The 110,797-nt window shown below is 41.8% G+C and overlaps 8 protein-coding genes and 1 long non-coding RNA gene across 14 annotated transcripts; 2 read left to right on the top strand and 7 right to left on the bottom strand.

Moving 5' to 3' along the window:
* Positions 1-5,470: 5,470 nt before the first annotated feature.
* On the bottom strand, positions 5,471-6,981 carry LOC145447707 (protein unc-93 homolog A-like). Its single transcript, XM_080325958.1, has one exon. The coding sequence runs from the start codon at positions 6,895-6,897 to the stop codon at positions 5,533-5,535; it is 1,365 nt and encodes a 454-aa protein (XP_080182084.1). The 5' UTR covers positions 6,898-6,981; the 3' UTR covers positions 5,471-5,532.
* A 14,011-nt stretch (positions 6,982-20,992) lies between these two features.
* On the bottom strand, positions 20,993-29,871 carry LOC145448104 (microtubule-associated protein RP/EB family member 1-like). 6 transcript variants are annotated; one of them, XM_080326421.1, is made up of 8 exons: positions 29,626-29,871; positions 27,972-28,078; positions 27,821-27,913; positions 27,320-27,446; positions 25,038-25,166; positions 24,284-24,417; positions 24,051-24,221; positions 20,993-21,509 (listed from the first exon to the last, which is right to left on the bottom strand). In XM_080326421.1, exons 1-8 carry the CDS (start codon positions 29,783-29,785, stop codon positions 21,459-21,461), a joined length of 972 nt encoding a protein of 323 aa, XP_080182547.1. In that variant the 5' UTR covers positions 29,786-29,871; the 3' UTR covers positions 20,993-21,458. The 6 variants fall into 6 exon arrangements, with proteins under 6 accessions (XP_080182547.1, XP_080182550.1, XP_080182548.1 ...); XM_080326422.1 differs by lacking the exon at positions 20,993-21,509 and adding an exon at positions 22,818-22,961; XM_080326420.1 differs by lacking the exon at positions 20,993-21,509 and adding an exon at positions 22,818-22,948.
* A 6,544-nt stretch (positions 29,872-36,415) lies between these two features.
* Positions 36,416-39,982, top strand: LOC145448890 (acyl-coenzyme A diphosphatase NUDT19-like). The gene is made up of 4 exons (XM_080327336.1): positions 36,416-37,146; positions 37,556-37,669; positions 37,742-37,923; positions 39,517-39,982. The coding sequence occupies exons 1-4, from the start codon at positions 36,482-36,484 to the stop codon at positions 39,744-39,746; spliced, it is 1,191 nt and encodes a 396-aa protein (XP_080183462.1). The 5' UTR covers positions 36,416-36,481; the 3' UTR covers positions 39,747-39,982.
* Positions 39,983-43,525: 3,543 nt separating this feature from the next.
* On the bottom strand, positions 43,526-53,332 carry LOC145448441 (uncharacterized). The gene is made up of 8 exons (XM_080326825.1): positions 53,008-53,332; positions 52,520-52,605; positions 51,496-51,595; positions 50,535-51,421; positions 49,468-49,583; positions 46,849-49,402; positions 45,617-45,754; positions 43,526-45,544 (listed from the first exon to the last, which is right to left on the bottom strand). The coding sequence occupies exons 1-8, from the start codon at positions 53,141-53,143 to the stop codon at positions 45,203-45,205; spliced, it is 4,359 nt and encodes a 1,452-aa protein (XP_080182951.1). The 5' UTR covers positions 53,144-53,332; the 3' UTR covers positions 43,526-45,202.
* A 4,844-nt stretch (positions 53,333-58,176) lies between these two features.
* Positions 58,177-61,440, bottom strand: LOC145447610 (uncharacterized). Its single transcript, XM_080325850.1, has one exon. It carries the CDS (start codon positions 61,343-61,345, stop codon positions 58,634-58,636), a length of 2,712 nt encoding a protein of 903 aa, XP_080181976.1. The 5' UTR covers positions 61,346-61,440; the 3' UTR covers positions 58,177-58,633.
* Positions 61,441-63,898: 2,458 nt separating this feature from the next.
* Positions 63,899-78,014, bottom strand: LOC145447611 (TAF5-like RNA polymerase II p300/CBP-associated factor-associated factor 65 kDa subunit 5L). Its single transcript, XM_080325851.1, has 13 exons — positions 77,673-78,014; positions 75,371-75,521; positions 69,427-69,611; positions 69,227-69,368; positions 69,075-69,172; positions 67,682-67,872; positions 67,545-67,615; positions 67,231-67,479; positions 66,106-66,187; positions 65,821-66,040; positions 65,654-65,761; positions 64,841-64,982; positions 63,899-64,082 (listed from the first exon to the last, which is right to left on the bottom strand). The coding sequence occupies exons 1-13, from the start codon at positions 77,790-77,792 to the stop codon at positions 63,964-63,966; spliced, it is 1,878 nt and encodes a 625-aa protein (XP_080181977.1). The 5' UTR covers positions 77,793-78,014; the 3' UTR covers positions 63,899-63,963.
* Positions 76,046-77,666, bottom strand: LOC145447612 (uncharacterized). The gene is made up of 2 exons (XR_013917663.1): positions 77,337-77,666; positions 76,046-76,803 (listed from the first exon to the last, which is right to left on the bottom strand). It is a non-coding gene; the product is annotated as an uncharacterized LOC145447612 (long non-coding RNA).
* Positions 78,015-83,220: 5,206 nt separating the features above from the next.
* LOC145449174 (uncharacterized) lies at positions 83,221-83,875 on the bottom strand. The gene is made up of 2 exons (XM_080327644.1): positions 83,633-83,875; positions 83,221-83,574 (listed from the first exon to the last, which is right to left on the bottom strand). The coding sequence occupies exons 1-2, from the start codon at positions 83,785-83,787 to the stop codon at positions 83,376-83,378; spliced, it is 354 nt and encodes a 117-aa protein (XP_080183770.1). The 5' UTR covers positions 83,788-83,875; the 3' UTR covers positions 83,221-83,375.
* A 3,156-nt stretch (positions 83,876-87,031) lies between these two features.
* Positions 87,032-110,493, top strand: LOC145449173 (uncharacterized). The gene is made up of 16 exons (XM_080327643.1): positions 87,032-87,048; positions 99,660-99,797; positions 100,269-100,334; positions 101,422-101,602; positions 102,039-102,198; positions 102,274-102,431; positions 103,009-103,134; positions 103,214-103,295; positions 103,961-104,064; positions 104,124-104,315; positions 104,383-104,517; positions 106,411-106,502; positions 106,597-106,792; positions 106,859-107,040; positions 107,716-107,936; positions 109,398-110,493. Exons 2-16 carry the CDS (start codon positions 99,711-99,713, stop codon positions 109,537-109,539), a joined length of 2,124 nt encoding a protein of 707 aa, XP_080183769.1. The 5' UTR covers positions 87,032-87,048; positions 99,660-99,710; the 3' UTR covers positions 109,540-110,493.
* Positions 110,494-110,797: the final 304 nt, after the last annotated feature.

The raw sequence follows: 110,797 nt of genomic DNA, 5'->3' as shown, positions 1-110,797 counted from the left end.
AATACTAATAAACAGAAACAATGGGTGCTCACTGCTCATTGCCCAGAGAAGGTCCCAACACTGCATCAATTAAACCTCATTCTTTCCCACCAAAATTCACGGAGTAGACATGTAAGTGTGCATAAATAGCGACAGGGGTAAGTCCTTTCTATCGAAAGATCTCCATGATTTTGGTACCAGAGGTTGTGGCGACCGATGGCACCACTCGCATCACCCTATGGGTAATAGTCTAATACAGTGGTTCTTAACCTTTTTTCTTCCAGCGCCCCCTTTCAAAAATTATCGTGCTCCAGCGCCCCCCAACTTCATATTGCAAGGAATGTAATAAAGACAATGAGTAAGAGGGAGGGCCGTAATAGCACTACGTCAACCCTCCTAAAAACGATTGCCTTGCGCACCCATAGCGTGATAAACTGTACCTCTGAGGGCTTCGCCCCCACGAGCCCCATATCGTGATTTTGATGGTCAGCAAAGTTTGTGTGGCCTGGTCGCCCCAGGTACCAAATTTTCTATAATGCATGAATGGAAAGGTGGTAATTACATATATAACTCGCTATAAACTTTTCATCCTCTCAGCCCACGTAATCAGATTTACCAGTAGCACTGAGTGAGCTGTTGTATAGGAAAATAAAGGGCACGTAATTGATGATTAAACATATTCGGGCGTGCCCGCAGGTACAATGATTCGTTACCAGGGCCGTAACAGCACTTCGTCAGCCCCCCTCCAAACAAAAAACGTTGGTCCAGGGCCCCCATCGGGTGATAAACCAAACTTCCGGGAGACTTCACTCCCAGACCTCTATTAGGCTGTCCACTATTGGCTGATAGCCTATTAGGTATCTACATTGGGTGTCCATTTACTGAGGCAGCTATGCTCGCCTAGTCGCGCGAAGCGCGAAAAATTTCACTACTTAATGATTAAATTGGTCAATATCATCGGGAATTGCATGTAAATTGAGATCAATTTTTATCCTCTCTCTGCTCATGTAAACACATTTACCGGTAGAGCTGAGTGAGGTGCAATGTTCCCTCCAAGCTGCGCATGTGCGCAGTGCTGACACGGTCTCTGCGCACAGGAAATCTACGTTGCGCACAACAAATCCGAAGTTATTACCTTTTTTTAGTCGTTACGCACTGTTATCCAAGGGTCAGCGCAGTGAGTTGTTGACTGTGCGCAGACTCATCAAAAGTTGACGCGAACATTGTGAGGTTTCTTGAAAACTGTAGGGCCCGTTACTAATAATTAAACATGTTCATGCGGGCGAGCCCGTTGGTATGACTTCGTTGCATGATGTTATTTCGTGACCCCCTGTCTGCAATATCAAAAAATATAGAATCGCTCAACGGGGATATCGCCCAACAGGAATATCCCTGTCGCCCAATCGTACTAATCTAAAAGACGCACCAATTTCAGATTGGTATTTCCTCACTGACATATAATTTTTCCCTGCCAGATGGAATTCGTCTTCTGAGGTTCAGATTGCCAAGACAGGAACATTCGGTGTCAGTCATTTAGGCGCCCATGGACAATCAAACCTGTATGTATTTTGAAGGCTATAAGTAGCGAAGTTTTCGGTGTTAATTTGCCCTGAATACTCATTAAGGATAAGTCCTATCACCAAATCATCTACTGCAAAGCCGTTTTTCTCCAGCGCCCCCCATACCGCCCCCCTGAGCCCAGCGCCCCCCATATCGCCCCCTGAGCGCTTCCGCCCCCCTTCAAAGTCGCCAGCGCCCCCTGGGGGGCGCTGTGGGCAAGGTTAAGAACCACTGGTCTAATAGAACAGCCAGTGTGAGCGAGCGAATCAAACCATATTGAAGTCAATCAAACTATTGCTCGCATCTCTCAAATTGCTGGAGAGTGCCGGGAATTAATTGTATTATCGGAAGGCTTGTCTTCTATACGGTCATAATTATATAGTGGAAAGTGGGGCACAATGGATACAGGGACGCAATGGTGGAAATATTTTAAAATCCTATTGCAAGAATATACATCGCTTCGATGATTAAGTAGTGTCAAATCAGCCGCAATCCCGATGCGGTTTAATTTCGCCTGGGTCGCTGTTTTTGTTAGAAAATGAAGAGTTTATCAATTGCTGAAATTTTGAGGTTTTGTTCTGAAGAAATGGGTGGGTATGGTACATTTAGACAATTGGGCTGGGGCACAATGGTCCGTTCATTTGATTTCCAAGGCAAATGTTACAAAGTACATAAAAATTAACAGAAGAGTGCGCAGAAGCAAGGGTGTCACGAACACTCCCTTAAAACATCCCTTGAAATGTCTAGCAATAAATGGAGAACATCAAGGTTATTTACCACCCCTTATAATCAATGTGGGTCAATAAGGAGCCGGCAGCGATCTTCACGCAAGTTTCATAACTATTCCGAACTTCCGAATAAACGAAAACCGGTTTTCGACGCCTTTTATCCACCCTTTTCTTCAAAAGTTCTCAGTTTCCTGCTAACTGATGCCGTGTTAAATTTTTTAATACTTTAATCCAATGCTTTTCAACCTGTGGGACGGTACGCACTTGTGCGGATGAAAAAAATTGCAGTGCGGATGACAAACGTGGTGCGGATGGCAATCCGAATGAATGCGGACGAAATTCGTAAATATTTGTTATTTCTTCTGACGTGGAATAATTCAAATAAATCTAATAGCAAATTCAAGTGCAGTGGGTCCCTGACTTTTGTCGTTGCGTTAAAACTTGTGTGATTTACGACGCACCACTCATCGCAGATTTTACAATACTTTAGTCTCGCATCAGCCGCAGTGAATTAATATTTACGCATTATAATTATTACGTGATCAAAAGTCTGGTTCGAAAACGGCTGTAGTGGCAGCCGCAGTGCATCCGCACGTCTGACCCTGCGACACTCAGGGAAAAATGAGGTTAAATTGACTTTCTGATTTCTTTCTCTGACAAATCGTCATATTTTCGTAATAACGGTCGATTAGCACGAGACTTGACGATGGTTGTAAGTACCACCATTACTACTGGGATAGCAGAGAGGGGCGGCGTAAGACTTAGAATGCGACTGCAATAGTCAATAGGTAGAATTGTGGCGAGATAACGTTTGTAGTATAATCCACAGCTGCAACACTATGGGTTGCGGGTTCGAGTCCGACCTATAGGCCGACTCCAGAATTCCTACCTAAGTGTGGAAGGTTTATCTAGGCTCCTCCTCGCCATCTGATCCGTGTAAGCGGTGTCTTAAAAAGCCCAGAAGTGGGCCGTACTACAAGTCGGCAGATGCGGAATCAAAATGAAGACAGTCGGCCTGGTGTAAATCACCATAGTATAGTGGACAAATGTGGTGTAGAAATGCCATCATCGCGATTGCAACTTGTGTGTAAACGCTACGGAACAGCGAAAAACGGAGTATAGAATATTGATATCGCACTGCAATGGTGGGCACATAATTCGTTGATAGTGAAGTCATTACCTGAGACAATCGTCACGGTCATTATCGCAAATATTTGCGCATAGGAATGGTACGCAGTTTTTATAGATAACTAAGGTATCTATTATTTGTTCCGGTTTGTTAAACCATGAGAATAAAACTAACTTTATGCGTTGCGATCAACCGGTTTCCTTAATCCTATGAGTTGTTCAATCCTGATGAACGCGCATCCGCACGGACTCCGTCCACGTGGCCTGGATTTTAGTTCCACCGTCGTGGGGAATAAGCATATAGCTATTATAACGAAACAGGCTAACTACGAACAATTTTAAAGGAGATTTCGGTGAATGGAATGCGGAAGGGAAGTGGGAAAGGGAGTTTTATGGGTTTATAATTTGTAAATCTGACTCTAACGGGGTCAGTGCCTTACCAGCCATAAACCTCACCGCACATCACTGGTAGACTAATGCGTTTCAGATTCCGGGGTTAAGGGTCGTTCAATTTCGCGGGGCATGGTGACCCAAAATGATGGGTAAGCTTTGAAATTTTTCCTACATTCTTAGGCATATTTTTCCTAGATTCCGTCCATTAAACAATGCATATTTGTTGGTTAGCATACAATTGCAGTGCCTTATGCAAGCATATGTCATAATTCATCATTTACGATTGTATTTCTTCGTTTTCAATGTTTGCACAAATTTGAGTTCTCTTATGATGGCAGGGGCGGGCAACTTCTCCAGTCGGCGGGCAGGATATTGGAAAATTAAGTCAAATCAATCCGAGCCGGATTGCTGAATCAATACATTATTCGCCCATTTATCCACATGTACAAGGAATAAATCGTGTTTTAACGACAGCAATGTCACTTCAAAGCCATTTCTCGCTGATAATGACAAGTCGATGAGGATTTGAGAGCAGCATTGTCACACAGGCGCCGCCATGTCTGCTTCTGTCTGATCAATTAACACACGGTGCAACTCTTAATTAAGATTTCAAGACGTTCGATAAGCCCGGTACCTCAAATTTACCAAGATATCAATTCATTAGCTTTGGGTACATCGTAAATGCCTATAATGCAAGTCTTCTCGCTTCGTCGAACTTGCGCGTAAGCTCCACTCTAGCACGCTGCATACATACGTATATAATAACTAGGGATGGTGTGAACCTCTGAAAGGTTCAGGTTCGTGTGAACGCAAACCTTTTTGAAAGGTTCTGTGTGAACGCGAACGTGAACCTCATGACGTCACGTGACGTCATATTGCTAATTCCAACCCTACATTTCAGTGAAGTGATACCTAGCGACGACTCGGGCCACATAATGCCACAATGCTGAAGTACATATTGACGTTTTAATCGTCGACAATTGTATCAACTGGGGCGATAAAATGATATAATAATCCCGTAAAATCAATATCTTCCGTCGCTTTGTCGACAATTTCGACCAGGACTTGCAAAAGCTTACGCCTAAACGGTCTAGGCCTGACCGGACAATGTATTCGGCGTCTGAGTATTGCGAGGTTGATATTGAGCAGAGTGTAAAACGGGTTTCTATACTTGCTACCGATATTGTCCCGTTAACAAGTTATACAGCAGTAGCCACCACCCCAATCGCACGGATTTTGTGTTTTATGATACAATAAACATATGAAGTCAAGATTGACCCCGTACACCTGCTAGATATTTTACATCAGACAACGAAACCAAAGATGTAATAATGAAGTGAAAATTGTAATACATGAAAAAGGTTCACAGTGCAGACTGCAGAACCTACCAAGATTCGTTTGGGAATGTGAACCTCTAAATTTCTGAGGTTCACACACAGAACGCGGACGTGATCCTCACGTTCACACCATCCCTAATAATAACATACAGTCACTAAAATTTGACGTTTAAGAAAGTAGTGGGGAGTCCCGGCGAGGCCGCGGGCCACATTATCATGTTAGACGGGAAACTGTCCGCGGGCCGTATGTTGCCCGTCCCTGTCTTATGGGATAGTTGTTTTGACACATTTCTTAGCTCTGAACCCATATCGCTGTGCAGACGGACGAGGATCGAGATAAATCAATTCGGTATATATGACCTTTATTACATCATTTACGAACAAATATAATATTATTATTACTAAAACTATGACGTACCACCACGTATGGTCATGTGACACATACCGATAGTTCCTAGAATGGATGAGATTAGAGAGAGTGCGGATAAAAAGTAAATTTCAGCATACACGCAGAAGAAATTCGACAGTATGTAAACAATCGCTATCCCGAGAGCTGAGGATCCTGTTTGTATGATAAACGACGAGTCTAGGTCGTCATATTCGCTAGCCACCCAATAAGACGTCATTTTGCGTACGCCATAAGTCACGCCTCCGATACCAGCTAGCAAGTAAATGACGAAAATAAATTCTAGCGACGGACTCCAGAAAAGCGCTGTAAAATATAACACTAGTTCGATAACACACGAAAACCAAATCATTCCTGACAATTTAATTAAACCGCGAATTCGATTACAAATCATGCTCATGATAAAAGCTGTCCCGTACGAAATTGAGATGAAAAGCCCCAGTTTTTGAACACCAACCGTGCAAGACACAAAAGCTCTACTAAATTCAGACCACACAAAACCTATAACCAATCCCTCTTGGATATGGATTGGGATCATTAATATTCTATAATTCGAAGCTACATGACGGATCGTTTGATAAAATGATTTTCTGAATTTCGATACGGCTTCTCTGCCAACGTCAAGCAATCGTTCATTTTCCAAACTAAGGCCTCCCGGCATCAGTTTTGTTTCATTCGGAATAACAGCCCAGTGTATCAGAACCCCAAGGATTTGAGCAGCACAAAACACTCCCAAATATATTATAAGAGATAATTGAGTTGGAATCAACTTCCCATAGAGATTCGGATTATAAGTAAAGGCGTCCTTTCTCGAACAGTCTGTTGACCCGCATGATGATATGTTGGCAGAAAAGTGATGGTTTGATATATTTCCAATCTTGGATTTGAATTCGCTGTCTTTTAGAATCAGCGTCGGTATTGTGCTGATTATTGTCTGCGCAAGAGCACAGATGGACAAAAACGTCGCCACTGCAGATGACTTGCTCATTCTCCTAGTGTTCACGTCCACATTTTCATGAAGAGAACTCACTATAGATCCGATTGCTCCCCCTACAATACTCTCTCCAATTCCAATCAGCATCCCGGCCGATGTAACTAACCAGAAGCGAGGATAAAACAGAGTCATTGTGAATATAACTGATGGAATTTCGCCAACTATTATACACAGCTTACGGCCCAGTATATGAACCAGGGGAACATAGACCAATACTGTTGCAACGCATAATATTTCGTACGATAAGACGCTGGTCGGCCCCAGTCCATGCTTCACGCCAATACTCGTTTGCGTATTCAATAAGATATTTTGCGTGCCAATTACTAATGCATATCCAACAGACAAAACATACAATCTTAATTTCGTATCCATCTCGACGTTGCCTCATTATAAACGCAGCGTTTGGCGTGAGATGTTAGGCTTGCATCCACTCCACAACAAAAAAACAAAAACTGGATCAATGAAATACTCGATCATTCGCGGAAGACATCTGACAACCGGTTTCCTATTGAACAATTATTCTGTATCAATCGTGCCACCACACGAATTGGTGGTGGAAACAACGGAGATTTTAGAAATTTTTGATTACGGAGGACAGAAATGTCCATGAGAATGTTAACTACAAGCAGCGTAATTTGATATGTCCTTCAAGGACGACACGATATCACATTATACAAGCATAAGTAGGCATACTCACATGCTGAGGAAATGCATTGATGTCAAAAAGATCTACTTCCAGCGAACCTAATTCAATTCATTTGCACTTTCATACGGAAACTACAATGAACACTGTGCAGTTTGCACTCCATCGTATTCACATTATTATGCTGGCAAGTGAGATACTTGAGTAGGCCAACACCAAGTAGAAACATCATCGTCACGGTGATTATGATTCTCATTGTAATTCGCCGTTGGAGCATTTTCTACTCATCGTTATTTATCATATTGACCATGAGTGATCGCGGAAATGATCACGAGAATAAAATCGGTCGCGATCTCGAGGGTTTGGGAAACTGATGCAAAGGGACGAGATCGCAACAACATTAGGGTTACCATATTTTGGAAATCTGAAAAGAGGCCACTTTTTCAGAATTTTCAGACTTGCAAACCCGGAGGAAAATCTTGAGAAAATGGTAAATTTTCCCCACTTCGTGGTCGGTTGACTAAAAAATAAAAAAAGGTCAACTTTCTCGCTCAGTGCCCAAAATACAGTTTTTCCTTCACATTATCAACTTTCCGGCTCAGCTTTCGAAATACCCGCCGGAGCGTTACTTCGGTGCTGATTTACGGCATCTCAGTCGAATTTGGCCGTGAATTTGACCAAAATTCTTAAAAAAGAGGACAAAATCCCAAAAAGATAACAAAAGGGCGTCCTCCAAGGACACTTTAAAAAAAGTCAAAAAAGAGGACAAATCCTCTTAAAAGAGGACGTATGGTAACCCTAAAAATAGCGACATGCGAGTGAAACTTGTAAGGCCTTTAGGCAAATATATTAATGATATTTCTGTTTCTTCCGAAGTTGAAATTTCTACAGATGGACAGTGCTGATAAAGCGACTCAATGATTTCCTACTACACAGTGTACAATGTAAAATTGCACATGCCCTTCGGTGCTGATTCATGGCATATCAGTCGCATTTTGCTATAAATATGACCTACATTGTCCAAAAAGAGGACAACATCTCAAAAAAGATGACAAAAGGGCGCCCTCCGAGGACACTTTCAAAAAAGAGGACAATTAATCCTCTTAAAAGAGGACGTATGGTAACCCTACCCTATAATAATATCAGTGTTGGGATCAAGTCACTACCTTCGAGTCACGAGTCATCTCGAGTCATTGCAGATTTTGACTCGAGTCAAGTCAAGTCAATCGATTTTCGAAGGTGACTTGAGTCAAGTCAAATCACTCGATTTTCGGAGGTGACTCGAGTCAAGTCGAGTCGAGTCAAGTCAAGTCAAGTCACGAGTCAAGTCACAATTCAAATCAAATTGAATTTTCGAAGTATGAGTGATGATTCAAAGTCATGACATTTTGCCAGCTGTGTGAAAAACAGATTAATTAACCTTTATCTTGAAACAAATAACGAATATAAGGTTAAATATACAAGCAAAAAGGCGTTGTATGGGTTGTATCCAGACATGGGGTAATCGCGATTAGAAATCGTAATAGATTACGACGATTACAGCATTTTCAAGTAATCGTAATCGCAATCGATTACATTCGAAAAAATCCCGAAGTAATCGTAATCGACTACTTCCAATATTTAATCGATTTCTTTGTGAAAGAACGATTACTTTTTATTTGTACAAGGACTGTGACATAAACTGAACACTCGTGAACAAGGAAGAGATATTATACCAGTTATTGAGAGCGTAAACATCTGATTTTCAAATGCCACTGGTCATTATTACGCCAGAGGTAGCCTATTAGCTTTGCTCGTCTTTGCGTAAGAAGTGTCCACTGTCCAGTGTCCACTCATTGTAAATAGATATTCGATGTCCATTAGTGTGATTGTAAGAAAACCCACCGTGCTGTATATCGGGTTATCAATACATTTCAGACACCACTACCTCGCAACAGGATAATTAATCACCTCTAAGCCTAAGTTAAAATAGCAACTTTTGTATTGATGTTTGGTTCTGCTTTGTAATAGTTCTAATTCTATAGTTAAATGCAGTTTCACCGCGCTGCTTGGCGAGCAGTAGGCATATATGGTACGAACGTACACCAGACAAAGGTTTGAAATGTTGTACTCGTCAAACAAAACATTACGGTTTCCACAACGAAGCCTTAAAATCAACAGCTGCTGATATATATCATAACCGAGCCGTTGTTTTGCCGTTTTCGTAACGGAAGCTTGCATTATATTATCTGAATCAAGTTGAAGGCAGAATTTTATGTTCATTTTCTCGTATTCTCATATTATTCTACTTAAAACGGGCGCCAATCGCTATCTCACAATTGTTTATTGAACATTTGGACCTGCCGCCATAGCCATCGGCTTATATACCATGTTAGCGTGGGTTGTAGCTACAATAAGGATTAAAACAGCAAAAGTTTCCCCCACCCAAACATTGGTCTTGGGCCCCATAGAGTAGTCAATTTTGAAGTTGAAGATTGAATTTAATCAATAATATTGGTAATTGCATTATATTTCGTTTTTAATCCTATCTCAGCGCCCGATGGATGGCCAGATTTACCTGAAGAGCAGGGGGCGCGTAATTCATAATTTTAACATCTGGTATCTTGGAATAATTACTTTATTGTATGTTGTTAATTCGTGACCTCCGGTCTGTTATATAGCCAAAAGATATCGATGGTAGTGGCCCAAACATAGCAGAATAAAAGAAAAACTTGCGTGAGACGCACACACAAATTGTCATGTCTAATGCTCTGTGGGTGCCCGGGTGGCATTTGGATCGTGGGCTCAGATTGAAAGGAATAGACTGTTAGTCACGCCCACCCAGCGCGGCTATTGACAATGGACACATTATCTAAGTTTCGGCCAATGTCTTTCTTTAGTAGCACACTTCTTTTGATGTGTCGAGGAGCGGTATTGACTGGCACCTAAATGCCTATTACTATGAATTATACAAGCCTTATTTCTTGAGAGGGAGACGTATGCATTTTGAAATCAAAATCGCAAAGCTCAAAGAGAATTTCCAAGTTAATGAAATCTATCGAAAATACTCTTATAATTTATGTTGGTTTACGAAATACTTTTGAGTAGCCTCCAACCACGCTCTCCACCCTATCGGGGAATTTGGGGTGCGGCAGTTATGTACCTGGCAAAAATGCAAAACATTGTGTGCGATAAACCGTCCTCTATAAAATGGGCAATGGGTACATTATGACATAACAAGGAAATGTCCCATCTTTTGTAAGGACAGTTGTTATATCATTAGGCCTTTTTCAGCGCAATCCATGTATTGTCTTCCAATATAACTACTACGATGCAAAATAAATGTAATCGTGAGTAGACGTGATTACTTTTCCAATGTAATCGTAATCGTAATCGACTACTTCCTGATTTTGCTGGAATCGTAATCGCGTGATTCAGAAGTAATCGTAATCGCAATCGATTACATTCATGAAGTAATCACCCCATGTCTGGTTGTATCGCACTAATAAAATATGTGAGTATCTGTATATAGTTACATGCTACAGTCTGTTATTATCAGCCAAAATAGAGGGCCGGATACGAAGCCTCGAGAAGTTTAAACAAATCGACATGGTACGATGCACTACCCATCCGTGAGAATGTAAACGCATAAACTATATTCATTTGATTTAAGTCATACAAGAGGGTTGGTAAAGGTTAGCACTGCGCCATCTAAGAAACATAGCTAGTAGATTAATGTACTACTACCAGGGCAACGTAAGCTCTGATCATTTCGTTTGCGGCCAATTAATTTGTGATGTAACAAGGGAGGACCAGTGGAAGTGGAACGTACAATAAGTGAAAGACTGGTTGCTCTCGTTTCACTGGCGTATCGCGAATTATCCGAACATACACATGATACAGTGATTTAGTCGACACCATTTACTTATTGATGACTTGAAATTGACTCGTAAATTTTGCTCCGTCGTCAATCGACATTTCTGAAGCACCGAGTCAAGTCAAGTCAAGTCAAGTCATTTTTGCAAAGTGACTCGAGTCTGACTCGTGTCCAGTCATGACTCGAGTCATCCCAACAATGAATAATATACAATATGTAGTAGCGTTACTGGCGGTATACGGGACGTGTATGTTCTCGAGCAGCCATACATGCAGTGGCGACCGAGCACCGAAGTACTTTAGATCAGTGCTCTTCAACCTTTTTCGTCGTGGTACACCCTTTTAACATTTTCTCAAAACTCGTACACCCCTGACCGTATAATACACCGATAACGCAGAAAGCCTCGATTTGATTACATAATACGTCCGGATTCCAGCGGGGAGTCGCCATGGCGCATATAAAATTTGATACTGGGACTTAACACCGCGGAGACCCCTTTGGTGTTTTGTGCCTTCACTTAGTTCTTGAGATATGCAATGCGCAAATTTTCTTATTGTAGAAGCAAAACATCCCAGCAGGCTTACAATATATAATTTATGTCCAAAATCGCGAGTATAAATGTCAAGAAAAGACACTAGAACTATGTGTGCAGTCGCGCGGAGCGCGAAAATTTTGAACCTTGGATGGATTTCATCGAAAATGTTGGTAGTTTCACATATTATTGTCACAAATTTATTCATTCCCAGCTCACGTGATCAGATTAACCCGTAGAGCTGATGGAGGGTGTCTTCGAAAATATTGGGTACAATATTATTGACGATGCGTCGTCCGGTTCGTATTAATCACTTAGTTGCATGTTGTTATTTCTTGGCCTCCCACCAGGATTGTTTGTATTATTATTAAATAATATTTTTATTACATATCAATGACAGTGAAGATAATCGCCTCTTTGGAATTTATGCGCCACGACAGTGCATTTCTTAAAGTTTAGTTTGCTGTGGGTAATGAGGACGACTTTCGCTTGCACGCGCACTCCCACTCTTCATTCTCTCTCGCTAACGTGCGTCCACTTTCAGGACTCTGCTGCTGACTTTGGAGCTCAGCTCACTCTTCTTTTAGGCTTTTCAATACGCTACGTTAACAGGGGGTCGGCGACGGGGAGCCTAGATAAACCTCCGACACATAGAAACATGGCAGAGCCGGGACTCGAACCAGCAACAATTGGTTGCATAATGGCGGCCGCCAACACACGCTAATTTAAATATGTGCAGAAGGTCGCAAAATTATGGTTTTGCGGCTGAATGAGGCCGTACGTCCGCGGTTGAGCACCCCTGGCCTAGCCGAAATCAGTGGCGGCTCGTGACAAAATCGGGTGGTGGGGCAAGGGCTGCAAGCGACTTTTTATCAAGATGACGTCACAATGGCGTTTTCCAACGTAAACAAGTAACTTGGTGGTACGGACTACGGCAGGGCCGGCCAACCCGTGGCCCGCGAGAAGGTTTTGAGTGGTCCGCGAGGTAATTTCCGAAATTCGCAATGTAATACAAAATGGATTGCACAGATTGTGAGCTTGCAAGGCCAATCAAAAATTTGATTAGTCTTGCCGCAACACTTGAGATGTGATGATTAAAATATCCGTTCCGACGCATTGGCAGATCCATGAGCCTGTCACATTTTGGTAGCTCTTCGTACACTACAATAAAGCAGAATAATTTGAGATAGATTTATCAAAAGTAAAAGTTTTCTTCCCGTTTCGCGCAACATGTTGTCACTCGATTTTTTGCTTTAAATATTGTTACCCCTTCGTGAAAATGAAAGAACGCCTAATGTATCAGATTGAGTCTAATTATATTCGCGATTACGAGACAAAGTGTCGTTCGACATATGCTACCATGCGTTTGCGCTAGCAGAAAGACCGACGACGATGAAACCTATATAGGCACAAAATGATTGAGGCATGTTGGTCGAAGCTTTCGATATCGATATGTCCAGGCGACGAATAGTCCAGTCCTTGCAAACCGCGCCCAGCGATATACAGCAGGCTCGCAACATAGTTCAGTGACAATATTATTGACCTATGAACTTCGAAAAATTTTCGCGCTTCGCGCGGCTAGTGGCCTGGACTACGGTAACACGAACTTCCCGACAACAGTGATTATAACGTATGTGCCGCGAGAGGTCTGCCGGTGAGCTGTGACTTGAAGTGTGGTAACTGCGTAAACGGCGTACGGAACAAAGATTCGACACAGTTCATGTTCGTACTACACCTGACTAATTATCCGCAGAAATGGAAATGACTATAACTCGAGAGATTGCGTAAGCCTAACTGGAAAGGTCAACGAGTTCGGACACAATCCAAAACATAATTCTGAAGAACTACGGATAGCAGCCTTGGAAATTCGGTCCCGGTACAGAACAGGAGATTTTGGCCTTGAGGCTGGAGACTGTCACACGACACATACGGCTTACGGTCTATAGCAGTGGTTCTTAACCTTGCCCCCAGCGCCCCCCAGGGGGCGCTGGCGATTTTGAAGGGGGCGGAAACGCTCAGGGGGCGATATGGGGGGCGCTGGAGAAAAATGGCTTCGCAGTAGATGATGTGGTGATAGGACATATCCTTAATGAGTATTCAGAGCAAATTAACACCGAAAACTTCGTTACATATAGCCTTCAAAATACATAGGTTTAATTGTCCATGGGCGCCTAAATAACTGACACCGAATGTTCCTGTCTTGGCAATCTGAACCCCAGAAGACGAATTCCATCTGGCAGGGAAAATTACATGTCAGTGAAAAAATACCAATCTGAAATCGTGTGCGTCTTTTAGTTTAGTACGATTGGGCGACAGGAATATTCCTATTGGGCGATATCCCCGTTGAGCGATTCTGTATTTTTTGATATTGCAGACAGGGGGTCACGAAATAACATCATGCAACGAAGTCATACCAACGGGTTCGCCCGCCCGAATATGTTTAATTATTAGTAACGGGCCCTACAGTTTCCAAGAAATCTCACAATGTTCGCTGTAAGTTTTGATGAGTCTGCGCACACTCAACAACTCACTGCGCTGACCTTTGGACAACAGTGCGTAACGACTAAAAAAAGGTAATAACTCCGGATTTGTTGTGCGCAACGTAGATTTTCTGTGCGCAGAGACCGTGTCAGCACTGCGCACGTGCGCAGCTTAGAGGGAACATTGCACCTCACACAGCTCTACCGGTAAATGTGTTTACGTGAGCAGAGAGAGGATAAAAATTGATCTCAATTTACATGCAATTCCCGATGATATTGACCAATTCAATCATTAATTACTGAAACTTTTCGCACTTCACGCGACTAGGCGAGAATAGCTGCCTCAGTAAATGGACACCCAATGTAGACACCTAATAGGCTATCAGCAAATAGCGGACAGCCTAATGGGGGTCTGGGAGTGAAGTCCCCCGGAAGTTTGGTTTATAACCCGATGGGGGCCCAGGACCAACGATCTTTGTTTGGGAGGGGGGCTGACGAAGTGCTGTTACGGTCCTGGTAACGAATAATTGTACCTGCGGGCACGCCCGAATATGTTTAATTTTTAATTACGTGCCCTTTATTTTCCTATACAACAGCTCACTCAGAGCTACTGGTAAATCTGATTACGTGGGCTGAGAGGATAAAAAGTTCATAGCGACTTCTATATGTAATTACCACCTATTCATTCATGCATTATAGAAAATATTGGTACCTAGGGCGACCAGGCCACACAATCTTTGCTGAACATCAAAATCACGATATGGATTCGTGGGGGCGAAGCCCTCAGAAGTTCGGTTTATCACGCTATGGGGGTGCAAGGCAATCATTTTTAGGGGGGTTGACGAAGTGCTGTTACGGCCCTCCCTCTTACTCATTGTCTTTATTACATTCCTTACAATATGAAGTTGGGGGGGCGCTGGAGCACGATAATATTTGAAAGGGGGCGCTGGAAGAAAAAAGGTTAAGAACCACTGGTCTATAGTGTCTATATGTCTGCTGCAAAATCCCCTTGGAAAATATATTACCGAATAAATACGTGGATGAAAGCCGAAAACTTGGTACACTGTTATATGAAATCATCGAGAAGTAGCCTCATGACCGTTTTCGGTATGGTACACTGTCAGAATTAATACGAACAGACCAACACCGAATTTTGCGTAAAATTGACTGAGGAATAGGCTGATCAAGCGATCAGCTGTTAGCCGCCATCGAAAACGAAACAGCTATCGCGCTTGACAGGGGTTGTAATTGTAAGCAAATGGGCTGAAGGCCACAATTTCACGGTGAAATTGACATTGGAGAATATAAAATAAAAGTAAATATTTGAATGCAAACCGAGGATGTTAGTAAACTGTTTCATGATATCATCATCTTATCACCTATCTCAGCATGGAACACAGTTAGCGTTAACACAGATACACCAGCTTTTGCGTGAAATCCGCAATGCGTTAGGTAGGCTAAGAGTCAGATCAGCGCACATCTCTACCATACTCGACCTTGATAACGAAATTGCTGCCCTAATCATTGAGTGCCAACCTTGAGACTTGGCACAGCGTTCGATACTAAAATCAAGACATACCATGCAAAAGTTCATGAAGGATCTAGGTACGGAGCATCGTTAAAATCAATGGAGACCAATACCGGCTTTGCGTAAAATATGTTTGCGATAAATGACGAGTCAGCTCTCACTCGACTTAGGAAACGAAATTACCACTAACACAGTACAGTGACAAACTTGAAACTTAGTACAGCGTTCGATGCTAACATTAAGACTTACCGTACCAAATGTCATGACCGATCTCGGTATGGAACATCGTCAAAATCAATGGATACTAATACCAGCTTTTGAGTAAAATCTGTTTGCGATACATGACGGATCAGCACACACTCAACTTCGGAAACGGAATTACTACCCTAAACTTTAAGTAGAAACCCTGGAACTTGGGACAGTGTTAAATATACCACCATCACGACATGACATACCAAGTTTCAAGAATTATCACGGTGTGAAACACCGTCAAAATCGACCTATACCAGCAAAGGTCGACTAAACGCATATGACGGTAACCGAGTTCAGATATAGATACGATTGTTGCATCACACCTTAAGGGCAACCAGGCTATGTTGCCCCGGTTGCTCGGTAATTTTATGAATAGGAGAGAGTAAATCACTGTTTCTTTATTGTGCGCGGCTTTGAGAGAATAGACAGTGAAAGCTTGTTATGAGCGCTACCGGGGCATGCCCCGGCTAGGCATTCGCAAAGCGAAAACCCGGAAGAGAATTCGATTTTCGCAGAGACTTCGTTATATATGGGCATTTACAAGCGAAAGGACAAGAAGAATAAGATTTTCGCTGTGATTTCGGTATATATAGATTGCTGTGCGACTATAAATGGTAAAGAACTGTTATTGAACAGACTTTTAGGTGGGGCAATGCCCCAGTTGCCCTATAGGACGAGCCGCCACTGGCCGAAATAAGGATCAACATTTGAGCAAGGCTGCAACGTATAGTAAATGCTAAATACGAATCAGGGACTGGACCACCATCTAACGCAGAGGTTCGCAAACTCGACCCCCTGGCTGCGTAAGCATGCATTCTGCGCTATTCATAAGCTTGCCGCAGGAAGCACCAATTCAAAATGTCCGAGCTGTAGCGGGGGTTTCCTCGAGAATCATCAGATAGATATCGCAAGCTGAAAACATGCAAACTCCACCCTGCTCTACTCGAAAAGGAAGTAATAAGTCCATTACCAAAGGTTAAATGATGAGAAACATTTGCTTATGATATCATATTATACGATATTACGCATCCAGTCAATCTGTTTTGAAGCATAAACTGACGTATTTATTGTGATAGCTATAGTCATCGTATCATCGGTTCGTCATAATGTGGATCTGGCACACCCCTGTACAACCAATCCGAGTGGTACACCCGTTAAAAATTATGGTACACCCTACGAAACACCCGGTTGAAGAGCACTGCCATATTGCTAATTAACCTGTGCGCCAACCTGTACTGACGCATAAACCTCCCTTTGTGATAGCTAGCCATCGGCTCATTGTAATGCGGATCTGGTACACCACTGTACACCAGTGTTGGGATGACACGAGTCATGACTTGACTCGAGTCAGACTCGAGTCAACATTTTCGTATGACTTGACTTGACTCGAGTCACTTTGCAAAAATGACTTGACTTGACTTGACTCGGCGCTTCAAAAATGTCAATTGACTCGTGACTCGGAGCAAAATTTACGAGTCAATTTCAAGTCATCAACTAAACCGTGTCGATTAAATCGTCCTTTTTATGTATGTTCGGATTGTTCGCGATACGCCGATGTCACTGGTGAGGGCAACCAGTCATTTACTGATTGCAAATTGACCGCAAACGAAACGATCACAACTTCCGTTGTCGTAGCAGTAGTATAGAATAATCCAATAGCAACGTATCTTTGTTTCTCAGTGCTCCGTACGCAGTGCTCCCCTTTACCAACACTCTGGTATAATTTAAATCGAACGAACATCGTTTATGTGTTTATATTCTCGCAGGTGTGTAGATGGGTAGTGTAGGCTACTGTAACATATCAATTTGTTACGACTTCTCGTGGCTTCGTACTCGATCCTCTATTTTGGTTGATAATAACAGACTGTAACATGTATCTATACGCAGCAGTTACTCAAGTATTTTATTAGCAGCTCTAGTGTGCGTGAGCGATACAACGCCTTTTTGCATGTATATTTAACTTTATATTTGTAATTTGATGCAACATAAATGTCCAATTAATCTGTCTTTCACTCAGCTAGCAAAATTTAATGACTTTGCATTATCACTCATACTTCGAAAATCCAATTTGACTTGAATCGTGACTTGACTCGACTTGACTCGAGTCACCTCCAAAAAACGAGTGACTTGACTTGACTCGAGTCACCTTCGAAAATCGATTGACTTGACTTGACTCGAGTCAAAATGTGCAATGACTCGAGATGACTCGTGACTCGAAGGTAGTGACTTGATCCCAACACTGCTGTACACCCCATCCGAGCGGTACACCCTTTGAAAATTCTGGTACACCCTAGGGTGTACGAAAACCCCGATTGAAGAGCACTGCTCTAGATAACTAACCTAGGCTAGTTATCTATTGAAGCACATGCATGTCGTCTCACGTTAGTGGCGCCATAAAGCTACTACTACATCGGGGAAGGCAGCAAAAACTACTCGCCATGAGTGAATAATTTATTGATAGTCATCCGGTCTTCCAGTCAGTCATTTATTGAAATTTTTATCGATTCAAAACACCACTAGATTACGATGTAATGAAAACATAGCAAGGTGTGGAAACGACTTGGAGAAGTCTTCTCACCAGACAACACAATTTAGCCTGGAGCAGCGATCGGCAACCATTTTCGTAAAGGGAGCCATATTGTCCCTATATTTTGAATTGCAATTCTAATAGAGCTTTATAACGATTTTAATGGGGGTCATCTATGCCAGGGAGCCCAATTCGGATAGATTCAATTTGGTCTCCATCAAGACGCCGCAACGCATATAGTTGTACTGACTAGCGCCGTCGTCGACGACGCCACAAGACGACTGGAATCCAGCTTCTGCAGACACCAAATATACAAGCAGATGCTCTGCGTTGAAAGCTTCACCTCGTTATTCTTATATTATTGGTCGTCGACGACGGCTTCTTGAAGATACATCACGCATAACCACACCACAACTATATCACGTCACGTTCGAGATTACGGGACCCCGATCTGATATATAGTACTCACCTCCGGCACAGGTAGGGTTGCATTTAAAACAAATGGTGTTCCATAATACTTTGTTTAAACAGTGCGATTAAAGAAATGCCATTTAAAACAATTCTTCAAGAAAAAAGCATGTTGCATGGGCCTATACACTCGATATAGTCAGGGAATGGTTGGAATTCTCGAAATCGTCGTCGGTTCAACAGTTATAGCACGTATATATTTAGATCAGGGGTATCAAACTAAAATTTGCTCGCTGGGCAACTTCAAAGTTTGTGATGACAAAACGGGCCGTATCCAGATGTGGTCAGTAACGAAGTACTTCTACTTTTTCGAAGTACTCAAGTAGTTTTCCTCTACTTCTTGTACTTACTCAAGTAGATCCTTTTTTCGCTACTTCTACTTCGTAATATCTTGTGTGCTACTTACTTACTTTTCGCAATTTTCAGTTTATCAAGTAGAAGTAGTTCAATACCCCAATAAGAAAGATAGCCTAGGGAATTTCGGGGCTGTTTTCACGTAGTACCAACATTTAATTTTCATAAAAGTCATGTAATATCCAGAATTTTCGTTGCGCTTCGCGCACAGTAGATTTGGGGTGACAAATATGTTTTAACGAAAGTTTAGCTTGATATAATTTAGATACTGGGTTGCGTGGTTACGTTCACCTTCACACCTCATTGTCACTTATAACAAATATTATAACACAGTAAGTATGCCCCCCCTCCATAACGTTTGAAACTACCGCTTCGCAATCTAACAATTACCTATTATACCTAGCAGACCATGACGTTTCTTTCAATTACGAGTATTATACGTTAAGTTCTAATTATAGTTTCAGTTCCTTTGTTTGGAGAGCATACATATATGTTGAAGTATAAAATCAGTGTAGTAATGCCTTATATTTTCCGAAAATAAAGCTATAGGCCTACACTATATGGCATTTTTACGATCTGTCATATTTTTAATTAACGTATACTAATCGCGGAAAGTGATAAAGCCGTATCCGACACAATTTCTCCGTATTGCTCTTCGACTGAACTAGGGTCCTTATAATATGGGGAGGGCGCCATGCCGTGATTTTCTGTAAAACCGGGTGTTCGAGTAAACAAAGAATGAGTAGGGCATTCCTATATCAATATACTATCATATACCTCCCATGATGCGGAGGAATGCTCATGCTGTAAAGAATTGATACCTCCTGGGATGCATCAATGAATCAAGTTCTCTGCACCTTCACCATAGCGCAATTTGCAGCTTTTGACAGCCCATGCGAACGAATTACGATCGTTTTCACAACTACTTACTTACTTGAGTAGATTTAAAGTCAGTCAATTCTACTTCTACTTCAAGTAGTTTTAGGTTGCTTAAGAAAGAAGTACTTCTACTCGTACTTAAGTAGATTTTTTTCGTCGCTACTTCACTTGAGTAGCTTTCTTGACTACTTGGACCAGACCATCATCACTCGTATCATCAACATTAATTAGGGGTATTCATGTCTTTCCAGGGCATGTATGCCTTATGTGACGGGGATTTTCAGGATGACATTCAACACAAATCGTGGAAATGTGTAGCAATTCACGCCTGTAACGAAAAAAGCACATTTTTATATATGTTAGAATAAAATTGTTTTGCACTTGAGCCCCTTATATAGATCATTGGTAGGCTACGGAAGGGATGTTGTGATGATGATGACCGCCGACCGTAAAAATGCTGCATATCGATGTAGTCTGGTCAAAATTATTTTCTGACCAGTTTAATACAGCGGTCGGAACTTCGGAAGCCTTTTTCGTCAAGGAGTCATATTTACACCGTATTTTCAACTGTGACGTCGCCATAAACGTCGTGACCATACAAATCAACAATTAAAAACATGTTTAAAGTGGAACCACAGGCATATAGGCTACCATCTTTGTCAACTGTGCCATATGTTATCTTCTATTACTTTCATTCATTGTGCACTACATGCCTCCTCTTCACATCGGCTAGGCCCAGGTGGGCGTCTGATTACAAAGAATACTCCAAGTCGTCCTACCTTTTCATTGTATCGTCATCTTATGGTGTATTGATCCAATAAAATTGTTATTAATGAACTGAATAGGCCTACATGTCTTGAACAGATGACAACATCATCGAAACTGTTTTATCTAGTCACTTGCAGTTTGTCAGTGAGTTTACTATTCCGTAGATCGTCAGCTCATGTATGTTGTTTCATTGCCGATATTTATTCAGATCAACATGCACATTGTCAAGAAGAACTCAATATGGTTAGTCGGTTACATACAGATAAAGCGTAAAGAAATGTAACAAATAATGGTGACAGCCCAAATGTGGATGGGATGATTAGTCGCGCAGTACAAAACACGGTAACTCAACCAATACAAGACAGCGCATCACTACCAACGGTTGATGCACAGTGTCATGGGCCTACGATCAAAACCTACTGGACGAGGCCCAAGATATAACAACCAAGAAAGTGTGACCAATTGAGTATATCTGCTATTCTGTACTAAAACGTTGAGAGAAACAACAATAACAGAGCAGCACAAGGAAAATGTTGCCACCATGCTACGGCCGCTGCGCACGGCAAATATTCTGCGGACCGTTCGCGGCCTTCGTTACTCATGATGGTGGTTTTTCAATGACCTACGCGTTTTGATACCACCAAAATTAATATTGATCTTCCTCTCCATTTTCATCTGCAGGTGGTTGGAAGCCGTCCTGTAAGATGAAGTAAATATTAAACCGCAGATTCTATACGGCAAGTAGCGTCGATGGCCCAGTGCGCCACGTCATGTCGGTATATAATCATTTGCAAGTTATTTCTGAACCACCCCACTCGCCGTATTGCATGGACTAGCACCCCAATTTGCCATGTGCTGCAAACCTACAAGGCGATACACAATTAATATATAGCCCTCATTAATTTCCGAGACCACGGTGTCACCAAGGACCGTGCACTTTGGCAACATCATCTACAAAGTTGTTCCCGATAAATTAGACCAGTGTTTCTTAACCTGGTCGCCAATTTCCCGTTAAAATACTCCCGTCACGCCAGCTCGGGTAATCTTCCACAAAATGTTTCGAACTAGAGGTATTTTATCCCGCAGCGCGTCGAAATCGAACAAGAGGCCCTGTTCCACTTTTGAGAGCGAGGACCCTTTTTACGAGATGTTTTTTTTGGTCAAAATGATTTAACTAAATATATCTGCATTTGAGAGCTACAAAATTACATCTTCAGAATATTTCGTATTATAATGGATGCTACTGTTTAGTGCTGTGACCCGCAGCTCACATGAACGTTATATAATACGGGTTGCTTTGTTTGGAATGCATTCATGTTGAAGTCAATAACTGGTTGCAGTAGTAAACTCAATGTGAGCAAAGATCTCTATCACTAACCCAGTTGATTTGCTAGTCACAGAAAGCAATAAAACAAAACCCAATACAATTAACGTCCCCATATCGCTAGTCGCATAGGTGAATTCGGGATGTGTAGCCTACACCGGGCTAGAACCAGATGACACGACGCCGTATCCGATGGTTGTTAAAACAACCTTGATTAGAGCACGCACAATTATCATAGCGTTAACTAATCGAGTGGTCCTTGGGCGCGACTCAAGCTATTTCCAATAGTGAGGTCCAAACCTGAAATGACCGACCGGACTTTGAACTCTTACCCATGTTTTTACGACCGTCTTAAAATATAGGGGGGGGGGGGGGAGGCGCCAAACCTAGGCAATTTTCGAGGAGCGCTGCAGGAAAAAGGGTAAGAAACACTGAATTTAACATGTACCTGAAACGGCCGAAACCATACCTTTCATCAAAAGCTTGGATCTGATTGATGACTTAATGGACACTAGCTGCAGATATCTATTTTTGTCATCTGCGACAGTGCATCGTCTGCATAGTGCACAACTGCACATAGTAACTACAGCACACCTGATCCTATTTTCGTCACTGCGCTGAAACGTCACCCTGAGCCTAGCACGGCCTTTCGCCTGACCTTTCCCATCTCAAAATCGAAAATTCATAAGCAACGACAAACTGTGTATATCAACTACAAATCAACTAAACAATTTTTTCAATCAAGCATCTCGTCGAATACTGTCACCCTGTGCCTCTACGTCGCGTTCCGCCTCAGGGTCGTACGGTGTGACCTGAAATGCACAACTACAAACATGCAACTCTATAAATGAATGGAATGCTCTTGATTCTGGGGATGGCTCAAACTTCAAAATGCAACCATAACCACCCACTCATTTATAATGCATAATGTGCCCACATCGGGTATTAGTGTCTACAATCAGGTTGGGAAGATGAAAGTAAGCAACATGTTTCCTGACCAGCTACTACTGACCTAGGAGTAGACCACAGATGAGCAACGGGAACCTGCTTGAAGCAACCAAAGTTGGGACTAGCACAATTTAAACTCACTAGGCGACCAATGTGTGTTGATTTCATGTAGACATCTCACATCTCATACACTAGCACTGTGCAGCTCAAGTTCATGATAGATTCCTGACCACGAATTCATCATCTCCATTCAAAGGAAGATTCAGTATCAAGTGACCAATAAATGATACAAGGCTCACAATGACGCTTTGGGAAATATTAGCATTGGTGGCATGTCACAATAATGGCCAATGTTATTCCACCAGTTACTTTAGCAATATACGAGCTTTTAGGTTGAATATATAACATGACCACCGCTTGATAATCCCCATAATTTAATAGACTCATATATTGTGACATGATCAGCACTCCTTATATTACAATGAAACTAAAGTGATGCCATTAAAAAAAATTCACCTCACAATTTTCATTCTGGCTAGGGTTGCCCTACGTCCTCTTTCAAGAGGATTTGTCCTCATTTTTCATTAAATTGTTTTCCATATATTAGGAAGCCTAAATGTCTCATTTTTGGGGAATTTGTCCTCATTTTTTTTAGTATAAGTATATAAATGCGATCAAAAACTCGACTCCAACGCAACAAACAGCAAAGTCGGAAAGACAATCTATGAAAAATACAGCACAATGAGTATTTTGGGAGATGGGAATAATGACCTTTTTTGGGTCTACAGTACCATTGATCGAATATTTTTTCAAAAACACCAGTCATTTTTTAGTGCTAGAAATTTCAGAGTTTCTGAAGTGTCCTCTTTTTTCGATCTAAAAATATGGCGACCCCAGGCTATTATGACGGACCATAACTATCGCTATTTCATAATAATCCATGTTAGCTTCTTCTGGTCAACTTACCTCGGTAGCATATAAAATTTCAGTGACTTTTTCCGACAATTCCTTCACGGAAAACGCGGTACCGTCCTCTCTGTCCAAATCTTGGCAGATCAACTCAATGTCGCGCAACTTTGAGAAATAGAAATCCCTCTCCTTCTCCAGAGCCTCCACGGTACTCTGCAGCTCGGTATTCTGTTGGAAAAACAGGGAATTGACGTCCAATAAAATAGCGTGGTCTTGACGACCGTTCCTACTTCCGAACGAGTGTCTTCCAATTCCGCCTTCACAGCGTTCAATTCTTGATGGCTGGCAGCACTAGCGGCCGGCACTTGACCTCTTCTCGGCATTCCCGATGCGGCGTGAGAGGGCTTGCTAGTCGAACGCAATGCTGAAAATGAAATTCAACATTTTATCGACGGAGTTCATATCAAGACAATTTCCTGGTTCATTGCTATACCGGATCATCACAAAAGACTGGGGAAAGAAAACTTATTTTCGTCAGCTGAGATCACGCAATACCTTACAGTGCCATTCCGCTATCACAACAGTGCAGTTACTCTTTACTAGGACCGGGCAAATTCGAGTATCACTCAACATGACGTCACGACTGTATGGATGATGTGGAAAGGTCACATTAATGTAGCAACTACGAATTCACAAATTGCCAGTTGATCATCATATAAAGATAACTTGATATTTTTCGACCATCTCCATTTCGACACATTTTGGATCCTGATAAACCTCGGCTTCCAGGCTTCCTCGTTCAGGAAGAAGTATCGAAACTATCATTCTCGGTTGATAATAAATATACCACCGAGTGGAGAAGGGTGTGTAACTTAATTACTGAGAAAATAATAATTAGTCTCTCAACTCCTCGACTCAAATCACTGTGCCCCGGCCCTACTCATTATTTCAGAAGTGACAACTACGCACGCGTGATAGCACAGTTAATAGAAACACCAAAGATTCACGCATCGCCACCAGAGCACACACCGTCCCGTGATTTACCCTCGGAAACTTCGCCGTCCCCACTTTTCCCATTCACGTCGCTTCGACCTGTAAGTGACTGGGACCGTGCGAGACAAATAACGGGTTTGTTATTGACACTCCCATTATTCTTCACAGCATCCCGCTTGGCTAACAAATATCATCATTGTAAATCTTCAATCCATGTGGTGAGTGCAGAACATGAAGTAGGTTAGGCCTAGTTCTTGAATAATTTTTTGCTACATCATAACCGCATTGGTGAAGGTAGCCAAGCAAGAGATTGCAACTTCATTATTTCTCTACAGCAGGGGTTTCTAACACGAGGCCCGTGCCGAATGCTTGTACAACAACTTTATTCAACTATTTCAAAATGGGATTATTTTCATGCCAGGCGTTAATTGCTAGTTGCTACATAGTAGATCACATATTACAATGGGTTTGAACGTCATTTTGCAAGGTCCCATCCAACAAGGCCTACTGGCCTACTAGTAAAGGCGTTGAATGCCCCAATTATTCATGCTGCGACCCATGACGTCATTGAAAACTTGGAAACTGGCCTGCAATAAAATTTGACTTTTAGACCCTTGCTATACAGACACCAATGACCAATTTTAAAAAATTCAGGGATGTCATAAAAATAAACATCTTTTCTCTAGTACAGCCCGTGCTAAATTGTGTGATGACAGGTGTTTTTTCATCAATTAAACCCAGTGCATTCCTATTTCCTATAAGACACAGTAGTATTTTATTTCAATCCGGTGCATTGAATGGGCAATGAAAATAACTTAGATGTCGTAACATGAACACTGGTAATGCAATGCTGTGTATGATTTAATAAATATCACTCTCAGATTCCTACATCCCACAAAATCAGAAGTTTAGCAAATGGATAAGGAATCCTGTCATTTGTTGATATGTATTGGCTGTGACTGTGATAAGCCAATCAGATAAACTTCATACATTCCAATCTATACTTCAGACAGGTAACCCAGGGCAACATAACCGAACACCTCACAAGACAAGGATCCATTACTAAATCGAAGTTCCAGCATTCAAGTAGCACTCTACAGCAGTAATCTAGCAAGCATCACGATAAGTGTTCAACATAACAAGCTCGGTAGTGGTATAGTCTTTCACAAACTATGGGCACTGGGACGGCTGTTACAGTTTCTATAAATAATGATCAAGGAAAACATCTTATGCTTCAGTGAGGATTTGAAACCATGTGGTAGCTAAAGAAACAGCTGAGATAGGCAATTGAACAAACACAGCATAACTTTTTATGTAGGCCTACTCTTCATTCGAAAGTCCATTGAATGATGATCCATGTTTGAACTATGTGCTAAGATACACAAATCGTACACATTTATAGAAACATACATAGCAATGTCCTGTTATATAGGAATAATTTATGCTTGCGATTCAATGGGTTAATACATTCAAGTAAAGAACTTATACGCTTTGGGTATTTTTGACGTTCATACAGTTATGAAATCATCATTAGTGTTACCTGAATACTCGACCGGACCCTTGATACTTCCCCCGAATTGAATCATGCCATGCCAGGTAGCCTACTGGATTCTACCCAGTCCTGGAAGGCTATACATCAAGGGATTATAATCAACACCTCCACTCTTATCAAAACTAAACAGACTTGCATGCTATCCAATGACAATATCATCAGCTATAGCCAATGAGTTAATCTGAAAATTCAAAGGTAAGCTACGATTCAAGCTGTAAATATGCAGTGCAGAAACCAATGGCTAGTCTTGTAGCTGTCAAGTTACTACATTATAATTTGAATTTATACTGGTCAGTTCCCGGAAACAGCTCGTTAGAATCATAACAGAGAACTTCTCGTGCATCTGCATCCCTGTAGTTAGTGCCCGTTAACCATTGTAAATGAATTATTCATCTTTGCGTGAGATTACGATGGATGCCGGAACGTTATTGCGACACCCCAGATTCTTAACAGTACCAAGACAATTCATACATTCCTCGTTTCTGGCATCCAGTTCGCAACTAGGTTAGAGTTACATGAACTTGAGTTAAGGGTTAGTGTTGCTTATGAATGAGATTAGGTTATTTGTTACAATAAATTAGGTAGCGGCTTGGTAAAATCTGGCTACAATACAATATTACAAAGTAGATATCCTAAATCAAACAAGTCCACTAATTGTGTCATATTTATTCTATACAACGACAGCTGGCATTCACACAGCACAATTAAAATGAACTACATATGTCAGGGACTAGATACAGTCAATTATAACATATGCAACTTAGTATAGCAACAAACTTACAAGACGGTGCTGATTTCTTGGTAGACATCGCAGGAGCTGAGCTTCTCATGCCAGGCTTTTTGAAATCCGACGCCCCAAGACCAACTCCTCCGCGTACAGCCACAGGATCATAATCGGCGCATTCCTCCTACAATTTCAATGCAGTCAGTAAGCAAAACCAAATCATCGCAAAAGCCATGCTGGAGATTAATAGGAAGGATCTGTCATCATAAACGCTTGTTCACGGTTTGTTACGGTGCACCATATTCAACTATTAAGTAGGCTAATCACAATTTATACAGACTAACTTAATGTCATGTTCCTGGCATACATACTGCCACCCACTTGAGCTTAGTATAAACATTGGTACATATGTGAGAATGTGTAATTTACACACCCTAACAAGATGGGAGAAAGGCGAAGAAAATGGGTAGATACAAGTATGGCATTTAATGCGATGAATACATTCATACATAGTACTGGCAAATAGCGATTCAGTCCACATTTAAAGCCAAAATTTACCTTGTAGTTGGCATCAAAGAACTTCTTGAACCACTGCACAAATTCAAAATTATCTTGAAATCTGCCCTTCACCAAACGTTCAACGGGTACATTCTAAAAGACACAAAAAACGACATAAAAAGCGTTCATGCATAAATATACACGTATGAACCTTATCCACACTGACTCTCTTGAAGCACTCCTGTAGTATTTTGAAGTTGGAGATGTATTCATGTTCTAGCTTTGACTCCCATTTTACTTTTCTGATGTTGATCTTGGCTATAATAACACATACCGATAATTAATATGATGTAGAAATGGGAAACGGTAAACCACAACCTTCCGGAAAACTATCGAGCACTCTACAACAAATGAGGTGTTGCCCTAAATTGGTTTTATAAATCAAGCCACTGAATTCAAAGTGTCATTTTTAGACAAGAAAACTGTTCAAGTAACAGAAAACAAGCATTTGAGTCCATTTTCAATTAGTAAATGGGATTGTTAGGGCCCTGTGGATATAAAGCTGTATCAGCTGTACCAGCTGTATCAGCTGTATCACTCTGTGGATATAAAGCTGTATCACCCTGTGGATATAAAGCTGTATCAGCTGTATCACCCTGTGGATATAAAGCTGTATCAGCTGTATCACCCTGTGGATATAAAGCTGTATCAGCTGTATCACCCTGTAACACGGCTCTATCAGCTGTATCACTCTTGCTGTATGAAATCGGTGTCTTGTGTTCAAACAATTCTTGATTTTTTATTATTATTTTTTTTAATTACTTTAACTTTGAGAATCATCGCTGCTCCCATATTATAGACAAACCGTACCGAGATTTACCCAGGTATCACTCTGCAATTAGTATCAGGTCTATACAATGTCTGGGATGCGCGAAATAGTCTAGTAGGCTGTCACACATTTAGTGAGTCAGCTCTTCTCGCCTACACGCGCGAAGAAAGAGAAATTTCTATATTTCATGATTGAGTCGGTCAATATATGATCGGGAATTGCATATAGATTGCTATCAATTTTTATAACGTCTCTCTGCTCACGTAATCTAATTTAGGCTACCGGCCGGTAGAGCTGATTGAGGTGTGTTTGAAAAGGTAGGACCCCTCGAATAATAATTAATTAAACATCTCCGGGTGTGCATACCCGTTAGCAGGAACGAAACAGCACTTCGTCAGGCTCCCCAAAAAACCTGGAATCATGGGCTCTTATAGGGTGATAAACCGTCCCCCACCACGTTGTTCGCTTTTGCCACGAAATTATTGTTGTAATGTTTAGTGAGCCAGCGTTAAGCGCAAAAATTTTCAATAATTCATGATAAAATCGGCCTATAAGATCGGGATACAGCTGATACAGCTTTATATCCACAGGGTGATACAGCTTTATATCCACTGAGTGATACAGCTTAATATCCACAGGGTGATACAGCTGATACAGCTTTATATCCACAGAGTGATACAGCTGATACAGCTGGTACAGCTGATACAGCTTTATATCCACAGGGCCGATTGTTAGGGTCTAGTAAGAAATGTACTATTTTATGGGTTGGCTATACTAGGCTACTATATTCATGAGGATGTCACCACACATCAACAAATCATGTTTTTAAAACGGTGACTGCCTGAGATTCAACAAGGCATGCAGGCTTAAGCGTTACAGCGGAAGGGTAAGGATATATAACCGGAAAACACCCAGCACATTTCAATATGCAACATTGCGTGATAAAATATCATTCATTGATCACTCATACTCAAAGTAACACGAAACGATTGTAGTAGTAGTATTCACTCTAGGTTCAAATGTACAGGATACTCACTATCAAAAAGCATATGCATGAATTGGCAATAGACGGCCCCAGAGCATAGTTGCTCGATTTTGGTCAGATTGAGATCCAAGCTTCTATTCACCCATCCTAGCAGATCGTGTCTGCTCAAATTTTCCGTTGTAACCGACGTCGAATAAACATTCACAGCCATCTCGATTTGAATTACCAAAAATTGAATTAAGAAGGAAGTGTACGGTAACTTAACTGAAAAGAGTCACGAAATCACATGAAAATATTCAAATTGTCTTGCCGGCCTTCATCCTGACACGATTAAAGCAAAATAGCTGTTCACGCGACAGACGATACAGCGGAATGGCAAACAACAAAATATACCACAAACATGCGACCAGCGAATCCAATGGATCAGATATCAACCACACGAAAGAAACGGCAGCCATCGAAGCAATGGCGCCGGAAAAATCCGGATTCGAACTCGCTGTAGCTATTTCTAAATTAAATCTTCATCATCATCATTGGTTTATTAGCAATTTTATCAGTTCAATACACCACAAAAAATGCGATACAATGAAAAGACAGGAAGATGTCGAAGCGACAAGGAGTAGTATATGGAATCTGACACCCACCTTGGCCTAAGCGATGTAAAGAGGAGGCATGCACACTGAATGAAAGTAAAGAAGACAGTATAGATCCAAACTTGATACAAACTACTGGATTTTCAAAAAGTGCACTACTCATTTGTTAAAACTAGCAACTAGAACTCAGTGTTGGGATCAAGTCACTACCTTCAAGTCACGAGTCATTTCGAGTCATTGCACATTTTGACTCGAGTCAAGTCAAGTCAATCGATTTTCGAAGGTGACTCGAGTCAAGTCAAGTCACTCGATTTTTGGAGGCGACTCGAGTCAAGTCGAGTCAAGTCAAATCAAGTCACAAGTCAAGTCACAAATCAAGTCAACTTGCCTATTTGAAGTATTAGGAAGGATTACGTCATTGCCTTTTTGCGAGATGTCTGATATACAGATTGAGTGGTCATTGATTATGAATCAATGAACGAATATAGAGTTAAATATATACAGGCAAAAAGGCGCTGTATCGCTCACATATATACGTACAGTACAGCCTCAGTTGATAGTTTCCAGCGAAAATGGAGAATAGAGAAAATAATTGGTAACATGCAATACATTGCCCATTTATAAATTGATATGATACAATTCGGGCCTGCGCCAGTGATTGAGGACTACATAAATTCAATTTCAATCAAGCAATATGTTTGGTTAAGGTAACAACAGAGAACAGAAATAGACATTTTGCTATTAAATTACTTTACTATACTAGTTTACGTATACGACAACGTAAGCTGTAAGTTTCGATCACTTCGTTTGCGGTCAATTCATTTGTGAGAGAACTATGGAGGCTCAGTAAAACGCACGATCAATTGAATGATTGGTCGCTCTCACGGGTTACACCATCATTTCGCTAACAATCCGACCATGCGCAAGATACAGTGATTTTTATCGACGCCGATTGCTTGATGACTTGAAATTGACTCGTGAATTTTGCTCCGAGTCACGAGTCAATCCACATTTTTGATACGCCGAGTCAAGTCAAGTCAAGTCATTTTAGAAAAGTGACTCGAGTCAAGTCAAGTCATACGAAAAAGGTGACTCGAGTCTGACTCGAGTCAAGTCATGACTCGAGTCATCCCAACACTGCTAGAACTAGAACTACCCGATGTTTAAAATCCGCAACTAGAACTATCATCATCATCATCATCATTGGTTTACTAGCAATTTTATCAGTTCAATATACCACAAGAATGCGATACAATGAAAAGATAGGAAGGCGTCGAAGCGACTATCAATCAGGTTTATTAATATTTTCATCGTTTCAAAACATCACAAGGCCGCGATACAATGAAAAGATAGGACGGTGTCGAAACAACTTGGAGTAGCCTTTAATATCAGACACCCGCCCTAGCCTAGGCGAAGTAAAGAAGAGGCATGTACACTGAATGAAAAGTAATGCAGAGAATATATGACGCAAGCGACAAAATGAGGTGGCATGTGGCGGAGGGCGAGATCGATGTTAGGTCGTGGTCCGGTAATCCCGAAGACTGGCTAGTATTCATTTAGAAGAAATTGCTTGTATTTCGACTTGAATGTGGACATGCTCGACGACTGTCGGATAGCCGGCGAGATGCTGTTCCACAATCGGGGTCCGGCATACTTGATAGAGCAATGCGTTTTCTTGTATTCAGTCCTGATCATATGGTAGTTAATCTTCGTTGACGCGCGTGTGCTGTACTTGTGGGCTTTTGTCTCCGAGATGAAGTAGTCGTTGAAATTTGGGGGACATTGACCGCAATGGAACTGATACATTATCTTTGCAATTTCTAGCTTCCTCATATCTTCTAAGTTTAGAACACCAAATCTTTTGAGACCATCCGATACAACTTCTGTGTATTTCTCTTCGACTAAACTACACGGGCCATATGATATGGATAGGTAGTACTTCTACACGTAATTGCGAGTAGATTTTTTCGTCGCTACGTTTACTTCTACTCGAGTAGCTTTCTTGACTACTTTGACCACCTCTTACGCGCTACACTTTGCAACATTGGCTTTATTTTGAATCTGGCTAGGTTACTATAGTATAGCCTATAGCCTACGACGTACGTACGCTACGTACTCGCGGCAAATAAATCTACAGGTTTCATGGTAAACGCGAATGCCCGTTTCAATTTATACAGCCTATTTCAGTTCACGGATTAACATTCAGAAGAAGTTCTCATATATTTCTGATTTCCAGTTCACTTTTGGCGGGCCGCTCAAAATCGCATCGCGGGCCGCATTATTTTATTATAAGCAAGAGCGTCCTTTCGAAGATGCAGTTGACATCAGTTGAAAGTAAGTAGTCTGATCAAGACAGCAATTTACAGCGTAGGTTGGCGAATGGCGACTGACTCTAAAGGCCTCGCGGCTCCTCGTCGTATCCTAGTCCTGACTGCCAGTTTGATTGTGTATTTTCGCCAGGATAGTGCGTTAGCGTAGCAATTTAAAACGTAGCTATAAGCTGTAAATTGCTATGGTGCTTGCGTTCAAAATCAGAAATAATAGAGCTGGTATCGCGGGCAGCTCGTTCGGTTTCCGACGGAAAACAAATTTCTCACTAGGAATACTGTGTGGATAGCGCACAGCACAAGCCATTTTTACGGTAGGCTATATCAGTATAGCGATCGAAGGTTTCAGCCGAAATATATCTGTCCCCGCGCCATGGATTTATATGGGTGATTTAAAAAGCGTTAGGTCTTTTGGCACTGCTGTTTGCGGATTTGCATTAAGATATAGCCTAGCCTACATCATCACAAGCCCATTTTAAAATTAGGCCTACATGCATTATTAAGCCAAACAGTGGGCAGCCAAAAAAGACTGCTGGCGGTCCCGAATTGGATACCTCTGCACTATGATAAGAATGATTGTTCGACCAAATCAACCTTTTCGAAACTACTTACTTCCAATTCATATTTACCTTACATTAAAAAGAGGACTTCGATATTAGATGACTATGAATTAAGTATAAGAACTTGACTTCATAAATTGTTGAAGTGGGAGGCGAGTAGGCTACTCCAAGATAACAATCACTTCAAGAAGTAGGAGTTATATAGAGATGTAGGCTACTGTGTTTATATAGCTCAGTGGTAGCCTACTGATCAAGGTTCTTCTGGATCCGGATCCAAAGCTGTATGAGAAAACGAAATCCTGATAACATCCCCATTCTGTTTCCGTCTTTAGTGTTAATATCAGTGTTGGGAAGACTCGAGTCACCTTTTTCGTATGACTTGACTGGACTCGAGTCACTTTGCTAAAATGACTTGACTTGACTCAGAAATTTGGATTGACTCGTGACTCGGAGCAAAATTCTCGAGTCATGCAATTTCAAGCCATCAAATAATCGGTGTCGATAAAAATCAGTGTATCTTGCATATGTTCGGATTGTTCGCGAAGCGCTGGTGGAACCCTTGAGAGCGAGCAATAATTCAATGATCGTGCATTTTACTGGGCCTCCATTGTTCTCTCACAAATAAATTGACCACAAATGAAGTGATCAAAGCATACAGCTTCTGTTGTCGTAAACTAGTAGTAAAGTAATTTAATAGCAAAATATCTATTTCCGTTCTCTGTTCTTACCTTAATCAAACCTCTTGTTTTATTAAAATTGAAATAAAATATAGTTTATATAGGCCTACTCCTCAACCATTGGGGCAGGACTCGAATTGTATATGTATAAATAGGTAATGTATTGCATCTTATCAATTCGTTTATCTATTCTCTATTTTGGCTGGCAGTTCCACGTATAGACCTATGTGTGCGATACAGCACCTTTTTTCGTGAATATTTAACTCCATATATTCGTTTATCGGTTCAGAATCAATGACCCCTCAATCTGTTATTCAGACAGCTAGAAAAATGCAATGACGTAATCATGCTTCATACTTCGAAAAGGCAACTTGACTTGAATTTTGACTTGACTCGTGACTTGACTTGACTTGACTCGAGTCACCTCCAAAAATCGGGTGACTTGACTTGACTCAAATCACCTTCGAAAATCGATTGACTTGACCTATCAAAATTGATATGGCCTGATGGATAAAAGCTATTGAAGGTGAAATGTGTGTGTGTGTGTGTGTGTGTCCGTGTGTGTGTGTGTCCGTGTGTGTGTGTGTGTGTGTGTCTGTGTGTGTATGTGTCTGTGTGTTTGTGTGTGTGTGTGAGAGAGAGAGAGAGAGAGAGAGAGAGAGAGAGAAAGGGAGAATGAGAGAGAGAGAATGAGGGAGATGGAGAGATAGAGAGATAGTCATTATTTTTATCCAACCTAGATACAATAGCAAACAAACAACAACAATGATTATACAGAAGTAAACACAGTGTTCGGTACCAGACAGGAGTGATGATTGATATTCGAATCTAGATACCACCTCGTCTGATCACAGCCGCATCAACCAAGTATACTGCATAATCTGACTGTAAAAATTGTTACTCACAAATGACCAGGCCGTGTTATTTTTGGCATTTCAGGATCCAGATGCCAAAACTGCCAAAAATAAAAATTTGAAAGTGCCAAAAATAAGCAATTTTTGGCATATGCCAAAAATAACACGGCCTGGCAAATAGTGCATTTCATTCTGGTGTTGTGTTAACAGGACCGCTTTGCAAGCGAGAAGAGCGTTTGTGAAAGGCAGGTTTCTTAATAATCTGGGTCCAGCCCACCCATTAGGGGTGAAAGCATGGTGTCCTAAATGGTGTGGGTACAGCGAGATTGAACGGCTGACTGCATTTGGTTTACGTCATACTTTCCATTCGTCCAAAGGCAATTTTACAACCATTTTTTGAGCGGCTTGTCGAGCGCTAAATTTGATAAAACGGGTATCAATGAGAAGCTGCCGCAGTACTGATTATTAAAATATAAATTATATTCTGCTCATGGAACTGGAATACCCAAAATCAACTACGATTTTTGCATCGCGATCGAGTTGAACATGGTGACGCAACAAACTGTCTGGCTATTTCTGAGCTCCATAGACTCGTTTTGCTAGACAGTCTTGTTGCGTCAATGTTCTTAAAAAATCCTTCCCAGGACTCTTCCATGCGAGTTGGTAATATTAAAGCTATCTGAAATGACAAAAGTCCTCCGAGAATATACCGGTCGACTGAAGGAGAAATGATGGTCGGGCTACTAAATAGAATGTGTTGAGAGAGAACACAGGAAACTTCTGGAAAAGGATCGGGAGAAAAATTCATTCCGCGATGAGATCGATGGCACTGGCGTAGTGATCTCTTTTCATGATGCATGGAAGCCGATTCGGCCCTCCAAAGATTTCGAAGCTCTGAAAACCTTTTGTGGATGACTGGCAACATTCTGTCCCTCAACGGCTACTGTTGAAGCCGATATTTCCCAGATTCGCTGGGCGAGAGAGGAATTTAGGAGAAACTTAGCTGACATGAGTTTGGAAGCACTGTTACAGTGCAAACGATTTAAGTCTATTCAACAGCTGTAACAATCAGCTGTTGAGCGTGTTTGTTAGGCTTTTCTCTTTTGTTTGCTCATTGGCACCGATTCCGATGGATACTGCACATTTTGTGGTTTTGTTTGATATTATTAACCTATGAAATCGTTAGGTTTTTTCTTCTTCTTATTGTTCGTTGGCACTGATTATACGTGGAGGCTGCACATTTTGTGGTGTCTTTTGACAAACTAGCCCAAATAAAGAGTTTTTGTGACTAATTCGAGGCTGAAACTATCTATTTAGAGGACGATGCCAAAACTGCCAAAAATAAAAATCGAAAAATGCCAAAAATAAGTTATTTTTGGCAGTTTTGGCATATGCCAAAAATAACACGGCCTGCAAATGACTCAATAGAAGCAAACATATAAAAATGGAAATAATATGAACATCACCGCTTGATTAAGTCGTAGAGTAAACAAAACTTACTTTATAGCACTCCAAGTAAAAGTACCTCTTTGCTGACCCCACCATCCAGCCCAACGGCGTGCACAAAATCGATCGGTCAAAGGTTCGCAGATACCAGTTCTTGATATCCCTGGCAGATACTAAAGCTATAAATAGGGAGATTTTCACTAATGAAAGTGACATTGTCAAAGTACGATCAGAAAGGTGACGATATCGAATTTTTACATTCGATAGCGACATTATAGAGACTACAGACCTACAGTCTCTATAGTGACATCGTCAGAGTATTCGGTGATATTGCTGATATTGCTGACATCACCAATTTAAATCCACCCAATGCAGATAAAGAATGCAGATTGCAGAGACGCTCTGCTTTGCTGCTGGTGGCTTGCAAGTGCAACTCCCTGACAGCTTGACATGACATCTGTTCACGCAGGACGTATTGGGAAAGCTTTTTGTTCAGGAAAAGCACGCCCATGGCGCGAAGCATCATCTTTAATAATTGCAGCTCCTAGTAATGCGTCAAGTTCAGGCATCATCTCGGACTATTCTTTGCTGTACTTGAAGAGAACTTCAGGATCATCATTTCCTAACGCATACGTTTATCCTGGCGGAGCTTTGGATAATGCTGACCGAAATCCCAAGTGGATTTTGCAGTTCTCAAAATATTGTAAAAACTTCATTTCATGTGTCATAAACGATTTTTTCTTGAAAAGTATTGGGAAATACCAATCGGATTTATTTCTGTCTGACACAACATCCCTAAAAAAAGGCGCTGTACCAAATGAAATAGCCTTTCGGATATGTGCGATCCGGGAAGCATTCGAAGAGAGCGGATTGCTTCTACTTACAAGTGATCCCGTATGGAAGAAACAAGGATTTACAGATATACGATGCAAATGTGTTGCATCCTTGCTTTCAAATCAACAAGTTGAGGTGTGGCGAAAGAAGGTCCGGGAAAATGCTGAGGAATTTTTCAATTTATGTGTCTTCCTGAACATGGTTCCTGATATATGGAGTTTGAAAGAGTGGAGCCAGTGGTTGACTCCTGCATTCTCTGGCTTTATGAAAAGTAATAAGAGGTTAGTGCTATATATCTTTGTCTATTCATGAAGATAAATCAGCAAGTCTATAGCGGATTTCTTGATCTCTGGTCATGGTCAAGGTCAATCATGTCTTGCCTAGAGTTCACAATAGGCTGCTATGTTGCATATAGCATAGCAAGTTACTGCCAGGGTATAGGAATTGCAACTCGGCGTTGTCAAAATATGTCTAGAAAATAATTACCTTACTTAATCTATCGTAGCATGGGGTTGCAACCGACTATTTCAGAACCGTGCTCTATTCCATAGTAGCTATGATACCGTACCCTTAGAAATGTACCCTCTATTCTATTTCATGATTCATATTTTGTATACAACAGTACGTTGAATGCTTCATTTTCAATAATATAAGCGTTATATTCAATAACATTTTGTATGCATGTTCCAGGTTTGATACAGTGTTTTATTGCTGCTGTTTGAGAGAAATGCCATCGTCCGTTTCATATGATGCTATTGAAACAACCGAATATTTGTGGAAGTCTCCTGCTCAGATGATTGAAATGTAAGAAAGTTCAACAGTAAATATTACTACGCTACGTGCAGTGTATATGTATCATAACTATCACGCATTCAGGTTTCTAGCAAAAAAGGCCCACTTTTTTCCACCGCAAATTATTGAAAATATGAGGCTGTTGAATTTCACTGCCATCGAAAAGTTGAACGAGTACATTTGTGAGAGGTCGTCGCTTGGAATTGAAAGATGGACACCATACATTGTTGTGACAAAAGACTCAATGCATGTAGAATTGCTTCCAGGTATTCATTTAATATGATAGTTTTTGCCTGCTACGAAATAAAACCTGGTGAACTAGATTTCTCCAAATGATTATGCTCCCATATACAATTTTCAATTGTATGGTTTTCGTTCAAGATTTCCAAAATAGCCAACGATGGATAGCGGATAGCTCTTCCGAAGTTTTTCGAAATTCCTTCTCCACCGTTTTCAATTAGGGTCTGTTTACGATGGAAGCTCAGTCACTCTGTGGCATCAATCAACTGTGCGGCAAAGACAATAATTATGATGTTGTAGGCTTGTAGCACCCAAACCAGTTCATATTTGTTTCGAAAAATTATCCTTTATTCAGTTATATAATATTTATATATATTATTATATATATCTCCTGCTTGCATTCCGTTAAATCAGCATGCATATTGCATATACATTATTATACTATACATGTACACTGTACAGTACACTGTAGCCTATGTAGCAGTGTAGCCTATGTACAGTACACTGTAGCCTATGTATTTATATTTGCTGATATGAGTCTGTGATCCATGTTATGAATAGGGCGATTTTTGTTTTACCTAAAAAACTTGGAATTTTGACCTTAAAAAATTAAAATTTTGACATTTTTTGACGTTAAAAAAACTTAATTTTGCCCTCGTGTATGTAAATTAGGCGTTCTCGCACATAATGTTAGAATTGTACCATTTATTTTCGTTTCTGGTTGGAACTGACTGTCCTTACGAAGTAGTTTGGCGTTGAAAAAACTTTTTGAGTTGAAAACTGACAAATTTTTACTTGAAAATACTTTATTTCAACTAAATCTGGACCTATGAAGACTTCCAGTAGTTACATCACGCATTATGGTAATGTATGTAATAATTAGGGCTGGGCACAATGATTCGAGTACTCGAATCTGAATCGAGTAATAATTTTAATGATTCGAGTCGAGTAGTAAAAGACGATTTTTTCGAGTACTGAAATTATACGCTCCTCACCACTGAAAGTTGATTTATCAACAAGGAGTTTATCAATGATCAACGAGTTTAGGCTAATTTCACTGTTGAAGCCTTGAAACCTTGAATGGCCGTATCGTAGCATGCGAAACATGAAGTACACAGCTACGAACGTTACTGGAAATAGCACATTTCCGAAGTCATGATCATCCCACAATATTGCCACCAAGTGCAATGAAATCGGTATGGTTGAAAAAATAACGAAGTATCCTTAATACGATGGATAACAGGCATTATATATTTTGTGGTCGCTTAAAAGGTACATATTTGAACTTTGACAAATAATATTCTGCTATGACGTCATAATGAGTGATACTCGATTACTCGACTCGACTCGAAGCATTTTACGTGATTCAGAATCGAATCACTCAGGTACTCGATGTTGCCCAGCCCTAGTAATAATGCAATGTATGGTAATAACCATGTTGGAGGTGGTTTTGTTGATGACCTGGACTATGTAGTTTTCTTCATCTATTGTTTTTATGTGATTCCGAAATAAACTAAATTTTCTCTGCAGTCAAGGATTCATGTTGTATTCATTTTTCTCCTAAATTTCATGATGCGCATGGCGATTATTTTCTCACGAGTGATCATTTGTTTCTGTAGGCGATGCGGCATATCCAGAAGATTTCAATGAAAGTACTGAGCTTACAGGAATTCCGAGCATCGATCTTACATACGAACAGCTGAAATCCCTCCAGCCAACATTTCGTATGAGATTCACTCTAACCCCGAAAGACACTTTAATGTCACTGTCTTGCACTGCGAAACTTAAACTTGGACAAATTTCGACAGCTCCAATACAATCAGTGTTAAATATGCAATCAAGTTTGTGATTTTGCATGGATCATTCCTCTAATGCTGATTCCTGTGGATCACTGTTTTTGATTATATATTTAGAACCTTCTACATTATTATATGCGTGTGAGAAGCGACAACATACTGCACAGTTGATTTTGCAGTGTGCTTTCTTTGAATCCTCTAGTAATCTTGTGTGCAATTGAATTTTCGTGAAATTATATTATTTTTAATCATTTCGGATGCTTTAATAAATTTATACTCATCATTCTAAGTTTGGAAATATCTCTGAAAAGGAAATTGTTACTTCGCAAAATGAGTATCTGACAGCTGGTAATTGTGCCCATCCAATTTTACAGTGCGGGTTGAATGTTAGGAGGGAGAGCAATACGACTTAACTAGCAATCGTGATGCACAAGGCATAGAACTGCCAGTGTTAGAACAGAGCCCGAATTTTACCGGACACTATGCTACATTATCATGATTTTATATATTTTGGCTGAACCATAGTCACAAGGAGAAATAGCATGGCCAATGTGCCGTTTGTAGGACGATCCCATTTCTACATCGACAACGGAGAAAAGTAATTCGAAGTGCCTTGTGTAGAAGCAGAAGGGTATTCGTAGCCTAATAGGCAGTGTTTTGAAATCGTTGCAGGAGGACGATCGGGGCCCCGGGACGATTTTATCATATCATAAAAAGTTAGTTTACGGAAATAATAATTACTGCAAATCTTGATGTCTTGAATAAAAAAACGGTCATCACTTTGTCTCGACCCCCTTCTTACGATACTTTTATGAAGGTGTTGACTAAAAAAAGGTCATACTCCCGAAGGACCCGCTTCAATGTCCGCATTACCTATTTCGCGTCATTTATGCCGATATGCGCGTCAACGTAGAACAACTACCATGTGATCAGGACGGAATACAAGAAAACGCATTCCTCTATCAAGTATGTCGGTCGGACCCCAATTGTATAACAGCATCTCGCCGGCTATCCGACAGTCCCCGAGCATGTCCGCATTCAAGTCGAAATACAAGCAATTTCTTCTAAATGGATACTAGCCAGCCTTCAGGATTACCGGACCACGACCTAACATCGACCTTTCCTCCCGCCACATGCCACCTCATTTTGTCGCTTGCGTCTTATATTCTCAGCATTAGGCTACTTTTCATTCAGCGTGCATGCCTCGATCTTCTATACTTCGCCTAGGCTAAGGTGGGTGTCTGATCTTAAAGCAGGGCATGGTATGGTATGGTATGGTATGGATCGATATTTTGGTATGGAATATGGAACAATGCAAGTATGGTATGGAATGGAAGATTTTAATCTATGGTATGGAACGACATTTCCATACTTCCATACTTTGGTGTTTTATACATTTTATCGTGATCTGTGCAAGCTTCATGAAGCGTACCGTACGTTGTTCGCTGTTCACGGAATACGATCGCTTTTATTATGTGTGTACGTGAACTATTGAACGCTGTGTAGGATCAAATACACTCTTGTGCAACGGTTTTAGGAGCACATGGAATGGCGTGATTTTGTGATGTAATAATGACAACAGTAATGTTGATCTTCTATTGAGTCCAGACACGACATCTCCGAGCATAGTCTATCATGTGACGCAATAATTGGTAATGTTGGCTACTTCAACTACCTCATTCCTTGAGTGACGAGAGCTTACAAGTAGGGCTGGGCAAAATCGAGTACCTAAGTGATTCGATTCTGAATCACGTAATATGCTTCGAGTCGAGTCGAGTAATCGAGTATCACCCATAATGACGTCATAACGGAATGTAATACATTAAAGTTCAAATATGCACCGTTTATGCCACCGCGAAGAATATATTGCCTGTTATCCATCTCATAAATGATACTTTGGTATTTTTCAGACCATACCGATTTCATTCCACTTGGTGACAATGTTGTGGGATAATCATGTCTTCCGAAATGTGCTATGTCCAGTAACCTTCGTAGCTTTGTACTATATTTTTCGTTTGCTACGATACCGCCAATCAGGGTTTCAAGGCCTCAACAGTGAAAATTGGTATCGATACTATAAATCTCGTTGATGAGGTAACTTTCAGTTGCGAGAAGCGTATTATCTTAGTACTCGAAAAATCGTCGTTTACTACTCGACTCGAATCATTAAAATTAATACTCGATTCAGATTCGAGTACTCGAATCATTATGCCCAGCCCTACTTACAAGCAATCATGATGCAACGTACTTAATGCTCAATAAGATTGATAATTACATTTCTTCTGAAACATCCGCACATTTATACTATTTACTTACCGAGATATCTTATTGGTCATATTTCAAACGCTCTCGCATTAGGATTATAGATCAGGGAGTGGGGTAGATTTAGTTTGAAATTCTCGCCACACCAAACACAACCAAATACTGTACTAATAATCACGCAGATCGCTGCAGTATTGATCGCCTGCAGCTGGGATATTTTATGGGTGCGCCTATATTAGTAATTATTTTGCGAGTATTTACTTCAAACTTGAACGTGCCTCATGCCAATGTACCGGAAATGCGATAATATTCTTATGGAGCAGGGGCGTGCAACTTCTCTAGTCGGCGGGCCGGATATAGGAAAATTAAGTAGCCTACTTGGCGGCCCGATTAGGCTACTGAATGGATAAATTATTCGCCCATACATACAAGGAATATAAATCGTATTTATTGAATGTATTTTATCGACAGCAATGTCACTTCAAAGTCATTTCTCGCCGATAATGAAAATACAATGTGGATTTGAGAACAGCATTGTCACACAGGCACCGCCATGTCTGCTTCTCTCTGATCAACTAACTCACAGTGCAATTCTTAATTAAGATATCAAAGCGATTGATAAGCCCCTTTACCCAAAATTTACCAAGATATCAATTCAAGGGTTGAGTACATCGTAAATGCCGATAATGCAAGTCTTTTCGCTTCTAAGAACTTACCCGTAAGCTCCACTCTCGCACGCTGCGCAGTGGCGCAGACCTATGTAATAACATGCGGTCACTAAAATTTGACGTTTAGGCAAGTAGTGGGGAATCTCGGCAGACTGGGGCGGCTGGCCACATTATCATGTAAGACGGGAAACTGTCCGCGGGCCGGACAAAATCTCGTTGCGGGGCGAATGTTGCCAGTTCCTTTTATGGACGGTCCTATAGATAACAATCTGCTGACTATCTCAATTTGCTCGCGGAAGCTGTAGAGTAGAGGTACACTGCACCTCACCAATGTGAACTAAACCTCACCAAAACAGACTCTGTGAAACTATTACCAGGAGTTAGATTCACATCATGGCTAGTTTAAGCAATAATGACATCCGAAATATCAATAATACCGGTGCTAGAAAAGGTAGTAGTTTACTTATGATATTGAAGTATTTGAAAGTATGGAATATGTATCAAGTATGGTATGGAACGATGTTGGTATGGTATGGAAAATTGCAAGTATGGTATGGAGAGAGTAAGACAAGTATGGAGTTTGGAAAATTCTCGTTCCATACCATACCATACCATGCCCTGTCTTAAAGGCTACTCCAAGTTGTTTAAACACCTTCCTATCTTTTCATTGTATCGCAGTCTTGTGATGTTTTGAAATAATGAAAATATTAATAAAACTGATTGATCGATTTCAGTTGACCCTGTTCATTAGCCAAACTGTCAAAGCTGTAAACGACGACGAAATGCCAAATAGGGGGCATTTAGGCGTCATCGGAGGACATTTTCGATTTCCTGAAAAAGGAGGACATATGGTAAGCCTGCAGCGGTAGGGAATCTTCATTTGAAACTTGATCAAGTCATCGCATATTATGCTAGCGCAATGCGCTAAGCCAGTGGTTCCCAAACGGTGGGTAATTCCCCACTGGTGGGGAATTCAGTGGTTTCTAGTGGGGAATAGACGCGTTTGTTCAGAATTATCTACAGGACAGTCTTCATATTCACGGAAACACATGCGCAACTACGGTTACAAGTTAACTGTTCTGGAATGTATGCATCGAAAATTATAATGCGTGTTGTTCACAAAACCTCACTTTCAACTCTGGATGGCCAATGATGGCGTCACAAACGTATCCAGCACGACTAGTTAGACGTGAAATAACGCTTTCGCGAAATTTTGAGTGTTACTGAAATTAGTTCACAATACGTTTTACGCTGCAGTTATAGGCGATTGTCTTGCGTACTGGTGTGGTTGTGTGTCTTCTGTAGTCAAACAAGCAAACAGCCGCTCTGTGATGACAAAAGTGTTGGGTAGTGGGGAACAGGACCATAACTGCCGCATCCCAAATCGAGCTCGAAGGAGCCCAAAGTGATTTCGTAAATTAACATAAATTATGGAGAATTTTTTGGAAATTTATGTCACTTTTTCAATTTTTTTTTGCGCTGGGCGCGCGATTTAAGATTGCCAAATATCTTGATTATTGGGTACCCTTCCCCCACGAAAATACGTAGATTTTTTAGAAATGGAGACTTCGGCGTCGGTCATTGCTGCGCCACGACGCACCAAGACATATGAAGATATAGGCCATGTAACATGCGACTCCAAGAAGTGTGCCAGAACGATCAGCAGCGAGAAGACCTTGGCCGAGAAGGAATGCCCTTGTGGTCACAGAAAACTTCGATACATATATGTTTAATTGTCCATAGGCAGCTAAATGACTGGCGCTTAATGTTCATGCCCTGGTGATCTGAACCCCACAGGACAAATGCCATTGCCATCCCGCACGGAAAAAATATTTGTCAGTAAAGCAATACCAATTTGAAATCGTGTGTGCCTTTTAGTTTTGGTGATTTCCATATCTTTTGACATATAAGCAGATATAGGAGGCCATGAAATAGCATCATGTAACGAAGTCAATATATCAATGGGTCTGCCCGAAGATGTTCAATTCATATTTAGGGGTCCTACCTTTTCCAACACACCTCACTCAGCTCTACCGGTAAATCTGTTTGCGTGAGCAGAGAGGGGTAAAAAATTGATAGCAAAATATATGCATTTCCCGATCATATTGACCGATTCAAACATGGATTATATAAATTTTTCGCGCTTTGCGCGTTTACGGTCCTGGTGGGGAATGAAGGGTCGGAATAAATCTGAAGTGGGGAATGAAGACAAAAAGGTTGGGAACCACTGCGCTAAGCGCATACATATGATAAGGATTTCGATACCGCGACGTGTACCCTACTGTAGGCCTACAACATCATTATACAAAATTAGGAGGCAATGTACCATTGTCTCCCCGGATAGTTTCCCAGCGGACTCATCTAAGCAAAAGTTTAAATCGACTACCAGTAAATCTGTGCAACCCGCCATCATTTCATTTTCACGATTCGGCATATCTTACAACAATTTAGTCCCCTTGCTGTATTGTAATATCGGAAAAGCCATAGCGATATAAAAACATGAGAAAATGAGCAGATTTGCGAACAATACAGTTAAATATCACCGATTCCAATCTGAAAGCATCAAGTGTTCTTCAAGTTTATAAATTCCTTTCCATGCTTGTTCTCGGCTGCACCCTAATCGGTTCCTTCTTGTGCTTGAATTTTTCATTGCCGCCACCGCGCGGCAATGATTTCCTGTGCTTTTTTGAAGACTTCGGCGTTCGTTGATTCCCGGCACGCGGTCTTTGTATATATCTCGGTGCAGCCGCTAGACGATTCTGATTTTTTCGACGTGCTTTTGGTTTGTTCGATTTTCGCTTTGGAACCGACACCCCGCAACATGTCACCAGGAACACGGTAACCAATAGGAACACGAAAATCAAGGGGCCGAAAATTATGTAAATAGGTATAAAAATGAAAAGCCACGCACATCCTTTACCCTGTGAATGAATATGAAAGGTGCTGTGAGTAAGAATATGACGACGACAAAGGATATATATTTAAAAACTTACCTTGCAACTAAACCAGTATTCTTTTGCATCCCAGCGCCAACATTCGCCGCAGCATGCTGGTATACGTTTATTTAAATTGAACAGGTAGAAGAACCATATGAAAGGACCAAGCACCAGAAGCACAAGTCCGAGCAATATCTATAAATTTTCCAGATTAAATGAATATGGTAATCATGCACATTGCACAGTATCAGGGATTAATACACACGGGAAGCTTTGTGACTGAAGTGTGATGATTAGGGTTGCATTTAAAACAACAACACCCTGATGTGGTGCGTTGTACCCCGAAAGGGTCTACGGACCCTGATTAGGAACTCCTGGAATATAAATGTCCCATCGCCGATAAATTCATAAGTGTTGCAGCTGTGGAGCGTACTGCCACCTTACTCGCCACCGATAATAACATGGGTAAAGAGAACAAACAACTCCCAGCATATAACCAACTAGCCTATACGTCACGGGTATAGGGCTGCATTCTAAACAAACGGTGTTTAAAAACACTTTGTTTGAAACATGTTTTAAAGGTTAACAGTGTTTTAAACAAAGGCCTTTAAAAAAATTGCGTTTTTTTCAAGTTGTAAAATTAAGCCATAATTGTGTAAATTCTTTCCAAAAAATATGTTGTATGAGACTATACGGACAATTACCACCCAATATAGCCGACGTATACCGATACGGGATGGTTGGAACCCTCAAAATAGTCGGTTAATCAGCAATAGTACAGATATTTCGTCAAAGGAGCTATGTTTATTGTTTACCCTATATTCTCAATAGTCAATGTCAATCCACTATGACGTCACAATTGAATATTCGTGACGTCAGTACTTAAAAAAAGAGTAAAAAACATGTTTTAAACAAGGGCCTTGTTTTAAACATGTTTGTTTTAAATTGATTTTTGTTGTAAATGCAACCCTATAGTGATGATTGACCCTATAATGTTAAAGGGAACACCGCATTTCATAGCAGACGTAACTGGCATTCACTTAATCTTGTCCCGTCTGTCCCTATTATTCCTATACTGTCAAAATCATGTTATCAATATTATCGATACTTTGTTAATAATGATAATTTTGCGACATGGAACCGCCAATCGAAGTCGAAAATTCTCCCGGGTCAATTTGCGTGTACGGAATTATTCTTCAGATTTGAAAATCTTAGTGCATTGGCCCAACTATGGGCATCTTATAGGCTCTATGTTTGTTTTGTTAAGATCGCTGATATTGCAAGCTTACCCTCCAACCTGCTCCCTTGCCGGCACACATGTACCACGGCTTTTCGTGATCAAAATGCCAACATCGTCCGCAACAGCTTTTTTTCTCCTTGCCATCGTCAGTCAGACAAGCTTTGCTCGATGTGAGTGGAGGGCATTCTCGCGACTCCGATGTGTCCATTTGGCATACTGGAATCTCAATAACACACGCATCTCCGTTCCCCTTGCTTCGCAGGTTCGATCTTTTTTCGGCTGTCCGTTCAGGCTCAGATAATTCTATATTTTCTTCTATAGTTGTGAGCGTGCTTGGCTTGCAATACGTGGTTGTGTGTTGAGGGTGTTGTACAATGTCTTCTTGCAACTTTAGAGCGCCTATGAAATTTATATCTTCCTGACTATTTCCATGATCAGTGGTTCCTTGATCTGAAAGTGTCCCCAGACCGGACGAATGGGTCACGGGTGTGAAGGAATTGAGAGTAGAACGACCTTCCGTACCACCTTGCTGTTCAGATTCATAATCAATAAACGAGTGACTCGGCGCCTTATCCTCCATTCCGTTTTGGTTTACGTCTACAGCCCAGATAGGATCGCTAGCCGCCTTTGAGCTTCCATCGTTAGTAATTGCTGTACTCTGTGAAGCACGTCCGCTTTCCGAGTCTTCGCGAGTGCGCGATCTCGAGTCTGTGTTGCGGAAATACTTGGAATGAAGGATGGTGTCTGTGAGTGACCTTGAATTAAATACTTTACTGCTTGGTCTTGGTAGCGAAAAGGCAGTGGCTGACCGCAGTTTCGAGAACGCTCGAGATATTGTGTTCGACATAGAGCTTTCGGTCCGCCCGTCTGACGTCAGCCGTACTGTCCCGCCACGACGTACAGTCCCGCCACGACGTACAGTGGATAAAGTTTCTTCCGATAACGACGATCTTGGTATGACAGTGGAACAGTTGCTTTGCGAAACTACAGACGATTCCGATATGGAAGCCCTTGTCCCATCAACAGTAGACGACTCGACTACCGATGTTATCATACTGCATGACAGTTCTTGTGGCGTCTGTTTGTGAGGCAGGTTTGATTGCGAGGGTGGGAACAATTCAGAATATCTGGAAATTGAGCTTGGCGTTCTCTTATCACTTTCCGACAAGTTATCCGTTACGGTCGCATTCAAGTTCGTTCCGACCGGTGTTCGCATGTTACTCAACTCATTAATTATAAGAGGGGTGCCCGCTTTCGCCATATTTCTCCTTCCGTAATTCGTCTTGAAAAGATCTGCATGATTTGTTTCTGAAGTTGCTTTGGATTTCACGTGACTCGACCCAATCTGCTCACCTCCTTCAACTTCATTGGCCGTAAGATTTGTCGATTGTCTGCACTCGTGATTATCACGGTCGGTCGGCTGTAAATTTACGTTTTCTCTCGGCGCTGATAGGACGGAGATATTTCCACTTTTTGGTAGTCCAGGGCTTACCGTTTCATTGTCTTTAATTGAATCTACCGCGTTCGTTTGCGATTGCTCGCTGTCGTTTATCTTTAATGGTTGCAATGACCGTGATCGTAGCGATTTTCGAAATCTTTCGAAGATGTTACTGAATTTATACGTATCATCGACTCCGTCATTACCTACTTGCGGAATTTGGTCTCCGCGTTTAACGCAAATATTCGGGTCACTTTTCGATTGGTCGATATTATGTTTAACTCCATCGAGTGTGCTGGACACCCAATTGGATATCGACTTTTTCCGCCTACCTCCCGGGCTGAATATCACCTCTTTGTATTGAGTTTCCGATAATCTGTCGGTTGACGCGTCGGACGGCTTTTCGTCCCGGCTCCCATTTTCTGACATATCGGAAAATCCGGGCATTGTCGCGGCGATTTCAACAGATGTCGGCCTGTCAAGCCGGCGAGCCGGCGACTTCATATCGAACATTTTACAGCCATTGCCTTTCAGGCTTTCAATGGCAGCTTTGGACGGCGTAAGTTCCGCGCTCGTGTGTCTATCTCGTTTCGCTCCGCTTAGTTTTGCTTTGAGCGGTTGAATAGGAGATGTCCCCGCGTTGTAGCTTGGTTTAGTATTTTCGACGCCAGATTGAGACTGGGTCTTGTCATCAAGCTCTTTCTCGCTTTCATTTTTAATTTCATGTTCATTTCCATGCCGTTTTCCTTCTAGTTGGCCGTATTCTTCAAAAATATCTTTGTTCGATTTCAATGAATTCCTACGCGATTTCCTCGCGGTAGCTGTTTCGGATCTCTCCCCGTCGAATATATGCTTTGATGGTGACTTTGTAGCGATCTCCTCTTTCTCGCTGTGTCGCCTTGTCGGTGGGCCCGGTGAAGAATCGCTTGTATGTCTTTGCCATCTAGTTTTGTTCCTTGAAGACGCCAGTTCTGTGACGTCGTCGCATGTGTATCTGCTGGATTCCGAGATATCGGGTTCATCGTCGTCCGGCCTTCTTCTGCGACCTTTTTTACGGCGCGATTTTCGTGTCTTCACTGGATCCAATAGTTCCACGCCTCTGGGCACCGTTCTTTCGCCGCCAAATGTCTTCATGCGCACTTCAGGTTTGTGAGCGTCCAGTTCTCTGCATACAATTCATAAATATTCAGAATCAATTCCAGTCAGAAAGTCATTGTAAATATACCTTACCTTTCTGCCGACCTCTTGTCCCGAATGGGCGACAATACGCGTCGCTTTCTCCTAGGATTTCGGTACTCATTTTCATCCTCTGAATGTGCGAAGTTATTGGGACCTGAGTCGGATGCCTGCCAAGGCAAATGTTACTTAATGTTACTTACCGCTACTTCAATTTGTATATCTGACTCTACATTTTCGGTTATTATTTATCTTGTACTCGAGTTTCAACAATCCCTAACTATACTTTGACTACCTCTCATGGTATAGCAGGGGTCACCAACACGCGGCCCGCGAGGTCATATTTTGCGGCCCGCGCACTGATTTGAGATTTCGGAAGAACGATAAGTAAAGGATTTGAAAATGCTGAAATTTATTCCAGTTTCAAAATGTTGTTGCTGTTGCTTCAAAATAAGTTATTCGCCTGTGCCCAACATCCCTACTCTTCACTATAGCTGAAATGGCTTTGACGCTGTCAACAGCATGTCATCGAGAGAGAATCAGCCGATATGAATGGACATATTGCCTTGACGTTCACTGACCCAGACACTGCCAAGACCAAGACCACTAGAGAACGGTTTATAGAGCTTTCTCTCAAGATAAAAGCTTTATGAGGACACAGTATTTCAGCTATAGTAACGTCTCTCGCCAGCCCCTAAATTGATTCCTTAGTGCATAGTCGATGAAAAGTGTTGCCAGGTATCGTGCGTAACTCATTGTTCAAAATAAAATGAAATTGATTATCATTATATTTCTTGTTGTATTAGTAGTACTTATATAAAGTATTGATTCTTCTGTGGTAAATATTATGACAGTCGCCAACGTTAGGCAGCACAGCGTCGCACTGGCGTAAAGTTTTAAAACGTGGTTGCTCAACTGTGTGGTATCTTTGTCTCAATATTGAATTCTTGCGGCCCGCGGCCCCTTCAAAATTTGAAAATTGGCCCGCGACCTGTTTTGAGTTGGCGACCCCTGTGGTATAGGCTAAACATGGTGGTTAGATCAGTTAATTGGCATATTTTGTACTCAGGCGACAATGCAGACATGTCAACAAATAGGCATACGCTATAGAGCCAACCTACCGCATGTTGCATTTCTACGTGCCTTTTGCTGCGCCTCTTCTCCTTATGGGGTATTGAGGGATTGTACTTTTTATGTTTTCCTTCATTATCTTGAAAGCGAACTTCCTGAAATGAATCTGTTGTCGGGTCCTTTCTTCGCCTTCGATTCGTTTTTGTCTTATTCGCATTATCGCTTTGAGGACCACCATTCCACGATTTTGTTTCAGGAAAAACTCCCTCCAAGTCGACATCCTCCATTGCACGATTTCGTCCGCTGTTCTTCGGTAGAAACTTGGTCGGTAAATCATTGGCCAGTGTTCCCACAAATGCATACAATTGTTTCTTAGTTTTAGGTTTTCTTATAAAAACCTCTTTCTTCCTTTGATGCCGCGTAGTTACCACGTTGATAACTGTTCCTTCATTTGTCTCAGAGTCTGTTTGAGTTCGACTGTGGAATTTGTGATTCACAAATTCAACTACCGCCTCTTTCGTTTGGCAGCTGCTGTCTTTTAATTTCGGTTCCGTTGATTTCGCATAAGGGATTTTTTGGCACACGAACAACTTCCCTCGTCGGGCGGATTTTTCAATGCTCTCGATCGATCTTTCGCTTAGAGATCCCGTGCGTATTTCCCTCTCCTGCTCCTCGTCTTCGATGATTTTATGAGGCTTAAATTTCGCACTCTGTATGACTTTAAAAAACTCGTCAGCTCGCCGCTTCAAATTGTCGGTTGCGCGCAGGCACTCGTAATCTGACTTGGCTCTTCTGCCCAATTGTCCGATATGTGTTTCACGCCTCAAGTGCGCTAAGCTTCTGATGCGTTTTAGTGTCTTGGTATCCTCGCGGTTTTTGTCTAATTGAGAACGTTCTGCACGGTGCTTGTGGTAGCTCTTGTGAGGACTATCATTTCCTATAAATAAAAACGGCCAAAAACTAACATCTAGTATATTTATGGTAGTGTGTGAGGTAATAAGAGACAAGTACCGAACCGCACTGGTCGTTTGCGAGATATGCCATCCAGTCCGCTTCGTACAGTCGTGTCTCTCTTGCCGTCGGTTGCTGGTTCCTCTTTCGACTGTGGATTCTGAATTTTTTATGGAAGAAGAAATGCTTATAAGGCATATAAAGAATATTTTCCATTATTAGGCTACTGTAGCGAAGCGGGAGGGTATAGTTAGCACTCAGCAGGATATATTCTGCGATAGTTAAATATAGGTCCATAATAAATTGATAATAATTCATTTCACCCTTCAATAGTCGTAAAACGCGATTGGGGGGGGGAGTCCCTCTAATTTTTCACGAGTCTGCGCGCACCCACCAACTCACCGCGCGGTCCCTTGGACAACAGTGCGTAACGACTAATAAAGGACCTCGGCTTTGTTGCGCGCGGCACACGTTTTGCAGTGCGCGGCTTCGCTCGCGCGCAGCTTAGAGTGAACAGTAGCCTTAAGTATGTAATCGCCAGCTCCGCTCCACCCCCAGCCCCCTTTCACATCTATTGCTCACCAAATTTAGTTCAATTCCAACCAGTGGAAGCGGAGTTATTGCTGTCGAAAAATTTGGATTTAAATAAAATAGTATTTACGGTGACCGATTCTTTGTTTATTTATTATAGTTGTGCTCACCGTAAATACTATTTTATTTAAATCAAAATTTTTCGACGGCGATAACTCCGCTTCCACTGGTTGGAATTGAATCAAATTTGGTGAGCATCGTTTCTATAGACAGCCTAACACTTTCATGGGTTGAACAGAAAATTTTCAAATTTTTTATTATTTATTTTTATATAATAAATAGAAACTTTCTTCTCCTGTAGCAAAGCGGTTACTGGCTGGAATTGAACCAAATTTTGCGTGTAGGCTTAAATTAGGTAACGTAAAAATTTTATCACGTAGTCAGTACGATTTGAGAAAAAAGTCATTTTGAAGAGCCCTAATGTGCAATATGCATGCATTTGTACGGTCGAGTCGGTTTCGAAATGCGCTAACACTATGCGAAATGCTCTCACCTTGGTGCTTCGGTCGTTTTCACTGATCAGTGTCCAACAATTTCGTGGTATGCCAGGCTTCGACCGCCTACTGCTATCTGCATTAGCTGTAATTGAGTGATATATACGTTCCGTGCATTTTAGCTATACGAAGGCTTTAAACGAAATGATTGCCTTTTCCCAGCACGGTACTGAAAGTAACTCTCAAGATGGTTGAGTGTATGAATTGGCCAGGCGTCTTAGGCGACGGTGATTGCTACTTAAGAACGGAATGTCATTTCAGTTTAGTTAGAATATAGAATTCATCATTGATCATCAACAGGACGAACCCGACGAGTGCTGACAAGGTTGCCACTTTCCCGACACTCAAGTTTCCATGGATATCACTCAAGAGGAAGCAAGGATTTTTTGCCACTTTTGATACTGCAACACCATAGTATGCACACATTGCACAGGCGCACGGCTTCATAATCAGTATCAGATACACACACAAGCGTAAGTTGTCTTACTGTGAGGTAAAAATGCCTTATCCTGATTCCAAACATCGGTGTCCGCTGGCCCTGCAACCATCTTCGCAGGCAGTCTGGCGTGGGTATTATATATGTTCCTCTGTTTGTAATCATCAAAGTCTTGTTCCGATAACATCACCTTCGAACAACGCAGCTGCTTCAATCATCCTACTACAATAACGCGATTGCGTTGTCAGAATGAAGAGTGACTGTTTATCTCGAAATTGAAATTGGAGTACCCTTTAGTATTTAACATGTGTAGGCTAAACCACTTGTCAATTGAAATTTACGATGAAGAGTTACTCTATGTAAGGCTACATAACACTGATGAATTGTTGTTGGCACTTCAGCATGTTATGTGCGGTATATTGGCATCTTCAACTTTTTGAATTAGAGATGTGTTCGTGCGGTACTTAGTTTCCATAATCCACATTGAATGTAGGCTACTCTTGATAAATAAATTGACAATAGCCTACATGTTCCAAGCAATATCTGGGGTCAATATATAATCGTATATAATGCATAATCGTTGGCTTATATTTTTCATCGGAACAAGTCACACGCAATGTACAATGCGATAAGACACAATGTCATGTAATGAACAGATAGAATGATGTCGAACGACACGCATGCAGTTGCGATCCTTTTAATCTAACTTCCACCTCGGCCTATAGTGCCCAATGTCGCAGTTTTTTTCGATGTTGATCTTGTTGAAGCCGCGGCCCTTTCTACTAGTTCTTTCCATTCTATGTGAGTGCTTTCTTTCATCGGGTATTTTTCTGGGCTTTTTTGCCGCCGTTAGAGCGGCAACCCGCCGTTAGAGCGGCAACGGCGGGGGAAGATGCACCCAGATAAACCTCCGACGGGAATGGAACCCGATCCGCCAGATTGGTGAGCGCTTATCTTTATAACTACGATATCTCCCCCGCCAACGGATTTAAAGTTACCGATGTTTCAGAAACTTCTGGTGGGATTACGCCAGAACAAATTTAAAAAAAGCCTTTGAAAGCCACGGACAAAAGCACTGAACGTGGAAATGTGAATGCAAGAATTAATGATCGACAAAATACAGGGTCGGTGCAATGAGTCTACGGATACACCGAAGCAATACGTATCGCAAACAGGGCATTTCGCAGCAACATAATTTTCAGTTGTATAGTCTTTTGGAAGTTGCTTATGTTCTTACGAATGAGTAGATTTTCGCTAACTTTTATCGCGGTGCAAGGAAATTTAAAGCGCCCTCTTTTGTAATGAAGTTTCCTCACTATCAACACTATATGCGAAATTTATACATGTATTTCCGTGCAAGGCGTTTTATGCACTATACACATCATCAGACTCTTATTGTTCAACATTTAGAGCAGTTTATTCCACGCGAGATTACACAGCGGTCGGTACGATGTTCAGGATATTTTAAACAACATCAACGCGAGGGTAGGTTTCTTCATAGCTTGCTCTGCTCAGTAAATCGACCACCCAAAATTGCTAAGACAGTGGACTCGAGGAAAGACAGGGTTGTCTTCAAAACAAACATGTTTAGAACAAGGCCATTGTTTAAAACAAGTTTTTTATTGTCTATTTTCTCTAACCATGACGTCACGAATCTTTATTTGTGACGTCACAATGGATTAGCATACTCAATTGAAAATATAGGGTAAATATATGCAGGCTCCTTCGACGAAAAGGGCTTCCGACCACTGTTATAAACAGACCAAAAATATCTTCAACCATCAGGACAACATCGTTATGCAGCATTTTTACGGTCGGCGGTCATCATCATTAGAACACGAATCTATATCTACTTGCCATAACTGTTGAACCGAGGACGATACGTATACGTCGACTTTATTGGGTTCAAATCGTAGACAGTATTCACACAATTATGTCTCAATTACAACGATTAGAAAACAGTTTTTTTATCAAAGGCATTTGTTGCCCAGTCCTAGTCACTATAGGTGCCTATCGGACCAGTACCCTTGTTATTATATATCATTCCCGTTCCAATTAAACTAGACTTTAAATGTTGGAAAAATGATTGTATGATAATAATTACTTAGCCTACTCGTTCTGGTTGAAGTATTTGTTGCCATTGGGGAGAGCGAGCGTTAGAGCGACAATGCTATTCATCCGCAACCGTATCTGTACAATTGTGGGTGCATGTGCAATTGTGCATTGTGCAATCTGCTGTGCCTATAGAATATATTATATCGTTAGGTGATGTCTTAGCATGCGTGATTCATCACAAGTAGGCCTAGTGAGTAACACGAAATGTATTGTAGGCCTATACAATATAATAATTGACCAGCTTGCTGTGAAGATTATACACGTCACTAAGCCTGCCTATACCCAAATGACCTCATGAATAGTGAACATTGTACAATGCATATTGAGAACATCAGGCACTGTGGCGCGTGTCGTGACGTCTTCTTAAATGACTAATTGACTATATGACTATACTATACTCGGAGTCAGAACCATGCAGGCTTCCGGCGCCGCTAAACCGCTGGTATATCCCACGCCACGCATCATCCAAACCCAAACCAAATATTGACTACAGTTTCATATAAGTCAGTGTTTCTTAACCTATTTTGCTCACACACCTGACTGAGTCGTTTTTGCAGAGGCTACGGTCCCTCTCCCAAAATTTTGAGTTTTACGGCCCGGAGCCATGTGTTCTTGCGTATTTGAAATTATAACGTCACATTATTATAGGCCTGGCTATTACACGTGCCGTGCAGGTGCAAACATTTCAATAAATTTGGATCCGGCACGCCATCCGGCATCTGTACGTACACTGTACACTGTACAGTACAGTCTACATCAGGGGTCACCAACACGCGGCCCGCCAGGTCATATTTTGCGGCCCGCGACATGATTTGAGATTTCGGAAGAAAGTTAAGAAAACATTTTTAAATTCTGAAATTAACGTGCAATTGCCCAAACACTTCCAATACCGAGACGCCTAGAAAACTGCTTAGGGAAGTGGTTCTGAAACTGAGGGTACGTCCCCCATATGGGGGCGTGAAAGCATCTGAAGGGGCCGTGGAGCTGCGTTCAACTAAAAAAAATTTCGCGCTCGGCGCGATTTTCGTCGATTTCATAGTTATAGCTAGTGCTCTGTGTATGTCAACATTCATAACCTTCCATACCATCAAACTATCCGTTCGGATAGCCAGCATTATGGATGCATTTTGTGATATGACGATAAGGGAGCGCGAAATTTTTCAGTATCATATAGGGGGGCATATCAAAAAAGGTTTGAGAACCACTGGCTTAGGGCTTACCCACAAGATTAAGCTTCAAGTGGGGATGGGATTTCAGCTAGTTACGTACCTCGCTAGTCCCAAAAAGCCTTTCTAGGTATCGTGCATAGCTCGCAGTTTAAAATAAAATGAAATTGATGACAGTGATACTTTGTTGTATTTTTATTCCTTTAATAAAATATTACTTTTTTGTGGTCACTATAGGCTACCCATCGCCTATGTTAGGTAGCACAGCGTTGTACTGATGTAGAGTTTTAAAACGTGGTTGCCCACTTTATATCGATATTGAATTTATGCGGCCCGCGGCGCTACGAAATTTGAAAAGTGGCCCGCGACCCGTTTTGACGAGTTGGCGACCCCTGGTCTACATACATCAACGCGTATAATGCTTCGAGAACCCACTTCGGCGTGGTCGCGCTTGGAGCAAAAAGAAATGGCCACGACCTAAGAAAAAGCCAGAGTTGTTATAGTGGCGGTGAAGTTATCGGTATCGCAATTCATCAGGTTAAGAAAACCAGGCCATGGGCCAAGATGCGTAGTGCGATAAGAAAATGACTTCGCGCTCACTTAATCCTAAAAACGGCTGAAGAAGACTTCTGTTGTGTATCAACATTTAACATACCAGTTTTGTGTCCGGATACAACATGATTTCTAATTAGAGCCATGATCAAATGGAAATCGTGTTGCTATGTGCGCACAGGCAAATACTCAACATCCCGACCGAATCGAATTTGTAGTTCACGGTGTCATATCGTTACCCGTTTAAAAATCAAGGATCGGAAACTTATCCGAATTCCTCATCGACGACTTCACAGCAGAGTCAAAAGTCAGCAAGCATAGAAAGGATGATATGTCGCTGCATTCTACAAAAGGGTAGCCAGAATTAAAATTATTCGAGATGTGAAACAATTCTCAACAATGTCACGGATTCCTCTTGTCATAGAGAACGTAGATGACGTCAGGGGCCGACAATATCGTATCGTATATGCCCGGTAACATCACAATTTCATTCAAACATTGGTGGCAGAGAGATGGCTTTCGTCCCCAAATCTGACTACGCCAGCGAATCTGATTCGGTATTACAAATAGGGAAGAACTCGCGTTGAAAAAATAAGTATGACGGTATCCTTAACAACTCAAGTCAGGTTCCAACAAAATTAACTCAGATCTCAGATTATGAGCGTTGGTCCTGTGCATCTGTTTGCAAGTTATAGGGATAGATAGATATATATCCACGTCGATGCTGGCGATTTGCACAAACCAACGCAATAGAACAACGCAACAAAATATTCACAGCGTCGTGAATATGCGTACGTCGGTAGTTACACTGACAGGCCTTATGTACATAAATGAATAGGTAGGTATATTGACCTTCATTGAGTTTCTGGTTTGCTTCATGAAAGAGTCCTGATTGTGTTGTTGGTTGTCACAAGATATTCTGATTTCATGCGACGGTGGCCCGTCACAGCCAATATAAGAATGGTGCCGCTGTAGATTTAGCATCTGCTGCGTCATATTGGTCAAGTCTACCGTGCCACTACTCTTGCATTGGTTGTGACGAGTCACCAATCACCATGGCATGATATCATACTTCGTTCTCACGACTCGCTTCATCATGAGCTCGAGTCACTCAAACCAGAAACTCGATGAATGTGAATAGACCAATCCAGTATTTACATTAGTCCTGTGACCACCGACAAGCGCGTAGTCACGACGCTGTGAATGTTTTTGTTCTGTCACGCAATGTACACCGCGAAGAATGCGAAAGCTCATTTAACAACGCCTATTCAATCGCAATTATGAGGAACTGTTTCGGTTGCTAATAATATCGCAGGGCAGTGGGTGGATTGAGTCTCACTGTCTACTTCTTAGAACTGAGCTTCTCCGCAAGGTCACTGACGCGGTATGTGGAAAGAGGATTTTCCCAAATATATATTCTGCACTCTTAATCACGAAAAAACACCGACAAGAATACAAAAATACGATATCAGAAGACAGACAGCAATATGTAATATTCACGATAGAACGTCGGGATGATAAAATACGCAACCGATTAAATCTGTATTACGTGCAAGATAAACAAAGCATCACCTATGCTTGAAGTAGGACACCAGCTAAAGATGGGAAGAATATGAGTTCGGACACCTACTCTTTTTAATTACACATAGCATGATACATCCCGGAATTAACTAGTCAGACAAGATTACGTTATCTATCAATCAGGCAGTATGAGAACGGTAGGCTGGATCAAACACGCGATTCACAATTTTTAATCACACGGCAATAGTAAAGCCTATAAGTGCATCGCTTTTTTACACAACGTCCGCGAAAAATCTGTATAATCGACGTGGATCGCGCGCTTCTCAAGCGAGCTTGTGGTTCTTGCCCTTGCCCCTGGACCTCCGGTTACGGCCGGATTTTTTCGACCCCGGTTTGGAACCGGCCGCTTTGGGAGACGCCGACATCTCGTCGCTGCCACTGGATATTATTTCGATCATCGGTGGCGAGCGTGTTGGCTGACGGTTAATCACCCCGCCTGTCGGGGTGAGCGCCTCGCCATTCGGCCGGGGTATCGCGATTGCATCCGCCTCATCCGATGCTTCCTTGTTGGGACAAAGTAGCCCGGGCGCGAATCCGGAGTTGGCCATGTGGAATTCTCCGCTGACATCACTGTCCGAGCTTGAGTCTTTGACTTGCAGGCTCGCGTGCGGATACTCCGACTTCTCCTCTTCGTGAGGGTAGCTTGATCTCGGAATCGAAGTCACCCCAGTCGCAGTCGGAATTACAATCTCCCGAGTCTTCACGACGTTCTCGTCTCTCGAATTCTTGACAAACTCCATCAGCTGCTCTTTGAGAGCCTCATTTTCGTGCTGGAGCGTTTCCTTCTCCGCTTCGATTGTCTTAAGCCTGAGAATCTCCGACTCTGATTTTGCTTGTTCCGCGACGCGAGACTTTCTCTCCTCCTGGTACAGCTGCTTGTATTTCTTGTAGCGGCCGTGTTGGAATTTCACGTTGCTTTCCAACTCTTCCAAGCGCAGCTTGAGATTGTTCGCGCGTTCGTTAGCTTCCACGTCAGGGTCGGCAATGGCCATAAAGAATTGCTCGAGTTTCGACATCAAGTTACCGCCGGCAGCGGTGTCTTCCGGTTCCTGTTTGGCGGCTTTCTTAGACCTGGCGCCCTGCCCCGAGTCTTCTTGGGAGTCAGCTGTCGCCGACTCGTCATCGACAGGCCTTGCGTCCGTTTTTGGAGCGGACTTGCAATGCTGTATCTTCTTCATCTTCCGCTCTAGCTTGTGGCATTCTTTGTATTTTTCAGTATACGCGGCAGCCCCCATAGACAGTCGGGTTCGTAAATCTTCGATCTGCATCTTCAACTCATTCACATCTGGCTCTTCTTCTCCAGCAGTTTTCTTTCCCCCCGATTTGGTTTGAGTTCCGTTCTCATTAGTCTCATATAACGAATGAGCAGACGCAGCTGTAGCGACGGCCTTGTCTGCGCTTTCCAGCTGACTTTTGATTAATTTAATTTGATCTCTCAAAGACTTCTCTCTCTCCTTGGCTTGTGCTCTTTCCGATTCGAGTTTGCGTTGTTTTTCAACGACTTTCTGCTCCCCGCGAATGGCCTGCTCTTTGACCTCGTGGAAGTTTTTGTCCAACTCAGAAAGCTGCCTCCTGGAAGCGTCCAAGTCTCGGGTCATTTGCTCTTTCGATTTCTTAGCTTGATTCAACTCGGACATCAACTGATCTCGACGGTCGCGAGCCTCAGTCAGCTCGCTCGAAATCAGACGCTTTGAAGCTTCGCTCGCATTTAACTTGTCTTCCAGGTTAGTGATTTGCTTCTCAAGCGCGACTTTCTCCACAACCAGTTTCTTCTCGGCTTCACGTAGCTCGTTCTTCAGCATCCTCGATTTCTCTTCGTACGCGAGAAGCTTGGAAGCTTTGTCCTGAATGTCGTTGTCCATAAAAGCCAGCTTTTCCGTTGCCACGGTCAACTTTTGCAAAGCGCCTTGGTGGTTTTCTTTGGACTTTGCGAGTTGGGTTCTATACCGCGATATTTCCTCTTTGTATTGCGTCGTTTGCACTTTTGCAGCGTCCCTGTCGCGTGCCAGTTCGGATTTTTGAGCCGTTTCTTCCACTTTGCGTTCTTCCAAAGTTCTGGTCATGTCAATGATGACGGCTTCCATCTCCGACAGCTGTGTGGACTTGGAATCCAATTGCTCAACCAAGCGAGACAATTCACCTTTGCTTTCTTCCTGCTGAACTTGCAGTTTCATGCTCAATTCAGCTTTCTCTTTTTCGAGTTGATGCAGATTTACTGTGTTTTCCTTCATAACAACTTTCTGCTTGCCGAGCTTTTCTTCTGCGTTTTGCAAACATAACTTTACTTTTTCGAGTCTATCGTTCAGCGCAACGATCCGTTTATTCAACTCGTCACATTCATTTTCTTTCTTCTTGATGTCCTTCTGCAGGGCGGCGATTTGAGAATTAGACGCCTGACAAGATCCTTCAAGTTGAGCATTCGCATTTTTCAATTCGGCCATTTTACTTTCCAAATCCAGTTTCTCTTTACTCAAGGCGGTAAACTTTTCTTCGAGAACTGAGGATCTCGTTTTAAGCATGATTAGGCCGGTTTCATCCTCAATTTCTACCAAATCGGTCTCATTCGGGTTACGGAATTGAAATGGCGTACTGGCACCGCGGACCTGTCCTTGCTTTGTCACATAGCAGAACTGGTAAAACTCGGTGCTGTTCTTCGGCAGGTAATACGTCTGAAACGTGGCGCTAATGGACCTATTACCTGAAGCGCGATCGACCGCTTTCGGAGCCCATATGAATGTCACGTATTCCCGGGGGCTCGTCCATCCAACTTTGAAAAGACCCAACCAATCCCGGGACGACTGCTCTACCGTTTCGGCCAAAATGTACGACACTTGTACATCTTGTCCCGGCGGAAAATAATCGGATATGCTGGGAAACACGACCTGGGAGAAGCTGCTGGTGTCTTTGCATGAAGACATTCCCGAGGATGGAATTTCAGGAACCTCCATTTCTACACTATCTCCAACCGATAGCATTATTTTCTCCTTCTGGGGTTCGAATACAATGTCTTTGTTAAGTTCAATCGTATTAAGTTTGTTCCCTGTTTAAAATATAATTATGATTACATGCGTAACATGTACTGCATATGACGCGAAGCATATGTATATATGTAAAATGCACATGACGCGCTGCAATTTAAATATGTATTGCATACAATTGACGAAAGAAACGCCCTTGCAAGAACTCGTCTACATCGCCCTTTAAAAACAAAACGGTAGTTCCCCTACAGAGCGACTGCAAGCGAGAACAACTTCCCTTTTTTTCGCCGTAATGGCGTCTCTCTTCAGCTGAAGATATCTCTGGATTTTAGACGAACATGCAAGAAGATAATCGTGCTTGCTGACCTTTTAGCATTCGCGAAAGACATGCATACAGTGCAATGTCAGGAACAATACAATCTACCGGTATTTAACGTCAAACGATTGCTACTAACAAAGGTAATAATGCGACCTTCAGCTGCGAAGTCATATGATCAATACAGTCACAACAACAAAGAGAATCAAAACATACGCTCCCATGCTCCACCCATTGGTCGAAATGTTGCTTCCGCATGCTGTCTCAAAAGAAGATCTCAAAATAGAAAGATGCGTCTTCACGACGAACGTAGAATGAGCAACGGCGATGAAAATATGAGTAATTTTCGAAGTTATCAATTTTACCATATACAGCATCGTCTAGTTACTGTCATGTATGGTTACCATATGTCCGGTTAATGACGACCCTTTTTTTAGTCAACACAGGAGGATTTCCCGAGAAAAATCAGTATGTTTGGTTAGGAAGGAAAGGACTGGTCCGGTAATAACCTGTATGATTTGTAGAAAGTGTATTCCTTTCAGGATCCCTAAATATGATGACCCTACTGTCATAGCAATTTCCCTTATGACAGTGATGCGAAGCTGTCCAAATACTACTGGACCAAGTCTAAACGTAGAAAGTAAGTAGGCCTAGTTGGACTCCAATAACTGTCAAAGTAGAAGCTGTAAATAACGTAACTACTGAAGTAGACGAATCCCCTTCGAAATAGTATATGTGCTTGTTTACTAACCACCTCCGTATCGGAATGACCTTATTCGACTAGCCTGATTCAAATCAATACAGCCCTCCAGTTTGCCGGTCCGCAGCCTGACATATCGATATCGCCTTCCGACACATGCCACCTCTTTTTGTCGCCTGTCTTTTTATACTACCTTCTACTTTTCATTCCGTGTGTATTGTGCAAGTGCATGCTTCCTTTTTACATCGCCTAGACCAGGAAGGTGGCCTGATTTTGAAGACTCTACTACAAGTCGTTTCGATATCTCCATATCTTTCATTCTATCACAGTCTTGTGGTGCAAGGAAATGTAATTGTTAACAATAAATTGAATCGAAATAGTGTGACATCAGCAATGGTTTAAATCGATTAAGAGTCAGTGTTTAAAATTGCCCACCCCTACATAGGGCTGTTCAAAAATAACTAATTTTTCTGGATTCTAGTCGTTCAGTTATCAAATTGTCAGATTACTCTAAAAAAAACGCTGCACACCAAATTTGGTTCAATTCTAACAAGTATAGGGCTCCTTGGTTGGTGGATGATCCGAGGATTATCAACGAAAAACTCCAATAACTCCGCTTCTACTGGTTGGAATAGAGTCAAATTTGTTTAACATCGTCTTTGAAGACAGCTCAGCAATTTCATGGGGTTGACAGAAAAATTTGAATTTTTATTTTTCTGTTTAAATTAAAAAATTTAATTGGATCTGTGGAACCCTATATTTGTTAGAATTGAACCAAATTTGGTGTGCAGCGTTTTTTAGGGTAACCTGACAATTTAATGACTGAATGGCTGGAATCCAGAAAAAAAAGTTATTTTTGAACAGCCCTACCTACATTCTCCCCTACCACCGGGACGCACTGTCGTATAAGGTCGAACAGAATGAACGCTCGCAGTGATCTCTCTATCCATTTACAGAATCTTCTCGATTCGACGGCATCACCACTTCAGAAGTGCTTGCATGAGAAAGAAGCTCATTCGGTGCCGTTTTCCACTCACATAGGCTAACCTATATGCAAAAGCGGATAGAGTCAAGCCATGCAAACATTGATGATGATGGGCTCAACTGGTGGAGTCGCTGGTTGGGCCAGCGCTGTACGATCTGAATACAAAACCTGCTGTAACTCCACTCGTGACACACGCCTGTCAGATAACTCGGCAGCGAACCGCTGTTCAATACCTCGGTGAAATGATCCAGTCGGTCAAATTCGGATCAATACACTCACTCGATTCGAACGAGAAGAATAATTACCATATGGCGAGACATCTCGTCTAGAGTTCATGGGTTGGGTACTCTTCAAACCACGCATGGATCGCATTCGGCATAACATACATCGTGCCTTCGCGCGATCGGACTCGATAACCCTAGCCATTTGGTCGCAGTCTTTATACAATCCCGTCAGGGCCACAATAATTTCTTTAGAGTAGCTTACTACGTCCAGTTCCAACTTCAAGCGGTCGAACGATCAATTCCTTTCGCAATTCAGGACACGATGTCACAACATGATTTGATATATTTTAAAAAATGAGAACGAAAATTAATAAGAGCAGCCCCACGGACCTAATCGCCAACAACACAATGCAGTAAATTCGTCGCTTCAAATTTCGCGCTGTGCACGATCCCGCCGCCGCAATGCCACCGGCCCACATAGTCCGGATTCACTTTTGGGTCGTTTACATCTGCAACAGAACGACTTCGTGAACAATTAAACATCACACTCGCGCCGAGGGCGAGGCTCTACTGCAAGCAGGCTCTATTGAAAAAATACTAGTCAGAGTTTGGGATTACCGGGACACGATCTGATATTTCGACCTCGCCTTGCGCAGACCCTTGGACAACAGTACCGACTAAAAAAAAGGTCATCACTTCGAATTTTTTGTGCGCAGAGACCGTGTCAGCACTGCGCATTAGCGCACGTGCGCAGCTCAGAGGGAGCATAGGTCTTCACGTGCATTTTTTGGCGGTGGTAATTAGATATATCTCACAGGACGTTTCAACATTTTCGCCCCATTATTTCTCAAAATCGCGCACTGGAGGGCGATATCGTCACGTTGGGTACCACTGTTCTATTACGAACGAGCTTCTTGGAAGTACAGAACTTCAATATACAATTCAATGGTATATTCAATACCTATTGAAACGAACCCGAATATTTTCGACTGACAGTTCGTCAGGGGTAATCATCAGCAACTAGTAGAGAATTGGAAAGAACAATGTATATCAACAATCGTGTAAATGAATAAATAAAAATATGCGGGTTCATTTCAGTATAAATATATTACTATTCAATTGTTCTATTACTTTTCATTCAGTGCGCACTGTGCATGCCTCGGCTTTAGTCGGCCTAGACAAAGGTGGGTGTCTGATTTAAAGACTACTCCAAGTCGTGGTGTGTCAATTGGATGAAATTAAATAATAAACTGAACTGGAAGCTCACCTGTGTTACCACGGGTGGCAGGGGCCTGTGACGTCCTCGTGTTCCACACTCGCAGACAGGAATCGGCTCCGCCCGACGCGAGCATAGACCCGTCCGGGCTAAAATCTAGAGTGTACACAGACCCCTCGTGCCCTCGGATTTCCTAGAGAAATTTATACACCAGAGGTGTTCAAAAGTAGTCGGTATTGCTACCTAAGTAGAAGCAGAAGAGACACCGTAAAGTTACAAATTACAAGTAGGAGTAGCAATTTCTGAGACATATTAAAACTGTGGAGTACAAGGAAACGGCAGTATTGTTTGTTATTGTTGACATCGTTTTGTGGTGCGACAAGGAATACAGTATCTGTATCCTGGCGAGAAGTAGTTTGGTTGAGGTGTCGCATATCTTCAGTAGGGATATCTAGTTCTGAATATCTACGACTTTTTATATTAAATTTTGGAGGCGAGCTTTAATGGAAATTGAGAGATGTGACTCAAAATATTCAAATGACGCTCCAAATAGAGCAAATATTTTGAAAATTTAATATCTCAACTCTGTACAAGGGCTATTTTTGGCCAGTTGCTACGATGATTCCACTCGCATAGGAGACACAAACCGATGCAAAAACTACTTTATACTTCCCAAAAAGATGAAGCAGAAAGAGTCAGTAAAAATAAAGTGTATTGTCGTCAAAGACATTGTTATATAAGAACGGAAGTAGACTGGAATTGAAAACATGCCTGCTCCAGTAATGTGATAAATAAAGTGCTACCATAAAGTAGAAATTTTACGCCATTGACCCCCGGTGAATTACAGTCCTAACCATACCTTACCTTAATCAGGTTACCAGACGCGATGTCCCAAATGCGAATGCGTCCGTCTTCGCCAGCCGAAGCCAAAAACTTCCCGTCCGGGCTAAAAGCGATAGCTAACACCGGCGCCTACAACAAATCGTGCAAACAGCGCCCACAAATACTTCCGTATTCCAGCTCGTACATACCCAATGTCCTAACAATAACCGGACCGTTTTACCCGAGTTGATATCCCACAACCGCACAGACTTATCCGCCGTCGCGACATAAGTGGAGTTACCGTGAAACGCGACGCTCTCCACGTCACACTGATGACCGGCGAAAGTGCGTATCGGATGCGTCCTTTCGAAGCTCCACAGCTTTGCGGTCCTGTCTAGCGAGCCGGTCGCAAAGTAGAAGCTGTAATTGCTGCACGAGCGCATTGTGGCGCGTTAGGGGACCTCATAGCAAAGTAGTACACAGAGAGCTGTCACCTTGTGGCTACACACCAAACAGGATACATGTGACCGTGGTAAACGACTTTGTTCTTTCGTGCCGCTACGTCCCAGAGACGCACTAAATGGTAAGGCCGGAATTATTGGTGATATGATCCAACAGAAATGCTGAGCAATGCAATCCGTAGTGGACCTGGCCTGGATTTAGAGCGGAGATCATAAAGTTAGCTTTTACCGGGAAAACGCTAATCATATGATTAAAAACTGTTCATCATGGCAACCTACTTCGCTGGATTACAAGTTTCGCCAGACGACTCGGGATAATCCTCACGCGAAATCTTATGCACCAAGTTTACCAGTCTTCACTAGACGATTAGCATACTACCGGGTAAGCTAACTTTGTGATCTCCGCCCTAAGAGTATGTTGCGTGGACTGTATGTGATATTTCTCACAATACACTGCACTACTGATGACTTTTATTACTTAAAACTCTGCAAGCAAGGGTTGACGGATTCCGAGTTATCATTTCAAGTTTTTGCCTCGCATGAAGCGGGTTACAGATTGGTGTGTGTTTATTCGTTGGATCTTCATATGGGGGTCAGCCCAGCAGCGGTAATAGCAGTCAGCATCGATACTGAAGTAGAAGAAACGTCGCAGATTTATACTTGGTTACAAGACAATCAGAAGCTGATTTGATGAAATCTACCGTACATTAGCATGACAAAAGATTCTTCCAGATATTAATGATCACATGGGAAATATATTTTCATGTATTTTACCCGCTTGTTGGTTCATGCCGATTCTAGTATGGGAAGTATTTCATTTGCGAATTACAGCAATATTATTTTAATGAGGCTATTTCCATAGTTAACAAACTTCAAGCGAATCGACATCATACTTTTTACATTAATGATCAGTGTCTTTATCTACCTCTGTCACGGGCCCTTTTCAAGATGAAAAAGCATCAGTCTCCCTTCAGGCCTGCCCAGAACAAGACGTTTGGATATAGCGAGGTGGCAAACTTTGCCACAATAGATATTACTATTTTGTGAAATCGCTGAAAATGAAGCAAATCCTGTGGGCAGTGGTGTTAAGGCAGCCTATCGATTTATTCACAGCGCCAAAACTTATTTTTGCACAGCTCTAGCCCATTTACAACTCACCTGTTGCATCCTCCGAGCCGGTGACCAAGTATTTATCGTCGTGCGTGAAACAGGAACAGCTCACAGTGTCGGAATGCGCGCGTAAAACACCTTTGGGATTGGGCGAATTTCGGTGTAACGTCGAAGAGTCGCAACCCAGATACACTTTAGACACGTCTCGCGAAGTATCCTCTCGACTTCCATCCATTTTACCGACTTGAGTTTCGTCATGGGACATGTTCCATAATCTCACAGTCGAATCCTCCATTCCTACATGATAGAACACTCAAATTACCGAGGTCAATTACAGTTCTCTGCTAACAACATTAACATACCTGTGCTCAACCATTGGAAGGTATTGGAAAAAGTGGCGTGAGTCAGGCCAGTGGAACATGACTTCTGAATACTGAAACAATCAGATCTCGTTTTACTTATGGTGTCGCATTCGCGGTAGACGGAATAACGCAGTTACCGATGAAGGCATATATTATCTACTGAAGGCTTCAGATCAGAAACTTTCTGAATTGACTGCCTTAGCGTTTTCAAATCGATGTCTGTAGTTACGAACTGCGCGGTTTCAGTTGATGCCGAGGTAGCGGAAGGGGACAAAAGCGAAGGTGCCGTCAAGGTGATGGGCTCGTTCTTGATCCCGTTTGATTTGGCCTGCGGTAAAATAGGTTGCTGGATTCGAAGTTTGTCAAATCTGTAGCGCCATATAGTAGAGATTTTACAACATTGAAAGCCGATCGAATTATCGCAGTACCGTGTCTTGAATTCCATTTTCGAAGTAGCAATTTTCATTTGGGTTGACTCGTTACAAGGAAATCACGCTGTGTTGTGATTCTTAACTAGCGTTCCCCGAGTCGGTCTCAGGGGTTCACTGGAGGCCAAGACTCACACATATGATTTTTGATAATAAGCCAATCTCGGTCATCCTTGATTGTCGGCAATAATTGAAACAATAATTAATTGGCAGTTCCACGAGGGCTAAGAGGTGGGTCTAGTATTCGGAAATTTCCAAGACATGTTAAAGCTACTTCAAGTAGAAGTAAAAGATGGAAGGCTGAAAAGTACTTGAGTAAGCAGAAATGGAAATAGTCTAAAAACATAACCCCTTGAGTAAGTAGTGAAAATGGCAAAAATTACTTGAGTTCAGAAAAAGTAGAAGTAGTTTATTACTGAAGTGAAATTTTTTATCCGCACGCAGCAGATTGCACACCCCTCACTAAGCAAGAACCATAGACCAAGTGCAATTTCCTTAGCCCGTAAATATATATTGTATCCCAGTAAACACTCCATAAATGCAGGGATTTCATATGACCTGTCGCTTTCTGCAACTAGGGACCTAGGGTTACCATATTTCGGAAATCTGAAGAGGACACTTTTTCGAATTTTTCAGACTTACAATACTGGAGTAAAATCCGGAAAAAATGGTAATTTCTCCCAAATTTGTGGTTGGTTGACTAAAAAGAGGCAATTTTTCCGACTAGACTCCGGAAATATATACTTTTGTTGAATTCTCCGTTGGTTGACTAAAAAAATGGTCAGCTTTGCGGCTCAACTCCCGAAATAGGCCTACACGCCGAACGTTACTCGAGGTACTGATTTCCTATATCACAGTCGAATTTTAACCTATATTTAACCTAATTTTTCAAAAAAAGAGGACAACTTCTCACTATGTTACGTATGGTAACCCTACGCAACGTAGTATAAAAATTTTGAAGTCGAAAAAGCTAAAAGGTCTAAGCAATTTGATTGGTAGGCTAGAAATCGAAGTGTGAGCCTGATCACAGAAGTGGACTTGATTACTCGGTTTATCATCAGACAACTTCAATCTCAGTTGCATTGCAAATGCTAAACATCACCTCCACAATCTTTCTCTTAGCAGGATGAATAAGATCGGGAGCGCTCTTGGCAGCAGTCTTTTTAGTACCGTTCGTAAACAATTCAAGCACATTTTCATCTGTAAAGCAATGACATGTAGCCGCAATCACCATTCTCGTCTGCCCTCAAGTACCTTCGATCACGCCAAGACAGAATCGTAGGTTGATCACCTTCAATAACGCGAGGCAGGGGCTCGCATGCAAGTACCGCATTAATATTGAACTCGTCGCTTGTGGAACATTGACAGAGAATTTCTTTTGCCGGAACTCTTTTATCTAAAAGCGAAAGTGCATTACGCCTCGTCGGTAACGGTGCGAATCTTTCTTTCATTACCTGATGACAAGAGTCGATGTCTGACGACTGGATGATTTGGGCCAGGTCCTGGATCGGTGGATATTGGGCGCAGTGAGGTTTCACGACTCTGTCTTCGAAGTGGTTGAAAAAATTTGTTGCGTCGCCTTTTCGACCGGCCATCACAAGATCCAAATATATGTGACAGAACATCGGATACACGATATCTGAAAATTGGCGGATAGCAGTCCGCGAAATAACAGTACGACAGAAATCGTATCTTCTAATAGTGATGTAGATTGTAGATTCATACTCATATTTTCGGACTAAACAAAAAAATATATCTTACGAAAGAGACAGAACAGAACTTTTGGCAGAAACAAACAAAAATTGCAGCTTGTTAGGATATAGTGTTGTCTCTCTCTCTCTCTCCGTGATAAAATTCCTATAGGCCAGGGGTGGGCAACCTGCGGGCGTAGAATGAAATTTCTGCGGCTGTGGACAAGTAATTCTATCAGTATGTGTCGTCGGAAATTTTCTGTGCGCGCTCAATTTCAATACAGTAGCGCTCTTTGCAATCTGAGCCCCATAGTACAGACGTGAAAAGCAGAGGAAAATGATGCGCCTCATATAGAAATACCAACTTGGAATCGTGTGTTCCTCACGAAAGAAATTTGTTTCTGGTACGTTTAGGCGATTCCACTATACCGACAATCTTGATGAGAGGTCAAGAAATAACAGCATACAACAAAGTGACTAGTAACAATTGGTCCACCCGAAGATGCATCATTCATGACTTGCCCTAAATTTTCGAAAACACCCGCTCTATCAACTCTACCTACTGGTGAATCTGATCACATGGGCCGAGCAAGGATAAATGCTTGATAGGAATATGTGAAACTACTAACAATTATGACAAAGTTCATTAGTGAATCTGAAAAATTTACGATTCCTAGAAACTATTCATGACATGACCACTCGCAAATTCTATGCGTATCGTAAGCTGATATGATAAAATAAAGGAGTCCGGAGTGCACTGGAAATAGACAGTTTAACATGGTTATTTAGCATCCAGTTCAGTCAGTGGTTCCCAAACTTTTTTGGTGTGAGGGCCAAATTTAGAATTTCAGAGTACGGTCGGGGCCGCACGAGTACTACGGCTATGAAACGGACCCAAACAGTAATCATGGCTATTCCGGAGTAGTTTTATTGCCCTGGCGAGTTGCAAAACTGTACACTGTTTACCGCTACTTATCTGCAGCATTGGGTGTTCGATGAGTGAATCAGCTCTTCTCGCCTAAACGCACGAAGCGCGAGAAATTTCTTCAGTTTCATCATGACTGAATCGGTCAATATGATCGGGAATTGCATGTATTGCTATCAATTTTCATCCTGTTTCTGTAGTATACCTGTTGGCAGGAACGTAACAGCACTTCGTCAGGACCCCGGGCTCCCATAGGGTGATAAACCGATCCCGCATCACGTTTTCGCTTTTGCAACGAAATTAAAGTTGTACTGTTTAGTCAGACAGCGCGACGCGCGAATATCTCGATAATTCATGATAACATCGGTGAATAAGATCGGGAATTGCACGGTTGTCCTCTTTGCCCACGTAATCAGATTTATCGGTAGAGCTGAGTGAGGTGTCTTTGAAACTGCAGACCCCGTAAAATTAAAGATCTTCGGGCGGGTGAACCCGTTGGTATGACTTCTTTACATGATGTAATTTCGTGACCTCCTGTCTGCTATATCAAAAAATGTAGAATTGTCCAAACCTACTAAACTGAAAGATCACATGATTTCAGATTGGTATTTCTTCACTGGCATTTAATTTTCTTTCCTGTGGGATGATATTTGTCTTGTGAGATTCAGATTGCCAAGACAAGAACATTGGCGCCAGTCATTTAGGCGCCTATATGAACAAGTAAACCTATATGTATTTTGTATATATAACGAAGTTTTTGGTATTTCAAAGTTTTGGGTCAGCATAAGAGCAGTCCTTTACGGCCAAGGCTTTCTCGTTGCCGATCGTTGTGACACACTTCTCGGGGTCACATGTTACATGGCCGAAAACTTTATATGTCTTGGTGCGTTGTGGTGCGGTCATGGCCAACGCTGATATACCCATTTCTATAAATCTTGCGTATTTTTTCTTGGGGAAGAGTACCCAATAATCGAGATTGAAATCGCGCCTAGCGCGAAAGATTTTTGAAAAAGTTGCATAAATTTTCAAAAAATACTCTATAATTTACGCTAATTCACGAAATAATGTTGGGCCCCCTTCGAGCTCGGTACCCTTCAATTGGGGGATTTGGGGTGCGGCAGTTACGGCCCTGACTATAGGACTACCAATTATGCTGCTTTTAGCCGGATAAGCAGTATGCATCTCGGCGTATTCAACCGCGAGTCACGTGTTGCACATCTAGTTATCATAGGGTTACCATACGTCCTCTTTTAAGATGATTTGTCCTCGGAGGACGCCCAAATGCCTTCTTTTTTGAGATTTTGTCTTCTTTTTTTAGGATTTCGGTTACATATAGGGCCAAATTCGACTGACATGCATCAAGTCAGCACTGTAGGAACGCTACGGCGGCCATTTCGGGAGCTGGACCATAAAGTTGACCATTTTTTCAGTCAACCACCTGTTAATGTGAAAGAAAACTGCATTTTCCGGGAGTTGAGCCTCTTTTTCTTTTTTAGTCAAGCGACCACGAAGTGGGAAAAATTACCATTTTTCCAGGATTTTCCTTCGGTTTTGAAAGTTATCAATACTTATTTATATCTATAGCTACTGCTTTTTCAACTGGAAAGTTAGGACACATTGCATTGAAACAGCAGTGACGTAACGTTCGCAGTCTATACTCACAACTTTGCTGCAATTCTATAATAAAAGACTACAGAGGACAAGCTAAGCAAGAGTATTTTATAAATATAAATTTTATTTTTTGTCATAAATCGATTTCCTAATATATTTTGGGGGCCGCAAGAAGGCTATCTGGGGGCCGCGCTTGGGAATCACTGATCCAGTTGGTTCATTACAGCTATGCCCTGGAATGCAGCTGTAGTCTACATGAGTGATCGAAATGCCGCAGTGAATAGCAAAAAGGTTGGCCACCTATGCTATAGGCCTACTACTGCAAAATCCACCTGTGCATAAGCCTTATAAATATATCATTCCGCTGATGAAGAACGCGGCACTTTCGCTGACGCAAATGAAGGCAAAGGCCATATAATGCTGTTCGCTACTTCCCCTGTCCCATTATGTAGTTTGCCAGTAAACTCCCATGGCACATATTCAATGTCCTGGATATCAGTGCCAGTGCGTCAACATAACGTCATCTGTAGAGTGCCAGTACCATACGGCATACACATTACTGTAATCAAACTTGTGCACACACAAGTATACATAATATCGGCTGACAACTATCTCAAATTAGCTGCTTGATCACGCCGAAAAAGTGATGCGTGCCAGAAATTTTGCAAAGGATTACAGACATAAGCTAGAGTGGAAAGTAACACTTGTGTGAATCTTTTACTTGCAGCTGGTATACGGTGGTGGCTTTCTGAGGAAAATGGTTGTTGCCAAGGATTTTCGAACACATTTCATCTTTAATTTGAGACCCCTTTAATTGGAGATTGATAGTATGGATCTCTCTCATGCAATTACATGAAATCAAAGTGTAAAGACTAAAGCAGTGGTTCCCAACCTTTTTCCTCTCGTGCCTCCCTTGGCCGAAATTTAAGCCAAAATTCCCCCCTTAGGAGAAATCTGCCCGATGAATAAAAAATGTCGTTTTAACCGCGCAAACACCTGTTGACTGAGAGAATAAGACGGGCGGTACCGAGTGTTTGTTTCTAGCAGTGCTGTAATAACACTTTGTAGACCTCCAAAAACAATGGTATTGGTCTCAATCAAACAAATTCTGGAAGGCTTGACTCAACAGACCCCCACATCACTTCCATTTGTGTTTTCGGCTTACCATGCACAAATCGATAATATAACTGCTGTGAAAAATCAGCATGCATAAATTTACTGGTCTCGAGATTTTTTTCTCAAGTTTGCGTATGCATTTGCCCAATATTATTGGTACATTCATAGATAGCAGGGTTGACCACTATGACCGGACTCGAGTCATTTTCTCAAAATACGGAAACGACTCGACTCGCGATAATCTGGGTATTGACTCGACTTGGACTCGAGTCATTGTGCATGACTCGAACCATGCCACATGACTCGAGACTATGAGACGGCCAAGACCGACATTTCATTGTAATTTTGAATAACAGTAAAGTAACCACCCTATTGGAATTTTGTCTACTGGTCCTAGTACTTGAAAATGCGACAAGAAGCTGCTCAAAGTGAGGAAAATTAGTATATCATAAATCCAAATCATTCAATATCACCAAACAGAGTTATAAAAAATGGGTTCAACAAGACTTCAACTGGAAACTGAGCAGTCAACACAATGACTTGGACCCGGACGGACTCGAGTCATAATACCATGACTCGGATTCGACCCGCTGCTCGGTGACTTGGACTCGGATTTGACTCAATGGTGAATTGAAAATGACTCGACTCGAGTCAAAACTATGAAAGTGAGATTGACCTTGTGACTCGGTGCCTCGTGACTTGTTCACAGCCCTGATATATAACATACACGTGATCAGATTCCCTGCTTGAGCTCATTGAAATTTAGGACACCCATTGCGTTTCGGCAGCATTGCACCAAGTTTAACATGTCTTTTTTCGATCAGGTAGCTGTTCACTAAAAATAAAGCAAGGCTAGCGATCTCTTTGACTTGAATCGATGTCGTTGGAATATTTTGTCACTGTCTGGAAATGTTGACTTGAAAATTTAAGATAAATAGGCTATACTTTCACTAGAGGCCTTGTTGTGACAGATTCAGCACAACATTTGCTCGCTTAGGATATATTTGATTGAGGGGCCGTCGCTGGCCTACAAAATTGTCTTGCAAACTGCAGCACATCTGAACTAGTTAAAAAAAACAAGGGGGAATTTGTATGTGAAAAAGAGATTTCAAATAGAATTTGAACATACTTTCAGCATAAAAACAGCCATAAAGGAGCATACGTTCGGATATAACGGGTTGGCTACATGACAGTTCGGACATGAACATGGGAAATTCGTTACAATTCTAAAGCGGAATTCCTCCCTAAAAATCGCAAAATTCCCCCTAAGGGGGGAATTCCTCCCCGGTTGGGAACCACTGGACTAAAGAGTGTTAAGTCCATCACCGATTTAACTACTACTCTGGCCTATATTTGTGACATAGTAGCGACTCAATTGCATCTCCTGGCAGAAGAAAAGCATTTGCGATATGATGTTACTTATATTTAGATTACAAAGCTATTAGAGCTGGGTACAAGTTGTTAAATCAAGCGTTGTTCAAATTTCAATTTTGTATGTGACAGTGAAAATATAAAAACTGGGCTCCTTCAAAACAGAATCAATCGGAAGCACTAACTGATGCAAGTAAGTTTTTCTGAAAGTAAATCCTTCGAAGAGTTGGTTTTACTCCAGTTCAACTGATAAATATTAGAGCAGACATAGGTTCGACTTAGCTGAAACCATCACTTTCATCACAGGGAATTTTTTTTTTTCGATTGCTGGATTTAACACCATCATTGTGCTTTTGGATATTTTTAAGTGAAAGAAACTTTTAAAATAGTCACATCAAATGCATAGCACCATACTAATCAGTTCCGTCAATCAGAGTATCAGACTTAAATATATCATTCTCAACAATATGACACAGTGTTATATTAAAAATAAAGAATTGTGAGAATAAATAAGCTAGTAATCTGCTTGACATACTGGAAGAACACAATCCTCAGCTATTAACCTACTATTCAAGCAGTTGAGTGTGCAAGGACAAGTTTATGAATTTGCAAGGCAACAATCAACTTGAGAATCAGAAGTCAATTATCACAACTGGGTACAGCAATTATATGAAATGACTGTACCATGTAATTTCGGATGCTTCTCCAATGATTGATGGGAGAACTTTATGAAATCCTCAAAAGTCGAGAAGTACTCGTCGATAGCGAAGACTGATATCCCAACATGATTCGTTGAAGATCCGTCCGCGTTCTCTGATAATCGGGAGGTCATCTCCTGAATAAATGAGGTATTATATCAGGCTAACAAAATAAGTCATTGACAGACATAGAAACCGGAAGAGAACTACGTAACTATCGAAGAAGCGCCAAACTGTACGATATATATTTTCATATTGAAATAAACTCAAATATTTTTGGCTGACAATTGTCAGGGCCTCAGCTCAGGGGTAATTTTTTTATCAATATTTTACTAGTTGCTGACGATAGCCCCTGACGTATGACAGCCGAAAATGTTCAGGTTTATTTTAAGAAAGTGTCTACCTGTCCAGAACCGGACGAATAATTTTTCAGGCTATTTGTCCTGCAGATCTGTTGGCCACCCTAAATGTTAGTATTCCCGAATCAGTCTGAATAGTTATCGAGACGAGGCACGGCGTCAGGCATTATAGATTGCACAACTGTGGTTTCATGCGTTATATGTGCCTGTTTTACAGCGTTTTAATGACTCGAGTCACTATTTTTCACTAATAAATCACGAGATCTGCAACCACGACGGCCACCGATTTCTAAGGATTGGTATTGAAGGGGGCGCTAGCTATTGTGCGATTCATAACTAGCGATTGAGCACCAGACACAACAACTAATTTTAGAGGATGTACGGGACAGATCAGTAACCAGACCTGGGTAGCAAATATATGACAGTCACACGAGGTCTCTAAAAAGCTTCACATTGTCCTAACAGTTCGTGGAGACATGAGCAAGTCAGCATGTCACACTTGACAGCATACGGCCATAGCAATTCAAAACGTAACTACATTGTAAATCGCTATGATGCCACAATTGGGCATGCGAGACTTCAGAATGTGGGTAAAATTTGGGTTTAGGGTCGGGTAAAGTTAAGAATGAGGACCGCGTTAGGGTTAGGTTTGGGGTTAAGATATATATATTTATATAAGGGTTGCTGTCAGGAATATGGTATAGTGGTTAGGGTAGGTTTTTGGGTTGTAAAGTAGGCACTTATACTTGTTTCATGCGGGTTTTATCAGACCACTTGACTTGCAAGGTTGTATCCAATATCAATCTCTCCTATCCGACACCAAATACTTTGCATGCGCCGATGCGCATGTTTTCTGTGTCATCATTGATGCCGTCCGTTTGTTCTGTATATCGGTTGTATGAAAATACAGACCATCGGTCTCTCTCAGTTCGTATTACAAGCACTATACCGCGCAGTAACATCAGGCATGGCTACTAGTAGTACAGCAGATATGAAAATTCTGTCTTGGCTGTACAAGTTTACGTGCGATTGGTTAGGTCAACGACGCTTGCATCAGTTCCTAAATCGGTTGAGGCAGCAGGAATATACGGGATAGATATGATAATACACACCCGAGGTCTGTCATTAACGCATACAGTCTCATAAGTCATAGTAGCGGGCTTACGTCACACAGTGCCGGACGAATAGCCTAAAATTATTTGTGCGGTATCGGACGAATAGCCACTGACTCATTTCAACATGAATTTATTAATCCATTGGATGTTGAAGTTCTGTTTATCTCCAAGAGTCGCTTTGAGTGGTGTAATTTAATCGAGCATACAGGTTCAATCATAGCCTACTTACAAAGCAATGCATATAAGGCTAGTGACAAAATTGGCATTTGGGATTGCTGACTTCAGCCGAAACCAATTTTTAATCTTTCTAGATCACTATAGGTCAGAACGGAAACACAGGTTGTTTTCAGCAATAAGTTGTGAGTGACCATAACAGACCGAAGGGTTTCTTGCATAGAATAAACAAGTAATTAAATGGACGTTGCCACCAATTCCACAGCGGAAGGTAGGCCAGAGCCTGACGATCGTTCAAGTAAACCTGACAGCCCATACATGGTGAATACAGACAGACATATATTGTTTCACGGGTTCGCCAAACACAACAAACATAAAATTGGACTGGAGGTGCCGATATGACCTAAAAAAGGTCTTGCTTACTCGCCACCTCTATGACAGTGATATTGTGCAATAGTCGGCGATTGAGCTTGTCATGGACCTGATTGGAATCGCTGGCCTTTTTGCCTGATATAATATCAGGTGAGCAGCGATGATTTTCCAAGCTAAAGTAATTTAATAAAAAATAAAACATAGTGTGAGCACAGGACACCGATTCCATACAGGGTCATGGATACCGAGCCATCACTTCGTAACTCACCCTAGAAGATTCCTCGAATTTGAAATCCAGTTTAAAGCTTGCCTCTGAATCGGTATAGTTTCGCTTTTTCAAGTACCCAAGAACTAACGCTTGAATGTGTTCTGATCGTGCCCTTTTCATTTTACGAATCTATCCAACTAAGTTACAGCCATATACAAGCTGGATCTACTAAGTCATGAGCCAATACCATACGCGGGGGGCACAATATAGTAGTCGTACTGTAGATTGACATTCGCGCTTTCAGCTGGGCGCAGTTCTTGTTTGATTGAGCCATAACCAAAACAACTATATTTTCTCGGCTAATTTACCGATTTATCTTTCTCGGCAACTATTTCTAAGATCCAAAACTTCGTAGTATCATATAATTTATTAAGATATTTCAAAAATATTCGGAAGTTGGTCACTGGTCATTTTATTCATCAGGCTAAACGCAGTCATGCGTCAATGAGAACATGCATTCAAAGCTACAGAAAGGGCACAGACCTATATAAACAGAAAGAGGTGCTGGTGCTACACTGCAAACTCAAAGAACAGAGAAGGTACTAAGGTAGTAGTAATGATGATCATTGATCATGTTCTCCGCCTATTTGGAAAGGTCATCACTTTTGTCCAGTATTAATCACGGCCTGATTTCCACCTGGCATAGTTGGCAGCAATGTTCCCACTAATTTTTCACGAGTTTGCGCGCACTCACCAACTCACTGCGCGGTCCCTTGGACAACAGTGCGAAACGAATAAAAAATCTCACTTCGTCTTTTTTGTGCACGCCACACATTTTTCTATGCGCGCAGACTTTGTCAGCAGTGCGCGCGCACAGCTTAGAGGTGGCTCTCAACCTTTTTGTCTTCGCGGACCCCCGCAGTTTTAGTTCAAATTTAGCTAAATTATCTTACAATCGTCATCTGTCTTGTGCAAATGATAACTGTAGGCTAGTAATAAACAGCGGCAAAATGACTTTTCTTGAAAAAACATCGTACTATTTACGTAGAAATTGGGTTGACTTTTTATTATTTCAAAGCGAATTCTGCAACTGCATTTATTGAAATACGTGGTCGTGTCTTGAAAATCCTCGCCTTCGATTTGGTATGAACGAGTGCTGAAAATCCATGTATACAAAGAGAGTACTTTTATAGTTTTGACTCGAGTCATCTTCAATTCACCACAGAGTCAAGTCCGAGTCCAAGTCATCTAGCAGAGGGCCGAGTCGAAGTCATAGTATTATGACTCGAGTCCGAGTCCAAGTCATGACTGCTCATGTTTCTAGTCTTGTTCAAACCCACTTTTTATAACTCGGTTTGGTGATATCGAATAGTTCGCATTTACCATTTCCCTCACTTTTGACAGATTATATGGTTGAGTTTTCAAGTACCAGTACTAATACACGAACTCCTAATAGTGTGGTCACTTTATTATCCTTCGAAATTTACAATTAAAAGTCGGCCTTGACCGTCTGAGTCTCGAGTCATATGACTTGGTCCGCGTCATGCGCAATGACTCAAGTCCAAGTCGAGTCAATACGCAGATTGACTCGAGTCGAGGCATTTCCGCATTCTAAGAAAATGACTCGAGTCATCAGAAAATCGCGACTCAAGTCATTACAACCCTGGGAACAGCAACGCGTAACGATTCCGACGACACATTTGGGTATATGATCGCAACAAATATATGGCACCAAAATCGGCAAACAATTTTTTATTGAACATATGAGGTCAAACCTGTTCATGTCAGTGTTCATTTCTATCTAACAGCTCATCTTGAAGTTATTCTGGAAACATGGTTATGTCTATCACGGGAGAAAATGTTTTTTTGTAAACATTTCGAAATCACCGTAATTGACCTTACTAATCCAACTGTTTATTTTTTCCACAATCCTCAACAAAACCTCGTTGCACAGCAAAATATTTGTATCAGGCTATTGAGAATTTAGCAACTAAAATGAATGTGCACAGCAGGTTATTTCATCTCAGACGGACATTCTGCTTTATAAATTTGAAGCCTCCGCTGGCCCCCTGAAAATGCTTCGCGGACCCCCTGTTGAGAACCACTGGCTTAGGGGGAACATTGGTTGGCAGCACTCGCTCCTATCGTCTGTGCAACCATAGTGTCCTAAATGGTGTGAACACAGCGATACTGAACGGCTCACAGCATTTGGGTTACGCCATACTTTCCATTTGACCGAAGGCAACTTAACGGCCATTTTTGACCGGCTTGCCGAGCGCTAAAATCAATAAAACGGGTACTAATGGACAGCTTTTGCTGTACAGATTACGAACACATAAATTTTATTCTGCTCATGGCCGTCGAACCGCCCAAAATCAGTCTTGAATTTTGCATCGTGACCGAACTTGGCACTGTGACGAAACAATTATATATGACAAAACGAGACTGAAGCTAAGAAGAAAGAGCTAGCCAGTGGTTCTCAACCTTTTTCACCTCGCGGACCGGTAAAATTTTAAAAAAAATGTCTGGTGGACCGGTGCACTTCGAAAATTGAAATGAAGCCGAAATGTAAAGTATGCAACCGTTTTTTGCAATTATAGAGTGCTAAAGAGGGACATTTAAAGGGTTTTGATCGTAAAATTAATTATCTTCATGATAGCATCCATGTGATTTTATGGTAGTCAGTCTGCCTACACGAGGTAAAATCGCCTTATCCAGATAAACGTGCTACCGCCGAGAGTCGTTTACAGTCTTTCGCACCGAAGGTCGTGGGTTTAACCGACCCCGCCAACTCGAACCAAGTTGAACGAAGCACCAGGTTGAACCAAACACATTGTCGTGCTAACTTGCTCATTGCCCACTTCCATCAGATGCATACGCTACTCTGGCAACTACGAAAACAATGTGTGCCGCAGGAAAACACCTTGCCGCAACTATACCGGCCATCCGGAAATCCGGGCCGCAAAAGCACTTCGTTAGCCCACCCCAAAAACGTTGGTCTTGGTCCCCCACAGGGAGATAAGCCAAACACCCGGGGGATTCACCCCCAGACCCTACAGTTCGGTGGATGTTTTCACCTGTACTTGTGAGCACATTCGTTCTACTCGGTGTAAGCAGAGAGTTTATGTAGCTTAATCGCGGCAATACCGAATATCATCGATCATTAATGACTGAATCGGTTTTCTCGCTGCCGAATTTTTGGCACACACTTCGGAGTTCCATGTTAGCCTATACTTCATTAGGGGTGGGTACGTCGTGGCGAGGTAATGGCTGACGCATAAATGCCTATTTCTATAAATCATGCGTATATCTCGGAGAAGGGCACCTAATATGCAAGACATTTAGTGACATTAAATCGCGCAAAGCGCGAAAATGAATTGAAAATTGTTGGGAAAAGTTTCAGAAAAATACGCTGTGATTAAGGTTCATTTGCCAAATAATTTCGGGCACTTTTCAAGCTCGACCCCTCTCCAATTGGGCGGCAGATGACAGCCCAAGCGGAGATTTCAACACTTCGGCTGGTGTGCTTCAAGGTGACACCCTGGCACCATTCTGGTTTGTGGTCATCCTTGACTTCGTGCTGCGAACGGCCTTCCCGGATACTACGAACTTCTTCGAATGGCGGCCACGGCAAGGAACGCGCACGCGTACGACTCGCGAGGCAATCCACGTAGGTATTCTTGCCTACGCAGACGACCTAGCCCTGCTTGCCCCGAACACCGCATCGGCACAGCGTCTCGTTAACCAGCTAGAGGCCGCCGCCGCTCTTGTTGGCCTCCAGATCAACGCTAAGAAGACTGAGGTTCTGGCCATACCAGCTCTACCGGCGAACGTGACACCAATTCAACTGGGAGATATCGATCTCAAGTATGTAACGAGTTTTGTATACCTCGGTATTGACGTCGCTGACTCTGGAAAAGCGCTCAAGGCGAGGCGAGCAAAGGCCTGGGGCGCGGCAAAACGGCTACATATAGCCTCTTCCACTCAAGTGCCTCAACCCAGCTCAAGACCCGCATCTTCCGTGCCACTGTCGAGTAGGTTCTTCTCTACGGAATAGAAGCACTCACGCTGACAGAAAAGCTGGCTAAGACACTCAACGCCAACTACGATGCACTCCTCCGCTTTCGCACTCGGCATCCACCACCCGGAGCACATATCCACCAATGCTCTGCGCAAACTCACAAAAACAGTCCCATGCCGTTTGCTGGCTGCTGAACGACGCTTACGCTTAATCGGTCATCTAGTGCGGCATCAAGACGATCAACCAGCCGCCGCCATCATCAACCACATTCCGACGGAGCCATGGCGCAGAGGTGGCTGGAATAGAACCACATGGCGCTCAACAATAGAGACCGAGCTAGCGCAACGCGGGCTATCGCTCGAAGACGCCCACGACCGCCCACGATGGAGGCGCTTAATAAGGGCCGAAAACTCATTATCTTGATGTTCGTTTGTTTCCTGTTTTCTTTTGCCCTTTTATTTAATTGAAAGACGATATATTTATATAATTGGGCGGTATAGGGTGCCCCAGTTACCGTCCTACACAAAATGAATGAATCGAAAACGAATGATCGCGCAAACTGCGCTGTTTAGCGATGAGTCAGTTCGTACCTGTGTTGTACTTGTCGCTCGTCGTATAACATGTCTTGATCTTTAAGTCAAATCGAACATGTTTCAAGCCCTAATGACACCTCACGAACTTCTGAATTATTTTAAAATTTGATGTTTTATGTATTCTATCAATGGACAAGCCTTCAACATTACATCTTGAAATTGAAGTATAAAATTGTAATATACCTCGCGGACCGGTAGGAATGTCGTCGCGGACCGGCACCGGTCCGCGGACCGGCGGTTGAGAACCACTGAGCTAGACAGCATTTTTGCGTCACGATGTCAAATTCGATCACAATGCTGATTTTGGGGGGTTCCAGGACAATGAGCAGAATACATTTTATATTTTCGTAATCAGTGCAGAAGCAGCTTTGCATTGATACCCGTAGTTTTATCAAATTTACCGCTCGGCGAGCCGGTCAAAAATGCCTTATCTTCAATATTACGCGGTTCCTTTACAAAATTAAAGAAATACTCGCGGCACACCTGGGAATATCTGTGGTGGCACACAGATTCGGAATCACTGGTCTCCATTGTAAATTGCTATGGTGCAACTATTGTGGCATGTGGTGAGAAGTGACATTTTGGTATTAAATTACTTTTCTAGAGAGTTAAGACAACGTAGGCTGTAAGCTTCGATCACGTCGTTTGCGATCAATGTATTTGTGAGAGAACAATGAAGGCTCAGTAAAACGCACGGTCATTGAATGATTGGTCGCTCTCACGGGTTACACCAGCGTTGCGCGAGCAATCCGAACATATGCATTGATTTTTATCGACACCGATTACTTGATGACTTGAAATTGACTCGTGAATTTTGCTCCGAGTCACGAGTCAATCCACATTTCTGATACGCCGAGTCAAGTCAAGTCAAGTCATTTTAGCAAAGTGACTCGAGTCAAGTCAAGCCATACGAAAAAGTGACTCGAGTCTGACTCGAGTCAAGTCATGACTCGAGTCATCCCAACACTGGGTTGGGAACCACTGAACTATACCATTTCTAACGTAATATTGGCTACTTTTAATAATAATATGAAGAAGTTGAAAAATCGTTCTCTATCCCTCTCCGTCGCTTGACTTGAATGGAGCATTCGCCCCGCCATGAAGCCGTCGCTGGTAGACTTCTATTACGCTTCCAGTCGCCAACTATGTTCATGCCTTCGGTTCTAGTTCATCCTGAGTAGGTTGAACGACTGTGAGTTTGAGAATGTGTTTTTCGTAATTCCTTAAAAAGTTTACGAGATCATCGTGACCAAAATCTTCAGCGGGCGTTTCGTTCACTCTTAAAATGACGTCGTTCACAAGCAAACCTGCATCGAATCCAGGGCCATTTCTTTGAAGGTAATTGATCCTACAGAAATACATGTCATTAGCGGAATTCATGAACACGATCCTCATAAATTACAAACCTGTGACCTTTCCATTGCCTACTATTTGGAGCAGCTACGCCGAAACCAAATTTGCTTCGAAATATGCTATTTCTCGCTTTTATTGTACAGAGCCGAGGTTTTCCGAATTCAAACGTTGCAACAACGTCTTCCGAATAATGAATCCTTCCACTCATACTGCGCCGTGTTTTCGGACCTGTAGCTTGGCTATGAAGTGATAGCTTTTCATCGGAGCGGATCAGCACAAAAGGTCATGTAATAAGTTACAGATACGCTGTTGTGCAAATGAATCGCTTTGAAAGCAAAACACAAATGATGCGTGAAGTTTATTATTCCAAAGTAAACATAGGAATACTTAAATCACTCGTACGATATTCCCATGGATATCCCTGTGTATTTCAAAGTTCGAAAGCTATTGGAGGGAGTGCGTCGAACACTATACCATCGTGATATGGCCAATACAGGCCTAGGCCTATACCTGTTGTACTTATGTTATATACATTATACATACTGTTAGGCCTAGTCACTTCACTAAAATCATGCTGTTTCGTGAAATGTTGTGCGATTTTGGTCAAATTCAGTGACATTAGGAGCGGATAAGATTTTTTCTACTCAATGATATGGAGAGAGAGAGAGAGAGAGAGGGAGGGAGAGAGAGAGAGAGAAGTAGGATAGGACGCGCCTGCCCACTGTGCTCAGAATGTAGAGAACCGTTATGGCTGCGAGTAGGGTGTTATATAGTTTGAGATGTAAAGTATTTTTGCGTTCGCTCAGCACACCAAATCATGTTTTGATACCAACAATGTTGGGTATTCCTATCAGCAGGAACATAATAGCACTTCGTCAGGCCCCTCAAAATCGTTGGTTCTGAGGCCCCCATAGGGTGATAACCCGAACTTCTGGGGGGTTCGCCCCCATACCCGCTTCAGGCCGTAAGCTTTTTGCCGTTACTTATCAGCTACATTGGGTGTATACTGATTAGTGAGATTAGATGATTTAGACTAAACGCGCGAAGCGCGAAAAAGTTCCACAAATAATGATTGAATCGGTCTATATGATCGGGAATTACAAATATAGTGCTATCAATTTATTATCCTCTCTCCCTGTTCACGCAATCAGATATACCGGTATTAGAGCTGTGTGGGGTGTGTTAGAAAAAGTAGGACCCCTTCGGGCGGACCCGCTAGTCCAATGACTTCGTTAAATGATGGTATTTCGTGACCTCATATCTGCTTGTCAAAAGATATTGAAATCGCCCAAACTTACTACGCACACGATTTCAAATTGGTATTTCTTTACTAGATAATAACTTTTCCCTGAGGGATGGCATTGTCTTGTGGGGTTCAGATCGTCAGGACAGGAACATTCGGCGCCAGTCATTTATTCGCCTTGGGCAATTAAGCATGGGATATATATCGATGTTTTCGACCAGCACAAGGGAAGTCCTTTTCGGCCAGCACAAGGGCAGTCCTTATCGGCCAAGGTCTTCTCGCTGCTGATCGTTCTGGCACAGTTCTCGGAGTCGCATGTTATATAGCGTGTACTCAAAGTACACGCTGGTTACATGACCTCTATAACTTCATATGTCTTGGTGCGTCGTGACGCGGTAATGGCCTACGCATAAGTGCCCATTTCTATATATATCATTGCTTCGTAGTTTATGATAATTCACGAAATAATGTTGGGCCCCAACCGAGCTCGGTCCTTCCCCAATTGGGGTTTTTGGGATGAGACAGTTATGGTCCTGCCTATCATGGATAACTAAAGAGTGATAAGTATCCCGAAGACGCGATTTTGATGATTTCAAATTGTCACTGCTGATTGCGAATGAATTTGCACCGCTAAGACAACGCAGTGTATTATTGAAATGAAGTCTATTAGTCTTTCCACCTTTATCCAACGTCATTATAGGCAAGGACGATACGAAAATCTTAGTCTCAGACAAAATGTATACACAATAGATACCCTATTATGTGTTTTACTGGATTCGGACATGTCCTGGAAGAGTCACATACAATCATTCAAACCACAACTATTGAAGGTATGTGGTCTATTTCGCCGCCTTAGCTACACTCTGCCAGTCAGCGTGCTGTTGATACTCTTCAACACTCTATTCCTATCAAAGTTACAATACGGAATTCTTTGTTGGGATGCTGCCTGCAAGAATACAATTGACCCACTGCCAAAACTTTAACATCGTATCATTGCCAAAGCCCCACGGGGACCTGGATGTGCAACTGATAAATCGCTTCTCAAAAGATTTGGTGTTCTAAACTTAGAAGATATGAGGAAGCTAGAAATTGCCAAGTTTATGTATCAGTTCCATTGCGGTCAATGTCCCTCAAATTTCAACGAGTACTTCACCTCGGAGACAAAAGCGCACAAGTACAGCACACGTGCGTCAACGAAGAACAACTACCGTATGATCAGGACTAAATACAAGAAAACGCATTGCTCTATCAAGTATGCCGGACCCCCAATTGTGGAACAGCATATCGCCGGCTATCCGACAGTCGTCGAGCATGTCCGCGTTCAAGTCGAAATACAAGTAATTTCTTCTAAATCAATATTAGCCAGTTTTCAGGATCACCGGACCACGACCTAACATCGACCTCGCCCTCCGCCACATGCCACCTCATTTTGTCGCTTGCGTCTTATATTCTCTGCATTAATTTTCATTCAGTGTGCATGCCTCTTATTTACTTCGCTTAGGCTAAGGGGGGTGTCTGATCTTAAAGGCTACTCCAAGTTGTTTCGTCACCTTCCTATCTTTTCATTGTATTGCAGTCTTGTGATGTTTTGAAACGATGAAAATATTAATAAACCTGATTGATTGATTGACTATATCTCTCTTGTGTGTTACTGGTTGAGTATGTTCGTCGGTTGCTGGCACTCAAGAGCTGTTGTAAGTGTACCGCACGAATTCCACAGATCCTCACAACCAGTGTCGCAGTAGCGCAGTGTATTCAATATTTGCCGGTTTGTGTTTTCATCCGAACGAGACACACACAATGTACAATGCGATAAGACACAATGCGATGTAATGAACAGATAGGAGGATGCCGAGCGACCAGTTGCGGTTGCAGTAGCGGTCTCTTAAACTGGCATCCACCTCGGGCTAGTGCCCGATTTCACAGTTCCTTTTTCGATGTTAGTCTCTATTCATCATTGGTTCAATAGCAATTTTCATCAGTTCAATACACCACAAAAATGCGATACAATGAAAAGATAGGAAGGTGTCGAAGCGACTTGGAATAGTCTATGGAAGCAGCCACCCACCTATGCGATGTAAAGAGGAGGCATGCACACTGAATGAAAAGCAAAAGAAGATAGTATAGAAAAAGCAAGCGACAAAAAATGGGGTGGCATGTAATGGAAGGCGAGATCGATAGGTCAGGTCGTGGTCCGGTAATCTTGGAGTATTTGGTTGTATTAAGTATGATTTGATCCTGGTAAATCTACAAGTTTTTGACTGTAGCGGTCGATGCAACGACTTGTGGCAAGACACGCTGGTATGGTGCTTGATTGGAGTCGACGCTACAGTTCCTGTTGCACGCAGTACTTACTACTATTTGGCTGTCCTGTGTTAATAAAGAAAGCTCCTTGGATCTGCGTGTGTGATGAGGATTGCAAGAGAATTCAGAGCGGTTATTAGTCAGTCGGCTAGTGCGTACAACAGGAACTGTAACATCGACTCCAATCAAGCACTATACCAGCGTGTCGGCTAGTGTGCAGTGTGCACTAGTGCATATGCCTCTCAGGGCCGTAACTGCCGCACTCCAAACCCCCCAATTGGAGGGGGGCCGAGCTCGAAGGGGGCCCAAAATTATTTCGTGAATTAGCATAAATTATAGAGTATTTTTTGGAAATTTGTGGAACTTTATCAAAAATTTTTCGCGCTGTGCGCGATTTCGGGTTGCCAAATATCTTGATTATTGGGTACTCATCCCCAAAGAAAAAATACGCAACATTTATAGAAATGGGCATATCGGCGTTGGCTATTGCCGCGCCACGACGCACCAAGACATAAAGTTTTAGGCCATGTAATATGCGACTCCAAGAAGTGTGCCAGAACGATCGTCAGCGAGAAAACCTTGGCCGAAAGGGACTGCCCTTATAATGACCGAAAACTTCGTTATATATAGGCCTACAAAATACACATAGGTTTAATTGACTGGCGCCGAATGTTTCTGTCTTGGCAATCTGAACCTCACAAGACAAATACCATCCCGCAGGGAAAAATTATATGGCAGCGAAGAAATACCAATTTGAAATCGTGTGAGCTTAGTTTAGTACGTTTGGGCGATTCTATATTTTTTGATAGACAGGAGGTCACGAAATAACATCATGTAACGAAGTCATACCAACGGGTCCGCCCACCCGAATATGTTTAATTATTATTTACGGACTCTGCAGTTTCAAAGACACCTCACTTAGCTATCCAGGTAAATGTGAGTAGATAGGACAATAAATTCATAACAATATATATGCAATTACCGACCTTATTGATCGATTTATCATGACTTATCAAAAATTTGCGCACCTGGCTCGCTGGCTCGCTGGCTCACGAAACGGTACCACTATAATTTCGTTGAAAAAGCGAACAACGTGATGGGGGCCGGTTTATCACCTTATGGAAGCCCATGACTCAAGTTATTTTTTGGGGGGTGGGGGCGTGACGAAGTGCTGTTTCGTTCTTGGCAACGGGTATACACCCGGAGATGTTTAGTTATTGTTGAGGGTTCCTACCTTTTCAAACACCCCTCACTCAGCTCTACCGGTAAATCCGATTACGTGAGCAGAGAGAGGGTAAAAACTAACAGCAATATATATGCAATTCCCGATCATATTGACCGATTCAGTCATCGAATTATAAAAATTTCTCGCGCTTCGCGCGTTCAGGCGAGAAAAACTGACACACAGAATGGACAGCCAATGTATAGGAGAAGTAGCGGGAAACAGCGCACAGACTGAGGGGGGTGTGGGGGGCCAAGCCCCCCAGAAGTTAGGTTTATCAGCCTATGGGGGTCCAAGACGAAGGTTTTGGGGGGGGCTGACGAAGTGCTGTTACGGCCCTGATGCCTCTATTTAACGCATTCTTCTTATGTGTTACTATATATCAGAGTCCGGGAGTGGCCAGACCTGTTTCATGCTCGAGCCGCATATCCCAAAACTTGATTTTAAAAGAGCCACAATACAAAAATTGAAATTTATTCACTTACAATATCCAGCAAATCAGGGATTACCAACACGCGACCCGCGAGGTCATATTTTGCGGCCCGTGACCTGTTGAGATTTCGAAAGATACCTCAGTAAAGCATTTTGAACTGTTGAGATTGATTTCAGTTAAATATATTGCTGTTGTGTTGTTGTTGTTGCTGTTGTTGTTGTTGTTGTTGTTCAAAATAAGCTATTCTCCTGTGCCTAACATCACTATTCCTCACTAGCTGGTACGGCTTCGGCGATGGTTATAGCAATCCACGGGGGAAGAAGAGAGCTCACACACAGAAAACGAATTGGGGCTTCCCCGCCGCAGGATCAAGCCTTCCGAGGAGATACTTTTCCAGCAAATACCGTGTCCTGCTAACTCAAATATCGATCTGTATAGTCGCTGTTGTTAGGTATCGTGCGCAGCTCATAGTTCAAAATAGAATGAAATTGATGTGCATAATACTTTTTGTTGTATTTTTATATCTTTAATAAATTATTATTTCTTTCGGGGTAACTATGCCCGTCGCCCATGCTATAGAGACCACACGGTTGTATTGACGTAGTGTTGTAAAAACGTGATGGTTAACCTGTGTGACCTATTTATCTCGATACTGAATTCATGCGGCCCACGGCATCTACGAAATTTGAAAAGTGGCCCTCGACCCGCTTTGAGTTGGCGACCCCCGCCTCAAATAATGTTTTATTGTTCGCATGAACAGCAATGTGTTTGGAATTACAATGATTGACGACAAAGCAGTGCGGAGTGACTCCTTAAGTGCATTAGTTGTTGTATTTACAAAACTGAGCGATTCTTCTATGCGGATTGTTCACGGAATAAAATGAAACCGGTATGTTAAGCTGAAAATAGAGATCAGCCGGTTTCTAGATACCCGTTTCCTTCGGGTTTGCGTATTCTGCGTCTGGGGCTTCCAGGACCAGAACTCAACGTTAGTCAGAGGCTAAACTATGCAGCTGATTTTAGCATGAGTTATAATGAATATGAGTGTGACTTGACCCGGACGTGAGCCGAGTAAGTCGAGTCATTACGACTTCACTTCCGAGTTCAAGTCAGCAGCTTTGAAAGGTTCGAGTCTGAATCACAGCGTTGTGACCAATGTTCCCTCTAATTTTTGAAGAGTCTGCGCACATTCACCAAGTTACTGCGCAGACCCTTGGACCATAGTGCGTAACGACTGTAAAAAGGTCATCACTTCGGATTTTTTGTGTGCAACTTGGATTTTCTGTGCGCAGTGACCTTGTCAGCATTGCGCATTTGCACGCGTGCGCAGCGCAGCTTAGAGGGAACTTTGGTCGTGACGCGAGCCCCCGTCCAAGTCATGTTGTTCACTGCATATTTTCGAGTTCAATCCGGCTCAACTCATTTTTTTCAACTCTGTTTGGGTGATATTAAATGCCTCGCATCATTCGGGATGTACTAATTTTCCTTACTTTTCACAGTTTCCTGCCCTATTTTACAAACACCAGTACTGATAGACGAAATACCAATAATGTTGGAACTTACTATTTTACGAAGATAAGATACAACGAATGTCTTCTTGGCTGTCGGAATATCGAGTCAAATGACTTGGTCGAATCTTGAGCAATGAATCGAGTACAAGTCGAGTGCCTCACAAATGCACGACTCTTGTTTGGATGGTGGTGATGGCATATTTCAGGTCGCGTTCTGAGTTAAGGCACTACCAACTTTACAGGCGCTGATGCACCCAATTGTTGGTGTGTTAACTTGATCGGTGTCGATGGAAAGATATTAATCGGGACCCATATCATTGCAGCATGAATAGCGCATCACGCTTAGAGATGCATACATACACCAAATATGAATTTTAATTATTGCAACGACGCCATTGCTCCACTGTGCAACTATACTTTGCCATCATCGTTAGCAATTTTTCTCCAAAGCTAGTCTATAGGTGGTCTATAGGTATCTGATGAAATATAATATTGTCGGCCATAAATTGTGATAATGACGAGATGCCAGGTATTTCATTCCACGAGTAATTATTGTTGACACTCTACTGCGGTCCATCGCACAACCGAAAATATGTTGAAATTTCTATATATCACGAGAGAAACCGCACTTCGCACTTTTCAAGTTCATGTGCGTTCACTAGTAAGTTCCGGGTACATAGAAGACCGACAGCGATGCGATATGATCACTGGTCAGTTCATAATGTAGCCTAGCCCTATATGTTGTTTTTTATATGTGTAGTGTATGTATATGTTGTTTTATGTAGGCTCGATTGATCGTTCATATAAATGTCGACACTCCGCATTTAAGTTGAGAAAGGAGTTTGACACTTTCGATTTCCCGACGTCAAAGCTTGAGAGAAGCGGAAATAGAAAGCGATCTTACCGAATGAGAAGCCCCGAGCCCGTTCAATGGTTTAATGCATATACGACATACGTCTACGCCAGCGAGTTTCACTCAAGTATAGCTATGAGGGACTATAACGCTATTTCGGTTACTTGAGTTCTCGGTATTTCCTTGGCTACACGTATTTTAAAGAACCTAACCTAAAATATTGAATCTACGAGGAAGCAATCGAATCGCTGCAAAATACCCGTTCATACCACAGTTCCGAATAATGGCATCAGGGCTGTCCAGTGTCCAGTGTCCAGGCGTTTTTGTGATGGATTCATTATTGTGGTATTGAGTGTGCGACACTGTGTCACTTTTGCACAAAATGAACTGTGCATGAACACTGAACAGAGTGCTAAAGGAAAGAAACCATCAAAATATGATTTTCACACAAAAGAAAATATTATAACGAATATTTATTGCAATTGCTGTTCCCACTCAGATACCAGTTCAAAAATGCGATGCTTCAACTTCAAAAGTGTCATCTTATTGTTCAGTCGTAACGCAACAGCGTGATGTCAATTGTTTGTTTGTGGTATTCATGGTGTTTGTCGACAACTGTGGTCATTTAAACTATATAGGCCGATATTCTTCATTTCTATTCCGTGGATGATTCCGTAGCGTGATGCCAATTTACCACTTACCTAATTACTTACAAATATTGGAGATAGAATTGGTAGTTCAGAAAGACGGGGTTTTGACTTCGAACCGCAACCTCTCCAGCGTAAGGCACTGCACAGGACGTACCACCACCACAACAGACGCAATTCGACTACTGATCGGGCCTAATTGCCTGTAACCAATGATAGCCAAGACGGGCGTAGCATCACAGATCATATGTATACAATATACATATACATTATACATATACATATATATGATCTGAATGTGTGTCTTGACCTCCACGGAACCCCTGAGACTGGCTCATGGAACCCCTAGTATTCCATGGAACACCGGCTAACAACCGCTGGCATAAGACAATGAATTATGTAGCCATTGGCTATACCAGAGGTCTCAAACTCAAATATGCTAGAACCAATAACAGCGGTATTTAATGTATTTCCAAGTAGGCCTTATTGGACGGGACCTTGCTGACTGGCATTCCACAAACATCGTGGAAATGTGATTTACTATTGGGAATTCAGGCCTGGCATGAGAAAAATCACACTTTTAAATATTTGAATACATCTTCTGTTGTACTTGGCATAGTTTGTAAAAATAATTAGTGGACACCTGGCTAGTGTACAAATGCATCATGACGTGCATGCATCGTAGTTAGATTTACCTTTGAATATCGGAACTGGTCAATAATAACTTGAATATAAGGATTAATGTGCCATATAGTCATAAAACAGCCCAATTGCCGCGGAATCCATTATTGTTACAGCGGTGAAGCGTACGATCTACCTCCCTCGCCACCTTTAATTGGCGATAATAACGTGGATAAACAGACCCAAGACGGCGCAGGATGTAACAAACTATACATCGAGGGGGCAACAGAATGCCGACGATTGTCATTGTCATTTCGACCTGCTCCGATTGCTAACGCTACGCTACGCTACGCTACGCTACGCAACGCATCCACGACTTCTTGAAATATTATTATTTCCCATAACAGTCCGATAGTTTGATGCGTTCGTGGCCGTACCAAGTCACGGCGTTCTGAGTCACAAGTCATTCTCTGATTGTAAAGTTTGACCCAAGTAAAGTCGAGTCATTTTTACTTTTTCACCCATTCAGTCCGAGTTCGAATAATACTACAAAAGGTCGCGCCCAAGTCCAAATCACAATTTTCAGTCACGAATCATCAACGGGTCAGTTTTACCATCATAAACAGGTAATACGACGTAAAAGCTGAGCTTCCCCCGCATGGTAACTTCTGAAAGTGATGTGAATGTGAAATTTGATGAGTAGTTTCAGGGTTTTGGAGTAGTTTTAAAGCGAATTTTAAGTTCTCAAAGCTACAAAAATATATATGTAGCAGTTACATATTGTTGAATCCTTCAAAATCCAAAATGACGACGCGGGCCACTCAAAACGATCTTGCGGGCCGCGTGTTTGATACCTCTTGGCTATACTATGTCTCCTCTAAAGCGATCCTCGTATCGACTGTCGTCGACAAATAATTAGGGCTGGGCAAAATCGAGTACCTGAGTGATTCGATTCTGAATCACGTAATATGCTTCGAGTCGAGTCGAGTAATCGAGTATCACTCATTATGACGTCACAACAAAATGTAATATGTCAAAGTTCCAATATGTACCTTTTGTGCCACCACAAAGAATATAATGCCTGTTATCTAGCAATTTAAAGATACTTTTGGTATTTCTTCGACCCTACCGATTCCATTGCACGTAGTTACAATGTTGTAAGAGGGTCATGACTTCAGAAATGTTTTTCTAGTAACAGTCGTAGCTTTGTATTATATGTTTTTTTATGCTGCGATACGACCAATCAAGGTTTCAAGGCTCCCACAGTGGAAAATAGCATCCAAACAATATCTCTTGTTGATAAAATACCTTTCAGTTGCGAGGAGCGTATAATTTCATTACTCGAAAAAATCGTCTTTTGCTACTCGACTCGAATCATTAAAATAATTACTCGATTCAGATTCGAGTACTCGAATCAGTGTGCCCAGCCCTACAAATAATGATTATCTGACACTATTCTACAAGAAATGTATATTTGTGTATAGAATAGGCTGTGGCATACATATTATACATTTCGTAAACATTGAACATTATTCATTTACCCAACACAATGGTACTTGGGTGGAACCGTCATTGCCCTTATATAGGCTATACTCGCTCTTATAGACTATACACAAGATTATACCGGCCCGTGGCACTATTACTGCAGGTTCGCGATACAGATTGCCAATTGTGGAAACCCTTTTATAGTGTCGTCGCCAGGCTTTCGGAAATCTGTAACTCGGAAATTGTCCGCGGCGACGCCCTCAGTGCTGGCAGGTGGTATGCCGAGCAACCATAGGTTTTATAAACCCCATTTGGAACGGTCAAACGATCGCTGCAATTTTGAAAACGATTTGACACTTGATCAACAATGTCTGAATCTATTTAACAATCAATGCAGAAGAAGTGATATAACGACTGACTCACGCTTTAAATGTGTGAAATTTCTATGAAATATAAAGATATCGCCATAACAGTTTTTAAAATCCTCTTCTTATGTCCAACTGTCCAAGTCCATTCGTGTCTTGTGTGCCGAAACAACACAACAAGCATACAGTTGGTCAGTAACGAAGTACTTCTACTTTTTCGCGGTATACTTAAATAGGTTTTGCCTTCTTACACTACTTACTCAAAAGATTATGTTTTCCACTATTTCCTACTTACTTGTTATCGGAATTGAATAACGGTGAATGTACCTTGATAAACTCCACAAAATGAGTCTTTTGTGGTATGCATTGTCGCGAGAGAAGGAACCCTGTAATTTCGAAAGTATAGCCGCCTCTAATTAACTGTTAAAAGTATCCGAACACTCATCCAAATATACTTTTTGAACTACAAAATTGACTACTTCGACCAACTCTGAGAACAAGAAGCTTGATGCAGAAAGTCACTTCGAACGTCCTAATGTCGGTAGGCATGGTGTGTTCGTTGTTGTTGTTTGTGGCATTCATGGCGTTTGTCGACTTCTATGGTCATTTACACCAGGCCGATATTCCTTATTTTTGATTCCCTATCTGCCGACTTGTAGCACGGCCCCCTTCTAGGCTATTGGTAAGATACCGCGTACGCGAATGAGATGGCGAGGAGGAGCCTAGATGAACTCCAACACTTAGGTAGTAATTCTGGAGTCGACCTCGGTCGGACTCGAATCCCAAACCCATTGGTGTTGTAGCAGTGAATTATACCACTATACGCTATCTCGCCACTATGGTGTGTTCGCGGTTACGTTCTTGTTTGGTACACTGACCTGCTGGGTAATTTGAAGGCTTGTATTGCCAAAAGAACCATGATACGCTTGTCATTTTGAACCTTGGTAAAATCGCACAACTTTTATGGCATATTTAATTCGTTCAATTGCTAGGCGTGGTTTGAACAACGCGAAACATGCATCACAAGACTAATACGACTCCACTTCAGCCCAGCTAAACACAGAAAATTATATGATATAAGGGAAATTGTTCTTTAAGAGAGTGTCAGATAACATATAGTACGAATTCAAAAATAATTACTATGAATAGGTATCTAAGCAAGGTGCGGGGGTCAACGTAGTCAAGCAAATTGCTTTAGTAGAATTTACAATTGAATAGTGTATTCGGCTGACACTCGTTACCCCTGTTGTGTTTTGAAACACCGTTTGTTTTAAATGCAACCCTAATTACCACGAAGTCGAAGCGATTATTAACCGCACGAGAAAAACAATGTCATAACACCTATACTCGGCACTACGGATGCGATCAAGGTTGCCATGAGAACGGATATTCAAGAAGTGGCATCTAATTGTGGTACAATTTCCGACACATATAGCGTTCTGCTGTTATTTACAGCAATTAAATTAGCCTACATATCGGTAGCCGACAGTTAATTTGCCTACGATATACTGCTGGAAAAGCCACTGAAACAACTTTCTCGCGAAAGTGATGCTTGAGGTGATATTGTTGTGACCATTTCCTGATGATAGGGTCATGTTACACTGAGTGCGCAATTCTCCCAACAGGTGTTGAGTAATTATAATTAACGGTATTAGCCCGAAATTGGGCATATTCATGCTTTCAGCTGTAAAATAACGGAGAAAGTGATACTAATACTTTAAACTCATGGCACGTGCGAATGAATCTGCTTCTAAAGGTGATTCGTGACTATAAAACACACAGTTCCTTGGTCCGAATTGCTTGCTATATCCAAATCTCCTTTTCCGACATATACACCTTGCGATGCCTGTATGGGTGACCAGGGAAAATTTGAGTTGTTAGATAGAATATCGAATGGACAATATGTATTCTAACATTCCCTTCATGGGTATAGTATAGGGTATAGAACTGTAGTTAACTGTTGATTTCAAGGCGAATTCGATTATTCTTTAATGAAATGCGACAAATGTAACTCGGTGTTTATGCAGTTTATGTATACGTTACACAGGCATGTGTTAGCTATTCTCCATATTAAGGGCGGTTTGTCAGCTTTCGTTACCGTGTTTGAGGAATTACATATATAATTTGCGTAGGTAAACCACGGATACCGTACCACGGCATACGAGCCAAACGTTTGTCACTAGTAATCGGTGTTTTCCGAACGCGATGACAACTTGTTTCAACTTTATCGGTTTGACATCGGAACCAAAGGTGGTAGGAAAACAGTTAAATGCTCCGATTTTACCTGATTACGCAACACGAGAGTTTTCGAGGGTGGACTTCCCTGACTACAACAATGCAGTATAAGGCCAGCACGGCACACGATAACGACATTTCCTGTTACATCCCCCGTTATCCATAGATGTCGAACATTACGAAACTTTACGTCACCGGTAATTTCAAAAGAGAGCTTACATATAGTCTAAGCGCATTGCTCATTGTCACATGGGTTGAAAAATGGATGAATTTATTAAATGGTCATCATCTGTACGGGGTATAGGCGAGAATGCAAACTGCCTATTTAATAGTGTTTATCTGTCTCCCTTGATCCTTAATTGAATTGAAAGCGCGAAGGTCTACATATGATAGACTTGCTCAATCGCTCTTCGCACTTTCGGTTTGATTGCGATTTGCGATCGCCGATTCCATATTTCAATGGATGCATATCCGTCTAAAGTAGAGCAGTTGTACCGCAAGTCTGACGGTCGGTTGAAGCCGTTCCACGAATGGGAAGGATGTAAGCGTTCTGATTGACCTATCCCGCTTCCACCACTTGTCAAAAGATAATCACTGGTGGTACCAGTATAGCAACAGGCAGTGTTTAGAAAATGATTTTAAGAGTCTACTGCGTACACGAAGTCGTTATAGCGAGAAATAATATGAACGCTCGTTATTTTGCGTAGGATAGTCAGTATATTAGTGGCAATCTGTAGACAGTGCATAATCTAATGCTAATGCTGATGTAAATAATGGAGTGACAGTCTAACCAGGAAATATAATCTGCCTAAAAGCAGGGATGCGATGGTAATTAGTGACAGTAAGTACTAAGAACTATTATAGGTAACTAACTATATTGTCATCCATCCAGCGATATGACATTAATTGTAAAGAATGAATGAATGTTTCGCCTTCCATGTTTTGTGATGAATCAATATGTGTAGTGATAAGCAGGCATACTATCATGACGTCCATACTGTGGTACGTGCACAGACCGCCACTGCCCGTATATTCAAAATCATTATGTATATCGTTATATATTTTGCAGTAGCGCAATGATAAATAGGCAGCGCAGGGTAATATAGGGAAACTACCAGCATAGTATTAGGTGCGGGGGCATAATGCAGGCGATCGCTTATGAAATTATATAAAAAGGTATATTCAAATTATTACAATATATAGTGATCATAGTCTATCCATCGAATTTACCCAAGACAGCAACGTAAGGCGGCTGTCTTATCGTCAAACAATGATGCGATTTCCAGAATTGATTTATTTTGATTCCCTTTTTTTAAATGAACGTATTTTCCCGTGGCAAGATAATCGTTTGTGCGCTGTGATGGTGAGATACTTCAAATGTAATTTATAAAGACATAATGTTGCAATTCTGCCGTTTTTACGCTTTTTTTGTGTAACAAATGCCCCCAGGCTGACAATTCCATAAATCACAGATATAAACTATGAACTAATTGCAACGACCACGACGTTTCCTTGTTTCCCTGCGTATCTACTAACGCATATAACGATATTTTATTATGAGGTTTTATGGTTGGTGCTTTGTTGGGTTGAGATGAGGTTTTAGTCAGTGTCAGTTATGTATGTACTCCAATCACAATCAATCATAAAGAATGAGAGAATGTTGACATCTTTTTGTTTCCGTTGATATACTTTCGTATATAAAGCCTTCCGTATGTAAGTTGTCGAGTTACAGTGTAAGTAGGCTATATTTCTCGTGATATATGACGCCGAGCGTATAGTGAATTTTGGTAATAGGCAAATGCGAAACAGTCGGACACAAATACCCCATAGTGGAAGGCAGACGTACCAGCATGATTCATGTCTTGTTGATCTGTTAAAAGCTTCCGGTACAAATGACAAATGTTGTCCTATTTTTAATATCAACTCGGCAATATAGTGGGGGAGAAAGCATCGCATACGTAATCTGTATTGTATCCATCAAATTCATATTGGTGAATTGAAACCGAATATGCATGATATGCATTGTGTGAAAACTGCAATACATGGCCAACATTTAAGTAATACTGTCGTACAAGCAAAATGGATATGTCGCATCATGATTTTGCAAGATGGGAACAGAGCTTAGTTTCTCCTGGTCGATGATATCATATAGGTAGTGACATATACTGACGTGTTACTGTGAATCGGTGATGTTATTGGGCATGGAAAGCCGATCCCCTAATATAGGAGCTGATACGGAAATCCAGATGGTTTGGCAATACGCGAGCCAAGGTGATATTACGAGAAAGAAGTTAATTTCATAAATGAGACGCATCAAACTTGATTAGTTATGATATGGAATTTACGAATATAATGACATGACCAAACGTATGGCTTTCGCATTATCAATATCGTCTAATTATTTATGCTACATACAAAAATATGCCTAAAATTAAACTTGGATTGTTGCCTTGAACAATTACCTTCGGTATCAATTATGTTTCGTAGAATATGGCAATGGCTCATTACGATGCAAAGCAAACTTCTTGAATACTCGGCTCTATGAATGTCAGAACCATCCCGCGAGAATTTTTAGCGATAATATATAATGTAGCTTCAACGTATTTTGCGTGAGATATTTTATGAAGTATCTGATGCTGAGGGGTCCTATGCAAGGGATCACATCATGTTTTTCCATATATGATTTCCGAAGATTTTATCAACGAGTCATATTGTTGAAAGTATTTAAGCATTTCACGAACGATAGTTGACCAATATTGGTCGTTCAGCGCAGGTCGAGCGGTAGCGGTTTATTTCTGTTGCAACATGGTGCGAATGTAACGTGCGGCACTACAGGTATGCATAGGAGGCTTTTATAAACGAGATGCAAGGAGATCGATACGGATACTGCATTCTAGCTTTTACAGTACTAAAGTCATTCTAAACTCATAAGATTTATGCGCTTGGAATGTAATTGATTAAATTTCTATCGATTCATCGGTGCGTTCACTGCATACACATCATAGGCTCCTTCATGTGAGGTATTTCACGAATAACCGTCTCACCGACTGTTGCTATTGCAGTTGAGATGAAAGGTTGTTAGCGGACAATATTTGCTACTTAAGGTTCGCCCGAACTTTTTACGAGATTATAGTCAAATTATGCAACTTTCTTCGATTTAGATATTTATATTTCATTTTATTTTGGTCCTACGATCAAGTGACTGGTCGACTATGACGAAGAATTTATACATTTTACTGTGCTTATCACTTCTGTCCATCTATGCATTCGAATATACTTGCAGCGCCGCGATAAAGCCGGTAAGTTATGGCTTTAAGTTTACGACATGAATATGATACCGCTTAGCATTAGACAATTGTGTTATGTCAGGTGAAACGTATTGTAGGCAATATGTGCGTAACTGCTTGTTACGTAACGCACGTCTACACAGTGTACGTACAGCGTACATCCAATGTACATTGCACATGCACATTTGAGTGTCGCCGTGTGTGAGCGGATGCTGCGCAATAACGATGAGCATATTGATGACTTCTACTTAGAGAATAAAGCTGTTTTCGTGGAAATGATAGATTAGTCAATTTCCCCGTTCCCTTTATCCCAATATTGCCAACACCTCGACAGCGGGCAGGCAGGCCATTTCCGCCGGTTGAGTATTTGGAATTTCCGCCGTAGTTTCTGATAGGGATCAACACGGATCGACCCAAACAATATGAAAAATATGTGACTCAATCAAGAAGTCAGACCTACAGTAACGAGAGACCTTTTAACAGGCTATTGTGACGTCAACGGATATAGACACACCCCTCGTACGAGATGAAAATGAAAATTCAACTACAGTAAGTACATTCATTAAGTGTTGTTAAATTTGGCGCTGTGTCTGTAAAACTGTATTGACCTACGTTGTTGATGCTGTTTAAATTCCCTGGAACGACACCTATATGTCAGGTCAATGGTCATATTAGTCATTTACACCCAGCCCATAAATGTATGTCGTTTAATCTATTTCTACCTATTCAGCTCAGCGCGGTCAGTATTCGCTCTAGCTAGACTTTTTTTGTGTGTTTCTGTCATCGTAGATCATGGTGGCGATGAGGAAGCCAATATGAACTGTGACCCTATACATCGACCTCCATCGGACTTGTATAGCCCATCGGTGTTGAATCGGTGGAATTTTCTATTTGATCGTACAGTGTCACACATTGCTGTAATTTGATGATGAGGGACGGATTTTCATGGCGGTATCTTCAGTGCTGACACATGCCTATTCATTTCCATTGCTCGGCTATTATTATGCTACCTTTCCTTACTCTTCAGTCAGTATGCTACATCTTTTCAAACTTCAATTGTAGTACAATCTTTAGGCCTAGGTGGGTATTTATTTGGTCTATGTACGTGTACGACTGTACGTTCCAAAGTCGTAACCATCTTTTCATTGTATCACAATCCTGTGATGCTAATTTACTGATCTAAACTACAATGTCATTTCATACTGGGCGTTTTCGTATTACGTAGTGATATTGCAAACGCCGCACATGGAGTTAGGATCAATCCTTGCCATCTGCCCCAGAAAGCGTTGGGAAATGTTATCTGACTGTAGGCGACGGCGGTTTCGGTTCCGTCACTGCGTCGACGCAACCAAAATTGATAATCCCCAATCGAATAAAATGGAAATATGGCACCCGACAGCTGCCTATGTAACCACGTATTTGAACTTTGACTTTAACAACCATATGGGCTTGTTTCTTGTTTTACGTATCTATCCAAGGCCAAGATATGCGAGTTCCTGCCAATCGTGCATTGGAAATGTCTATAGTTACCGAGTGGTGAGAAACCCCAATGCGAGATCGCAGCGTCTTGATACTTGAATATGCTGTGATAAGCTAACAAAATTGTTCAACGCTGATTATTTATTATCTGCCGCAGGAAATAGACGAAATGACAGCATATTTAATGAAGTACGCTACATTTCAAGTTCCCCTGCCGGGCCAGGAGATCTCGGACGATGGTCATGCTGCAGGAGTTGTCAAAGTTCATCTCACCAGACAACCACAGTTCATGGAGAGAATTTTAAATTTACAAAGGGATTTTGGTCTCCCAATGACAGGTATCGTGGCCCATTTTGTTACCTAACCTTATATCCTGGCTATAGACTTATCTAACACCCTCCTATGATTGAGGTCATATCAAGCGGCCACGCTAATGCTGTACGGAAATCGATTGGGAAAGTATCGGCTAATAGCAGCACAAACACATACGCTATCATTATGCGCATGAGCTGAGCAGTCATCTGCGTGTTACAGATTTATTATCATATGAAAAAGAGACGGAAGAAGAAATGTCCGAAAAGTCAGATGCTATACTATACCTGGCAACGCGCAATGTATCCGGGCTAGAATAGAGTTACAGTGAAGATGGCAGTTCATTGAATGAATTCATGATTTTATCACCGCGGTTATATAGACCATGCACACTCTATACTTATGGGCAACATGTTGTTTTGCGATATCATGCGCTAACAGTCTCTCCGTTTCAACGCACAGGAATACTAGACTCCACGCTGGTACAAAAGTCCAAGTCAACTGACCGTTGCGGAATGAGCGACCCACCACGGGATCCCAACGCCCCAGGAGAATACCGTCTCGTCAGCAAGTGGACGACCAAGTACAACAAGGATGCTGACCAATACCACTTGACATATTCGTAAGTTTGACCAAGGTCGAATCCATCTCGGAAGACAGGCTCCATGGAACGCCTCTGTCACACTTCTGATTTTAGATTTCAGCGGAATAACTTCCCGAGAAAAATCTCCAGTGCGAAGGTCAAGCAGGGAGTTCTGAGCGCAATGTGTATGTGGGAGCGGAACTCGAACGTGCGATTCGCCAAAAATAACGGCGATAATAAAGAGGCCGATATCACCATTGGATTTGGGAAAGGTACGACAAGTGATAAGATAGGTCATTTGGAAGAGGCGCTCTTACACTTGACTTCGCGAATATAACGGACAGTGTGCAATGCATCGATAGGACGAGATATACTTGCGAGTAATAACGTTATAAACCGGATTTCGCTCTGGCATTGTCGCAACACTCGCAAACGCATGACAACCAGCAATTTCCTCAATTCCTTCTGCAACCCAGATCAGGCAAGCGACTTATGTTGACTTGGTGACTCGTCTCTTAGTCACTGGTCAAATCTCGAAAGAGCCATTGTTGTACCGCTCAAAGTAGTATGTTGTAGGTGCAATTGTGCATGTATACGATTGTACGAATACAGTACATAATTATCTTTGCTTAAAACGACAACGAGACTTGACCCCAGTTACACGAATTTTCAAATACGCAAAAGTCGAATATATATTATCACTTCTTTCTTTATAACAAGGTTCGCTTGCATTTTTATTGCGATTTTGTTACGAAATAGGGATAGGGTGACGCAATTTTGTCTATCTCTATTGGATGCATGCTCGACTTGCTCGTGATTTAAGATTTTAAAGAATTTTTGTATATTTAGGACAGCACGGGGATAGCTACCCTTTCGATGGCCCGGGAGGTACTCTCGCTCACGCATTTTACCCTGAAAATGGAAGGCTACACTTCGACGAAGAAGAACCATGGTTTCTGGCCGTCGGTGATACCAGTAAGTGTAGGCCTGTACTTGGAACGTATGCATTTAAAAAAATTCATTTTAATGCAAATGTTTCATTTTATTATTGCAGACGTTTACGACAAACGGGACATATTTACCGTAGCTGCACACGAACTGGGGCATAATCTTGGACTGGACCATTCGACTCAAACGTGAGTCATCTCATACTATATGGTAGATTGGTAGTTGCCATTCAATAGTCTAAATAGGTCGACACTACGTATGCCTGGTCAGACCTCCAAAAATTATGAACTATATTATACATTGGCATATATATAATATGTTTCACTACTAATTAATTGTGAACCTTTATATCGCTTTGTTGTTCTGATAGTCCAAGCGTTTGAGTTTGCTGACAAAACAAATTATGTCCAACGTCTGCAGGTTTCGATGAATTAGCTAATCATTCAAGGCTATCACAATCATATCACACCAGGTATAAACATCGGAAGCTTGAAATGTTTGCGTCATTTAGATTGGGCTGTAAAAACTTGGCAGCAGGTTGCTGATACAAGCCTAAACTGCTATACACGTGTGCGTGATTTCCATAATTTGTATATTTGGAAAAGGTTGGTCGATACACTTGTGCTAAACGCATTTGGCAGCAAGCCACAGCACGGCATATATACTATACGCCTTGTCATCTACAACAATTAAAATTAACCGAATGCAGTCCACTGATTCCTAACAAGGAAGGCGACATTATACGCAAAAGATCGCACTATAGGCTACCTATTGGCATAGATAGACTGATCGACCACAAAACTCTCCAGAAACCGGAATGTAGGTATTCTAAACGCGCATTTCCATTCTATAGAGCTCTCATGGCACCGTTTTACAACTTTGACGGCACCTTCGAAGGCTACAAATTGCCAGATGACGACAAACGCGGAATGGAAAGCATGTACGGAAGACACAGTGGTACGAAAATAACTTGACCTCTAACGTAAATGTTTCGTAATATACGAACTATTTCGAAGGATCTGATCCTCTCCTGGAAAGTTATGGGAATGCATGCAAGGAGCTAAAGGATCAATTTCGTGTCACGGCGGGCTCCGGAGGCACTTCCTCTAGAACCACAACCAGGAGACCAAAAACTACTACAACCACAAAGGCGACGACAACGAAAAGGACAGCAAGACCCACAGTTCGCACGACTACGAGGCCGATTGGTATCATAACATAATCAGCAAATTCGAAAAGCGAATCGGTGACAATCCTCGTATTTCTACTCTTCAGATGATGGCATATGCAGAGACGATCCGTATTTGGATCAGTATTGCGAGAATTGGAAAGAACTTGGTTATTGCACCGACGCAAATCAGGAGGAAAGTATGAGGAGGAGATGCAGAAAGACGTGTGGACTATGCCAAGGTACTAAAACACGAGACCGATCCATCGATAGCAGAAGCAATAATGTGCTACGGTTACATTCAAATATGGCACAGATAGAGTGATGTTATGACATTAAAATATCACTTACCGGCAATGTTCCCTCTAATTTTTCAAGAGTCTGCGCAAACACACCAACTCACTGCGCAGGCCCTCGGACAACAGTGCGCAACCACCCTCCAACAGGGTGATAAACTAACTACTGGGGGGCTTCGCCCCCCAGACCCCGCACACGGCTCTAGGCTTCTTCCGGTACTTATCATGTACATTGGGTGCCCATTTAGTAGTAGCGTCCCTAAACGCGCGAAGCGCGAAAAATTTCTTTAATTCATGATTGCATCGGCCAATATGATCGGGAATTGCATATATATCGCTATCAATTTTTATCCTCTCCCTGCTCACATAATCAGATTTACCGGTAGAGCTGCTCCAGTGAGGTGTGTTGAAATAGATAGGCCCTCTAAATAATAATAAAACGTCTTCGGGCGTACCCGTTGATATAATGACTTCGATGCATTATGCTATTTCGTGACCCCCCTATCCGCTATGTCAAAAGATATTGAAATCGCCAAAACGTACTAAAGTAAATGACGTACACGATTTCAAATTGGTATTTCTTAACTGGAAAATAAGGTTCCCTCGATATGGCATTTGTCTTGTTGTGGGACTCAGATCCCCAGGACAGGAACATTCGGCGTCAGCCATTTAGGCGCCCATGGACATGGACAATTACACATATATTTGTATATATCGAAGTTTTCGGTCAGCACCGGTGCAGTCTTTTTCGCCCAAGGTTTTCTCGCTGCTGATCGTTCTGGCGCACTTCTTGGATTCGCATGTTACATAGCCTTTAACTTCATATGTCTTGGCGCGTCATGGTGCGGTAATGGCCGACGCCCAAGTGCCCATTTCTATAAATCATGCCTAATTTTTGTTGGGAAAGGGTACCCAATAATCAGATATCTTACAATAATAAAACGCGCGTAGCGCGAAAAAAAAATCCTGAAAAATTTCAAAAAATACACCATGATTTATGTTAATTCTTGAAATAATTTTGGACCCCCTTCGAGCTCGGCCCCTCCAATTGGGGGGTTTGGGGTGGGAAAGTTACGGTCCTGAGCAAATCTTACGCAATGTTCATGCCACGCGAAGAAGACTATCATTCGTTAGTTTCTCGCAGATTAACTTCGAGCTAGCTCATTGTTATTTATAACTTTGTTAAACCATGTTATTTCGCCATTCCCAGAAAATAATGCGCTATTGAAATGATATCAGTATCGCTCACGTGTACGAGGCCATACTAATAAAATATCTTCCGTGAGGCGCAGGCGATTGTGAACTCTAATTTCTTCACGGAACGCAATAGTTACCTTTGCGGGGCGCACTTGTACCTCGGTTTCAGAGTTCAGTGATAACACTATTTGGCCCTCGCAATGTTCCATCTTAATTTTCACGAATCTGCGCGCCTGCGTGGTCCATTGGACAACAGTGCGCAACAACTATAAAAAAAAACATCATTTCTGATTTTTTTGTGCGCAGCGTAGATTTTCTGTGCGCAGAGACCGTTTCAGCACTGCGCATTTGCGCACGTGCGCAGCTTAGAGGGAACATTGCTTACAGGGAGCGGTAAGCTTTACCATGCCATGAGGGTATCTTGTATGGACGTGTCGTGTTCGACAGTCATCGTCCTAATTGTTGGAGATTTTTGTATCATAATTATAATCGCAAATGACAAGATTTCTATACATTTTGAACTCCTTACCTGCCAGAAATCGAACGTTAAAAAGCGCTGCCGTATGACCGACCATATAGGTCTTAAACACATATACATATGTATATATATATTCTCGTGACTATTATTACTTTCTTTAATAGTAACGCGGAATGATGTATGCAGTATCAGCAGATTCAACGATTTCCAGAATACGTACGACGGGACAGGCCGTCTGCAATTTTACGCTTTTAAAGTAAGATTCAATATCAACGCTTCATTGTCATCTCTCGCATCGCTTGCGACTATATGCTCAGGCAATATATGTATATATAATTTTTATTTCACAGGACAACTTTTACTTCTTCGGAGACGTTCGTTACAGCACCACTAAAAATCTTCTTCACAGTAAATCCTACCCAAAGTTCAACGCTGACCCGAAAAAAACAAAACCAGGCGAACGAAAACTTTCGAGGCGATTCCCGGACACCCACGCGTCGCCGGCCGCGGTCTTGCGCATGAGATACTGGTATTTGATATTTGACAGTAAGTGCAACTTCGCGCGATAGCACAAGATTGGATCCGAATCTAACTTTTGACTTTCCTCAACAGCTGCGGGAAACGTCGATCAATATGTGAACGGAGGCCCGAGCATTGCTTTTCTTCATAAGTACTCAACCCCAGAGTTGTTTTTGGGTTATCCTTACAAAACCGTTGACTCTGCAGTCAGAGAAAGGGTCAATTATAGAGAAATCATTACTCTATTCAAGGGCGACAGAATGTACCAATACGAAGTAAGTTTTGTAAGGTATTTCACCAGTTCAAGACGATATGACACCGCGAAAACGGTGCTTTGATGGATAATAAGCAATGTGGGCCCGTTCCGTCCATCACATTGATGTGTCGAAAACGTGATTTTATAATATGACTGTCGCCTAGAAAAGGGTGATCATGTGACTTGGTAGTTACAACTGAAAAAGCGTCTACTGTTCACAATACAGATTTTATTATACATCATTAAGACCCTGACTTTTGCAATGACAACGTCACTACTGTAACCTGTTCGTGTTCATCCGCAAAATTTACTAGATTTTGATCTTATCCCCGGAGAGGCCCGCGAAAACCCATATGTGTTTTGCCTCGAGTGCGAAATCTTGATAATATAAATCACCTCTCCTCCGGAGGTGGATGGGGCCAAACCGTGAGTTTTTGTTTGACCACGGTTATTTGAGTCGAGAAATCTCGATGAAGTAATTTCGCAACGATTTACCTGCCGTAACGTGAAAATTAGTTGTGCGAAGGCTAGGAAAATATTGAACCAAACTTATAACAACAGGTCCAACTTTGAGCTCTTCTGAGAACCTTCAGGTTGCTTCATAGCGGCGATTCATGAGACAATTCTTCAACAATAAGCCATTACACATTATATTACAATGTAGGGCCATACATAACGTTCGCCTATACTACAGGAAACAGCATCTGCGATGAGCGATTTCAACCAAAATGATCGCGTGAGTTTCCAAGCTGTCCCAGGACGGTTCGGACTGAAGATCTCTGAATGGCAGGGCGTCGAAGCGTGTGATGTCGATTCCGTCTTCATGTACAGAAGGGTGCCCTATTTTCTAAAAGGGAATATCTTCTGGCCCGCGAATGCAACGGAAGATCAGGTCGGCCGTGATATTCGTCACCAGTAAGTTATCAAATTGATACTTCAAGATATAGTGGTTCTATTGATAGCGAACAACGCAGTTGTAATAGTAATTGTCTGGTCACGCAATGCAGTACCACGGGTTATTGAACGGTTAACAACATTTATCTCGCTCTAAAACGAACAAAAATAAAATGAAATTAAATAATCATCCGGACACTGCACGTTTCTTAACACAGCGGCGAAACATATGTAGGGAAACCACCCGACACGTCACTGCCGTTATTCACCCGTTACAGATATCATCTCTTGAAGTATATTTAATGACTTTCATTTGGTATTTATTAGGGATGGTGTGAACTTGAGGTTCACGTTCGCGTTCTGTGTGTGAACCTCGGAAATTTAGAGGTTCGCGTTCACAACAGAACCTTGGTAGGTTCTGCACTGTGAACCTTTTTCATATATTACAATTAGAACATCGTTGGTTCAGATTCATTGCATTTCAACTGCGGGCCACTCTATGCATGGCGCTGGCAGCATTAAAAATCAACACTAAACGAGCATGCACCTTGACAATCTCAAAAGTTTTACTTGCTTTGTTACAAAAGTGTGCTCGAAATATCCAGCTTTCCGTTTGTGAATATTTAGTGACTCTCTGCTGTGAGCTTGACCCGCAATCACAAAACATCACGAGCGAAATACGTAGTCAGAGAATGATCCTTATTCAACCAATCAATAAGATTGATATCGTTTTCTGATGTAAAAATTCGAGAAGGCGTACGGGGTCAATCATGACTCAATATCTTTACTACATCATTAAAACCAAATCCGTTTGATTGAGGGGTTGACTTCTGCTGTATAACTTCTTAATGGGGTGATATCGGTAGCAAGTATAGAAACCCATTATACATTCTGCTCAATATCAATGTAGCAATACCCAGACGCCGAATACATTGTCCGGTCTGGCCTAGACCGTTAAGGGGTAAGTGTATATTCCCTGATAAGTTGCCGAAATTGTTGCCAAAGCGACGGAAGATATTGATTTTATGGGAGTATTATATCAATTGATTGCCCCAGTTGATACATTTAGCGACGTTTAAAACGCATCAGCATTGTTGCATTATGTGACCCGAGTCGTCGCTAGGTATCGTGTACAACTGTACATTAATATAGGCTATCACTTCATTGAAAGAGAGAGTTGGAATTAGCAATATGACGTCACGTGACGTCATGAGGTTCACGTTCGTGTTCACACAGAACCTTTCAAAAAGGTTCACGTTCACACGAACCTGAACCTTTCAGAGGTTCACACCATCCCTAGTATTTATAGAATATAGTTCTGCTACATAAAGGCTACTCACCATGTCTTTTCATATTGGCCCCCGATAGACTTTTAATAGAATAGCATAAACGACTCCTTGTTACGTCCTGTTCGTGTTTTTGATAAAATATCGGAATGTGATGCATCAATTTTACGGTAATACGAGTAACATTGTATTTCAGTTTCTTCGGATGTCCCGGTACTCAAAACAAAGTCTACGGTATACCGAGAGGATGCGGCAGAAGTTCTGCCTCTTCGATTCGCATCTCGTTAATTTATCCGTTAGTGTTCTTTTTTTTATCAATATTTCTTTCGCGTACTTGAAACTCAATTTTAGACGAAACTAGATATTCGTCATTCAATTTATGCATTTTTTCATTCCTAACAAGTTCTATGCTTTAATATCCTATACGTTTTGTCAGTGACCATCAGCATAAAAGTAGCAGCAGGCTCTGCTTTGTTTTTGTATCAAATTCTATGTTATTTATGAATGATTGTGGGCGCGCAGTATTTTGTCAGTTCTTGCCGACCGTATCGCAGACCTTTCTGCGTTAAGTCGCCTCATGCAGTGGGTCGCGGCGAACAGTTACTGCCTTGTGTCTTGTATTCGGTATCGATTATGACGTCTTATTAGTGCAATTCACCAACCGTGGTAGATTTCTCGATTTAGGATATTCCAACCACAGCATCCATCCTGATACATAGGTTCAACTTCTAGGAATAATGCGAATCCCAGAATCGATCTTGTTCGCTTGAACACTAACAGTCATCAAACGTCCTCGGGACTATTATGACGTCGTAACACGTCGCATTGCTAATCACTGGACGTTTCCGTTACCGTATACTATACAATGTATGCAATAATCAGGGATATCAAGACAACCTGGTATCACTTGTGGAACATAGCATGTCCATGTGACGTTTAAAACGTATAAAAAATATCGAGGGGGAGAATTTAGTCTGTGGAATATTGGTAGAATTTATGCACTCTGTAAACTTTCTACTGCCTCAAAATATCGATAATGTATATGATATGAATATCGTTTGATGTCAATCTGTTGTTCTGTAATCACACCATCAAATTTAGATATATGGTTACAAAACATTCGTTAATAGTATGTTTGACCGTCTGACGGTCACGTTTGTGTAATAATTTCCACTGTATCAGTGTCAATAACAATCTCATTCTGTTATCATACCATTTTTATTAATACTACATGTATTGCAATACGATGCACTTTATCTTATCTTACTGTTGTCAATATATGTCAAAGCCTGCGTGTCGTTTGAAGTCGTTCATTTTCGTGATTGCAATAACTTTGTGAACATCTACCTAGTACCTACACTCAACTTTTTTAGACACGCCACTTTTATGATGGTGAAAAATTTAGCCCCCCCCCCTCATCGTCATATCACAAAATGCAACCAGAATGATGGCAATCCCAACGGATAATTTGATTGCATGGAAGGTATTGACAACTGATGAGATAATTCTGAACTATGAAATTAGGACTATAGACAGAGCAAAAACCACGAAATGGTGGTAAATCGCGCCGAGCGCGAAAATAATTTTCAGTTGACC

The sequence above is a fragment of the Botryllus schlosseri genome, chromosome 10 (assembly GCF_051294905.1).
Source record: "Botryllus schlosseri isolate E-star chromosome 10, Bs_hap1, whole genome shotgun sequence".
NCBI classification, from domain to species: domain Eukaryota; kingdom Metazoa; phylum Chordata; class Ascidiacea; order Stolidobranchia; family Styelidae; genus Botryllus; species Botryllus schlosseri.
The sequence above is the reverse complement of the archived record's forward strand: the minus strand, read 5'-3'. Positions and strand labels throughout refer to the sequence as shown.

Bases quoted from the DNA above. Each gene is read 5' to 3' on its own strand.
- LOC145447707 (XM_080325958.1), bottom strand. From the start codon at position 6,897: ATGGATACGAAATTAAGATTGTATGTTTTGTCTGTTGGATATGCATTA.
- LOC145448104 (XM_080326420.1), bottom strand. From the start codon at position 29,785: ATGGCTGTGAATGTTTATTCGACGTCGGTTACAACGGAAAATTTGAGC. The intron at 27,914-27,971 runs GTTCATACGTGT...TGTGTCTTTTAG, and splicing joins AGAGAGTCAGTGTGGATAAG to AATGTACCCGTTGAACGTTT. The intron at 24,418-25,037 runs GTAAATCACGGG...TTTCATTTTCAG, and splicing joins GGACGGCGAAGTTTCCGAGG to CATTGCGTTCGACTAGCAAG.
- LOC145448890 (XM_080327336.1), top strand. From the start codon at position 36,482: ATGACATCTGTTCACGCAGGACGTATTGGGAAAGCTTTTTGTTCAGGA. The intron at 37,670-37,741 runs GTAAGAAAGTTC...TCACGCATTCAG, and splicing joins CCTGCTCAGATGATTGAAAT to GTTTCTAGCAAAAAAGGCCC. The intron at 37,924-39,516 runs GTATTCATTTAA...TTGTTTCTGTAG, and splicing joins GCATGTAGAATTGCTTCCAG to GCGATGCGGCATATCCAGAA.
- LOC145448441 (XM_080326825.1), bottom strand. From the start codon at position 53,143: ATGTTATCGGAACAAGACTTTGATGATTACAAACAGAGGAACATATAT. The intron at 51,596-52,519 runs GTGAGAGCATTT...TAAAAAATTCAG, and splicing joins AAAACGACCGAAGCACCAAG to AATCCACAGTCGAAAGAGGA. The intron at 51,422-51,495 runs GTACTTGTCTCT...TTTTATTTATAG, and splicing joins CAAACGACCAGTGCGGTTCG to GAAATGATAGTCCTCACAAG.
- LOC145447610 (XM_080325850.1), bottom strand. From the start codon at position 61,345: ATGCTATCGGTTGGAGATAGTGTAGAAATGGAGGTTCCTGAAATTCCA.
- LOC145447611 (XM_080325851.1), bottom strand. From the start codon at position 77,792: ATGAAAAGGGCACGATCAGAACACATTCAAGCGTTAGTTCTTGGGTAC. The intron at 69,612-75,370 runs GTACAGTCATTT...GCCAATTTTCAG, and splicing joins GAAGCATCCGAAATTACATG to ATATCGTGTATCCGATGTTC. The intron at 69,369-69,426 runs GTAATGAAAGAA...TTTCGCTTTTAG, and splicing joins ACATCGACTCTTGTCATCAG to ATAAAAGAGTTCCGGCAAAA.
- LOC145449174 (XM_080327644.1), bottom strand. From the start codon at position 83,787: ATGAGTGGAAGGATTCATTATTCGGAAGACGTTGTTGCAACGTTTGAA. The intron at 83,575-83,632 runs GTTTGTAATTTA...GTATTTCTGTAG, and splicing joins AGGCAATGGAAAGGTCACAG to GATCAATTACCTTCAAAGAA.
- LOC145449173 (XM_080327643.1), top strand. From the start codon at position 99,711: ATGACGAAGAATTTATACATTTTACTGTGCTTATCACTTCTGTCCATC. The intron at 101,603-102,038 runs GTATCGTGGCCC...TTCAACGCACAG, and splicing joins TTTTGGTCTCCCAATGACAG to GAATACTAGACTCCACGCTG. The intron at 104,518-106,410 runs GTACTAAAACAC...TTTCTTTAATAG, and splicing joins GACGTGTGGACTATGCCAAG to TAACGCGGAATGATGTATGC.